Source organism: Candoia aspera, chromosome 6, assembly GCF_035149785.1.
Source record: "Candoia aspera isolate rCanAsp1 chromosome 6, rCanAsp1.hap2, whole genome shotgun sequence".
NCBI lineage: Eukaryota > Metazoa > Chordata > Lepidosauria > Squamata > Boidae > Candoia > Candoia aspera.
This window is the reverse complement of record NC_086158.1, coordinates 2,922,790-3,039,694: the sequence shown is the minus strand read 5'-3', so window position 1 is coordinate 3,039,694 and position 116,905 is coordinate 2,922,790. Positions and strand designations below refer to the sequence as shown.

The following is a 116,905-nucleotide window of genomic DNA, read 5'->3' as shown; positions in this document are numbered from 1 at the left end:
AACTTTAAGATGTCTGGACTTCAACTCCCAGAATTCCCCAGCCAGCAATTCTGGGAGTTGAAGTCCAGACATCTTAAAGTTGCCAAGGTTGAGAAACACTGCTTTAAAAGAAAAAAGTTTGGAAACCATCAAACACTATCAGCTGCCTTTTCCCAGTTAATCAGTACCTCTATTTATTGCTAAGCACCAATTTCAACATTTCTGATGTTGCCGCCTTCTTCCTTGCAGATTGAGATGATTGCCACCGTTTTCCTCCAGCTGTTCTTTGGCCACAGGCCCAACTCCTTGATTTCCCCATCAGAGTCCACACACAGCCTTTTCTGCACTTTTTGCTCCTTTTAATGTTGGAACCAAACTGGATGTCAGTGACCACACACCTTTGGGCAAGCATAATTGACTTTGTTGAATAAAATGCCTCCAACTCCTTGTTGTCTCTCTCTGACTTTATGATCCCACAAGGTGATGGTATCCCAGAACAGGACAATGGGGATTCTCGGACACCCCACCTGATCCATTAATGATGCAGAGGCAAAACAAACTGTGACAAACCACAGTGAATGTGGTGTTCCAAATCAAACCAGGAGCTACAACTTGATTGCAGAGTTGTGGATCTCTTGATCATTGCTACAAATTGTGAGGGCAAGGGAATCTTTGCTTGGGCTACAGAGTGACATATATGAGATTAAAATGGATCAAAGTTTAGCACATAAGAACATATGAATGTAAGAACATAAAATGTGCCCTGCTGGATTGGACCCCTGGCCCATCTATCCAGCAGTCTGTTCTCATGGTAGCCAGCCAAGGAAGCCTACTAGACTCCTAACAGATGGCCTTCAGAGATAGTCACACTGCCATCAAGACTAGTAGCCACTGAGCAATTTTACCCCCAGTATTTAGAGCTGAAAGTTTAGAGCAGTGTTTTTCAAACTTGGCAACTTTAAGATACATGGACTTCAACTCCCAGAATTCCCCTGAAAAACACTGGTTTAGAGGAACAGGTGTGCTGTGAAAAACACTGGATGGGGGAGAGGCAATTGTAGAAGACCTTTTCCCAGAAAGTAGGGTTTTAGACAGCTGGTAAAAATTGTACTGTGATAAATGCCAGCCTTTGATTTTACAGGGTTTCCCTGTTTTTTTTATAATTACAAAATATAACAGGTAGCAAAGCCAAACAGATTTTGCACACCCTGAAACTGTTCTGGGACAGTATTGGAATAAGAGGGAAAGCACCATTACCACAGGGTTATAGCCAAGACTGACTGCAGCCTCGTTCATCGGCTGGGATGAAATGAAGGGACATCATGGGGACATCGCAGGAAAAAGTAGAAATAGTAGATCTCACACACTGGATCACAGCAACACCGTTCTTCCTTCTTAGCACTCTGAATTTTCCCTTGCTTACGTTTGGCTTCTCAAATCCCATTCAGCAGGCTACTGCCAACAGAAGGAATTGCACAACCCTTTCTCCAAAATACTGTTACTGTTTTATAATGCAAGTGGACTAGAGTCTAATAAATGGTGGGATAGCAAGAAATATCAATGAACGACCAACCAACCAACCAACCAGTTTTAGTGTGTTGTATGAATAGTCAAGGGGCAGGAACAGGATATTTGAGAGACTGCATTTTTCAAGAGAGAAGAGGGGTAGAACTGGAGAGAAATAGGGATCAGATCTGTAAGGGGGAGGTATAACCCCTTATTTTGTCCCCCCCCCCAGTAAATGATATATTCCTGAAAAGGCCAGAGAAGCCACCTATTTTGTTTTAGTGCCCCCCCCCTCAACTTTTAGGCTAGCTAAAGGGATGCTGAGAAATATAACCAGAAAGAGGAAATACATATTTCAACTGTAATTTGATTTTATTTCATGATATATTTCATTCCATAGGCTTCCCTACCTTGAAAGGCAGGACAGCAAGATTGTGCTACATACGCAAATGCAACAATTTCACTGTAAGGTCCAGATGCAGGGTGTTTCTTCCCCTGATCTGGAGAGACACCAAGACACTATTGTATACAACTGATAAGGGGAAATGGGGGAGTTCTCTAACTGGACCCCAATCCTTCTGACCAGGCCAGTTTTACTCTGAGAGCCCATCACCAAGACATTCAGGAGAAATCAAAGATGAAGAGTTTTAAGACATACAGGGAGGGAGGGGAGCCAGAGGGAGACCAAATACCCAACAGGAATCCAACTGTAGATCCTTAATGATCATCTTCTCCAAGCTGTGCCTTCTGGATTCATTGACTCTCCTGGCTGGAGATTATGAGAGTGGAAGCTCAACGCAGTTTGAGGCCACCAATTTGAGGCATGCTGAGAAACTGTACTATGGTCCAAATATCCAGCCATTCATGGAATTCATGCGTTCAAGGCCCGGGCAACTAGAGATAGAAACAAGGAGTCAGTCTTGGTTCTCCAAATTGCGGGTGTTAGGGGATCAAGAAGAGCCAATGTGGTGAAGTGGTTAAGGCACCAGGCCAGAAACTGGGAGGCCGTGAGTTCTAGTCCCACCTTCGGCATGAAGCCAGCGGGGTGACCTTGGGCCAGTCATTCTCTCTCAGCCCTAGGAAGGAGGCAATGGCAAACCACTTCCAAAATCTTGCCAAGAAAACTGCAGGGACTTGTTCAGGCAATCTGCAAGAATCAGACATGATTGCATGGTTTAAAAAAAGGTGGGGAGGGGATCAAGAAGGAGCTGGTTTCAGGCCAAGCAAGCTAGACTGGCTTGGGTGGGTGAGATCCCTGATGAAGGACAGCAGAACAAGCTGGGTGGTGGAAAAATAGGAACATCTGCCAGATAGGAGAAATCAGCTACTTGGATTCAGGGGTGAAAAGGAAATGGCTTTGAAGGACTCCTCCTTTGACTATCACCCCAAAACTGAAGGTTGGGTTGGCTGAGATTACATAAGTGCATCATACACTATGGAAAAAATAATAATGCTGGCAAGGTGGACAGAAGGAGAAGAAGAGAGACAGGACAGCCTGGAGAGCTGTTCTTCATAGAGCCTCCATGAACCAGTTATGACTTGATGGGACATAACAAGATAAAATGCTCAGCAAAAATGCAGTTAGGTCTTTTGTGGCTCATGCCTTGTGTGGATGGGAGAGCAGGTTGTGCAAATACAGCCAGTATGTGAGAAGGACATGCCCTTGATGATCATCTACCGCAGACTGGTGGCACCTTCTGTTTCTAAACCAGGGATGTGTCCTAAAGGAAAACTTCATGGAAGGGGTTCATTTCCTGATTTAGCTCCCTTACCATCTTCCTCTTCCTCAAAGAGGGTGATCATATGACAGGATTTCCCATTTTAACAACAACTCTGCAAAATGAGTTATGTTGCGCAATAGCAACTCTTGGACTTGACTCACACAATAGTTAAATATTACCAGCTACGATACTGAGGGGTTGTTTTCACATGACATGCTAAATGTGTTCTGACTACTTTGTGTCTGTTGTGCGTGCGTGCGTGCGTGTGTGTGTTTTGTAGCATTTTATACAAACCTATCCCATCTGATTAGATTATAATACATGGGCTGGGTTCACACAATACACTGAACACTAAACCCAGGTCAACAAAAGACTACTAATGGTTTACCTGACATGCAATGCCCCAACTATGAAACCCCACACTCCTTCACACTGATGTTACCTACTCTGGTAATGAAATGTCTGCAAGCCAACAACCAAGCTCAGAGAGCACCAGGAACTCCATAGTTCAACCCTGAGCTCCAGAGATTCTCTTCTGGAATATTTTTTCCCACCAATCCTGATACTTTTCTGTAGTTCCTTTGGAAACTCATCTATCTGGGAATGAACATGTTTGCATGAAAATGATTCCAGATCAAGTTCCTCCGTAACAGGTAAGGCTGGCTGAAATCCTGGAAAATGTCAGTCTTACAAAAGCCAACATTGTCTCCCGTGACGTTCCCACACATGGCATTTCAGGTGTGGATATGCCTCAGAACCACAGCTCTTATCGTGCTGATAAGGTAATGGATTGGGACCTTCTCCTGACTTCTTGAGAAGAAGGGGAACCCCAGTGCTTTCGTTTAGATCTGCAGGCTTGGCAAACTAAGCCTTTTTAGCCTAGCATCGAAATGTAGCTCCTTGTTCACTGTGCATGAAGTCAGATTCTAGAATGTCTTTGCTCATTATTCACGGCAAGCAAGATCAGCATTGTGCTTACCTGTGCTAAATGGAAGGCCAACCTTGTGAAGTTGGAAGGGACCAGAAGGGTCATCTAGTCCAACCCTCTGCATTGTGCAGAACAACAGGTTAAACCATCCATGAGGGGTGGCTGTCCAGCTTCTTCTTCAAAACTTCCACAGATGGAAAACCCAGAGCCTCCATGGGTTGACTAGTCCACTGTGGACAGATCTTGCCATCAGGAGGTCCTTATCAGATTTAAATGAAATCTAGATGCATGACCACCTTCCCTTTAGGAACACCTGCCATGTCTCCCCCCAGCTCTTTGCTGACCCTCTTGGTTTCCTTTTGCTTAATTTTGGGGAAGGACAAGTTACCTTTCTCTGTCCCCAGGGAAGCTGCTCATCTTCTGCAGATCATGGTTATTCTGTCAAACCACCTCTCCAGGAAGGTCTCTGAAGGAGACTCGTGTGCTGCATTCTCCACAATCCCGGAGGCCTCCAAGCAAATGTTCGAGGGCTTTGTTTCCACAGTCACAAGGTTCAGCACTAAGAGTGGAGGAAGGAGGAGGGGGGGAAGAAGAAGAAGAAGAAGAAGAGGAGGAGGAGGAGGAGGAGGAGGAGAAGGAAATAGAAGAAGAGGAAGGGGAAGAAGAAGAAGAAGAAGAGGAGGAGGAGGAAGAAGAAGAAGAGGAGGAGGAGGAGGAATGTTACCAACAATGTCCATGAAGAAGGAGCATTAAAATACTACCTCTATTCACCAACACCTAGAAAGGTGCTGGCACCTAACCGACCTCAACCAATTTCAAAAAGCTAAGCAGAGTCATACCAGAAAAGCCCAGGTGAAAAATAGAGACCCCTGAGATCTATATGGCTCCCACCCAGAGCTATTCAGAAAGAAGTCAGAGAAAGATCCACAAAATGGCAATGGTGAACCTCTTTCCTGTCACCTTCTTACTCACCGGTAGCAATGGCGCTGACAGTTGATTTGTGGCTTGTCTCCCGCGCAATGATTTCTGGAAAAGAAACACCCAGGACATTGCCGGCCAGGAAGGCCTGTCACTGTGAAAGCCAACCCAAGTTTATGAAATGAAGGCAGATAGTAGACCAAAGCTCATTTGCTTACCCAGGGCTAGACTGGAAGCCAAAGCAGGGAGAGATCTCTCCTAGAGATCCCAGAATCTGGAGGCCAATCAGTTTTTGCAACATTGCACTCAGGGGCATCCCTGGAAGGGTGGGGGGATGGTGTTATTGCATGGGTTATGACATCATTGCACAAGGCACATCGTTTGCACAATGACATCATAATGCATGCAACATCATCATGGCTTCCACTGGACACCTATGACTCAGTGGACCAATCACCAGCCAAGAAGCTTCCTGTGTTTAGCTCAAGCTGGTGCTCTAATGCCCCAGACCAGAATCCCCCTGCCCCGATGAATCAGCTGATTCCAGCAAGCCAATCAGATGCCAGTGTCTGCTCTATAAGATCCCCTTCTCTACATCTTGCCTCAATCTGGGATGGCTCTCAACGGGGGAAGCCCGGAAGTCAGGCCTGGCTTGGCAGCGGTCTTGTGTGACTAAGGTGGCCTTCTTATCATCCCCACCAATGTCCTGCCCACACTGGTGGAAAAAAACAGTGGCTTGAAATGTAGGAGACTCAGAGTCACAGATCAGAAGACCTGTAACACAGGCTCCACCAAGAGATTTGCTTTCAGTCTCCTGCGCAATGTCTAATCCAGCATTTGTCAACCTCAGCGACTTTAAGTTGCGTGGACGTCAACTCCCAGGATTCCCCAGCCAGCTCCTGCTGGCTGGGGAATCCTGGGAGTTGACGTCCACGCAACTTAAAGTCGCTGAGGTTGACAAACACTGCTCTAATTGTTTCAGAAAAAAATATTCACTGCTGGACGTCTTCCAGCTTGCATTAAGCTAGGCTCAGCAACCTTTCTGGGCCAGTGGGCACTCTCACAAAATGGCTGCCCCAGAGAAGGAGGCCAGTCCTTACCTTACCCAAAGCAAAGGAGCGAAAGCCCTCCCTGCCTTTCTATCCAGCCTCCGCCCACAATGCTCCCTATTGCCCTCTTTCTTCTCTTACCCTTGTGGGATACAGTGCGTGTGGATGGGGGCCACACAATGACCATCATGCTCACCTAATAATTTAACGGCTCCCTCCTGCAGAGGTTGCCGGGGGCTATCCAGGAAAGCAAACGCTTGTTCCATGAAGATACTTTCTCCTTGTTCCAGGTACCGTTTCAACTAGTAGGCAAGTCCAAAAGGGAAAGAGGTCACGAGTGATGGAATCTCTTCTTTTTTTGCTAAATAACACAACAGTTGGGTTCGCACTACATGCTTTACCAGACCGGGCAGATCCCTTCGAGCAGTCTGTGGAGCTTGGCCAGGGCTGACTTTGGTTAGTTTTCTTTTGGGTAAGTTTGCTGGGTGAACTTAGCCAACTTAATTCCACTACAATTCCTGGGTGTTCTCCATGAACCCATTTTCTGGGTTCATGGAGAGCACCCAGTCCCCAAGGTCTCTAGTCACCAATCTAAGCATGTTAGGTGCACCCAGCGAATGTGTTCCTGACATTATGGTGGCAGGACACTTTCATCACTCTTCAGAAAACCCAAGGGTGCCATGGTCTTCTGCCCAGCAAAAGCTGCAGAGCAAACCCTGGTTATCTCCCATATAGACTACTGCAGTGCGCTCTACATGGGGCTACCCTTGAAGAGCATCCGGAAGCTACAGCTGGTGCAAAATGCAGCTGCGCGGGCAATCTTGGGTTTCCCAAGATCAGCACACGTCACTCCTTTGCTCCGCGAGCTGCATTGGTTGCCAGTCTGCTTCCGGGTCCAATTCAAGGTGTTGGTTATCACCTTTAAAGCCCTGCATGGCACGGGTCCAGGTTGCCTAAGGGACCGTCTCCTCCCCGTCACATCAGCCCGTCCCACCCGGTCGTGTAGAGAGGGCAAGCTACGGACCCCGTCTGCAAGAGAATTCCATCTGGCGGGGTCCAGGAGGCGGGCCTTCTCTGCAATAGCACCTGCTCTTTGGAATATCCTTCCCCCGGAAGTGAGATTAGCTCCCTCCCTCCTGGACTTTGGGAAACAGCTAAACACCTGGTTCTGTAATTATGCCTGGGGCGGGAGGGAGAGTAGCCATTTTTGGGGATGGTTAGTTTCTTAAAAGGACCCAGTTCTGCCTGCAAATCATAAAGAACTTTTAACCATCAAGGTTTTTATTATATTTATTCTATCTGTATTATAGAGTTTTATAGTTTTATATTTTTATCTATCTATTATTGTAAACCGCCCAGAGTCCCTTTTGGGAGATGGGCGGTGATAAATTTGATTAATAAATAAATAAATAAACTCACTCACCAAGCTCGTGCAAAAACTCCACAGATCATTCTCAGAGATGGAGAACTGAAGGAAGGATTTCAAAAACTTATCAATTCTCCTTAGAGTCAGCCAGCATGCCTGCAGAAGAAAGAAATCACAGGTCTGACTTTTGTCATGGCTAGATATTTAAGCAGACGAGGCAGAAGCTGGTCAAGCCATCTACTGTAGATGGGCCTGGAGAGGTTGCTCCCATTCCTCCTGGATTAATGGAATCTTTCCTGCATGACTTACCGTACATTGGGATCTGTCTTGTCTAAGCACTGCTTTATCTAAAACCCAGTTAGTCCTGGAATGGTTAATTTCCACTTTCTGACCCAGCTTTCTCCAGTCTGGATCTTCCAGAGGAGTCAGGAATACAGCACCAAGACTGCTTTGGCATAAGCCAAATCAAGAAAGCTGCCTTCACACAACACGCAAAGCTTGGTGAGTTTTAGCTGTGGTTTCTTGCAGCAAGAAAGAGGCACTGTCTTGAGAGTGTGGTTGTGCCATGGTCAGTGTCAGTGGTTCAAGGATGGCTTCCTAGAGCGACTGGAGGTGACCCACCTGAGAAGGTCCTCCCAAAAGAAGCTGCTTGTGGCACTCTAGGTTTGTGAGGTGTGGAGGGGCTGAACCATAAGGCAGTGCTTCTCAACCTTGGCCACTTTAAGATGGGTGGACTTCAACTCCCATGGCTGGCTGGGGAATTCTGGGAGTTGAAGTCCACCCATCTTAAAGTTCCTGTGATTGAGAGACACTGCCATAAGGCACTGTTTTTCAAACATGGCAGCTATTCTCTGGGGCAGCTTCCTTCTGCAAACAAGGTTGCCCCCCCACCCCAATGATGGCTTTCCAGAAGGCGAGGAAAGCTGAACTCTTCCAGAGGGCCTTTGAGAAAGATTGTGCACCATTTGTAATTCAATAATTTATTATTGATTGTTGTGCATTGGGTAGAGACTTTATTAAACCCTTAGACCAAAACAATGATGCACGATCAGAAAGCTATGCGACCCAGCGGTATCCGTTAGATTTCACGGTTAATAATCATGGGTGTCTGCAGAGAGGGGTGTCAAAATCTGGTAGATGGTGGGGATGAGGCTGTGAACAAAGCTGTGCCCCTTTTGTACACCCCCTGCAGATGTGGCTGTCAATAATTCAAAACATCCTGGCATATCTATTATTCCAATAGAAGAGACTATCCGTAGCTCGAGGTTGAACTGTGGTGTCCTTGGTGCCCTCTGAGCTTGGTGGTTTTCTTGCAGACGTTTCATTACCCAACTAGGTAGCATCATCAGTGTGAGGGTGGGTGGGAAACCACCAAGCTCAGAGGGCACCAAGGACTCCATATCTATTATTGGCTGTTGCATAAATGACATGTTGTTGTTTATTCGTTTAGTCGCTTCCGACTCTTCGTGACTTCATGGACCAGCCCACGCCAGAGCTTCCTGTCGGTCATCAACACCCCCAGCTCCCCCAGGGACGAGTCCGTCACCTCTAGAATATCATCCGTCCACCTTGCCCTTGGTCGGCCCCTCTTCCTTTTGCCCTCCACTCTCCCCAGCATCAGCACCTTCTCCAGGGTGTCCTGTCTTCTCATGATGTGGCCAAAGTACTTCAGTTTTGCCTTGAATATCGTAAATGACATAACATTTAAATAAAATTATACCCTGAACTAGTCCAAACAATCTCATGATGGGCAACAGCATCAATTACACTAAATTCTGTGACATTTCTGGAAAATTTTGCCAACTTATTGGCAAGCAGGAGAAAAAGAACAGAGCCTTTGTCACTTCTGCTGAGTTTAAGTAAAAGCGGCATAATTAAAATTCTTACAGCAAGAAAAGTAAAAAAGACAGTGAAGAAGACCATAGTCGATAGATGTAATTTCCCCTGTATGGAGTACACAAAGATGCTCCTGCATGTATTATGCATCGTAATTGTTGCTTTGGGGTCTGATTTTGAAATTGCATCCTCTGTCCATCCTTCGAGGTAGGTCAGATCAGGAAACAGATGCCACAAGGACTCTACTTTATTGTTATCGGGCAGGGTCTCTCAACCAGGGTTCCACAAGAGGTCCCCAGGGGTTCCCAGGAGATCATGATTTATTTAAAAATTATTTCAAATTCAGGCAACTTCACATTAAAGAGGTAAGTTTCATTCTTTATTTTTAGTTTAAGAGCACTGTTAGTGCATATACAGGCCTACCCATGAAATGAATATAATAATTTTGTAACTTCTGGCCTCTATTTGAGCCTGAATGTGCAGGGGTTCCCTGAGGCCTGGAAAATATTTCAAGGGTCCCTCCTGTGTCAAAAGGCTGAGAAGGCTGTTGTAGGGTATAATAACAGAATCTTGAAAGCCTGGCAGAGATTCTCTTTCTCTCTCCCTTATACCAAAGAGCATCAAGGCAAGGCAACCTTGAGTTTCTTCCTCACCCCAACTGACTTTCTGGTCAAAGCTGGTGCTTTTGTAATGGCTGTTGGATACCTTCTTGAAAACCACCTCCGTACTCCTCTACATCATCTGATGTTGTTATTGGGATTAGGTTACTGCCAAACCATGGACCTTGTATTGGGTAGATTTGGATATCGCTATAAGCTGCTATGAGTCTAAAAGATGCAGCAGCAGACTGATGCAATAAATAAATAAGCAAAGATCCTCTATTTTTTAAAACCCTTTTCATGCCCAGCTGTCCTACTTGGGTCACAAGAATGCTTTCATCCTGGAGATGGACCATCAGTGGCACCATGCTTTGGATGGCGACCTCTTTCATCAGATCCTTGGCTCTCCTTCTGATGATATCAAAGAGGTCACAGAAGGTGGAGATGGCTGCTAATCTCACTTTGTTGGAAGCCTGTAAAAATGGAGAAGTGAGTGTTAATCTTACAAGTGCCAGGTGATCCCCACTAGTGGAGAACTATTGAAAACTCAAGATAACGTTGAGGTCCACAAAACCTAGAATAAGGTTCAGAGGGAAATCCAATCCCTCCTTCCAAGATATTGTAGGAGGAAAAACGTGTTAGTCTATGGTAGCCAAAAATCACATTTTACCGCCACCAGACAGCTGTTTTCCAGATGGCTCTGTGTGGTGGATGTTAGAAGAATATTTGGCTACCCCAAATTGGCTTTTGTGAGAGGTTTCGGTGCTTCCTAGCAGCTCCACAGTTATCAAGCGTTTGGCTGCAGTGCAACCTGAAAAATCCAGATAGCAATTTGATGTTACAATCAGCCATATCAAGGTGAACAGAATGTCAACATGTTTAGTGAAAGGGTATAGTAATTCAGAAAGTCACAATACTATACAAGCTGATAAGCATTGTAAGACCTTTGATCTAAAATCCGGCAGGATGGCTGAGGTCCATAAAGATGTTTTTTTTCCCCGACTGAAATAATTACTAATATCACTTTGTTAAACTTTAACCAGGCAGGTGAACCATTGCAAAGGTGTTTTTTTAAACATCTTGTACTTTATAAATTATAGCAAAGAAGGTTATGCCAAAGCTTTAACCTGATTTATTTAGTTATAGGTTAAAATAAAACCACCCAAAGTTTAAATTCTACCAGCACAGTTTCCAATATAATAATTATAGGAGAATCTTAACTGGGTGAAAGCAACATCAAACCCATTAATATGGAGGGAGAATAACATGGTTTGTCAGCAACTTCATGAGATCCTCCCGAAAAAAAGTTTTTTCACACAATAAAGCAAACTTCTTTAGCATTCCAGATGTTTTAGACCAGTGTTTCCTACCTTGGACCATTTCCAGGTACACGGACTTCAAATCCCAAAATTCCACAGCCAGCATGGCCATGGATGAGAATTTTGGGAGACTTCAATTCCCAGAATTCTCCTCCATGGCCATGCTGGTTGTGGACTTCTGGGATTTGAAGTTCACACACTCTTGACAGTTGCTCTAAGTTGGGAAACACCCATTTAGACAATAACATTTATCCGTTCTGCTCACAATGGACTGATGGAATGTCTGATCCATAGTAGAAACCAGGTTGGGAAATGAGTCCTAAATTTACAGCATACACAGCCTTGTGAAGGGTTCTGACCCATGGAAAGAAAATGCTACCTCCTGGGGAAGGTCCCCCAACGCCAGCTGCAAGTGAAGGAAACTTTTTCTTAAGGACCCAAAATCTCAGCTGGTTGTGCTCATACAAGTGTGACTTTCTTCTGTTGCTTCTAGTGCACAGCATACACTTACCTTTCTGTGGTTGGCTTATTTTTTCCCCAAATTTTTCTTCCTAAAGATTCCCATCCTTGTTTCCCTTTCTTATTCTCTCCTCTCCCTCCCATCTCTTTGGATTTGAGCAGGGTGTTGTCCAAAAAGTCAAGCCGGTGGGTGCAATCAAGCTCTGCCACAGCCACCATCTTGACATTTTTGACCATTTGGGCAAGGGTAACCGAATGAGATGAGTATTTAAGAATCCAAACTGGTTCTTGTTGAGCTTTGGGTGTGTGCTGCAAAGCTCATGGAAGTGGGTGTAGAGAAGGATGAGGACAGAAGGGGATGAAACAGATTTGAGGACATGGAGACTCTGGAGGCTATTAATCATGAACTGGATGGAGCCTGTCTTGATAGGTAGGGGGGCTAATGGACACGCAGTCTTGTGAGTTTTGCAGAGGTATCTTGCTGACCACTCTTGAAGGCAGGATACTGGTCTAGGCGAAACTTTGGTCTGACCAAAGCAAGCACCAGTGGTGGCCACCCTGTTCTACATTCAGTGGGTTCACTTACCTGATTACCGAATTAACCCTCTTCTGGGCTTACGCAATATATGGAACCATAAACTAAGGTTGGCTTTGTATAATACACCAAACAGCACACACAAACTAACCAACACACTAACAAAAGTAAGTATGTGATCTGGATGTGGCTTCTAGGTCCTTACAGACCTGCTTAAGTGTGACTCCACCAACTGATGCATATGAGGATAAGGAGACTTTTGATGTTCCAGCTTCAAAGGTGGCACAAGGACAATATCGGGGAAAAACTGGAATCTGGATCAGAACATCAGAGAAGTCCATTTTCCCCTCTTAACCAGCACCCTTTTGGTAGATGGAAATGCCCCGTGGTTGGTACCGGTTCCAACTTACGTCATCGAAAAGAGGGAGGACTTTAGTGGCCACATCCAGAGTGACTAAGTTCACTTCCTCATTTGTCAAACCCTTCAGGACACATGGAAGAAGTTGGAGGGCCTTCACGTTGATTTTTCGGTTTGCGTCTTTTAACCTTCCCAAGATGTCTGGCAAGGCGGGCACCAGTTTTACCACCTGCAGGACAAAAAAGGATGAATCAGGAATCCACCAGCTAATTAGAAGGGTCAAGATAAATGAAAGGGTGCAGATGGACCCCCTAACTTACCTTATCTGGGCTTGGAAGCGTTTGGGTCTGGCTAGTTTCGGGATGGGAAATCCCAGGGATGTAAGCCAGGGAATCAAAAATTCATCCTGGAAAAAGGCAGCAGCAAAGCTCTTCTGTATTGTGGTCAAGAAAGCAACACAAGGGTGTCCATGGACTTGCTAGGAGTTGAACTCAGTTCAAAGGAGTTAGAGGGGTTCACACCAAATACTGAGCCCCTCAGACCCATGCAAGCTTCACGCCTATCAAACCTTGTAGGTTGGGTGCCTGCAGCCACCAGTGTGGTGGTCTCTCATGAAGGATACACAGGCTGCAAGTTTTCTCGGGATGAGAGCTTGTGGTCTCTCATGAAGAATGTAGGAAGAATGCACAGACACAACTTCCTCAGGATGAGAGCCCCGATTCAAGCCGTAAGCTCTCTTTTATTATTCCCCCAGCTAAGCAAGTGCGCTAAAACAGTAATTCACATAGCAGAAGGCTGATTGGTCTAAATAGCAATGCATACCTCATGTAACCCCCGATAGCCTCCTGGCACAGCTCAGGTTACAGCTCCTGTTGCCTTGTGAGGAAAGTTTTTGCTACAACCTTATCCACTATGGAAGTTCAAGGAAGGTTCAATGTAAATAAGCATCTCGCACAGCTGTCGTGGTTTGCCAACCAACAACATAGCATACAATGCTCTCTACACACCAGCCTTTATAAAAGATCTAAGAAACCAACTCCTGGGGGAGATATGGTGAACTGAAGACAGCTCTGCAGAAGCAGAGCTGGTGACTGCGAAAAAGACCAAGGAACCAGAGAGTGGACCTGTTCCCCAGAACCTCTCCAGATAAGGAGAGGACAGGAGATCACCCACGTGTGCTCTGGACGGTTGCTCCTTGCAAGGAGACTGCAGGACAGTGTTTTTCCAAGGGCCTGAGCGCTGGGAGACGATGGAATTAGCCATCTTGCCCGCAACTGTGGCAGAGCCTTTTAAAGGACACTAAATTCGCAAGCCTCACTTTCTAATCACTTTTGGAAATTTCCTGTTTACCATCTTAAAGCTATTAGAGACCTTTGGAATGACAAGTTTGAAAAGTCTTCATTGGTCAAGTTTATCTTCAATTCTGAACAAAAGAAAAATTAATTACAAGCTTAGAAACTTAAAGAATTTGAAATATACAGCAAAACGCTAAATAAGATTTTGATCTAAGATAGTTATAAACAGATTAAGGGTCCAGATAAATTTGGAATATTGACTTTTACTATAAGATTTTGGAATTAACTGTAAAAAATAAACAACTTCTCATGGGAGACTTATTTTGGCTATCCTGGCTATTGCAAGTCATAAAAAAAAATAAGTGATGATTTTGGAAACTGGACACTAGAGGGGACTAAAGATTTTAAGCAGAATAAAAAAAATATCACCCTGTTCTTGATGTCAGTGAATACTGGGACTTACAAAATGACACATTACAACATCAGAAATATTAAAGGAGATCTTTGAAGAATGGAGCCAGAAATTAGGAACTACAATATCAACACTGTCAGTAATGATGTCTTCTTCTCTGGATAGACTATGTCTAAAAGATGTTAATGAAGGAATGACAGATGTGGAACAAATTTTATCTGACAATGCAGAGAAAGTACGGAATGTGGAACTACAAATGACAGGTCAAAAGAATGATTTGGAAAAGGACGCTTTACTGGATATACAAAAAAAAAAAAAATCTGGCTGAAGTTTTAAAAATTAAAAGGGAAGTACAAACGATAAACCAAGAGAATGGCCTGGAAAATGTTTTCTTATTGGGTCTACAGAAGAGCCTTGTTAAAGCCTTGAAGAAATCTGTGCAATGGAATAAAGAAGACTTGAAGAGAAATCTGATCCTACGGCAATATTTGATTGAATTAAAGATTATTAGAAATAAAAGGAAGGAATATACATTTGGTTTATTTGATCAAGATTAAAATAAGGTTTGTTTGTTTTTTTTTGCAATGTTCTGGCAACCCTTTATGGATTTTTTGCTGGCACCAGGATTGAAAAATGGATGTTTTATGCATTTGCTTAGGGAAACCTTTACCTTTACTAAGAGATGGGATATGGGATGAAGAGATATCTGTTTAACTTTATGGGGGGTGAAGAGTTATTACATTTGTTTATACTTGTTGTGATGAAAGTTGGAAGTCAATTCTTTATATATTTTCTTTTTATTATATTCTTTCTTTTCTTTTTCGTTTGTTCTTTCTTTTTCCTGCCCTTTTTATTCTTTCTCTCCATCCTCTTCCCTTTCTCTAAGTTTAGTTTATATTGGTTTTTACTATTGTAATTAAAATTCTTAATAAAAATATATTTAAAAAAAGTTCTAAGAAACCAAACTATGATATTTGATTTATCGTCTCATTAGACTCGGTAAGTTCTGTGTCCAGGGGTCTCTGCTAGGAAGATTTCCTCATCAGTCCACCAATGTCAAGCCCTACAGTTGGGCAAACAGGAACAAGAATCACTTCGATTTTTAGAAGGGTCTTCAGGGCTACAAGAGGAAGGTAACAGGTTCTTGAAAGCCTCTCAAAGTAATTCTCCAGATCAACTTATACCTAGCGTATTTGAGGTAGAGATACACTTTCTCACATTTCTGCCTTCCCTGGACTAAGGAATCTTTTCTGCCATGGTCCAACTCCCTCCCATAACCATTTTGTTCCTTTTATATTCCAAGAGTCTGTTAGACATTTTAGCCCACCAGGATACAGGCAGTCCTCGCTTAACAACCACAATTGGGACTGGAAATTTGGTTGCTAAGTGAAGTGGTCATTAAGGGAATCCAACCCAATGTTACGACTTTTTTTGTGGCAGTTGTTAAGTGAGTCACCATGGGCGTTAAGCAAACCACATGGTTGTTAAGTGAATCATGTGGTTCCCCATTGATTTTGCTTGCCAGAAGCCGGCCAGGAAGGTCAAAAATGGTGATCACGTGACCGCAGGATGCTGTGATGGTCACAAATGTGAACCGGTGGCCATGCACCCAAACCGTGATCACGTGACTGTGGGGACACTGTGATGGTCGTAAGTTCGAGTACTGGTTGCAAGTCATTTTTTTCAGCACAGTCGTAAGTCTGAACTGTCACTAAATGAATGGTTGTTAAGTGAGGACTACCTGTACATACTTTGAATGCAAAAGACCCCATGCTCGGTCACTCCCTGGTCTTGCCTTTAAAGGCGGGATTTGGAACGATCTCTCTGGTTGGGTTCCCAAGATGTTTAAAGCAGCTCAATGACAGATCTAGATTGTGACCTGCGGGTCAATTTGGGCCTTGCCCACCTTCTCCGGATGAGCGCTGAGGCACAGCAGGCCCTCCAGGGCCAGATATCTGAGCTCGAATTGGCTTGCGTTCAGCTGCATGTGCAGATACTGGATGAGGTCTTCTTCAGTAGCCGCATCAAAGGTTTTCTGTTGAAGCAGCTGGAATAGGAAAGCAAAGCTGACGTTGCCCACCTCCCCAAAGTCTTCCTGCTTCCCAAGGGCAACGTCGAGGATGGAGAGCCGGCTCCAGTGCCACCAGAACCCAGCACCAGTGCCCGCTCTGCTTTCCCCAGTTCTTCTCCCCCCGTGAAACGCAAGTGCAGCTTACCTCCACCAAAAATGTCAACACTATAATGTGTACTTGGTCTTCCTTGCTGTCCAGAATCTTCATGATATACGGCAGCATGTTTTCACACCCCTCATTTCGAATTAGAGCTCTGTCATTGGAAAAGAGAAATATGGGAAGTTCAAGGAAGGGAGGTGTCCAGGGGGATCCTCAGGGTAGGCACTGCACACAAAAATCAGGCGGAGCGTCAATCATACCACCATAACTACCATCTTGAGTTTTTTTTCTGTATCTGGCAGATCCTCGTCCCCACTCCTTGCCCCCACCCTGGCAGAAACCTGTCCTGGCAACCTCCTTTTCCTGCTATTCCCTCCCCCACTTTTACCTGGTCCCCCCAGCCCCACTCAGCAGTGGCAGAGACTTTGGTCACCTGTAACAGTACCAGTGTTAAAGTAGAGTTTTCCTTCTTATTCTGACATCATCCCAGAGCAAGGACAAGGTGTGCAAAATCTGTTATCCTTTGCTACTGTTACCTTGGAGGAAAGCTGGGGAATTGGAGGAACTGGGAATAGAAGCCGTCAAGAAGCGAGAGAGATGATGCAGTTCATGCAGGCTTATTTGTTGCTGACCCCAGGATGGGATCCGCAGTGGGGAATGGCCCTCAGTCTCCGAGGGTGAAATCTTTCTTCATCTCCTCTCAGAACAGGCTGGTTGAGAAATAAAACCTTCCCCTTGTTCCAGAAAGGAGAAAGGAAAGGGAGGCTAGAAGAGAATGGACCATGAAAGAACGAGTGGACACCCCAAAGCCCTGGCTGGCATTCAGAAGGTGATGCAAGCTTCCCCCGCTTGGAGGAAATTGATCTCAGGTTTGGAGGGCTCCGCTGTGCCTCACCTACTACCATCTTCTTTTTGCTCATTCACCACTTCCCCTCCCTGCCTGCATCTCTCTCTCAGGATGGGAAAGAATGGGAGAGAAGGGGAAGATCCTTCATTTCAGCCCTTCCTCCCTGCTCCCAGATCACAAATCTTTTTTATTTTTGCTTATAATTTACTTACAGGTAGTCCTCGCTTAATGGCCACAATTGGGACCGGAATTTTGGTTGCTAAGTAAAGCAGACATTAAGCGAATCCTTAGTTTACAAACTTTTTCGTGGTGGTCATTAAGTGAATCACTGCAGGCATTAAGCAAACCACATAGTCATTAAGTGAGCAGTTCCCCGTTGATTTTGCTTGCCAGAAGCCAGCCGGGAAGGTCAAAAATAGTGATCACGTGACCACAGGGTGCTGTAACAGCCATAAATGCAAACCAGTTGCCAAGCGCCCAAATTGTGATCACATGACTGCCGCGATGGTTGTAAGCGTGAGGACCGGTCACAAGTTGGTTTTTTCAGCACCATCATAAGTCCGAACCATCACTAAACAAATGGTTGTTAAGCGAGGACTACCTGTATTAGAAAATTTAAAGGAGCAGAATAAATAGCTACATAAAAGATGAAAAAAGATAGAAAGGGGCCTAGTGGATAAAGAATAAAATATCAGTTAAATAAACAAAATAGTGCAGGTTTTTGCATCATCATCATTTCCAGCAGCATCACCATTCACAAGACCAGGAAACGAATGTACGCCTCCTTGGCTGTGTCCAGGAAGTCACCAGGAGTTGAGCCCAACTCAAAGGAGGCGGTACATTTTGTTGCTGTTAAGGCTATGCACAGCAGCCTGGAGAAATGTTTCTTTGTATAAAGTGTTTATTTATGTCTTTAAATAAGCCAATCAATCACCATAAGCAACTTTCAGAATGAAAAGCTGGAGACTTACTTGGCAAAAACCGAGAGCCCCTTCTGGTGGGTTGCCAGGTGACACAGCAGCTCCGATCCTCTCCTCTTATTCATAATAAGGGCCTGGTCCCCAGCGCTCATGCGCTGGATGAGAATCTGAAGGGTCGTCAGAGCGGCCCTACAAATAGAGTAACCCCAGTCAGGGGTTCTTCTTGCATCCCTTAACGCCGCTTTCCATTACCTGCGCAAGCCACAGGGGCATCGTCCACCACAGGGGCAAGGGGAAGGGATGTCGCCTGTGACGTCATTGAGTAAATCATGCCGCGATGGGTGTGAGGTCGTCCTGGTTTCAACCAGGTTGCAAGAGGAAACAGAGGACTTTTTAGATTAATAGGTTCTGCTTATGGTGCCTTATTTAATTCCCCTCCCCCCCCTTTTTTTTCCTAAAGCCTGGCAAACAGACTTATTTATTTAACAAATTTATTTATTCAGCAATGGAGTATGTAAACTAATTTTACCCCTTTAAAAAATCCAAAATGGTGCAGAAGGGTGGAAAGTTTCCTCCTTGCCTTTTCTGGGGGCAAGAAACAGAGTGTCTTTAAACCAGTTAAAGCCGCCCCCCGCCCCCCCCAATTTCCCCGTGCAAAGGAAGAGCAGAGCACCTCAGAGGGACAGGAGGGGTGGGAATTTCCTGCTGCACGCAAGTCCTCCAGTACAGGTCAATTTCTTGGGGTTTGATGTGCACCGTGTAGGAGATCTGGCAGAGCAGGGCGATGGAGAGGGTGGGGTATATCGCCTTCAGCACCTCCCTGCAGGCGGGAGGTGGGTGTCTCAAGATCTCTTGAAGAGCAGCCGTGGCCTGGGAGGAAGGGAGGAGATGTTGATCTTGGGCTGTGCCCCTAAGAACATTGACGGAAGGAGACGTCCCTTCTTTTGACAATGAAGGACTCCTTCAGGTCAAGTTTCTTTGTTCCACCTCAAACGCATCAACCCCAAATGGTAGCCCTGTTTCCACTTATCCCATTTGTGCTTGAGTAGACACTGTACTCCCCACCAAAATCTTGACAAGGTGGAATGATCACATCTTCCCTTGCAACCCAGCTAACTAGCATGACCCTTCTCTCCCCGTAGGGGAGAGCTGGGCGGTGAATACATTTATTAAATAAATAAATAAATAAATACATTCAGGACACCGACCACTTGCTCTCAAGGCCGCTGCTTCACCCCACCCAAGGGTAGGGTCGTTGACGGAGGTCTTCAATAATGAATGCGGAGAGGGCCACAAGGCGAAACCCCTGGGCCCAGTGCCATTCTAACAAACAGACCAGAGTCTTGGCACCTTGGCGCCTGGCTATTTAACAAGCCAGCTGTGGGATTCTGAGGCCATGTTTCTCCCTGTCTAAGGCCAGCTCCAAGACACCTTTGGTGTCTCTGTGGTTCCTCTGTTGTTCTCTGGACAGAGAGGACGACAGCGGACAAAGGACAGCAATGGTGGAGAGACGCAGCAGAAGACCCCAGGCTTTGGCCCTCAGGATGCCCCACCAGCCATGCCCTTCTTGATACGTACAGCCAATGGAGCGATGATGGGCTTCACCCCACACCTGTCGCGGTGGAAGGGCTGCAGCCGTACAGTGTCCTGCAGCACATTCAGGATCTTTTGGGCGGTTACAGAGAAGGACATTAAGGCATTCCACATGGCCGAGGCAGTGCTGTGAGTCGGGAAAAAGGGGCTGTCAGCTGGTTGGGATGGTTCTGCAGCTCCTTGGAGGCTGCATTCATGCCGAGGCTTTATTTCCGGGGCCCTTTTGTGAACCCCCTAAATCAGTGTTTCTCAACCATGGCAGCTTGCAGATGTGTGGCTTTCAGCTCCCAGAATTCCCCAGCCAGCATGGCTGGCTGGGGAATTCTGGGAGTTGAAGTCCACACATCTTCAGGTTCCCAAGGTTGAGAAACACTGCTCTAAATGTTCAACCCCATTGGCAAGCCTGGCCAGGCTTTTGGGAAACATGACCTGATTGGAAGGTCCATCTACTGAGATCAAGGGATCGGCTCCCAGCAAAGACCCATCGGGCACTGCCTTTGGTCTTACCAGTCGCACTGAAGGGAGCACCTGAGGAGCGTCCTCACAACCTCTTCAGGGTGGCTTTTGCTGACCAGCCGGAGAAGACGGAAGACTTCATGGCGAGCGGAAGGCTCGGTGATGTGCTCCAAGGAGGAATACATTATTCTGACAATCTTTGGCACCTGGGGTGGAGGAAAGAGGGAAGGGAAGGTTCCCTCCGATGGTGTCCCTGCATGATAAACCTGTTTGTGGGCTGCGGGCTTCTCCCCAAAAACTCCAGGAATCGCCGTTCGGCTGAAACCTTTCTACTATTAAACACTCCTGACTACAGATCCCAGGCATGACGTCAGAATCCATTAAGTTTGTACCGATGATACACTTATATTAGCTTTCCCCAATCTGCTGCCCTCCAGATGTGTCCAACTGCGAGTCTCACCCCTACCCAGATGGCACAGCTATGTTGGTTGCAAATTCCAAGAATGACATGCCCAAATGTATTGGGAGATTGGAGGAAGCTAAGGGTTGGCATGGCTCTGTGAAGCCTCCAGGTTCAGGGGCAGTATATCACGGAATACCAGTAGCTGGAAAGGAGCAGTGGACTATTGCCTTCAAACCTTGCTCAGCTGGTCCCTGCAACATATGGGAGGCTACCACGGGAAGCATGAGCCAACGCGGAGGATAGTGGCTCTTACATTCAACCAGTCTTCCCTCCTTTGATCTGCAGAAAAAGGCAAGAAAGGGACAGACACCGCCTTGCCCATTTCCCAGGCCCCATTTAGCTGGACCAACATCTGTGGGAGGGTGTTGTGCCATTGCAGGAACACCAAAAAGATTAGTTGACTGAGTCAACTCATTCTGAAGAAGTTAGCTTTAGTCCCAAAAACATTGATTTTGCACAGGTTTAATTTCTTGCTCCCGGTTCCCCATTTTGCCTATTGAGTCCTCCAAGAAAGAGAGTTGGAGAGAAGGAGTGGCTGCAGAAGTGAGCCTCTCTATGACAGAATTCTCTGCCAGCACCTGGCAGTGTAGGACACACCTCCCAAACCCTGATTGGCTGCAGGAACCAAGCCACACCCACTGCTGCTTGTTTGGCCATTGTAGGCATTGCTGTAGTAATGTTACAAAGGCTTGCTGCTACTTCTCTCATGTGAGAGTTTGTGGACGTAGCCCAGTGTTTTTCAACCTTGATAACTTTAAGATGTGTGGACTTCAGCTCCCAGAATTCCCTAGCCATGGGGAACATGTTGGCTGGGGAATTCTGGGATTTAAAGTCCACACGTGCTGGATGGGGAATTCTAGGAGCTGAAGTCCACACATCTTAAGGTTGAAAACACCGAATAGTTAACAGATAACTTGTTTTTCCCAAATGATGCTTTTTGACCCAAATGGAGCAACTGGGGGGGGGCAAAAAGGTCAAGATGGTGACAGTGACTGCATAATTGAAGCCCTTCCCCCTTTTTGCACATGCGCACACACACACACTCACACACCTGCCCTTGAATGGCTGAGTGGAATAAGTGGCTGGCAGATCGCATGTGTCGGGTGCCCCCTTCCCACCCCCAGCCGAGCCTTTACCTTCACAAAATTGGATCTGGGCTCCCTCAGCATCGCTTTCAGCATGAGGACGGCGGCTTTTGTGCTGTGGACGTGGTTGTCCCTCATGCCGCTGAGGGCGGTCAGAATGAGCTCCATTTCATCGTCTGCGTGCAGGCATTTTTTAAATATCTAGGAACAGAATGAAAGCGAAGCCTGATGGTGAGAGTGTGGCCCAGTGAAATTTAGCTCCTTGCTACAAAATTAGTCAACGCACAACCAGAATAACACGTGCAATAAAAATGTTGCAGTGGCACCAGGGGCTCTTTTCCAAATTAGTCTGTTCCTCTCCTGACAAGCATTACTGTACTGAAGATCCCTGTAGCCATGCAGGACAGGGAATACGAATGGTTGTGAGTTACGCATTAGTGGTGAGCAGAGGAAATTGTGTACCCTGATGGAACAATAATTAAAGATGAGAAAATGGAGCATAGTTGAATACAGGGTTTCTCAACCAGGGTTCCCTGGGAGGTCACGATTTATTTAAAAAATTATTTCAAATTCGGGCAATTTCACATTAAAGAGGTAAGTTTCATTCTTTATTTTCAGTTTAAGAACACTGTTAGTGCATCTAGACAGGCCTACCCACGAGACAAATATCATCATTTTGTAACTTCTGGCCTCTACTTGAGCCTGAACGGGCAGGGGTTCCCCGAGGCCTGGAAAATATTTCAAGGGTTCCTCCAGGGCCAAAAGGCTGAGAAAGGCTGGTTTAAGACATGCCCAAGCTGACAGAAGTGTAGGCAGTGGGTGAACAGTTGTTGTTGTCGTTTATTCGTTCAGTCGCTTCCGACTCTTCGTGACTCCATGGACCAGCCCACGCCAGAGCTTCCTGTCGGTCGTCAACACCCCCAGCTCCCCCAGGGATGAGTCCGTCACCTCTAGAATATCATCCATCCACCTTGCCCTTGGTCGGCCCCTCTTCCTTTTGCCTTCCACTCTCCCCAGCAGCAGCATCTTCTCCAGGGTGTCCTGTCTTCTCATTATGTGGCCAAAGTATTTCAATTTTGCCTTTAATATCATTCCCTCAAGTGAGCAGTCTGGCTTTATTTCCTGGAGGATGGACTGGTTTGATCTCCTTGCAGTCCAAGGCACTCTCAGGATTTTCCTCCAACACCACAGTTCAAAAGCATCGATCTTCCTTCGCTCAGCCTTCCTTATGGTCCAGCTCTCGCAGCCATATGTTACTACAGGGAACACCATTGCTTTAACGATGCGGGCCTTTGTTGTCAGTGTGATGTCTCTGCTCTTAACTATTTTATCGAGATTGGTCATTGCTCTTCTCCCAAGGATTAAGCGTCTCCTGATTTCCTGACTGCAGTCAGCATCTGCAGTAATCTTCGCACCTAGAAATACAAAGTCTTTCACTGCTTCTACATTTTCTCCCTCTATTTGCCAGTTGTCAATCAGGCTGGTTGCCATAATGTTTGCCATAATTCACCATAAAGGGTGAATGTTTATCAAAAGCAGCTGATAAGAATGCGCTTCAGCCCATTCTGCTATATAGAGGTGAGAATTGAGCGTTTTGATTACTTTAAAATTCAGGATATTGTGTGAATCCCCAGAGTGGGTTAATTCAGGAACCCAGACCAAGCATGTTGTGGGAATGCAGCCCACAGGTCCCAAAATGATGCGTAAGACAGATCAGCTTCTCTTGCCAAAGACAAGCATTCGATTAGTGCGACTCGAAAATTACCGTAGTGGCCATGCTAATGTCCGAAAACCAAGCTAGCCACAAAATCTTCTCTTCTTCCCATTCCCGTAGAAGGTCTAGATATGCCTGATTATCCTCCACTTTCGTCAGACCTCGAGAAAGGTATGCAAACAGTAATGAATATCATCACACTTGCTTTCCAAATGTGTACCACGACAGTCATTGAACAAGGGCAGGATCATGGTATTTGGAAATGCTTGTTCTTATCCCCACCACAACATCCCTCCCAGGTAGGCCAGGCTGAGAGGTGCTGATTGGCCAAAGTCACCCAGGGACTTGGCAAACTTCCAGGCCAGCCGTAACAGTCTCAGTCTTGAGTCCCAACACAGGTAGGAGACACCAGGAAGTGTCTGCAGAGGTGTCTGCAGGGAGGGGGTCAAAAAAGGCAAGATGGTGGCCACAACCATGGCAGCTGCGAGAAATCCACCCTTTGCTTCCAGGAAGGCGGCTGAGTTGATCTTTGACATCAAGGACAGGTTATGTCCTATTGATACAGTGACCATATCTCATTTATTATAAAGGACAGTCCTTTATTTCAGAAAGCTGTCCTTTAGATTTATTTATTTTTCAGAAACTCACTTTTGTCTTTTATTTTGGTCCTTTTACTGTACAAATGGTACCACTTAAGGCTCCATCCTTCACATTCAAGTGAAAAATAGGGAAATTGATCTGTCTTTTAAAAATAAATGTACATATCCTGTTTGGTTTTACCTATTTTTAATAGAACAGGCGTTTTGGTAAAGGTTTTTTTGGTTTTGCTCTGGAATTTTTCTTTGTAAAGCAAAGTTATAAACATAAACAATTAAAATGTGTTGTGCACCAGCTATGCCCTTTCCTGGAATGAGAGGCCCTCCGAACAGTCACTCATGCCCTGGTCATCTCCCATGTAGACTACTGCAATGCGCTCTACATGGGGCTACCCTTGAAGAGTATCCGGAAGCTGCAGCTGGTCCAGAATGCATCCACATGGGCAGTTATTGGTGCCCCAAGATTGGCACATTTAACACCTTTGCTGTGTGAGCCGCACTGGGTGCCAGTCTGCTTCTGGGTCCAATTCAAAGTGGTGTTTATCGCCTTTAAAGCCCTCCATGGCATGGGGCCAGGCTACCTGAGGGACCGCCTCACCCCCTTTACATTGACCCGTCCCACCTGGTCAGGCAGGGAGGGCATGCTTTGGACCCTGTCCACGAGAGACTGTCAATTGGTGGGGTCCAGGAGGAGGGCCTTCTCTGCCGTGGCCCCCGCCCTGTGGAATAAGTTACCCCCGAGGTGAGGCAGGCCGCCCCCTCTCCCGGCCTTCCGAAAGGGAGTCAAGACTTGGCTGTGCCACCTCGCTTGGGGCGGGAGGGGGGATAGCCAATCTTGGGGATGGTTGGCACCTTGATGGGGCCAATGATAACATTGTGATTTGCCATCTTGATTTTGATATTTCATATTTCGCACTTACATATTTATATGTATTTATATGTATATGTATATTGTTTTAACTATGTTGTTCTTCTATTTTTAACTGTTTGTAAACCACCCAGAGTTGTTGTTACAAGTTGGGTGGTAAAGAAATATGACAAATAAATAGATAAATAAATAACATGTTTTATCCTTAGGAACCTCTTTCAGTTTTGCCCCTTTTTCAGGTTTGTCCTGTATTTTTTCCAAGAAAATATGGTCACTGTACCTACTGGCCAGTAAGGGTTTTTTAATAGAAGCATCTGGCGAAAGCAGATCTGCCAAGAATCAGCACACCGGTTACTATGCTGGGGAAACCCCCGTGCTTCCCTTACTCCTTTGGTGCATGATCAAGGTGTACAGGCGGTGGAGAGCATCAGCTGCCCAGCAGCAAACACTTTCACTGGGGTCACTGCAACACAGGATGAGTCCACCAGCTATCTTCCCAAGCTTGAAGGCCTTCATTCCCTAGGGTGGTGGGAACAGGAGTGGGAAATAACAGTGCATATTACAGATGCGTAGCTCTTCCTTATTCTGGTTCTTCTGACACTGCCAGAAAAAAGCAGTCTTGATGCAATGACATTTTTGTGGGGTGTTTTAGTATATTCTTTTTGTGGGGTGTTTTACTAAGACACACAATCCTACCTCCATACATGCCATAGGACAAAAAAAAATGGATACATCCTATGCACACCATCACAACAAACATGCTTTTTTGGTGCTTTTCTTTTGTACAGGAAAGCATCCATTCATCACTGTGAAAACACCATACCAAAAACAGAGAGACCAATGAAAAGATGTGTCATTGCATCACACTTGCTTTTTCCTAGTTTATATTTAATCTACAGATTATGTGGGTCAATAATGTAGAATCCAGAGAAAACAAAATTGCAGCAAACCACATGTTTCAAAATGGAGAGGATTTGGAGAAGAATTTCGGGGAACATCCTCTGCGTAAAGATCAAATACTTAGTGAAATATAGCCATGTTGGGTTAAGAGTCAGCGTTGCTTTCTACCAGGCACCCTAATGGTTGGGGATGATGGGAGATGTAGCCCAACACGTGGGAGAAACCTCCTCAGCCAAGTTGCTCCATCATCCTGACTCCCTTCTGCAGAGGGGGAAACTATAGCCCTTGCGTCCCTTGGGAGTGCTTGATCAGCTGGTGGGCACTGCAGGTGTGAGGAGGAGGCTGTGCTAGGACGGAAGGTCCACCCTGAAGGGGCTCCCAGCTGCACCCCTCCGCTTTCCCCCGTAATGGTGAAGCCTCCACCGTTTAGCAGCGGTCTGGTTAGAGCAACTCACTTCTCTGTTAAGGCAGTGATTGATGATGCAGCTGATTATCTTGGCGATTCTGGATAATGTTTGTTCCCGTTCCTCCGTGTTTGGGGAGGCTATTCCTGGGGAAAGGAACTAGAGGGAGGGAGAGAGGGAGGGAAAAAAGAGGAGAAGGCAGGAAGGCAGGCAGGCAGGCAGGAAGGAAGGAAGGAAGGAAGGGAAGGAAGGAAGGAGGGACATTCAGCAGAATCCAGAGCAGGCGTGGATCATAAGATTATAAGTTGGACTTGCAAAAAAATTTCCTGGATGCTTCATTTCATTCCCACACCCACTTGATCCCCGCACAACAGGCTGCACTTCTCCTAGTCAAGCCGGCTCAGATTGCAGTGGGCTGTTGTGTTTCCCCCTTCAGGGTTCTTTTCCAAGGTATTTTCATTCTCTGTGGCTGTGTGTGTGTGTAAAGACACTCACCCTGAGGATGTCTCTAAGCAACGTTGCGTTGTAGTACTCATCCCGGAAGCCGTCTTTTTCACTGTCGATACTTGTGCTAATGAGGTCCACACATTCCAGGAACTTTGGCTGCTCAGACACATCCTAAGGACCAGCCCACACGGTTAAAAAGATTCCTTAGTCCTGCAGGAGAACCAGGAGTGGTCTGGGCAGACACACAGACGTCTGGACCACTCCAACTTATACTATGGCTGCTTACACACCAGCTGCTTGAACAAGCGTGTGCAAGGCCTAGCAGCCGTGTTTGCACAGCAGACTAAATTTTTGCACATTCATGGTTTAAAGCACAGGGGTACCCGTCCTGTTTGGATACCAAGTGGTTTAATGTGTTCAGTGGAAATGAGTTAATTCAGTGCATGGGTTAAACAGGCTCCCTTGAGTTTACTCGCCTGGTGGAACGAGGCCTGTGTTTTGAAGCCGCACAAGAGAAAGTCATTACCTGAGATTTTTCGTGGAGGAACGCGCGCATAAAACCCACGGCCTCTTTTACGTGGATCTCTGAGTCCTCAGAGCTAAAACTTGCTTGGGAAGATGAGGAACTTGGCGAATCTAGAACAGAGTTTGGGCAGGGTTTTGACCCAACTTTGGTGAGATGTCCTGACCACAGCTGTCCAGTAAAAATGAAAATTTGGGGAGGGCTGGTGGCTGGGTGTTAGGGAAGCCATTTGGGGTCGTCCCAGATCTAATTCCCTAAGTGCTTAACATGGAATAATCAGCTTAAGACTGAAACCTTCATCATACAGCAAATATTTTGATGCACGCTGCAGCTGTCAAATACTTTTATGCTTGTAATATTGCCGTCCTAAATTGTAATTGCCATTGATAGAATTACTCTATTTCCAACCTTCTAAGCTATTTAAATAACAGCATGTCAATAATTTTCAATTAATTTTGTATAAACATCCTTGTATGCAATGTATTAAGATTGATCACAATGTAATAAATAGGGGGGGAAACAGGGCTATGGGAAGCACTGTCCCAGAGAAGATTTCCTCTATGTGCAATGCTCAGATATTGCCCTCCCCTCCCCCCGCCCCCAGGCTCAACAATCCCTGGATTTACCAGCATGTCTTGGCCAAGAGTTCAAGCTACTCTCCTTTCCTGTGTCGGAGATCCTTAATTTTTTGGAAGAAGGTTGTTGGAACATCCTGTGGTTCCTTATGTGAAAGAGCCTGCTGCTGGGGGGAAAAATGGATTTGTTCACCCCCCGTGTTTAACAAGGTCAGTTAAAGACCCAGTAGTTCATTCACGAATCATCCAAGCTTTGTTATGGTAACCTTGATTGGTTGGCGTGTAGCTTACGGTGTTGCGCAAACCCTGCCCATTTGGTTTCTTTGGGGTTCAAGGTATTGTGCAGCCCCCCAAATGGTTATTTCACTAACCAGGTGACAAGTGTTGACTGAATGCCACCAGTGGATTCCATATTGCTGTGAAAGAGATTTGAAAGCACTGGCCTCCACCATGGGTGGTAGCCTTGTCCAATTCTGGGCCTTCCTAACATGATGGAATGTAACATTCCATATAATATAAACCGTGTTAATGTCACATGAGTCACGATGCCATTAGGTAACACCCCTTCTCTTGCCTTGTCCCCTGCACAGATGCCCATTTTTCAGCCCTTCTCCAAACTGCTCAGCTGAAATTTGATGCAAATTGATCCTCTGAGACAGTGCAATGGTGGTTTTTCAACTTCCAACCATGGGTGGGCACATTCTCACTGTTTCCCCCCACTGTGCCCGCCTCCTAATAGCCCAGAACAATGGAAAGCAAGCTTTTTGTTTCCTATTTTTTGCAATAGTTCTGATTTTCCACTAACTGTCGCCAACTGTCTTGACATTTTGCTAAGCATCCTGAACATCATGTACCTGGCCTGGTGAGACAGCACTCAAAACCAACCCATCCAAGGGTTGGAAATCTGGCTTCATCTTCTCTTTTCTTCTCAAGGGAAAAAGATGGGAAGGCATCTTACCTGCTGAACCAACTTGGGGAAGTATCTCAACGGCCAGGCTGGAAAGCTGGAACGACTTTCACTTTCTAAGTGTTGTCTTTGCAAAGCTCACATTTATCAGAAGTTAAAATGAGTGATGCTAGAAGATGCCTTGCTCCAAAGATGCCTGTCTCCCTGCTAAAGACGCCCCCTGGGCCCTCCAGCTCAGTCCTGGAACTACAGAGTCCAAGGCAACAGAGGTGGGCCGCATTCAAGCATCCAGGGCAGTTGGTGATGTCACAGTGCCCAGCATGTTGACTCAACAAAGGCTATCAACCGCTCTTTCCCAAAGAAGGCTGCAGAGCTCCATGGATCCATGTGCCAGAGAACTAGACAACTGAAATGGTTATCAGTGCACAAGAGGCAAACCAGTAAAAATAAAACAGTCACCCTCTTGAGCTTCATCCCACGCAGAGTGAGAGGCTGCAAGTTATACCTACAAGCCATTATGAGAATCCCATCAGAAAGTGGGATGTAGCCAAGTTACATCGGTATGAGCCGGCCTACAAAATTAAAAAGATAGAAAAGTATAGCTGGGTAGACAGCCCCCATCTCCTAGACCCTTTCCTGCAGAGGTAGAAAATCAGGGAGTTAAGGTCATCTGCATGAAAATAAGAGGTTTGGGGGGGTTTTGCATGGAGAAAGAGATAGGAAATGTAAAGCAGCTGGAAAGTGTCCCCCTCCAGATGTTGCTAAACTACAGGACTCAGCATCCCACATTGCTGACCATTTTGGCTCGGGACAATTGGAACCCAACATCCGGAGGGCCACAGGTTCTCCCACAGGTGTCTGTTAGCAAGCCACAATAAACATCTCAACAATCCATCCCACAAGTTGTATAATCTGCAGCCATGTCAGGTGCAAAATAGCGGGCACAACTACACATGCTGCACTTACCGCAAGATGACCATGTTGTCACACACACCCAATTCTGGACAGACCCTTGGGCTCACCCCACCCTCTGTTCAGCCCCAGCCTTCTCTCTCTTTCTGGTTCAATTGGAGCATCCAGTTCGTGGTTTGTTTTTGTATCCTGCGTCTGGCTGTCACGAAGAAGGGCACCTTCCCGCCCAGGGCCATTCCTTGCAGCCTCCTTGCTCTAGAGAAGAGCCGGGAACATGAACCAGGAGGTAGGGAAGTTGTCTACCATAATATATTGACTCCTGTGTTCTTACTTCTGAGCTATTTCTTTGTAAGCTGCGGTGTTTCTTGTTTGAGAAAAGTGATGCATAAAAATAAACCTTCAGCAACGATCAGTCATGCTAAGCTTGGTTAGGATTCACCTTAGCTTGGTTCTCGCCTCTGTCATGAGCACTGAGGGCGAGCAGGAGGGGGCCCCCATCCAGCGGGGAAAACGCATGCGTAGCACTGAGGAATTAAGCAGCCATTCAAAGAGACACAGAACAGACCCGCCTTGACTTTTGGGGTTTATCTGTCTGCGTTTTTCCCACGCTTCTTCAGTTTGTTAGGATTTTCTGTCTAATGTAGCAGTAATAAAGCACTAGAGACCTGCTCCTCGTCTCAGCGTGATTTCTGACTGTTAGGACAGCCTCTCTTGGCATGTTGTCCAAACACAGCTTGTTTGTTAGTGCCTCCAGTGATCATCCTGGAAGGCCATTAAAACTGTGCTAACCAAGTACCTTTAAAGTTTAATAGAGACATGTTTTGATTAAAAAATGGATATAAAATGTATTATAGCATTATAACTTTTTAATGATGCATTACACTGTATTAATCATATGATATTTCATATTTGTTGGGAATCTGCCTATATGTTATTGTTTGTATTTGGTTTTTATCTGTAATATCTATATTCTTTTAAACTTCTATTATCTGTTTCCTTTGTTCTTTTAAAATATATCATAATTTTTAAAATGTGAACTTTTCCAGAGGGCTAAATGGTGTGGTGTATAGTAGAATTATTCCACTATTACTGCACTGGAGTTGGTTCCCAGGTCTTTATTTAATTGATTTACATTTTATAATTGCTATGTCTTTATTATTGTGTTGTTATTTTAGTGTTGGTTTATAATTTTGTGGTTTTACCCAATTGCAGTTGCTGGAACTTGATCCTGGCAGAATATAAGGACAAATAGATAAATAATACTCAAGAAATATGGTTCCCTGACTGGATTGCACGCACACAGCCAGTGAGTTCCAGTCATAGAACCTGCATGAGGTAGTCAAAGTACCAAGTTAAAAAAGGTAAAGGTTTCCCTCGACGTAAAGTCCAGTCGAGTCCGACTCTAGGGGGCGCTGCTCATCTCCGTTTCTAAGCCTTGGAGCCGGCGTTGTCCGTAAGGACCCGTCCGTGGTCATGTGGCCGGCATGACGACACGGAACGCCGTTACCTTCCCACCGAAGCGGTACCTATCGATCTACTCACATTTGCATGTTTTCGAACTGCTAGGTGAGCAGGAGCTGGGATGAGCAACGGGAGCTCACCCCGCCGCGCGGTTTCGAACCGCCGACCTTCCAATCGGCAGCTCAGCGGTTTAACCCGCAGCGCCACTTAAGGGGCAATTGTCTCCAAAATGATCTCCGTGGATATTTCCCACCATTATGCCCCGATTTGGCCCAACACGCTTAAGGCAAGATTTGAATTATGAAGCTTGGTCTTGGAGATGCTGATTTCAGGGTCCCAGGGGGTGGCAAACTAGACTTGAATCAATTTCTGGATAAGACATTGTCTGGAAACCCTGATGCAACCAGAATTAAAGTCAGGTAGGATATACATTTACTAATTGCCCAGGTTCACACAACATGCTTGACCAGGCCAGCAGAGACCTGTATTCACACAGCAGACTAGTTAAGCTTGGTTACTCTTAATGTTGGTTAGATGTTTTTGGCTTAGTGTAACAAGTGAATACTGCCTGTTTGGTGGGTTTATGATTCCATGTATTGTAGAACCCAGAAAATGGATTGATTTAGTTAGTGGGGAAAGCGTGCTGTGTGAATACAGGCAAAGAGTCACCAAAATAATATGCTCTCCAAAGAAAACTATCCAGAGAAGCTAAGTTAATGGATTTTGTGGAAGGAAGAATTTTGGGATCTCTGTATGCCTTTTCATAATTGCTGTGTTCACACAACACATTAATCAGGTCTGTTAAAAACCAGTAGCCACATTACCCATCTGGTCAAGCTTGGTCAGTGTTCGTGATGGTTCATTTTTTGTGGTTTAGTGTGCATTGCAAACTCAAGACTATTTGGACTAATTTATGGTTCAGTGTAGCATATGAACACAGAAACTGGGTTACTGAGTTTGTTGTGTGAGCAAAGCCACTATATAACAATGACGGGGCACCTAGCTGAGAAAACAGGGTCTGTGGGAGGGTTTTCAATCTGGATTCCCTGAAAAGTGGTTTTTCTGCTTTTGCATCTGCAGATCTATTGAGGAAGAGCACTGAGAATCTAGGCTGCAATACCAAGGCAACTTAAAGATCCCAGACTTAAAGAGACCAGATTTTGCAATGTCATCAACAGATGTGATCCATATTCTTTGAGATCAAGTTTACCCAGACCTTCCCTGCACTGATTTGGTTACTGGTTTCTTAAAAATCAGACCTGCTTCCCCTGAATGTTTCCATTTCAAGCTGAGCAAGAGGGAAAGAGACCATGTTCAGGGCTGGGACTTCTGCACACCAGCCTTCAGTGCAAGCTACAACGATGCTATGGAATCAGTGTGCAAATGAGATGCCTTTGTGCCATTTGCATGACTAACCCAGATTACTAACTGGTGTCATCTGCATGATGATGCTGACGTGTGACATCATGTACCCAAGGTGCCCAGTGAAAAGCCACCTGCGATGTGACATCACTTGCGTGATGACCCCATTTGGGGACCAATGCTACCTCGTGCAATGTCATGTGCACAGTAACACCGCCATAGGCATGACATCACACGCACAATGTTATGACACATGGCATCGTTTGGGCAATGGCATTATTTGTCCAGTAATGCTGGGACGTCCTTGGCGTGATGAGGCACTGGCACGCATGACATCTTTTGCACAAAGTTTCACATTGTTTACATTCAAAGGACTTAAAAAGCAACCTTAATCAAAAGATGGTGCGCAATGGCGACATGACACACATCACATCACTGGCCTCCCCCTCACGGGCTCCCTTATCCCGTGCACCCACTTTCCAAGAATTCAACAGCCAGATGTCGCATCCCCCAGCCCCATCCCTTCCCCGGAGACAAATCTGCAGGTGGCAGCGAATCCTTTTTTTCCAAAATAGAACAGAGTATTTATATATTAACGTAACACTTCTCTTTACAAAAGAAATCCAGCGACATGAATAACAGCCAGAAGCAGGAGCTCAGGAGAACACAAGCAACTCAGCCTGAGGGCACCGTCACCGGCTGAGAGGGAGGCGAGGTGGGGGGGTCACACTGGCTGTCCACAGCAGTCCTGGCTGCAGGGTTGCTTCTCTGGGATCCGTCATCCACCGTCTCGAAAGGGACTCTTGGTCCAATAGTATTGGAAGAGGAGGGTCCTCAATTCTGGGCATCCCCAAAGGGTCAACAGTTTGGGAGGACAAACACCTTCACCGTCTGGAAGGACAAAGAGCAAGAAGAAGGCCAAATTAAACCAGATCTCTCTCTCTCTCTCTCCCCCTGGAGCAAAACTGCAGTGGTCAGGACACACACACACACAGAGGGGACAAAAATTCAGTGGAAAAGTGGGAAGAGAACCTATCTTCTTATTTTGGATGAATTCACACAGCACACTTTACCTGCTCACTAAATTCCTCTTTTCTGAGTTCACACAATACATTGAACCACACACCAACTAAGTAAACTTTTTTTTTTAATCCATTCAGTTGTGTCCGATTCTCAGAGACTGCCTGGACAAGTCCCTGCGGTTTTCTTGGCCAGGTTTTTCAGAAGCGGTTTGCCATTGCCTCCTTCCTAGGGCTGAGAGGGAGGGCTGGCCCAAGGGCACCTGGCTGGCTTTGTGCCTAAGGCGGGACTAGAACTCACGGCCTCCCTGTTACTAGACTGGTGCCTTAACCCCTACGCCAAACTGGCTCTCAAGGAAACTAGGTTCATCCAAAATGTTGAAGCCACGGAAATACTTGCAGAGTGTAAGGAAGGTGACCTTGACGGAGATACGCAGGAACCATTACCCAGGCAAAGGGGGCTGGAACATTTTTTTAGCCCTGGGAAGCAAGATAACCTTCGGAGGCAACTCAAGCAGATGCCCCCCTGATGCACAGGAGTATAAGAAGGTGGGGGGAGTGGGGGTCCAGCAGCCCAGTCAGACTTCCAGTATTCTGTCGTTAGAGCCATCCAAAAAGAAGGAGTTTCAGTCTGTGGAGTAGATTTCCCGGGCTGCTCTACCCAGCGCGGCTGACAATATTACCAGGTTCACATCACCCATGCTTAGCACACCATATCCAGGCATCCAGGCACTGAGTCTTTCACTGACCTGGTTAAGTCAGGGGCGCCCTACCTAAAGCCCCAGAGCAAAATAGGGCCCACCCAGTGGCAGCCCCACTGCCTCTCCAAAACTGGTTCCTGACCGTACATTTCAATCAGGCAGGGAAGCAATTGATTCCAGAGCACTGAAGGAACCTTGACTGATCTCAAAGAAAAGCTAAGCAGGGTCAGAGCCGGCCAGTACTTGGATGGGAGACCGCCTGGAAACGCCAGAGCTGTAGGCTAATCTGAGAGGCTCAAATACTTCCCAGAAGGCAACACTGGCAAACTTCCTGGGAGGAGACCTCCCCTCTCCTGTGAGGATGCCCCCAGCCACGCAGTACGGTCGCTCTTACTTGTGTTGGGAAGCACTGTAGGGGTCCAGCAGGTGAGAACTGGCCTGCTCCAAGTTCCAGTTGAACGTCTCCAGAACTTTGTGACACTCCAGCCGAGTCTTCAGTCCCAGGCAAAAGAGCTGCTCAACCTACAGAGGAGGCAAGGCAGTGGGCGAAGGAAGAGGCCAGGCCACAGAGCGGGCTCCTCGGGGAAGCCCTCCTGAAGCAGAACGGCAACCCCACCGCAGTTGGTGGGAGGGGAGGAGGAGGAAGGGAGGTCCTGAGCTGAAAAGGGCTGTCCACCCCCATCTTGAAGGGCTGGGTGCTGTCTTTGGAGCTCCTCCTCCTCCTCCATCTCTGCTGCACAAGCAACGGGAAAGCGACGGCTGCATTCCCAGAACATATTTAACCTGGTTACTAAGATGGCCCAATACACTGAACTATGCTCAACGTCTTGGCTTCGCACAACTTGCTAAGCCGGAAAAAAATAAAGACAAACTAGCCAAGGTCAACGCTACCCAAGCTTAGCATGTTGTGTAAATGCCTCTGCCTCGCCCAGGTAAGCATCTTGTGTGACTTCAGTGCCCACTGGCTGCGTTCGCACCACGTGCTTGATCCAGGTAACGAATCGACCTGTTTTCTGAGCTTGCGCAATACAGTGAATCCCGCACTCACCAAATGGACTGGGTTTGCCTGATGCGCTGAAGCCACAAACTTCTACCAAAGGTTAACTCTGACCATCGTGTCTACCCTGCGGTCTCATTTTTGAGAAAAGGCCTAGGGAAAGGGTGGAAGGAGGGCAGAAGGGCCAAGGGCCTTGCGGGAGGGAGCACGTCCACAGCGTGATCTCGGTCCAAGTCATTTTTCTCAGGTCTGGATTAAAAGGCTCCTGTGAATTTATGGGCTTGGCACAATCTGTGCCCGTTGCCCAGCGGTTTTGGATGGCAGTGCCCGTTTTCTTGCTGTTCCCGGAGCCGAGCATTACCCAAACTATCCCCAAGCCAGGAATGTCATCACCCTCAGAGTTTTAAGGAAGGTGAGTCAAGTCCACGAAAAGGCCCCGAACAACCCTCCCCAGCTGAGTCGCCGTCAGAACCCTCAACCAACATGGAGAACGGTAGTGCCGGTGGGAGAAGGTGGCCCTCTAGGCTGGCATACCCGGGGGCAGCAGGTGTGCATTACAGGAGCTTTACGTTGGCCACCCCCTGCCAGCAGGGGCCTAGCCCAGTGCTGGTTAGAGGCGTCGGACTACAATGACCATGTGTCTGGGAGGAGGCTAGGAGATAAAGCCCAGCTCCTGTGACAGTTAGCAGGATTGGGAAGGCTGGTCTGTAACTCCGTGATCCAAGAAAACATCCCTCAAGGGTTGGTTTTTGGTTTCTGCTGGATTCATTCTGGGCCAGGGCCACCAGCCCGCCCCCCCGCAAGTCCCCCCGCCCCCGCTACCTTGTGCCAGGAGGAGAAATGCTCCATGCAGATGCTTTTACCTTCAGATACTGGACAGCCTTCTGCACGTTCCAGCTGTGATTCTGCAGAGCGGCTTGACACTCCTCCGTGGTGACGCCGTGCACGGTCTCCTGCACCTGCAGTGGCAGCCAAGAAGACAGAGCGGGGTGCTCTTTGTGTAACTCCCTTTCGCCATTAGCAGGCAGGACATCTTATGCTAGAACCAGGCAGCTGCGTAACAACCGCCTGTCACGGTCCTGCTGAAACCAACCGGCAGCCTTTGAAACTGATGCTCTCCGGAGGGGCTGCCCCAAATTCTTACTTCCTGTGGGAGGGACTGCGGGGAGGGATGCAGCAGGCTTGAAGGAAGCGGCGGGGGGCGGGGGGGAGCTGGGCACATCTGACATCTATGCACCAGCTCCTGCTCTCACCAGTTGCCACCACTGACCGCTGTGTCATGCACGAGACGGACATGAATCCTGTGGCCCAACAATGTCTCTGGGTCAGGAATGGTGACCTCTTTCGTATTTTCTTGAAGTCAGGCGTCACTCAACTGCCTGCCAACCAGGAACTGGCCCTCCGAGTTTTAAGGAAAGTAATTCAAGTCCCAGAACCACCTTCTCCACCTGGGGTCAAATTGGGGGCAGGGGAACAGGCCTCTCCTGCCCACGGAGCTCCTTGCTCCTTTCAGACAATGCAGGTCATGCCAAGTAGACTTGGTTGCATTCGCAGGACCTGCTTAACCTTCAGGTTCCTGAACTGACTCATCTTCTGGGGTCACCCATTCCACTGAACATACCCTACCCAAATGGGATGGTTTGTGCAATGCAATTAAGGCAAGCACGCAACCCCAAAACCGTCACCAGGATCAAATCAATCAAGCCGCGCATGAAGCAAACTACTGTTTACCGCAGACACGGTTGCACGTTGTGGGAACACCACCACCGTGGCGAATTTGTAGACTTCTCACCGTCACCTGTGACCTGGGCTGGGGACTCCCTTATCACACGTCCACCCGCTCATCCGGCTAGAGCCAGCGATGTGGCTGTTGCCAAGAGCGCTACTCACCAGTCGTATCTTATCTGACGGCCGCGGCCCTTCGGAGCCATCGTAGATGATCTTCTGGAGGCTGCAGGTGGCCTTGACGGCACTGTTGCTGTTGTTGGAAGAGAAGTTGGCTTTGTAGTCCGGCTGTTGCTGGATCATGGGCCGCACGGTTGCGGTGGTGACTGCTCGGCTCGGCGGCCCAGCTTCATCCGGGTTCTTAATCTCCTTGAAAAACTTCTCATACTTGTCCAGGTACGGGGGGCGCTCCGGGAGCAGATAGTAGTGGGTGTTGCTGACTTTCCGGCCATCCTTGACGATGGGCAGGATGCAGGGTCCCTTGGCGCTCTCTTTCCCTTGGGCCTGGATTACCTTGGGGGCGGCATATTTGGGATCCAAAGCGAAGCTCTGGGTTGTGGGCATGGGCTGCTTCCCGGGGGACGTGGACAGGAACATGCCCAGAGAAAGCGGGGAACAAAGGCCGGCCCTCGGCTGTGGAGATCCGCCCTGCAGCGCCCTCGGACTGGGAGTCCTGGATCCGGGCTGGGACAAGCGGTCTCGCGGAGGGATCTGGGGTGGACGGTCTTCTTCCCCTCCAGATGCCGGGGACGGTTCTCCAGACCAGCGGCCGTGCTCGTTCCTACGGGAAGGGAGGGGCAGGATGGGCACCCGAGGGGGGATCTGCGGCTTGTCCTCCCCGGGGCTGGGGGGGGTGGCCACGGAAGGGACGCCCAAGGGGACATTGAGGCGCTTCATGCACTCTTGCTGCAGCTCCTGGAAGATCTCCGTGGTCTGGGCAGGACTCGGCTGCTTGGTCTCCTTGGGGGGCAGGAAGAGGTTGTCCTCCAGCGGGGGAGCCGGGCGGTCTCCCTCCGAGGCGAAGCCACAGTTAACTTCACCCGTCTCCCAGCTTCTGCCCTGCGGCCGCCCCACCAGCCCTTCAGCGCTATTGATGGAGCACACCTCCAAGTCTTCCTCGTCCTGGGCGACGTCGTCGTAGGCGGGCGGCAGAGGCAGGGGGCGGGCATCCCAGTCCACGATGGGAGTCGGGTGGAGGGGACGGGGCAACGCTTGGGTGGGACTCTGAGGAGGTGTCTTGTCCAACAGGGAGAAGGCCTGCATGGCCAGCCTGGCCAGGGAGGGGGCGCAGAACTCCCCTACGGGTGACGGGGTGGTGGGAACAGGCTCGTCCCCAAAGTCTATTAGCGTCACCTCGTTGGCAGGCGGGCCGCCCCCTTTGGAGCGCGGCAGGAGCAGCCTCTCGCCCACCTTGGTGCCCGAGACACAGGCGGAGGGCTTTCCAACCCGCAGCCCTCCGCTTGCAGGTCCGGATTTCTTTTTCAGGCAGAGTTGCTTGAGACTGATGGCCAGAGCGTTCTCCTCCTCGCTCACTGGGTCGTACAAGGGCTCTGAAACGTGAAACGTGGAAGACTCAGCTGGTTTGCAGCCTTGCCCAGCGGTTGCTGTGCTGGGAGGGAATGCAGGGAGCTATGGTCCGGCACATCTAGAAAGCACCAGCTGGGGGTGACTGGCGTAGAAGATGCCTTTACAAGGACGCCAGAAATAGGAAGGAGGGCAGATCCTCTTTCCTGACAGCCAGATGTCTTCGGATCAACCACCCTTGGCATGCTGAACCCAGGCAAGGCGACTTGGACCACCAACCCATCTGGGTAAGCTAATGCAACATCCCCAACTTCATGTTCTCTGGATGCACTTGGCTTCAATCCCCCATTCCCTGCCAGCAGGTCTACCAAGCTGCACCAAATAAGGGTAGGTTGGTCCCTATAATAAATAACTATCAGCTGCAGATCCATGACTGCTCCACTCCACATGCCTTCTAGAGATCTGGTTGAAGACAGGCACCACGCTGGCTTTTAATATCTACTCTGCCCCCCAGGTCACTGAACTGGGTGCCACCTTGGCTAGGGCAGAAGAAAGGGCTGAATATCATGGATGCTGCAGCAGAGGTATTTAAGGATTTCCCCCGAAGAGAAGATGCACGTGGGTGGTGCTCGTGTACTGAGGGAAGCATGCTGGCTGCGTTCAGACAACATGCTTAGCCTAGGTCCTGAAAGATGCGCAGAACTCAACAGTAATCAAAGGGGGCACAACTTCATTATGTGCCGGCTTTCAAAAAGATTAACCAGGCTTATCTAGTTGTAAAAAGTACAGCAGCTAGGTCTTTTAACTGCCACGGATGGGGGGGGAGGGCTCAGCCGCACGGGCAAACATGACCACAGTGGGGCCGTGCAGCCCCCCACCCCCAAAACCCACTCTTCTCAGTCACTGCAATCCAAACCACAGCAGCCTACAAGCAGGGAGGGCACAACATGAGGCACGCTCAATCTGCAGGGGCAGAAATGGACAGGACCCATCGCCCTCCTGGGCTCCCACCCCAGCACTGAATACCCCGCATGCTGTTAGGTTAGGTTTCTGTCCTGTGGAAATCTAAGAAATGAGTTAACAGGTCAAGCTTCTTGTCCTTATGAAGGCAACAGGGAATCACCCTGAGAGTTTGACTGTCTTCTTATCATATTTAGGCAAATTTGTATTCTGTTCTCATCCCCAGCAATGATCCGACGGGAAAGGCTTCGCAATGAGGGGCCGTAGGCTGGCTGGACAGTTTGGCTGCCAGATTTGGTGACCCCCCCCCCCCCCGAAGTTGAGCAGGACGGTGTGTGCAGCTCTGGCCCCTGCTTAGAATTCATCCAAAGCCAAATTATTCCACCAGGGGGCAGCAGATGCAAAACTAAAAGGGCCAGCTGCCTTTCAGGAGGTTTCCTTTCAAAAGGAGGCTAATGGGCTAGGGACAGTCGGGATGGGACAGTCGGGATGGGCCAGTCTGTCGTGTTATTGAAGGGTGTTGCTTTCTTTAAATGGGGATTACTATACAGGTGAATGAGGTAAGGGCTGAAGAAGTGAATTGTGCTGGTCCTTGGGAATGCAACACCCCCCAAGATCCGGTTAGTCCGAATCTGCTGGCCTTTCAGACAGTCCTTAAGACCTAGCTTGTTTTCCAGGAAAGAGGATTGGCAGATCAGCTGAGCCCCGCCATCCTGGTTGGGGACCTTCCACAGATGCCATTATTACATCTCTTCATTTTTGGTTATTGCTTTTGATCGACCTCTGATTTGTACAGCTTTTTCAACGTGGTTAGCCATCCAGGGCCGTGCTTGTGAGATGGGCAGCCATACGGATAGATGGAAATAAATAAAAAATAAACACAGGTAGTCCTCGCTTAACAACGGTAATTGGGGCCGGCAACTGCATTGCTGAGCCACGCGGTCATAAAGTGTGATGTCACGTGACCATGCTGACTTACGACGGCAGTGGTGGCAGTTCTGGTTGCTGTCGTTAAGTGAATCCAGCACAGCTGTTAAGAGTGATGTCACGAGGTTGCCATTTGCAACCTCCTGCCGGCTTCCCCATTGACTTTGCTTGTCGGAAGCCGGCAGTGAAGGTTGCAAATGGCGATCACATGACCGTGGGACACGGTGCCCGTCCTAATTGTGAGGTGGTTGCTGAGTACCCAAATCGCGATCATGTAACCGCGGGGACACTGCAACGGCCGCAATTACAAGAACCAGTCATAAGTACCCCTTGTTCAGCACCGACGTAACTCTGAATGGTGGCTGAACAAGTGGTTGTTAAGCGAGGACTACCTGTACTCTTATAAGGAACAGCCCAGGAGAGAGACGCATCTGGCAACCTAAGGGGAATTTAGGAAGGAAGAAATGTCTCAGTCAGGAGAGGAGGTGAGTTGTCTGTCTTGGTCTGCATGCTTCTTTCCAAGACCTTCATGCAAGCCCCTCATTTCTAGAGATGGGGACCAGGCGGTTGTTAGTGGGGGCAGGCAGGGCTCACAGCATGCCCTCCCACCCCCAGGTACCTGTAACGGGCAGAAGGAATGACCCTGAGGGACAGGACGAAGAGCCACAGCCAAGACAACAGTCAGATGAAAGAAACCTGAGTCCGGACCAGGACTGTAACCTGTGAAAATGCCTCAGATAAGCCCTTCCCTGGTTCTCACAAAGGTAAAGGGGGAGGGGGAAGTGCATTCAGGCTTGCAAGATTGATATCAGCCTTACCAGGTAGACCAGACAGGAAACATGACCAGATGAGCTAATTCTACTTTATTGTAAGGCTACATTGACAGAATCTTGCAAGTCTGAAAGTACAAATCTCCTGCTGTCCCCTTTACAGCCCAATAACTTAGGGAGGGTCCCTCCTGAGCCTCTTGCCCCACCCACTATCCAGCTGCAGGCTCTGCCCTCTCTTATCTGACCCTTCCCTCGGCAGCCTCTCTTCGCCCCATCTCCCAAGGTCTTTCCCACAGACCATTACGTATGCCCTCCCACCCCCAGCTACTTGTAACAGGCAGAAGGAATGACCCTGAGGGACAGGAGGAAGAGCCACAGCCAAGACAACAATCAGATGAAAGAAACCTGAGTCTGGACCAGGACCGTAACCTGTGAAAATGCCTCAGAGAAGCCCTTCCCTGGATCTCACAAAGGTAAAGGGGGAGGGGGGAGTGCATTCAGGCTGGCAAGGTTCTGTTGCTGTTACCTTATACCAAAAGTAGTATCAGCATGCATGGCTTTGGTTTCCTACTCTGGTCTACCTCGAAGGGCTGACAATGCCTGTCAAGAGAGGCACAAAGAGAAGACAGACGCAAGAGGAGGAGTGGCCGGGAACACGGCCCCACTTACGCTTCAGAAGTATCGAGGGCTGGGGCGGCCGAGGTGGTGGCTCTCCTGCAGGACAGAGAGAGAGAAAGAGAAGAGAAAGAGACCCCCGGAGAAAGAGAAAGGAGAGAGCAGGCCATTAGTTAGCGGCTTCATGCGAGGTGGGGGCAGAGGCGGTGCATAGTGGGTGGTGTGCAAGCCGCAAATCGGCCGGGCCAAGGAAGAGAACTTGCGGCAGGCAGAGCTTCCACTCCTAAGCAGCGATGGGGCAGAGTGAGAAGCAGAGATTGTTTTTCTTAAAGGAGAAAACTCCTTTACGCTGAACTCCTCCGGACTTCTGTCCTAGTGAGCCATGGCCGGGAGAGCCCGGGCTGCTATGAATGAACGCCCGCCCTCCGCATGTGCACAGCAGGACTTGCACACGTGGGCAGGGGGTCTCAGGCTATTCATGCAACAGCCCACCCCCCGGTTGGGTAGAAACTGTCCTCTTTAATAGGGTATTTGGGGAGGAAGGCAGGGAAATACTTGGATGAGAAGTTTAAAAAGTCAAGATGGTATTTTCTCTGCATAATTTTTTCTTCTCCTTCTCTTTTTTTTAGCATTTACAGATAATAGTACAGTGGAGATTATGGCACTAAGTTCAAAAGATTAATTTTTAAGATTTTTTTATCCCACCTTTACTATTATTATTTTTATAAATAACTCAAGGTGGAGAACATACCTAGTACTCCATCCTCCTCCTCTTTTCCCCACAACAGCCACCCTGCGAGGCGGGCTGGGCTGAGAGCCAGCTTTTGTGCCTAAGGCGGGACTAGAACTCTCCTACCACTCCTGATTGGCTCTTGGGCTGAGAGAGAGGGACTGGCCCAAGGGCACCCAGCCACACATCTTCATGCCTCAGGCGGGACTAGAACTCACAGCCTCCTGGTTTCCAGTCCAACACCTTCACCGCTACATCAGACTGGCTCTTGTGATATAGTGCTGTTGTGGTGCTTTTATATCTATTGTTACTTTGGTTTTACTCCACTGGGGGTCACGTTTTACAAGTAGGACGGCCACCCCGATTGGATAAATAAATACATAAACTGATCACTCAAGCACCTCTGACAGACTGTTGCCAGAAAAAGAAAAGTTATGAGGAAATGACAAAAGTTTGTGGTTTTGATGAAAAGGTTCAACTTGGTGTATTCGCACAACCCAAGGAACCAGACCGAGCGGAGACGTTCCCATTAAGTTCTGAGCCTGGTTAGTGTTAACCTTAGTTAGTTTTTTGTGGCTTGGTGGGTTGTGCAAACCTATTTGGTTAGTCTAGGGTTCACTGTAGAGGTAGTCCTCGTTTAGCAATCACAATGGGTATTGGCAACTTGGTTGTTAAACGAAGCGGTCGCTAAGTGAAACCTCAACAGTGCTCACGATTTACTTCAGCTTTCCTTTGCTTTACAGACCTGCAAAGGTCGTAAATGCGAGGATGGGTGGCAAAGTTACTTCTTCATCACCGTTGCAACTGCATATGGTTGCTAAACGAGGCAGTCGCTAAACAAGGGCTACCTGTATTGTGCAAACCCACACAGTGAGTTAATTCAGTGACCAGGTGAACATGGCTGGGATTTCTCATTTTATGGAGGAAACTTTTGCCATGTTAGCCTTGCGCTCCAACGGTTTGGCAATGGCGTTAACTTTGGAAGCCTGGCTATGCTGCTTTTAAACCCCCAAAGTTACTTTGAATGCCAACAGATGTCGACTAAGGACAAGTGGCTCTTTGAAGCTTGTGGCTACCAGATTCTTTTGAAACTGGGTTCTAACAAGCATCTGGAAAAAGAAGGAATAAGGGACAGAAGCAGCTGTGAGTGGGAGCAAGTAAGAAAACACTGAAAGCCCAGGAAACCGTTCCAAAGAAAAGCTCTGAGAAAACAGCCCTTCCCGGCTTCCCAGATGTGCTGGGACTACAGCTCCTATGATTCCCTCCCATCCAGTTAGAGAGGACCGCCCCAGGAAATCCTGTGGCTGCAGCTCAGCATTTCACCCCGTCTCAATGGCACAGCTGTGGAGTTCCTGGTGTTCTCGGAGCTTGATTATTTGCTTGCAGACATGACATGACCCAAGCAGGTAGCAGGGGTCCCCACCCTCCCTCGCACTGACGGTGCTACCTAGGCAGGAAATGCAACATCTGCAAGCCAACCGCCAGGCTCAGAGACTACCCAGGACGACGCAGTTCAACCCTGAGCTACAGATAACCCTCTTCTGTTGGGCATAACTGCTGTTTGGCTTTGGAGACTACAGTTCCCAACATGCACCAGTGCAGGGGACCACAGACAAAAAGCACCCTGGGTCTTGTAGTTCTGCAATGCAGTCATGCAATGGTGACTCTGCAGTCAGGCTGAGCTGGAGGGAACAGCTCTAGTTAGGCAAGCAGGTGGATGGCTGGATGGAATGATGAAACTTCTTACTTTTTGTCCTTCCTGGCAGCTGAGTAGGCCTAGCAGGGTTCAAATCCAATCCTAGGACATCTGGGGGGTCCATGGGATTTCCCAGGTACAAGCTGCAGAAGATGAGTAGGGGGAGAAAAAAGAGAGAGGTTGAAACAATCCACTTTCTGCCTTCTCTGACCATTCTCTCCTCTCTCTCCACACTTGCTGCTTCAGACCCCACGCGGAGCACGGAAGAGCTGGGGTTTCTGCCTAAAGAGTTTGCAAGCTCCTAGGCATGGCTTGCTGGCCGGCTGGGGTAGCTCACCTAGAGGAAAATATATCTGTTTGGATGATATACCATCAGCGCAGGTGAAAAGTGCAATCGCTCTGCTTGCTGTTGAAGAGCAGTTCCCTCGAAGGGCTGCTTAAGCTTTCAAGCTGACTTGCAGTGACTCCCAGATGATGGGATTTTAGGCCTGGGAGCTACTAGGCCTCCCAGTTTCAATTCTATCAAGCAGGTGGGTTTCACACAACCTGGGCACACTGCTGCCCCCCAGGAAAAGAGCAAAGGACCTTGAGGCTGACAAAACCTACGGGGTGCCCTCACATAGCATGCTGAATCCACCAATCTTCCGGCTTTGCACAATATGCTGAACCGTAAACTCACCCAATTTGTTTGCACAATATGCTCAACCACAACACAACACCCATCCACACACCCTAATTATTAACACTGAATCAGGTCGAGAAACATCCCATAACAAAGCCAAGGTGAGCCGCTCCTGAATTGTGGCCTGAAAAACTCCCTGTGTTTCTGGACCTCAACCAAGGTACCGAACAGGTCACGGGAATGCTTCTGGCAGGCTTGGGCCTAGCCCGGCTAAATGTGTGTCCAAACACAGTGACCACCACTGGCAGCGGGCAAACCTCAGAGCACCCACCCAGCTACCACATCGAGAGGCAGAGCCGAGGTTACGCAGCCACACCCACTTGGAGGAATGCACACACGCAAGGGCCAAAACACACACCCACACCCACGGCTCACACACCGAGGCTTTCGCCGACCTATCTTAAATTTTGGCAATAAAATAAAATGTGAAAGGTAAGATGGCCACAGGAGGGGCTGAGCCTTCTGAGGAAGGAAACTACCTTCCTACACAGGATGTGGGGAATGACGCATCCTCCGGATGTTGCAAGTCTTGCACCAGTTTTAAGGGCCAACTACACCTCATCCGCCAACGTGGGTGTATGAGTCGGTGATTGTATAATAAAGGAACTGAATCAAAGGTGGGTGAAGGAATCTCAAAGGTCCTTTTCAGGAAGAGAGAAAAGTCAGTGAAAGCTACTTCTGGAGCGAGTGACTTAGAAAGCATCACTCAGCTGCTGCTTCTCGGCACACAAAAGCTCTTTGTCTTATTTTTCAGAAAAAGGGGCTTCTATTAGCAGAGTTTGCTTCTTTTTAAGGCACAGCCGGGTTCTCCAGGCCACGCTCCTCACCGTCTGCATTCACACCAACACCCACACCCAGGTCAGCTAAAGACTTGGCAGTTGCATAGGCAACGTGCTCAGCTTTAATCCTGGCTTGCTCTTCACAGCTCAGCGTGTTGTGCACTCCCAGGGTTTATGGTTCCACGGGGATGCACGTCTGGAAAAGGGGCCCATGCCCATCGTGCAAATGCAGCCGATCTCCCCACCCAGAGCCAGGCAGGCATTTGGGCTCCTGTGCATACGAACTTCTCCCCACGGCCCAGGGGAAAGAAAGATGCCTTTCTCTCGGCCTCCCCTTCTCCCCAAGGGGCAACCCAGAGGCAGATGTGGATATTCCTTGCTGGAAAACGCTCGGCGGACCAACCCCTGCTCGGCCGGCTTGGGCTGGGATGCCTGCCACTGCTCCGGACGCAGGTGGTGGCAGGCTCTGGGACCGGGGCTGCTCCCCCATCAGGGATGACCCAGAGAAGGCACGGAGGAAGAGATGCGAGCTGGAGGACGGGCACACCTCCTCCATCCTCGTACTTACTCATCAATCTTGTCAGGAAAGCCCCAGCTTTGCTGCGGGTTGGTGTCGCCATGGCCCGTATGGATGAAGCTGTTCTTGAGAGGCTGGCTGATGTCGTGGGCAGACAGCCCTGCCACCGAGGTCACTGTGTTGCGTGGGAATTGGCCCACTTTCAGCGTTCGCTTATTCTGGCCCCGCCACCAGTAGTTCTCCGCCCTAGGAAAGAAGGCACGGCCGGGTTAGCGGAAGCAGAGCGAGCCAGTTTAGGGCTGACCACAGCAGACGCGTCCAGCCTGGCGCCCCCTCAGACTAGGATTCCCCAAATTTGGCCTCCTGGGAGGTGGGGTCCCAACACATCTGGGGGCGCCAGGTCGGAGAAAGGTGGCCCGCCACAGTTAGTCGAATCTGACTTATTCCTACGCTGACCAAGAGGACTAGCAACATGAACGCAGAGAGGAGAGGAGCCATCTTGAGGGAGAAGTATCAGGGACTGCCTGCATATTCCCAGATCTCACCGCAAATTGTGCCTGTCATGGTTTTGGACATGTTGCAGGATGCAGTGTGCACACACACACACACACGCAGCTTCCGAGCAAAGGTCTTGGCACTTCTGCTCTGGCGAAGCAACAATGACCAGCTCCGTTTCCCTCTCTGGAAGTCTGCAGTGGTGCCCGTTAGAGAGCAACAAAAGACTGGGCTTTCCAGGCCAAGCTGAGCCCCCGCCAGGTGCAAAATGCTGGTCTGCGCAACGTGCTTCAGCCAGTCAGGATCCAGCAGACCACAGGTGTCTGCAGATGTGGTCAAAAAAGTCAAGATGGTGCCCGACTGAAGCACCGCCTGTGATTGCACATAAAAAACAGACGGAGATTCGATCACACCATTGTGGCCACCATTCTGACTTTTTTGACCACACCCTGGGGACACCTTGCAACAAACTCGGCTTGTTTAGTTGAAGTTTCCGCGGGCTAAAAAACCCAGAGAACCAAATAGCCCGGGCTTACTGCTTGTCTTGCAAATTCCGTAAATTCATTTGTCGCTGCATGAAAAACGATCTCCCCTTTAGATTACACCTCGTCGCTTCCTCTGTGCAGTCCCTGGTGATAATCCCCCCCGGAAGGTCTGATCCATCCCGTTCCTCCCTCCTGGCAGCCTTCCTTCTCCTTGTGCTACAGAAGGATTTGGAAAGAGTGGGCTTGCAAATTCCTACCCACCATCCTGGGAGCCCTGCACGGTTGAGGGAAGTCGCCTGGCTTCATCTTCTGCAAATGCACGTTGCACACGGTGGCGGGGTTGGTGGTGCTGGGCTGTCCCACGAGGCACCTCCCAGACCGGATTTTTATTGATTGATTTACGACATCTGCACACTAATCCAACGGCACGTAATCAGCTTCAGAGCCGGCATGAGATCTTCTCACCCAAATCCCTGGGGCCAGTTGGAGAGACTCAATATTCCAACTCTTCAAGCTTCTAGTCCTTAATGTTTAACACCCCGCACATTTCTACTCTTCCTCCATCTTTCTACACACGACCTGCTTTGTTTTTTGGCCACTTCCCTCCTTCTGTTTCCATTACTGTTTGCGTCCAGACATGCTTCATCAGACCAGTTCCTAGGGACTGCATTCACACAACACGGTAACCTTGGTCACATCAGCCCTCCGTTTGCCTGCTTGGAACTGAACAGTTGCTAACCCACCAGGCAATCAGCTCAGCTTGGCGGAGTGCCCGTTTCGCATCCACACCGCCTGCAGCCGAGCCGTGAAATTCAGCCTCCTGCTTTGCCATTTTAAGGACTGGCAAGGGAGAGCGTGGGCAAGGTTCACCTCGGGTAAATCATGGTTTTCCCGGGTCCAAGGGCAGGTCCATGGGCTCTCCGGGCCAAGGGAAGAGATCTTGGCTGCGGCTTTCAGATGCCCTTTCCCCTCTTTCTCTCCCCACGCTGAGTAATTAGCTGGCACCGAAAGACACTCGCCAGGAAGGTAAACAGGAAATGGGGCTGAGCCAGCCCATGGAGGGTGACTCACAGGTAACCTCAGGAGATGGCCTTCCCCAGGAGGAAGCAGGAGTGGTGGGGCAGAAAAGCCCAGCTTTCCACCACGCCTCCCCCCTTGGGATAGCACCCATAAGGGTGCCAAAAAAGAACACGGTCTGGACCCAGATTCCCTTCGGAGCTTCAATTCCTCCAGGCTTCTGCATCGCATCAGCTTCAGTGGGGACCCTGAAGAGCTGCTTCCCGGTATCTGCTGGTGGGGCTGGCCCTAGAGCCCTCGGCTGCCCACAGCTGCGAAGGCCAATGGGCAGGAGCCTTCCTCTGCCTGCGCTCCTCTGCCCCGCCTCCAGATGCCCGGGTTCGCCCATTTACCGGGGTGTCTGTAGGGGGAAGGGGGTCAAAAAAGTCAAGATGGTACCTGTGACTCTGGCCAAAGCCCTTCCCCTCTTTTTTACGAGGAGGGGCAGGGTTTCAGTTGCAGCCACTCTCTTGACTTTTTTGACCCCTTCCCTTCACTTAACTTGGCCTGTTAACGATTTGCAGCTGTGGCCGCAAGGATGCTAAGCTTGGTTAGCCTCAAACCTGGGCTGTTTCTGTGGCTGGGCATGCTGGATTCAGCCTGCTTATGATCCAGCGAATGGGTCAACCAGTATCCAGGTTGAGTGCCTTGTGGGAAGGCAGCCCCACGAGTTTAACTGGGGATGGAAAGCACCACTCAGAAACGACACCCGCTTCTCCTCCCTTGCGCACAAGGACCTTCCATTTCAGGTTGAAAAATATTTTGCAAACCATTAAAAATTTGTTGCGGATGACAAGTCCAATCAGCAGCCAGCTGGGCCCATGGGGTCTGTAGTCCCACACCTCCAAAAGACCTCAGGGTCAGAAGGTAAACTAAAGGACGGGCTGCTTGTTTTGCATCCTTCCCACAAGGCATACCTGCGCCGGCCTTCCCCTATCTCTGTAATATCAGGTGATGCTGTAAATCTGGATTAGCGGCACGTAAATCCTGGGACTTGCTTCCTGCAAGGGGGAGGCATTCAGCGATAAGCAGTCCGGTGGAGGACGTCGATGATCAGCCAGCCCTCGTGGGGAGGCGTGAACGCTCCTGCAGCCCTACAAGGAATCACAGCTGGGACAGAGGCCAACGTGTCCCAGGGAGCCCGTCCTGCCAGCGGGTTCATGCGGGTGCACCTGCTACCATGCAGCCCTACCCACAGGACGTTTTCTCCCCAACAGATTCAGAGCACGCACGGTGCCCAAGACAACCCGTGAGAACATCACACATGTCGCAACGTCATCGTGCCACCGTCACGTCCTTGCACAGTACAGCGTTGAGGTTGCACGTCGTGCACTGTGGCAGTGCCGTGGCATTGCTTGTGCGACGTCAGGACGCCATGACGTTGCTCGTTGCTCCTGCAGACCCCCACAAAGACAGGAATCGCCTGCAGGGGGCTTGAATGCCTCGCCAGTCTCCGGCTACCCACGTTTCATTTAGGAGAGATTCGTCTCCAATATTGCACCAAGGCAAAGTGAAATCCGGCATACAAGGAGCAGTTCTTAGCAGTAACCATGCAAAAACACACATGTACATCTGCACAGCATTGAAGCAATTCTAGCTTTCTTTCATGGGGTGTTGGCACGGCAAGGGAAAAAAAGGCGACAGATTAACAGGTGGACAGATAAACTCGGCCATGAATGCACGATGCCGTCATTTAACTCTCTCTGATCAAATTCCACTTCCAAGGCAGGCAGGTGCAGAATTTAAAATCACATCTAGAAACACCTGAAACCCTCCTGTGAGGTAGGCTGGACTGAGAGAGACAGAGAGGCCCCACGTGATCCCTGTGAGTTTCCTTGGGCAAGGGTAGACTTGAACCCGGGTCTCCGCAGTCCTAATCCAACACCTGACCACTACACTGCACTGCCCCACTCGGGCAGACTCCCTGCAAAAGCCATTGGGCAGCCGAGCCCAATTCTGACTGGCAGAAGCGTTTCAGCGAAAGGAAAAGAGAAGCTCTTCTGTTGGCAACGAGGTTCGGTGGGAGGGAGGAAGCAGGAACCCGCTAGCTTATTCTCCTTCACGCATCTTGGACTCCAACTCCCAGCTTCCCCACCCAGCCTGGGCTTTGCAGCCAGCAGCTCCGGGAGACCAAGCGACCCACTTGATTCGGGCGAGGGCCAAGAACGGCAGTGAGGCAACAAAGCCTGGCAAGGCTACAAGCCTAGTGAGGACAGGCTGATGGTGGATGGAGACGGATTTAGGGAAGACACTGAGCGCTGCAGAGCGCTGCTTAGCTGCTTAGTTTTTCATGCCAAAGGAAAATATTTTGCCCTACTGATCCAGTTTTGTCATGTTTAGCTTTGGAGGTCAGAGCCTCAAATTACTATTACTATTATTATTAATTTATTAGAGGTATAGCCTGTCTCTTTGGTTCAGGAGCTCAAGGCACCACACAGTGCTCCCTCCTCCTATTTTTATGCACAAGAATCCTGTGAGGTAGGCTGGGCTGAGGAAGGGTAACTGGCCCAAAGACACCCAGTGGTGGTGATGAAAATCATGATGATGAAAGTGAATAATAATAATAACAACAACAACAATAATAGCAGCAGCAGTAATAAGCAGCTAGTCATGGAGGCTTACTGAATATCAAAGAGACCAAACTGGCCTATAAGAAAGATCAAATGAAGAATAGAAGAGAGATGTGGCAAGGCAAAGTATTACATGGCCAGTACAGAAAAAAACTAGCAGGCAAAGCAGATACAACAAGACCTGGCAATGGCTACGAGCAGGAAAGCTGAAGGAAGAGACGGAGGGGCTGATTCTGGCTGCACAAGGCCAGGCCTTAAGAACAAACCCACATCAAACCAGAATCGAGAAGACAGCAGCAGACAGCAAACGCCCCCTCTGCAAAGAAGCCGAAGGAACAGCGGCCCTCCTGGTCAGCTGCTGCAAGAAGATCGCACAGGCTGACCACAGACAACGGCGTGACGAAGTAGCAACACTGGCGCATCGGGGTATCTGCACGAAATGCCCCTTGCCTGCAAGCAAGAACTGGTGGGGCCACAAAACAGACAAAGTCATAGAAAAGGAAGGCGCCAACGTGCTCCGGGGCTTGAGAATTCAGGCAGACAAGCACCTGCCACGCAGCACCCCAGACTTCACATCTGTTGGTAAGAAAGACAGAAAAGTTGGAGTGGACATTGCACTACCTGGGGGCGGCAGAATAGAGGGGAAAGGACTGGAGGAAGTCACAAAACACAAAGACCTGCCAAAGGGAGGAGAACGGCTGTGGCCAAAGGACCCAAAGGCAGTCCCAACAGTACCGGGCGCCTTGGGAGCCACCCCAAAACATCTGGGGCACCCCTGGAACACCATCGCATTGGCAGAATCACCTCCAGGCCCTTGCAAAAGGCAGCTGTACTGGGAACAGCTCTCATCCCGCAACGGTACCTTTAATATTCTTAATCAACGTCTGCCTATCCCAGATAGGTGGACAAAAATGCCAAATCCAGTCTAAACATCTGGCTGACTCAATCAAGCATAATAATGCCACCTCTTCCAAGTCCTCCTCTGTTGAGATGAAGACGCTCAGAAGCGTCCATGCTTGTCTTCTGCTATGTCTGAATTTAGGGAATTCTGGTCAGTTTAAATTCTGGTTAAGCATCAAGCCAATATGCTTGGTAACCTGGTTCCATTAAAAAAAAAAGTTAAAACAGCTTCCCCACCTTGGTGCTCTTAAGGTCTATTCCTGGGAATTCTGGATCTTGTGCTGCTGGCACAATGAACGGCTTCACACAACTTGCTGAACCTTAAACGCACAACAGGAGGATGCAGTTTCTGCACTCACATAAAATGCTGCACCCCAAAGAAATACTTTGTATGATAAATTAGCAGAACCAATCAGTCTTACGCTAGATTAATCAATGGCCTGGTTCAGGCTAAAGCAAATGTTAGTTCCTCCAAGACCTTGAACCACAAATAGCCCAGCCCTATTTCAACCTAGTTTAGTGTCTGGCGGGCACCAGGTTAGAGAAGGGAGGTTTAAAACAACCAGAAATCTTTGGCTAGAATTTGCTTGTGGAAATTTCCAGGAATGTATTTATGGTTTTTATATTGTGCGTAGTTCAGAAATGCACCCAATAAAAATAACCCTCCCCCTCAGAATAAAAACAAAAAACCAAACCTAAGTAGCCTGATTTTATTTCTGTCTTTTCCCAACAGGAGCCCAAGAATTTGCATCCCCTTCTGGGGAGACCCACCGTTCCAAGAAAAAGCACTCAGCAACCCCGTCCCCGAATCAACTCCTTTCTGCATTTGCACGGCCCGCTGAGCCCTGAGCTACCCAAACTGGCTGAGTTCACACAACACGCGTGTCCGTGTCAGACAAACCCCTAGCAGGTGCATTCAGACAACAGGCTAACCTCAGTCAGCCTTAACAGCAGACTGTTTCTGTGCAGGTCCAATGTGGGGTATTGTGCGAACCCGTCCCCTTGGGGAGTTTCCAATGCAACGTCTTGGGCGAATCCAGAAAAGGTGTTAACTTAAGAAGCATTTATTATTAAGTGTCTCCTCCTCCCTCCTCCCCCCGCCCCGGCCAAACCCGTCCACTGGGTCACCTGTCCTGGGGAATTCATCCCCGATCCTCCGAGCACTCAGAGGAGAAGCCAAAGCTGGTCTCTTCCAAATGGCCACCTCGAACTGTCTGTGCTTGGAAGGATCAGCTGCTTATGTACAGGCTCCATCACTCGGCAAGGCAAAGCGGTGATGTAAGATGGGTGGGGGCGGGCGGACACATGCAGGATCGGCATCTAACTACACCCAGTCTTTCTCTGGCTCCAATTTCAAACCCTCCCTGCAATTAAGGGCGCAACACTCATGGCTGGGCAGGCAGGAGCAAAGCCCATCCCTCAAGACACACAGTCTACCCCGGAGGTGACTAAGAGGGTGCCTCGCAGAAGAGACATCATGTGCCAGAAGGCAGCAAGGCAGGGAGGGGGGCAGCCGGCCAGCAGGCCACCAGCGACTGCCCGGAGGAGGCGGTCGAGCTCAGCAGCCTCCTGTTTCAACTTTTCAAACTTTCCCCCGCTGTAGCGCTCTCCCTGCGGTGTGGGGCTCCCACGCCCATCATGCTGGGCAGAGGCGTTGTAATCCATCCCATGGGGAGGGGCCGGGTTGAGGAGGGATCCCTAACTGAAGCTGGCCAAAGGAGACGCCCAGCTGCAGACATAAGCCGAGTTCACACAACTCACTAAACCAGTGTTTCTCAAACTCGGGAACTTTAAGACATGTGGACTTCAACTCCCAGAATTCCCCAGCCAGCTGTGCTTCGCTTATGGGTCAATGTCCTGGGCAAGACTACGAGACGCTCAAGCCAGGATCCAGGTTAAGCCGGTGGTGTGAATGCAGAGAGCGGAAGACAGGGAAACCGCTTGATCTGACAAGAAGCAGGACCCTTTCACTTTCCGAGATCTTGGCTCAAATGGGGGTCGGGGCCACCCTGTGGCTTCCTGCTTCCATCCCCACACCTTAGGGCAAATTCTTTGACCCACCTGGATGCAGGCTAAGCCAGCTGGAATCTGCGCTTGGTTTGTCCGGGCCCCAAGGGAGACGCAGAGAAGGGCCCCACGCCAGTCGCCCCGCAGAAAAGTCAGCCCTGGGCCCCAGAAGCGCCGAGGGGGCTCCCCCGGGCCAATGCCGGCCACCTAATGCATCTGACCCACCTCAGGCGGGCAGAGAGACTTTCTCCACTCAGCAAACAGCAGTGGGACTTTCACCGTGGCAAGGCAGTGCCTGGCATCTCTCCAGAGCGAGAGGGACGAGTCACCATGACGCAAGATCCCCACCTCCGCCTCCAGTTTCACACAACACACTTAGCCAGGCGAAGGGATTATTCTGCCTCCTGCACAGCACATCTAGCCGTAAGCTAAGCAAACTGCCTGGGTTTTCACGATGTGCAATGATGTTAAAAATTAAAAGTCATGGTAGAAGCCCTTTCTACTCTCGCACTAACCCTGACCCAAGCCACAGGTGTGTAAACACTGCCACTAGATCAGGGTAAACACAGCATCCAAATGCAGCAGCCATTACCACTGGCTTGAATCTACTGATTCACGTGGGCACTGGGAAGCCCTGGGGAAATGCGGTCGCCGCAGCCGCACAGGCGCAGAAGCCGTCCACTTGGGGAAAGAGGTCCTTCACTCCTACCGCCTTCACATGGCTCAGGCACCCCACCCAACCAGGATTTCAGAAGAACTATGGCATTGGAGGAAGAGGAAGGGGAAGGTTCTCCTCAAATAAATTCCAACAGAAGCTCAGCATCACGCTGGTCTCTTAATATCGCACTATCATGAAGTTTTGGGAGAGCTGGTTGCAACCCAACTGCCCTTTGAAGATCCTGATTTGAAGATCTAACCAACCCTCCCCAGGTAGATTTTGGTAACATTCTGCTCAGGGATTCAGGCTCCTCAGGGGTCCCTGTTGCCCCACGGAGTCCTTCAGAGACGGGAAATGACGAAGGCGTGGCAATCGCCCTCGGCTGCCTTCCCTGAACTGGGGTGCCCCTTGGCATGCAGTCCAGGGCCATTGCTAGCTTCTCCTGGGAAAACAGGGCTGGTTCCCTCCTTGGCATGCAGCTCCAATAAGTGTGGGTGGCAGGGAGTGGCGGCTGGGGTGGGGGCGTGCAAGCATTTGGCTGCGAGCCCTCGAGGGTACGCAAGCTGGAGCAAGGGCAGCAGCAGCAGCAGGGAGCCATGCCTGGGAAAGTGACTTTGCGGGAGAAACCCAGAGGCAGATGGACCCCTTGCAGCCAGGCTGCCCTGCAGGGCTCGGACAAGGGCACGGTGCAAATCCTGGTGCCAGGAGCTGGGATCTCCACCCCTGATGCTGGAGGTGGGGGGAAGCGTGCAACAGTTCTGAGCACCAGCCAGCAGAAGCCCTCCTGTTTTCCAAAGAGAACCCACAAACACTCTGGAATTCTGCAGGGAGGTTGATACCCTGACCAATCTTGGGGGGGGGGCGTTAATTAGAGGAACCCTCAGCGATTTTCCACACCAGCGAAGGGGAGACTGAAGCAAAGAGACAAAAGACTCAATCAAGGGTGCTGAGTGAGCCGGGAGCAGGGATGGGAAGAGAACGCATCATTCAAAATCCTGGGAAAAGCAGATAACCTTTTTCAACTCGAGGGGCCTGCTGCAGATGGTGGGACTTACGGTGCAGCATCTGGAGGGGGGCGGTTAGAGATACAGGCCGCTCGTACCCTGGTTTTGGTCCCAGGCCTTGGGGGTGGCAGTTGTGCTTGGTTCTAATGGTTGTTTTTGGTCCGCACTGTCTTGTTTCATTTTACATTTGCAATGGTTTTAATTACTATTATATTTTATAAGCCACCCAGACCCTACTGGACCGGATGGCTATATTAAATCTAATGATGATAACAACAATTAAAAAAACTGCGTGGGGAGAAGGGGTGCAAATGGCAACCCAGGTGTGACGACATCGCCATGCAAATGCCGTGCCTTACATGCGTGTGTCACGTGCTGGATGTAAGTGTGCAATCACGGCATTTGCATCATGCTGCTGTCCACGTCTGACCCTGGGACATCGACAGGTTTGCTACAGAGAGAGGGGATGTTGCTGTGAGACCTCCCATGGGCTTGCCTGCAACCCAGGCTGTATTCCTCCAATTAACGGGCACCGTTAATTTTGGCAGACGACTGCCCCACACCATGGTTAGCAGCAGCGAATCAGAGCCTCAGGCCATATGGAACACCAAGCCAAAGTTAGCCCCCTCTCCTGGAAGAGCAGAACTTTGGATAGTTGAAGACGTTTGACCACCTGCAAGTTCCTTTTTCCACTAACTTTCCCCGGTTGGAGAAGGACTTCCTCAGGGCCAGGTGCAACATGCTCCCATCCGCAGCGTTACAGAGCAGATTTACCCAAATCCCACTCACAGAAGGCACCCCCCTTGTGACTTTGGGTAATCAGAAGCTGCCCCCCATGTGTGGCTTCGTTGCAATTTCTATCAGGGCCAGCAGAAAGATTATATGTCGCCCTTGCTGCAAGGCCTCTGGGGAAGGACAGGAGGATACTAGGCCAACCTTCTCCTCTCGGATGCCAGCCACACTACCAGCCACATGTAGCCCAATTTTGTGTAGCTGCTGTGAAAACGCAGGAACAATGACGACAAAAGCGAGAGCTTTTCTAGCCTGGATTCACTTTATGAATTGCATTCCTCTTGCTTTATTCTCTTATTCTCTTTGGTATTGCTGATCTTCAATCGTAATAACCAACTTTGATTTGATCATAACGAGGGAGGAACTGAGGCAGAAACCCTTGTGCGACTTTGCCAGGGGCCACCAGCACATAGGCACCATTATATTTGAATGAACAAACATCCAAACATGAAATACAGTAAGATTTTTATATATTAGTATTTGATGCCTCTAGATATACTGACAACCTGGTTGGGTGGGGTGCATGGCCCCATGCTAAGGGGCTAGGAGCGAAAGACCTTTCCCCACAATAAATAAATTTTCAGTCCTTTGACCAGAGCTGAGTTATCCCTGGAACGCAACCTCTGGATGCCATTCATTGGGTCGCAGCCAAGCTGGGCCACTGAACATGTTCCCAGTCCACTGCACAGGAGCCATTTCAATGGGTGGTACACGGCAACTGTTGCCTGCATTCAATTATCATTCACAGATTTCTCCCCAACACCCTGGCCAGATTGGGGCTACAATACCCAACAGCAAGCGCCTGCAAAAGGAACAAGGGATGCCGTGTGCGTCATGACATCATCATACAAACCACATGAATTACATACTTGCAGCAGGACGCCAGCATGTCACTCACATCGTTTGTGCGATGACGTCATGATGTGCACGATGTCATTTTGACAGCATCTTGGCTTCTATCGAAATGCCTAGTCTAGAAATGCGTCAGGGCCAACCAGCCAGCAAGAAAACAAGTGGAAAACAAAGAAATCATTGAATCTGGATACTTTCCATCCCAATGTCCTTAAAGAACACAAACGTGAAATTCCTGTTCTTAAAAACCACCACCACCACCACCACAACCAGGTACAACATGTCTCTATGGTCAAGCTGTACAGAAGACTGCCAATTTTTAAAAAGAAGTTATTTCTTGTAAAGGAATGCGGATTGACTTACAAAAGAATTTTTAAAAATCCTTAATAAAACCATTGACAGTAAAACCAACCAAAGATAGTGAGCATCCAAGGTTCGTTGTGTAAAAGCCAACAGATGGTCCATCCAAAGGTGGTTTGTTCTGACCCCAGCACATCAAGCCAGGCCCCCGGGTAGGATCATAGGCAGCCTCCCCTCTCCAATGTTTTTACTTCAGAGCAGAATTTCTCAACCTTGGCCACTTTAAGATGTGTGGGCTTCAACTCCCAGAATTCCCCAGCCAGCCATGCTGGCTGGGGAATTCTGGGAGTTGAAGTCCACACATCTTAAAAGTGGCTAAGGTTGAGAAACACCCATCTGGAGAAAGTAGGGAATGCCTGCTGAGTCAGGCTTTCCAACCAGCAGGGACCATACAATGCATCTGTGTTTTCTTTCTTCTGATCTTTCTCCCCAGGGACTAATCTGGGAGTGTGCAGTTTTGCCTGTGGGTGTGTACATGTGTCAGGTTGGGTGCATATGTCCTGTGTGTGTGTGTGTTCCTGGTCTCCCCTTGGGTTGCATTTGTGTGTGTATGTATAAAAAACAAGGGCTGCACATATTCTGCTTGGGGTCACATGACCAGGAGGGAAGAGATTTAGAATGGAGCAGTCATGAACTGTCTGAGCCACTGCCCAACTGCCCTTCCCATAAGGGTGCAGAAGAGGGATTGGGAGGGAATTATGTTTTCACCACAACCCCCAGCCTGATCTGACCCAGTCTGATGAGGAACTATCCATTTAACTGCCATGCCATCCAGCCCAATCTTAACTACCTTGTTAAGCAAAACATCATGCGGTGTTTTGCCAAACGCATTGATAAAATCAAGATCTATTACATCTACAGCATTCCCCCAATCTACCAAAGAAGGTACACAATCAAAATTTAAATAAGGGTAAGCTGGCGAGACCTGTTCTTGACCAATCCAAGCAAGGCATGCAAAAAATAAACAGTGAGAGATTCAGAACAGGAAGTATTTTTTTCACACAGAACATAATTAATACATGGAGTCTTTCATTACAAGATGCAGGCCACCCACTTGGAAGGCTTTTAACTCAGGGAGGATAAGCTTATCAGTCCCGTCTCCCCATCACAGGCAGAATGTGTCTTGAAAGTAGATGCTGGATAACATGAGTGAGAGCATGCTACAATATGCATGGCTCTTTGTGGCTTTTCTGTAAGCATGTGCCTGGCCGTTCAAGGAAGCCAAACGGTTAGTTAGATGCAACCCAGAGCTGTTGCAATGTTCCTACAAGGGTAACTGTTGTTGAAGATGGGGAGGAGGAAGCCAACTCTTACATTCTGCTCCCTGCAAACAAGCTGAGCACGGTCATTGCTTCAAGCCAGCAGTAGCTTCCCACAACATACCTGCCCTCGATGACTGTGATTATATCATTCATCTGGATAAGGAGCTTGTCTGGTTCTTCAAAATCTTGCAGAGCTCGCATATCCGTGGGTTGGGCCTGAGAGAGGAAAAGTAAAGTGAAGGTTTATGGGTGACATGTCTGAACCAAACCATCCTTTTCTGCCTTAGTGGCTTCCAGAATATTGGGCATGAACTCTGAGGTTCCCTAGGGACCATCATCAGCCACAGTGGCAGGAAATTTGGGCAGCTGCACATTAAGGGCCCATGCTTTTCATGGGCCCCCTTAAACTTTTGGAGTATCTCAACAAAGTTGTCTAATGTACTGGCATGAAAAATTACTTGCGTACAGAGAGGTACAGGGAGATCCTTGGAGGAAATATGCACAGCTGTTAGTAAAAGCATGATCTTAGTCCAGGAAAACAGGAAAGTGTCAGAAAGAAACTCAAGATTGCCCTGTCTTGATTCTCTTTGGCATAAGAGGGAGGGAAGAGGAAATGCTGTCAGGCTTCCAAGATTCTGTTATTCTAAAGATGACCTCTCAGATTTCTTGTGGTATCTATTTCCTGACCTGGCCTACCTCAAAGGGCAGACACTGCAGTAGTTCTATCGGTCCCTCTCATTAGATGGTGGCAAACCATAAAAGCAAAGAAGAGATGCTTAGAAGTGGGGGTGCCCAGTGGTGTTTATATAATTCGTGCATCAAAAAAGTTGCATGTAAAAGTTGCAAAGTGCATAAAAAAGAGGCGGGGCTTTGTTTGCATGATTGCAATCACCATCTTGACTTTTTTGACCCTTCCCCCATGGGCATCCCTGCCTTGATGAGTGTTCTAAAACATACAACATCAGCCTGTTGTTTTCCAGGCTCTGAAGACCTTCAGGCATTTTAAGCATGTTGAAGAAATTTGGGGAAAAATGTTTTCGATAATGAGCTCAGAACCAAGTGTGCACCAAGACAAAAACAGGCATTTTTCTTTCTTCAGTGGGATAAACCTGCCTTGGTTTGTATACTACTGTCTATGTTCCTACATTAAACCATGATTTGGATCTCTTTTCCCAGAAAGACTGATTTCCAGGTGTTCACCAAATCAATTTTTCTTAGGTTTTGGAGACACCTGCTCATGCTTAGGCCAAAACCTCAAAGGTTTGCCCATGAAGATCAGAAGTTCAGATTAAACCCTGGCCCTTGAACTTAACTTGCAACCATGTAAGAACACCACAAAGATGGTCTGTTGTTTTTAAGAGGAATGGATGACGCAGCATGACACTGAGCCAGCTCTTTATCTGATTTCTGCCCTACGAAGGAAACTGGTTCCCCAGGGATCTTTTTGCACTGCAGCCTTGGCCACCACGACTCCACACCCTGCCGCACCAATACCTCCAAGAGGAAGTCCCGCAGAGCCACAAAGGTGGGTCGATCTTCTGGTTTATGTGCCCAGCACTGCAACATGACGTTGTAAATGTCCTGGGGACAATCTTCTGGCCGGGGCAGCTGTTCACCTTCCTTATCGATCTTGTGCAAAATCTACCAAAAGAAAGCAGGACTCAGGAGACCCAGCCAGGCCTGGCCGGCGGCATCTCAGGCTGCCAGATTTAGCCTGCGACTGTCTGGAGACTGTTAGATGGCAGCGAGATAGGATTTATTTGTTCATGAAATTTATAGGTGCCCCAATCTGTTACGACTGAGTGGCTTACAAAATACAGTAATAAAAAATACAGGAAAAAAACCCCAACAATCATGTTAAAAACTGGAACTTCCCACAAGTGATCTGTTGCCTACTGACCAGGGCCTGGGGACAGAGCCAGATTTTAAGGACTTGTTTAAATAGGGCCAAGGTGGGGGGCTCACACGCATGTCACACAGAGTGGTGTTCCAGAGGGCAGGTTCCTTGACAGAAAGGATCCATTTCCTGGGTCCCACCAGATGCCGTTTTTTAATTGATGGGGCCCAGAGCATGCCAACTCTGTCAGATCACGTGGGATGGGTAGAAATTAAGGGGGATAGGTGGTCGTTCAGATAACCGGGCCCTATACTATGTAGGACAGTGTTTCTCAAACTTGGCAAGTGTGGACTTCAACTCCCAGAAGTCTCCATGCTGGCTGGGGAATTCTGGGAGTTGAAGTCCACACACCTTAAAGCTGCCAAGTTTGAGAAACACTGGTGATAACCAGCACCTTGAATTGCACCTGGAAGCCAACTGGCAGTCAGTGCAACTCACAGAGCACGCCCATCACTGCCCACAGCACCCATTCTGGACCAGCTGTAGCTTCCGCGTGGGCTTCAAGGGCAGCCCCATATAGTCCAAGCAGGGGTGACTGAAGCAGGAGCAACTGTCTTACAGGCCTCCCTGCCTTGCTATGGGCCCAGCTGGCACACTAGGCCAATTTGTGCAACAGCCCCCTTAGCCCCAGCACTGCTCCTTCTTCTTCTCTTTGTGTCCTTCCGTTGCCGACAACGGCTATCTAGGTTTCTGCAGCCCAGGCCTGGTACACCTACCCAGTAGTGAGAACTAGAAACTTGGAAACCACCCCAGGAGCAAGGTGCCTCACAAAGCTGGCCTGCTGAGAACAAAGACACGTTGTTGAACAAGTACAGTAAGCAGCACCAGCAAGTACTCGCCCTTAGGGGAGACCTAGTTTTACTCTGAAGTAAATTGCACTACACGCCCTGCTTTTGCAGAAGTACCTGACTGCCGTTAAGGCCGATCCACGGCTCCTGCCCGTAAGTGAACATCTCCCACAGGGTTACGCCAAACATCCAGGTGTCGCTGGCGTGGGAGAAGGTGCGTGTCTTCAGACTCTCTGGGGCACACCTGATCCGTGGCAGCCGGGAAGAGAGAACACACAGAGAGAGACGGTCACACCCTGGAGATCCCAAGCCCCGTGGCTCTTCGAAACCCAGCTGAACCTGTGATTTGCTCCCAGTGTCCACCAAAATCGGAGCCCTTCTGAACCCCATCATCCTCTTAGCTGCACACCGCCGGGGGGGTTGTCTTGAATACTTAACCTGCTCAGTTTAGGAGCCACAAATGTGTGTTCATCTGTTATGCTTAATTACATTTGATTCTAGGGAGGAGGCACATTGGGACTGGCGGCGCCTCCTGAGCGAAGCTGCAGGGGATCACCATCAACAGCGGCTCCTTCCCACCGGCTGGGTCCATATCACGCTGGCCACTGGGTCAACTGCAGGTGCATGGCACACTTGGTTTAGTTTAGCTGGGGTTGACCGTGGCCTGTTTTGTGGTTGTGTGTCAGGCAAGCCTAGCTTTTTATTCAGCTGATGATCAGCGCAGGTGTGTGCAGGCTGGGTGTGTCAAAAAAGATGGCACCTGTGCCTGCATGATCAAAACCCTCCTTTTTTACATTGCATGCATGATGCATGTAAAAAAGGAGCATGGCTTTGATGTGGTGGGATGGCTGCAACCTGACTTTCATGATTCTCCCCGCAGACACCCCTGCTCCAGGGTGTTTGCAAACCCAGAAAGTGGGTAATTAAGATAACAGGTTCAGCGTGCTGTGTGAATGCAGCCCTGGGTCCTTTGGAACAGAGAGAGAGAGAGACTCTCACCATGCAAAGGGGACTTTACGGTGCTCCTGCATGATGTAATGGTCGTTGTTCTTGGGCAAGGCCCGCATGAGCCCAAAGTCGCCAATCTTGACCAGGTCATTAGCAGCCAGGAGGATGTTTCGGGCGGCCAGGTCTCGGTGGATGAAGCGCTTGGACTCCAGGTAGGCCATGCCGCGGGCAATCTGGATGGCGTACTGGCAGAGCGTGGCAATCAGGAAATGCCCCAGGTTCTTGCGAAGACGGTCCAGCAGCGAGCCCAGCGGGGCCAGCTCAGTCACCTAAGCGGCAAGGGTGTGACACAAAGAAGAACCAGGGTTAATTCTAGTACACCTCCGAGTTAAAAGAAACCACGTCCACCGAACAAACCATGCCTAGAGCCATTACTCATTCACGATTAAATAATCCATTCCAGTTGCAGGCAACCCCAAAATGGAAGGGCTCCCAACCGTGCTGGATTCTCACAACCCTCAGCCAATGCTGGGAATGTTGGGAACTGTAACCCCATTCACCCAGGCCCTGTGGGAAACTTTCCGACAGGTAGTCCTCACTTAACAACCACAATAGGGACCAGAATTTTGGTTGCTAAGCAAAGCGGTCATTAAGCGAATCTGACCCGATTTTACCACTTTTTGCGGTGGTCATTAAGCAAATCACTGCCGATGTTATGTGAACCATGTGGCTGTTAGGCTAATCATGTGGTTCCCCATTGATTCTGCTTGCCAGAAGCCAGCTGGGAAAGTTGAAAATGGTGATCATGTGACCATGGGACACTGTGACAGTCATAAATGCGAACCAGTTGCCAAGTGCCTATATCGTGGCCATGTGGATGCTGTGAGGGCCATAAGTGTGAGGACCACTCAAAAGTCAGTTTTTTCAGCACTGTCGTAAGTCCGAACTGTCACTAAACAAATGCTTAAGTGAGGACTACCTATACTTCCCACCTGCCTTCTCTATCACCACTGTAACATCTTGTTCCACCTCCATTAAAAGGTGCATGACGCACACCTGTGTCCATATGGTATTTTCCTTCAGAATTTCCATTTTTTGGGGGGTCTCCCTTTAGGACAGTTCCTTGGGGCAGTTGTGGCTTCCACGTGGGTTTGAAGCATATGGACAACCAGCTCTGAGCTCCCAAAGGCCCAACCACTAGATGGCAGCAGGGGATTAGTTTTCTTTTTTCTTTTAACAGTTTTTATTAAAAGATTTTTACACAGATAATAAGAAATACATTCAAAGAAAAAAAAATATAGCAAGGCAAACATGAAAAAGGAAAAGAGAAAAGAGAAAGAAAAAAAGAAGATAGGAAAAAGAAAATAAAAACAGAAAACATGACTGTATATCAGGTTTAAAACTCAATTCCTGTGGTCTTCCCACAAGGAGTAACTATCCAGAGCACAAGTGGGCGATCCCCTGATCTCTCTTTCTCCAGAGAGAATTTTGTCAGCCAGAACATGTCACCAATCTTTGTCACGCTGCTGTCCCCACTCACGGAGACTCTCACAGGGATATCTAACCCAGAAGCCCCCAGAGGATTAGTTTTCTATGTCTCTTTGCTGCCCTCTTGTGGTTGGTAAGCGAAGTTGGGTAGACCTTGGGTAAAATTCTTTCTGAATGTCAAGACCTGACAGCACAGATGGGCGAACAGATATAACTGCCCTGCCTCTTGTGTCCCTGCAAATGCAGCTGGGGAGGGACATGCATGTGCACATCTGTCCCCTTCCTACAAGGAATTAGGCTCAGGCGGGAGTCTTGTTCAGTTTTTCTGAGACACAGCCCAGTCCTCACCATCTTCATGGGATTCGAAAGCACCACCCCATAGAGGCGGATGAGGTTGATGTGGTCCAGGGAATGCATGGTGTTGACCTCACGGATGAAGTCGTCCAGAGCTTCAGGCTGGTTCAGGACATCTGTCTTCAGACACTTGACCGCCACATTCAGCTGCAGAGGGAAAGCAAAGGGGGAAATCGTTGTAAATTTTGCACGGGGTCTAGAATTAATTCCCTTTGTGGATGGATCTAGCCAAGCTAGATCTGCTATTGGGGTAAATGGTATTTCATACTGAGATGTAAACATCAACTCAGGAAAATTTAACTCGCTGCCTAAGGCTTCATATGAAGTGATGAGAAAGGTCACATGAGGTCATGGGGCAAACTCCATCCTTCATGTCAACACAGGTGATGTCCCCATGGACATTTCATCATCCTTCCCTCTGGGATGCTGACACCTGATTCTTGAATTTATTCACTTTCTAGGACAGCACAAGACCACAAACCCTCAACTCAACAACATCCAAGGTAAACTCGAAGCCAGGTTAAAATGGTGGATGGGGCTTCCCTGACCTGGTTAATTATGTTGAGTGAACACAGCCATTCAGTTATTAAAGACAGACAATAACACGGTGTGACCTGAGCTCCACTGGTTTTGTATGTGCAATACACACACGGGCAATTTCAACTGCACCATCGCAGCCTCCATCTTGACATTTTTGACCACATCCTGCTGATACCCATATTCACTGGAACCCTTTTACATGCCTGCGAAGTCAGGGATCCTGGCTCTTAAATTCTGCAAGTACGGGGGATAAAAGAGAATTTTTCTCTTTTTTCCAAAAATAGATTTACAGAAATACAGAAAGTGGTGACAGACCTTCTCCCTAGTATTGTATCAAGTATCGTAGTAAGTCTTTTGCAAAAACTAAGAGCTGTCTTCAGCCGCATCCCTGGTCCGAGCCAGAAGCACATGTGAATAGCCTTTATTACAACCGTTGGTCAGTGCGACACAAAATTCCACAACTTAAATTATAAACAAGAATGCAGAAAGTGTTTCTATGAAATAACAGTAGGTAAAATACGAAGTGTATGCTAAGTGTATGTGAGACAATGAGCTAGAAGCACAAACAAGGAAACAGGAACTATGTCCGTAAGTCATTATGGTGCTTTTATTAACTTATTACTAAGTATTATTAGATATATTTTCTCCCATACTGTATTCACAGATGCTTCCTTATACCCTTCCTTTTTAGATTCTCACTTTTTCTATCTTTCATGCCTTCTACAGCTCCTATGTGTATATTTAGCCATTTACTTTATACACTTTACAGCAGCGTTGCTCAACCTTGGCAAGTTTAAGATGGGTGGACTTCCACTCCCAGAATTCCCCAGCCAGCATGGCTGGCTGGGGAATTCTGGGAGTGGAAGTCCACCCATCTTAAACTTGCCAAGGTTGAGCAACACTGCTTTACTGTATGTGGCTCTTAGGGTTTATGGGTTTCTTTCTAATGACAGCAGCCTATCCCCTTCTTCTGGTCTATAACTGTAATAAAGACAGATTTGATTTCATTTACCACTAAGTGGATTTAAAGTGTGCTGTGATGTTAGGATCCCCCAAAGTTGGTCTACTGATAAAATATTGTAGTCACAAAAGACTTAATACAATACTTAAACCCTACAATACTGTTTGAATGTGCCACTGTTTTAACAGTGCCAAGCCAAAGGTATTCAGACTGGGAATAGTGGAGTGTGGGACCCCACCAGATCCAGAGGAGGCAGACTAGAGGAACCTGGTTTAAAGGTCAGCATTCCCGACTTGGATAGGTAGGAGATGGTGGCTCCCTTACGCTTCTAGCCTTTTGGAAGAGCATCAAGACCTGGCTGTGCCAATTGGTGTGGGGATCCGATAGCTGTATGCAGCCCTGGGGTGGCTGGTGGGTTGCGTATGCTCTCCCCGTCTTTTTACCTTTGTATATTTTTTGCAAGATTTTTTTATTCTCTTTTTCACCTGTAAGCCACCTAGAGTCACTTATACAGAGAGATGGACAGCATATAAATCTAATAAATAAATAAACTTGCAACCTTGAGCAATTCAGCCTACGCGTTACCAGGATGTTGTAACAGCCATTGTAATAATACTAGTTATTTTGGTCCTGAGCACTGCTCCCTTCTCCTTTAGCCCTTCCCTCTGTTCTTGGGATGTTGCATCTACGAATCATAAATCTGGAAGGGACCCCAAGGATCATCTAGTCCAACCCCCTGCAATGGGCAGGAGAACCCACAAAAGCATCCACAACTGGTGGCTCTCCAGTCTCTTCTTAAAACCCTCCAAAGATGGAGAACCCCAACTTCCGTTGGTCAATGGTTCCGCTCTTGGACTGATCTCACTGCCAGGAAACTTCTCTTAAATGAAATCTAGGTGGCTGCAGCTACTGCCCACTCTCGCTTACCACCTTGCCTGCTGGGGCGCACCATTCCCCACGTCGCACCACCCCAAAGGAGCCGTCCCCCAGCTTCTCCAGCAGCACCAGGTCCTTCTCGCTGATGAGGCAAGTCAAGGCCTGTTGCTGAACCTCCTCGAGGGCTACCGGGCTTGACCGCTTGCTCAGAAGACTCGGCGGCGGGGGCTGCATCATCTCCGAGTCGGGCCGCTTCCCGCTGAACACCTGTGGGCACAGAGAGGGGCGTGAGGGGCCAAAGCCGCGGACCAAAGCTGTGGACAAGAGCGAGCCTAGTTTTGCCCCTATTTTCTTGATGTTCCGATTTTCTGAATTTAATTTTTCTTCCATTGCATCTAAGTCACCTCCTGTCCAACTTATTTGTCACTGACCAACATCAGATTTGACTTAGACACACTTGTGCGTACACAAACTCACATCCTTACGTATTCACTTAATAGTGTCATACACAATGGTAGAATTCTGGTATTCTTCTCTTAAAAGTATTTTTATTACTTGATGAGGTGTCATCAAGTCACTGTCGACTCTTAGCAGCCACACAGACAGATCACATATATAGATTTATTAATTAATTTAGTCATTTTGTGTCTAGCCCTTAGGTTCTACTTTTATATCCTGCTCTCTCCCAAGAGTTGACACCAACTCATTGGCACATCATCAGCGCATCATCGGTAGTTACTGTGCTGCAGCAAAGGTTATATGCATTCCCACTGACATTTTAGAAATGTTTCTGACTATAATTCTTTTTAGTGTTCTTTCTAGGTAATGTCTATGCTTTCTTTCCTATGACATGGCTTCCCACATTTTGTTTTTATTCTTTTATGATGCTGACTGTTTAAATCGCTGGTCAGTGGCCTTAATAAAGATCATTATTTCTTCCAGCTTGCACAGCCTCTTGGTCAGCATTTCTCAACCCTGACAACTTGAAGAGGTGTGGACGTCAGCTCCCAGAAATCCCCAGCCATCATGGGGAATGGGGAATTCTGGGAGTCGAAGTCCACACATCTTAAAATTGCCAAGGTTGAGAAACACTGCTCTAGCCGAACCTGGAGGAAGCAGAGTGGAAGGGACATTCCCAACCCCACCCCAGGGGAAGCCTGAATTATCCCATGTACACAGATGCACCGATGAGGACGAGGATTTACTCCGGTTAGAGCCTGGCCTTTCTCCAGGAGCAAAAGGCAACATGTTTGGACTCTACCCTACAACAACAATCTTGCAGGGTAGAGCAGGCTGAGAGAGAGGGACCAGCCCAAAGTCACCCAGCAAATTCTACAGTTACATGGGAACTACGTCTCCCTGGACTAAGTCCACAAACTTAGCCACTACAGGTAGCCCTTGTTTAGCGACCACAATTGGGACTGGAACTTGGTCATTAAGCGAAGCAGTCACTAAGTAAAACCGTGACTTTGCTTATGATCTTACTTCAGCTCTCCTTCACTTTACAGACCTGCAAAATCATAAATGCAAGGATGGTTCACCAAGTTACTTTTTCATCACCATCACAACTGAGAACAGTTGCTAAATGAAGACTACCTGTATACTAAAATGGCATTCTTAGGAGGCTTGATGACATTCCATCTTTCATATAACAAATCTAGCTAATTTTCACCCTTTTCCATTTCACTCGATTGCTTCTTTTTATTGTTGATGAATGACTGTTGTTCCTTTCATACTTTCAATAGGGCAGCAAACTGCCAGACCTATGTTATTAAACGGTCTTTTGTAAAATAAGACACATAGTTATATATGCTCCTTTTCGTTGCTAAGGGCTTAATGGCTTATTTAAAAGGGCTACATTTTATTCTGTTCTGGTATTATTTTGCATAAGCTACCCAGAAAAGGGTTATAAATCTGTAAAAATAAAATAATACAATACAATAAAATGTGGTCAAATTGCAGGGGCGTTACAGAATATCCTATTAAGTCTCCAGGTCAACAGCATCTGCTGATCAGGAGATGCAGAAGAAATTTATGAAATCACCAGATCCTTCTACCCCAAGCAGGTCCAAGCTGGCTCAAACCAGATGCCAGGGCACATGCCCTTAGCCCTAAATTAGTCCCTGTGGAGTTCTGCAGAGATGGGTACCCCAAGAACGGAGACTGCACAAAATCCACAATTGGTTTATGAAGGAGGAACCATCTCTGAAGTGCTGTTACTCAGGAGACCTAAAGGGAACCCCCATGTTCAAGAGCACTCCACCCCTTCATGTCCTAGGGTCACCTCCATAAACTCTTGGAAGCTTCTCAGAAACATTTGAGTTGCTAAGTTCTTCCCAGCCAGGCATTTTCTGGGAGTACTGGGCTGCACTGCCCTTGAGGATGATGGGAAGTGTAGTCTAATACTTCCAGAAGGCACCAGACTGAGTGAGGCTGGGTGGGGATTGGAAGATTCCAGGTGATGGATGAGAAGGAGCCTCAATGATTCGGCTGCGGCAGGTGCTCGCATGGCCCCAACACATAGAGGGCCTTTCCAGGAAGAAGGCCCTGGAGGAACAGCTGGGCTGGCTCCAGGCACCCAGAAAAGAAGATTAGTGTCATGTTTTCCCCAGAATTACAGTGCAAGGCAATCGTTCTGAGATGCTTCTATTCATCCCAAAGGCTGCATTCACAGAACACTCTGGGCCAGGTCAAAGCCCTTGGGGCAGCATTCGTACAACTGTCAAGTCTGGTGAATGCAAACCTTGTTTCATTCTTTTGTGGCTTAGCCTGTTGCACAAACCCAGCCTGATACCGCATGTATCGTGGAGACCCAGAGCGTGGGTTAACTCAGGAGCCAAGGCTGTTGCATTCAAAGGGGCCACGCAGTCCTTGCGCCTTCATTTTTATGTTTCCGTGCATGAATGCTGGTTAATGCCAACCCTGCCTCTGAGCTGCAGTTCAGTGGCTGTAATGTCTGGCTTAATTTTTGGACTTGCCTGCTTTCTTTCTGTGCCCTTTTGATTAGACCTAATAAACATATGAGAACCAGTCTGGTGTCGTGGTTAAGGCACCGGGCTAGAAACCGGGAGACTGTGTGTTCTAGTCCCACATTAGGCACAAAGCCAGCTGGGTGACTTTGGGCCAGTCACATTCTCACAGCCCTAGGGAGGGAGGCAATGGCAAACCGCTTCTGAAAAACCTTGCCAAGAAAACTGCAGGGACTGGTCCAGGCAGTCTCCGAGAATCCGACACAACTGAACAGATTAAAAAAGAAAAGCACAAACAATATGGATTTAATTCATTAGATCAGTGTTTCTCAACCATGGCAACTTTAAGAGGTGTGGACTTCAACTCCCAGAATTCCCCAGCCTGCTTGCACCGTTCTCCAAATTGCGTGCGCCGTTTTCAGGATGCTTCCAAAGGCCTCAGAAGCTTTCCAAAGGCTTTCCGAAGCATCACGAGCACGGTGTGCATGATTTGGAGAGCGGTGTGAGTGGCTCAGGAAGAAGGCCTGGCATGGCCAGCAGCTGCTTGTGTAGGGCAGGGCCGGGTGCGTCTCATGAGCAGCGGAAGGAAGAAGACGGAGAAGGTCAGCTGTGGGGCAGGGCCTGTGGAGCGCAGGGCGAGGGGGCAGCTGGGGCTTTGCACTGTGGCACTGGGGTGGCTGGCTGTGGTGTGGGGCTTGAGATGGCATACCTTGGCGGTGGCAGCAGATCACAGGGTGGCCCAAAGGGCAGAGGTGGGGGGAGATAGGCGGGTGGGGGGACCTGAAGCACACCCTGTGCTCGTAAGCATGGGCAGGCTGCCAAGCACCCGAATTTTGACGATGTGACCACAGGGGCATGGCAACGGCTATAATTTTGGGACAGGCATAAGTACGATTTGTTCAGCGCCACCATAACTTCGAACGGTCGCTGAACAAATGGTCGTAACTCGAGGACTACCTCTGTGGGAAATGAGTCCAAGCCCAGGATATTGCATGTAAAGATCTGGAAATTTCCCAAAAATATTCCCACAAGCAAAAAAAAGAAAAGAAAAATAGAGTTAAGCTCTATCAAGTCCAGCTTCCTATTCCCTCAGGGCAGAAGACAATTGTGTGCCACTCAACCACCTTTGATGGAAGGGCATAGAATAACTGGAATAAATGTTTTAATAGCATCATATCCCATCCTGAATTGGGATTGCATCTCCCAGACTGCTGAGCCAGGATTCAGCCACTGGGTTGGGAGTCCGAGGCACTGGGGTTCTCATCTGAAGGGTGCCCCATTGGGGAAGTCAGTTTCCAAGTTACAAATAAAGAGCTGGAACAGCCCCTCCCCCCTGCTTCTGTCATTACTGGTCAAATTCACAGCAAACCATGGTTACATTTCTGTTAAGGAAGGGCGATTTAGTTAGGCTCAGCTTCTGTCCTTCACCGCATCATTTTCTCAGCAACAGACCTCGTTTGCCACTGTTTTTTCTTAGAGTCTAGTTTCAACTTTCCGAGCTACTCTGCAGTCCTGGGATTTCCTGGTGGTGACCCATCCCAGTACTAACCAGATCAGGTTGGATCCTGCTTAGCTTTTTTCAGCGTCAGTCAAGGTCGCTAGTTCCTTTCCCCTACATTATTGCGACTCCTGCATCTTGTTCAATGGGACCCTCATTCAAGACAGTTTTACAAACCTTTCATTTAAAAAAAAGAAAGATTCAGCAGGTTACTAGTGCTCATTAACCCCTCTCTCACCTTGCTCATCCAGGATTTCCGCTTGCACACAGCTTTCCTCCTCTTCACGGCCTCCCAGAGGCGCCTCTGGCCTGTGAAAGCAAAAAACAAGTGGCCACCTAACCAGGAGGAAATCAGCTCCTCTCCTCCATGTTTCGTTCTACGTATTGCTCCACCAGAATACCTCCACATCAGAAGTTTTTTGGGACAGGAAACTCCTCCAACGTTACAGAAGGATGACGCTGCGGCTCTGTTTTACCCTAATCCAGCCTGTTCCAAAATACTAAATTAGGAGTTCTCAAACTTTGCAGTGTCACAGTCCCTTCAACGATTGGGGTAATTGGTTAAGATGGAGAGTGAGAGACACAGGAAATGCAGCTATCGCTATAGGTGATATAGAGCTACAGACGCAAACAGATGGCTTTCTATCTGACCATATACACGATGCATATATACATCCGCTCCCTTTAATCATTAAATGTTAACCCAAGAAGAATCACAACAGTTCTCAAATTCTGCAGTATCACAACTGCCGACCATGGACTTGCAGGAGCAAAGTGAGGGACCAAGGGAGATGGGCGGGTGCTCCCATTTGCCTGCACAAGCCTGAACAGCTTTTTTTTTTTTAAAAACTGCACCCCAGGTTGCTTGCCGTTCTGCAGAGGTTTCAACCCCCAAGCTGAGAACCTCTGTGCAACATGTCAAGCTGTGCGGAAACAACAGACTTCCTAAAGAAAAAACAGCTGGGAGGGTCTTATCCAGCAAAACTGTCTTTGCAAAGGATCTGCAAATTATCAATTAGCAGAGGGAGGCTGCATTTGGATCCGAAGCAGACACAGGTGCTTTGGATCTGGGGTGGGCACCCTCACTGTACCTGTCAGCAGCTCCAGTTGTGTCTTTTCTTCAGCTTGCACGCTGCGGCTGCGGCTGCTGCCTCCTTAATTCAACTGCACATTTTCCTGAGATCAAACTGTGCATTTTCCTGAGACTCAGTTGTGCATTTTCTGGGACTCAGCTGTACATTTTCCTGAGATCAAACTGTGCATTTTCCTGAGACTCAGTTGTGCATTTTCTGGGACTCAACTGCACATTTTCCTGAGATCAAACTGTGCATTTTCCTGAGACTCAGTTGTGCATTTTCTGGGACTCAGCTGTACATTTTCCTGAGATCAAACTGTGCATTTTCCTGAGACTCAGTTGTGCATTTTCTGGGACTCAACTGCACATTTTCCTGAGATCAAACTGTGCATTTTCCTGAGACTCAGTTGTGCATTTTCTGGGACTCAGCTGTACATTTTCCTGAGATCAAACTGTGCATTTTCCTGAGACTCAGTTGTGCATTTTCTGGGACTCAACTGCACATTTTCCTGAGATCAAACTGTGCATTTTCCTGAGACTCAGTTGTGCATTTTCTGGGACTCAGCTGTACATTTTCCTGAGATCAAACTGTGCATTTTCCTGAGACTCAGTTGTGCATTTTCTGGGACTCAACTGCACATTTTCCTGAGATCAAACTGTGCATTTTCCTGAGACTCAGTTGTGCATTTTCTGGGACTCAACTGCACTTTTTCCTGGGACCATGCAGGAAAAGGAATGGCTGAAGCCAACAGGCACAACAAGGGTGTTCACGCCAGATCCAAAGCACTTTTGCCTCCTTCAGATCTGAATATTGCACACCTCTACCTTTTACTTACACCTTATTCGTCAAGGGATATGCATTTTTTGCTTTAAAAGTTCAGCACTTCAGTAGATCTCTGAAGCATTTGCCAAACCAGTTGCTTCTGTCTTTAAGGTGCCACCAACTGGCAATGTTCACATAACACACTTAAGCGGACACGTTTGGACCAGATGCTAAACTTGGTTAGCGTTAATCTTGGTTTGTTTCTTTGTGGCTTAGCAGATTGCATGACCCCGGTTTGGTTGGTTTATAGTTCAGCAGACTGTGTGGATATAGAAAATGAGTTAATTCAGGAAGTTAAATTCAGGAAATATGAAATGAGAATGCAGGTGCTATGATGTATTTACTACAGCAGAGCAATTCAGCTGCCCAAAATGCTAATAATGCCAGGAAAACATGACACTCCAGAAACTTGATGGGGAAATTTAGGAGAAGGCCTGCAGTTTCACAATGCAGCTAATTTTGGAGTGCAATTCCATCTTCAGATAAAAAGGTAACATTTGCTGGGAGTCAGACTCAATTCCTACATGCAACATCAGCACATCCATATTGTATTCTTGGCCACAGCAAAAAAGTGCTTCATCCTGTCCTCCTTCTGGGATGCTCTTCAGAATAGTCAGCCTAGGCTGCAGTCCTGGGATCGCCTAGTGGTCTCCCATCCAGGTAGTCACTCAGATTTAGCTGGTTTAGTTTGTTTAAAGACCTACCAAGGTCAGGTAGGTCCTGTCGCCTTGAACTCCAGGAGACTATGAGGGGACCTGATGCAGCTTTCTTGGCAACAGTGAGGATGCAGTTTGCCAATGCTTTCTTCTGGACGGTTTTTTCAACTTCCCAGTCTATAGCCTAGGATTCCTGGTAATCTCCCACTCAACTCAAACCCAAGGCTGATCCTGCTTAACTTTCTCAGATCAGCCAAGGCTGGCCATGGGCTACCATCTTGCTCAGTTTTCCCAACCTTGTGAACTTCCAAATTTGTGACCTTCAACTCCCAGAATTCTCAAAAATGGCCATGCTGGCTGGGTAATTCAGGGACTTGAAACCCACACGTCTAGAAGATGCTACAAGTTTGGGAGACACGGATTGAGGCGTTCCATCTACACGCAAGGCTTGAAAAACCCACGCCTGAAATTTAGAGAAGCAGAGTTGCTAGCCTTGACATAGAAACACCAAAGGTCTGATTCTTCTACACCGAAAACTGTTTTAAAATTGGTCTTCTGCATTAATTGCCTCCCCTCCACCTGATTTTGCCAGGCCCGGAGATACGGAACAGGCTGAGGGTCACTCACCTGGCCGCCCCATTCCGATTTTCTCCAAGTCCTCATTCTTAACGTACTCGAAGTGCGACAGGCGAGTGACGTTGAGGTCATCGCGGATCCGAAGGAAGTACTGCTGAAGCTGGACTTCGGTCAACAGCTCCAGTAGCCAGTCTGTGCCTTCATCGGCCTGCATGCCACAGCTCAGCTTCTGAAAGGGAGGAGGGGAGAGCCAAGTCAGGCAGGCGAACCGTCAGCGGGGACCACCCGGCCTGGTTTGAAGAGAAAACGCTAGTCCAGGAACATTGGCTTCTCCTAAACCCTCTGGAAGAGCTGCCAAGAAATGCCCGCAGGAGCAGCAGCAGATGCCCACGGCGAGCCAGACCAATCATATGACCATCTCTGTCGCCCATGCTTCTAGAGTGCTTCTGGGTGAGGTTTTATTATTATGCAACTGCTGGCAGAACCCTACAGATGTTCCAGATGACCTCATGTTTTCTCACCAACTGTCCCCTCCTGATTTAAGGAAGAGTGGTCTTCCCCCACCTGCTGTCCTCCAGATGTACTGGACTTCAATTCCCAGAAGTCCCTGGCAAACAAAGCCAGGGAATTCTGGGAAATCCGGTTGAGGTAGGCTGCTGCAGAACATCAGTTAAAGAAAGAAATGCTGTGCACGCAGTATTTATTGGCCAATAAAAACAACAGCATGGTAAAGATCATTATCAGCATCATCTTCAGCATCATCTATATCCCTAGAAAGAGGGACCGCCTGGGTATAAGGACACACTTGATATAAAAACCAGGAGGCAAGTCATGGGAGGAGTGAAGGTACAGGTAGTCCTCGACTTACAACTGTTTGTTCAGTGACCGTTTGAAATTACAACGGCACTGGAAAAAGTGACTTACAACTGGTCCTCACACTTAGGACCATTGCAACATTCTAGTGATCACCAGTTGCAACCTTCCCAGCCAGCTTCCGACAAGCAAAATCAGTGGGGGAAGACGGATTCGCTTAACGATTGCGGTGATTCGCTTAACAACCGTGGTGATTTGCTTAATGACAGCGGCAAAAAGGCTGGAAAATCAGGCGTGACCCACTTAACAACCGCCTTGCTTAGCAATGGAAGTTCCAGTCCCAATTGTGGTCGTAAGTCGAGGATTACTTGTAAAACCAGTGACACTCCCAGACACAGCCACTATGTCACATGCATCGTTTGCACAATTACATCATGAGGCACATGATGTCACTTCCCTCCCACGTCCTCCCACAGATGCCCACGAGAGGCAGCATCTTTAGACTCTTGGACCCACCGCTGCACTGCAAGCAACATGGGGCAGACCGCGGCCCCTTTTTTGGTGGCACAGAAGCACCTTGTCTGACAGCAGTACAGTAACAAGACAGCAGGATGGCATATCCCCCCGTCATCCAAAAACAGGGTCAGCCCTCTGAGAATTTAGCAGCAATGGGGCAGGGGGTGGGGGACACAGCTCATGCACCACTGAAAAGTCACCTTAAAGCATGCGCTGTCTCTGGGACCATTATTTTAACCGAAAAAGAATCGTTGAAAATTTGGCACAGTGTTCTTGGCATCTCATCCCACCCACATTGTCTTGGCACCGACATGCAAAATTGCTTGCACAAGTGGGGGTCTGCTCACTTTCTGCTGATGGCCACATCCCAAATACACTGGCATCTGGGACAAGCCACCGGCACCTCCCAGGCATCAGGATGGCGCTGCAGAAACGCCGCAAGGAGCTGTCACTGGCCACCCCCTTTCAAAGCTTCTTCTGAGGATCCTCCAGGCAGACAGCTCCTAGCTCTACCAACCAAAACAGCCCTGTGCAACTCTTTCTTTCATACAAAATCACTCTGGAAGAGAAAACAAAACGGCTACAACGGTGGGAAACACAGAGGGCGCTCCAACTGGGGGGCAGCACTGAGCCAACCATGGCTGATTTCAAGAAGCGAAGGATAGACTGGGGGGAACACCTGGATGGGAGACTACCAGGAGATCCCACGGCTAGACTGGGAAGTCAGGAAACATCCCATAAGAAAAAGGCAAGCCGCTTCTGTCCTGTTGTCAAGCAAATCACACAGAGGTGTGTGTGAAGTCATGATTAACTCATTTGGAAGGCCCCACTGTTTGGTTTCTGGAAAATGCAACAACTGGAGCAGGCTGACTGCAGAATAAACCCCTCATGTGGAGGCAGCTAAGACTCAACAGCTGCAAAGCATCCAGATTTGCTGTCTGGGTTGCGAGAGGCCTCCCTAACTCGTCTTCTCCATCGTAATCCACATTGGCCCTGCAGGAACATTGCCAGCACCTAAGCTGGAGATGCCCAGCTTTGAAAGAAAGGGGGGCTACAGAAATGATGCACCCAGAGCAAAGTGGTTACTATATGCACAAAAATGGAAGGACTCTGAAATGCCCACAATGGAGGAACAGTTGGTGAAGATGACAGAATTTGCGGAGATGGCAAAATTGACTTGTTTGATCAGGGAAAAGGCAGTAACTACATTTGTTAGTGATTGGAAACCCTTAATGGACTTTTTGCTGAAAATGGAAAATAAGAACTCATGATTTGTGGGCTTGATGATCAGAAAGGGTAGAATGTGGAAAGGGAGCATGATGCGACCTTAGAGAGAGAGGATAAAATAGAAATGCATTTATAACTGCTGTGAAGATCAGAAGCCACTCCTTTTTACCTTCTTTTGGTCTTTTTTGTTTCATTTCTTTCCAATTTACTTAACATTTTTCTTTTACTTTCTTTTTTCTTAAATTTGTATTGTTTTTACTTTGCAAGAAAACTTAATAAAAATTAATTAAAAAAAAAAAGAAATGACTCACCCAGCTTAAGGCTCTGAGTCTGCATGGAGCAGAGGATGCCAATGCACAGCCTTTGAGGAGGCCAAGGACGATGCCCAGCAAGGACCACGGAGGAGCAGTGGCCACCTCACAGTCCAGAGGGCCTTCTGACAGCCAGGGGGGCCTGGGCAGCCAGGCTGTGCAGCTGGTTCCCCTGGGTTCTGGTGCCATGTAGTGCCACCCTTTGCAATGCCCACCACTCTCATCTTCCATGGCAGTTGCTGCTTCTGGGGGATACTGGAGTCTCTGGGCAGAGGAGTGGGGAGGCAAGGGTTGGTCAAGGAAGACGGGATGGCCCAAGGAAGGGTGTCCATGGAGAAGGGGTCAAAAAAGCCAGGACAGTGGCCTTTGACTGCACAGGTGCAGCCACTATCTTGACTTTTGAACTTCCCACAAGCACCCCAGAATGACTGATTGACATTTTTTAAATTTAATATATGCATGTTTAATTGCATTCTGCAATTCTCTCTTGTAGAGACTTTGCTTGTTTGTTTATGGCTGGCATTTATAGGTGGTTCCAACCTGTCACAGCACCAGGTGTTGTGTCACTGTCTGAACTCAGGTGGATTTTCCTATGACTGTCTTACGATTATTGTTGTTATTTATCAGGTTTGTTACAGCTGCCCCGCTCCAAAGAAATCCTGGAGAAAACGGGGGTGGAAAGAATGGGGCAAGAGCGCTGAAGTAATATCTTACACAGGTTTACATCCAAACTCTGCAGATCGGCCTGTTAGGTGCTCTCTGGACCCATGAACCATACAGGAAGAGGAAATCTGGCTTTCAGTTTATGGCTCAGTCATTAACATGCACAGACCAGATACCCTGGAACTGCAGCTCCCAGGATTCCCCCAACCAGCATGGGATTCTGGGAACAGTAGTCCACACAACCCTGGATGGTCCCAGGATCGTGAAAACTTCCTTGGGTTGAACTGGGCTTCAGATTTAAATAAAAACCTCATGAAATCAGTTGCCCATTCCTGATTCCCTGGTGGACAAGCCCCCCAAAGCAGGGGGGGAGCTTTCAGACCCACCCATGGTTGAGAGGCGACAGAAACTGCAAAGTCTACTCAGTGCTGGGTTTGTGTGGGACCCACTTAAGGCGGTCAGGGAGAAGCCTAGCAGACGGATTCACACAAGCTGCTATGTTTACATTCTCCTGCCTTAGTGCGTTGTGTGAATCCAACTCCCTAACTTGGTTTGGAGTTCAGCGCACTGGGCAAAATGAAATGAAGTTTGACGGTTTGCACCTTAAGCGTTAAGGAATCGACTTGAACGTGTTGTGCAAAACCGCTTCTCTGCATGTGTGAGAGAAAATCATGGAAACAACAGGCCTTGTTCTCACAGCTGGGATCTCAAACCTGCCTGTGAAAAAGAACCGCAGAGCAATCTGAAACAGCTCAGATCCCTCCCTATGGGGAGGAAGCTGGCTCCCTATTTCGCAGCCCCCCACGGCCTGCCTCCCACCCACCCACCCACCCGCCCCCGCCCCCGCCCCCGTGGCTGGGTCTGCATGTCACAGGGGCTGGCGGGAAATGAAGCAGCAGCTGGCACCTTCATCAGCCCCGCTCTCCATCCAACCGGAGTGGGTCTCCTGGCCGGCTTCCCAGCACCCCAGAGGCACGTGTTGGTGACAAGCACAGCTTCTGTTCTCGCTGCGAACGATTCCACACACATCTCACGGTCACTCCGAGGCCGCGAGCGAGGCCAGCGGCTGGGAAAACTTCTGCTGAGCAAAATCTGGATTCTGCATCAGGACGGCTTGGCAGAAAGGGAACGGTGTGATTTTGGAGGAAGTTACAAGCTTGGGGCCCTGGGAACGTGTTTCTGAAGGGGGTGGTCTGGAGCAGTCAAAAAATGCAGAAGGGGATTGGGGAGAATTGAGTGGGAGGAAGGGGGGAGAGGAAGGATAGGGGAGGGAGACAAAACAGCTGTGCACAGACCTGTGGCCCTGCCCTTGCTAATGCTCCAATGCCAGCGTTCGGCCTTCTTGCAGCTGGGTGGAAACTGGGCTTAATCCAAGCGTCTTATTTAGGACCACCTGCCAGCGCTGTCCGGTTGTGCGTGGAAAGCAGTATGGCAGGGTTTATCTTAGGCTTTGTTTTCATATTCGATGCTCGTAACATTTGAAACAGACTGGGTTTGTATGTGGCACTCAAACAGGTTTTGGTTATCCAGGGGGTCTCAAAGAAACAAGCATCCAAACAGAGAGGTCATGTCTCCTTGCAGCGCATGGAAGTTTAGTTTCCTTGGCAGCACTTTTTGAAGGGGTTTATCGCTACTGCCTCCCGGATTTTAGTTTACTTTCATATGTTCCCAGCTGGCCTACAGCTCTGGGATCACCTGGTTGTCTCCCATCCAAGCACTCACTCAGTTTGGCTCCGTTTAGCTTATCAAGAGGAGTCCAGGAGAGAACAAAGTCTCATTTACAGGGGGAAACTCCTAGATCCATTTTTCTTGGCTGGTCCCTGCTTAAACTGGGTTGAGGCATAGCAAGTTTGTACTGAATCCTGGCAAACGGGGGCGGGCAGTGGCTGAGGCTCTCTTCGTACCGATGAGGCCTAAGCTGCATTAGAGGGGCCTGCAATGCCCCCCAGAGAGCAGGTCGACCCCTTGACAGCTGCTTCTTCCGAGTTCAAGTCTGCACTTCTGAGCTTACGCCAACTTGGTGAGCCATTAAGGATCCGAGGGGCTGGGCTGAGCTGCAGTCTTTGAGAGAGCGGCAAATCAGTCTGTGAGGCTTGGCGCTTCAAACACTGCAAACGCTTGATCTACTAGATTCCTTTCGGAAGGCGTGTGAACGCTTGATCTACTAGATTCCTTCAGAAGGCTGCAAATGCTTGATCTACTGCAAACACTTGTTCTACTAGATTCCTTTTGGGAGGCGGGCAAACGCTTGATCTACTGCAAATGCTTGATCTACTAGATTCCTTTCAGAAGGTTGCAAGCGCTTGATCTACTGCAAACGCTTGTTCTACTAGATTCCTTTCGGAAGGCTGCAAACGCTTGATCTACTAATTCCTTTCGGAAGGCTGCAAACGCTTGATCTACTGCAAATGCTTGATCTACTAGATTCCTTTCGGAAGGTGTGCAAACGTTTGTTCTACTAATTCCTTTCAGAAGGCTGCAAACGCTTGATCTACTGCAAATGCTTGATCTACTAGATTCCTTTCGGAAGGCTGCAAACGCTTGATCTACTGCAAATGCTTGATCTACTAGATTCCTTTCGGAAGGCGTGCAAACACTTGATCTACTGTGAATGTGTGATCTACTAGATTCCTTTCGGAAGGCTACAAACGCTTGATCTACTAGATTCCTTTCGGAAGGCTGCAAGTGCTTGATCTACTGCAAATGCTTGATCTACTAGATTCCTTCAGAAGGCTGCAAATGCTTGATCTAATGCAAACACTTGTTCTACTAGATTCCTTTTGGAAGGCGGGCAAACGCTTGATCTACTGCAAATGCTTGATCTACTAGATTCCTTTCGGAAGGCTGCAAACGCTTGATCTACTGCAAATGCTTGATCTACTAGATTCCTTTCGGAAGGTGTGCAAACGCTTGTTCTACTAGATTCCTTTTGGAAGGCGGGCAAACGCTTGATCTACTGCAAATGCTTGATCTACTATATTCCTTTCGGAAGGCTGCAAACGCTTGATCTACTGCAAATGCTTGATCTACTAGATTCCTTTCGGAAGGTGTGCAAACGCTTGTTCTACTAGATTCCTTTCGGAAGGCTGCAAACGTTTGATCTACTGCAAATGCTTGATCTACTAGATTCCTTTCGGAAGGCTGCAAACGCTTGATCTACTGCAAATGCTTGTTCTACTAGATTCCTTTCGGAAGGCTGCAAACGCTTGATCTACTGCAAATGCTTGATCTACTAGATTCCTTTCGGAAGGCTGCAAACGCTTGATCTACTGCAAATGCTTGTTCTACTAGATTCCTTTCGGAAGGCTGCAAACGCTTGATCTACTGCGAATGCTTGATCTACTAGATTCCTTCAGAAGGCTGCAAATGCTTGATCTACTAGATTTCTTTCGGAAGGCTGCAAACGTTTGATCTACTGCAAATGCTTGATCTACTAGATTCCTTTCGGAAGGCTGCAAACGCTTGATCTACTGCGAATGCTTGATCTACTAGATTCCTTTCGGAAGGTTGCAAGCGCTTGATCTACTGCAAATGCTTGTTCTACTAGATTCCTTTCGGAAGGCTGCAAATGCTTGATCTACTAATTCCTTTCGGAAGGCTGCAAATGCTTGATCTACTGCAAACACTTGATCTACTAGATTCCTTTCGGAAGGCTGCAAACACTCGATCTACTGCAAATGCTTGATCTACTAGATTCCTTTCGGAAGGCTGCGAATGCTTGATCTACTGCAAATGCTTGTTCTACTAATTCCTTTCGGAAGGCTGCAAACGCTCGATCTATGCGAACGCTCGATCTACTAGATTCCTTTCGGAAGGCTGCAAACGCTTGATCTACTGCGAATGCTTGATCTACTAGATTCCTTTCGGAAGGCGTGCAAACACTCGATCTACTGCGAACGCTCGATCTACTAATTCCTTTCGGAAGGCTGCAAATGCTTGATCTACTGCAAACACTTGATCTACTAGATTCCTTTTGGAAGGCTGCAAACGCTCGATCTACTAGATTCCTTTCGGAAGGCTGCAAACGCTCGATCTACTGCGAACGCTCGATCTACTAGATTCCTTTTGGAAGGCTGCAAACGCTCGATCTACTGCGAACGCTCGATCTACTAGATTCCTTTCGGAAGGCTGCAAATGCTTGATCTACTGCAAACGCTTGTTCTACTAATTCCTTTCGGAAGGCTGCAAACGCTTGATCTACCGCGAACGCTCGATCTACTAGATTCCTTTCGGAAGGCTGCAAACACTCGATCTACTGCGAACGCTCGATCTACTAGATTCCTTTCGGAAGGTGTGCAAACACTCGATCTACTGCGAACGCTCGATCTACTAATTCCTTTCGGAAGGCTGCAAATGCTTGATCTACTGCAAACGCTTGATCTACTAGATTCCTTTTGGAAGGCTGCAAACACTCGATCTACTAGATTCCTTTCGGAAGGCTGCGAACGCTCGATCTACTGCGAACGCTCGATCTACTAGATTCCTTTCGGAAGGCTGCAAATGCTTGATCTACTGCAAACGCTTGTTCTACTAATTCCTTTCGGAAGGCTGCAAACGCTTGATCTACCGCGAACGCTCGATCTACTAGATTCCTTTTGGAAGGCTGCAAACGCTCGATCTACTAGATTCCTTTCGGAAGGCTGCAAACGCTCGATCTACTGCGAACGCTCGATCTACTAGATTCCTTTCGGAAGGCTGCAAATGCTTGATCTACTGCAAACGCTCGATCTACTAGATTCCTTTCGGAAGGCTGCAAACGCTCGATCTACTGCGAACGCTCGATCTACTAGATTCCTTTCGGAAGGCTGCAAACGCTCGATCTACTGCGAACGCTCGATCTACTAGATTCCTTTTGGAAGGCTGCAAACGCTCGATCTACTAGATTCCTTTCGGAAGGCTGCAAATGCTTGATCTACTGCAAACACTTGATCTACTAGATTCCTTTTGGAAGGCTGCAAATGCTTGATCTACTGCAAACGCTTGTTCTACTAGATTCTTTTCGGAAGGCTGCAAACGCTTGTTCTACTAATTCCTTTCGGAAGGCTGGAAACGCTTGATCTACTGCAAACGCTTGATCTACTAGATTCCTTTCGGAAGGCATGCGTCCTGGGCTCACACACCTGCACGACGCTGTTAATGCTTGTACGGCAAGATGAACCAAATCGGCTGAGGCCACCCCACGTGCGTAACTAGATCTGTTAAACGGCTGGTAGCAGGAAATGCACTGATCGCCAACCTGGAGTGGATTGAACCTTGGTTTGTGGGTTCTTTGCAGCTTAGCCCAGCCCCTCAGATGACTTAATGGCTCACCAAGTTGGCGTAAGCTCCGGAAATGGGTCCATGTGGTAATCAAGCTGTGTGAACACAACCGCCGAGCATCACAGGCTGATTTGCAGCTCTCTCAGACACCGCCCTGTCTCCAGACCTGCTTGTGAGAAAAGCTCACTGAACTCTGTGGGGGGCCATGGGGCTCCGCTCTCCCCCCATTCCTACGAACACCCACGCGAGGTGGTTTGTCAGCACAGGATCACAGAGGAGCAGCATGCTGACGATGCTCAGTTATGCCACCACCCCAGGCTGTCCAAGCAACGCCACGAGGTGTTTTCTCGGTGCCTGGGGGTGGAGAGGAACCGGCTTTGGCTGAACCCTGACAAGACTGAGCGGATGCAGGTTTCAGGGGCTCTGCATCTACAGGTAGTCCCTGCTTAGCGGCCACAACTGGGACCAGCAATTCCGTCACTAAGTGCCACGGTTGCTAAGTGAAACATCACGTGACCACGATAGGCTTACGATCTCACTTCCGCTTTGGTCATTAAGCGAATCACCATGGTTGTTAAGTGAAACTTCATGTGACCGCTATTTAAAATTTTACTTCTGTGTTCTCCATTAACTTTGCTTGTCGCAAGCCAGTTGCAAAGTGCCCGAATGGCGATCCCGTGATTGCGGGACACTGCGACAGTCATAAATGCGAGGATTGGTTGCAATTTTTTTTGTTTTACACCATGGTAACTTCGAACTGCCGCTAAACAAGGCAGTTGGTAAGCGAGGACTACCTTTAGTGATCTTCCATCATTAACTCTGGATGATGGAACACTCCTCCGGGCAGAAATGGTCTGCAATCTGGGGGTCCTCCTGGACTTGTGACTTGCACCATGTTGTTGTGCCCATTCCTAGATCAGGAGGCAGTGCTCAGTCACTCATGCCCTAATCACCTCCCGGTTGGACTACTGCAACACACTCTATGTGGGGCTGCCCTTGAAGAGCATTCGGAAAGCGCAGCTGGCCCACCATGTGGTGGCATGTGCACCATCGGGTACACCCATGTGACACTGCTGCTACATGAGCTGTGCTGGCTCAGTGGGCTTCCGGGTGCAATTCAAGGCACTGGTTGTCGCCTTTAAAGCCCTACGCGGCACGGGGCAGGTTACTTGTGGGGCCGCCCACCCCCAGCGATTTCTATTTCCCGTCAGCTCTGGCTGGTTGGCATGCTCTGGGCCCCCTTGGAGAAGCAGCGTCACCTGGTGGGACTAGGAAGCATCGTGGCAGCCCCCCAGGGAACAGCCCCCCTCCGGAGACAGATGGCCCCGGCCCTGTGGGCTTCCCAGAGGCCGTGAAGACTTGCCTGTTCGCCCAGGGAGGGGGCAGGGACGTTAGCAGGGCCTGGCAGGGGTGGGTGGGATATATTGATAAGGTGCTTATCACAAAGCCTGAACGTCTTTTTTTAAATTGTTTTTTGTATTTTTTTTTTTGTAATTGCTTGCCACCCAGAATTCCACTGGCAGACAGCCAGCCACATAAATTTCTTAAATAAACATGCAAACTCGGGAGTGAGTTACTTCCAGATTAACCTGCAAAGGACTGAGCTACATATGCTTAACTGAATCACCTGCACCCAGAAAACTAGCTCTTCAGAGACAGACCCAGGCTGGCCTCTCTCCCCCTTGATGTACTGGCTTCCCATCAGCACTTCTACAGCAGCTTGGTCTGCATGCTTCAGATCTGTAACGTTTAAGGCGCGTGGAATCCGCTCGTTAGCATCTGGCCTGGAAGTGCACGTGCGCCATCGGAGGGCCATTCAACTGCTCTCCCAGCTGAACATCTGGCCCCATTCTGGAAGCGCATTTGTCTGGCTTCCAAGTCCTGCAGCTGCTCTTCCTTGGCCTACCGAACGACAAATCCTCCCCGCCTCCTGCTGGCATTCCCAAAGAAAACAATTGTTCCCCCAGACCACTGACACAAGGGCTGTGTTCTCACAGCGTGCACCACCTGGTCAATGAATTAATCCATTTTCCTGGGCGCAGAAGAAAACCGAATCACTGGCACCGGGCAAATCACCAAAGTAGCGTCGCTCCGGTGCAACGCAAGCTCCGTGTAAGTTAACCTAATCAAGCCTGGCAGGCAATGCAAATGAAGCTGCTAGTTGTTTAACTGAATACGAGGAAGTGTGCAACGTGAAAAGATAAAACAAACCAGAAACAGAAAAGAAGAAGAAAGAAAAAAGAAGAGGTTTCCCAGGACTACTCTTCACACATCAACAGTGTTGTATAAATCCCAAATAATGGTCAGCTGTGGGCCAAGGTCTAAATCAGTGTTTTTTTCAAGCTTGGAACTTTAAGAGGTGTGGACTTCAACTCCCAGAATTCCCCAGCCAGCGTTGCTGGCTGGGGAATTCTGGGAGTTGAAGACCACACCTCTTAAAGTTGCCAAGTTTGAAAAACACTGGTCTAAATCCTGCCTGAATCATTCCTCCAGAGAAACAAGATGGAAGTGCAGAATGTGCCCTATAAAACTTGCTGCGCTCAAAGTTCTGGGAATTCTGGAACTCAGCTCCCAAACTGATTGGCTGCAATGCCCAAGCTGTGCCCACTGCTGCCAGGCAACTGGGAAGCCATTGGTCTAGTGAAGCCTTGACAATGCTTGCCTGGCACAAGGGCTCGTGGGATACCCAGCAGGATTGGGGGAACAGGGGAGGGACTCTGCATTCTCCAAAATGACACTGCGTGACCAGGCTGGCCAGATTGGGTGCTCCACGCTGACCAAGCAGCTATGACTGGGTTACAGGAGACCGGATTAAGATGGCAGCCCCCCAGTGCCCATGCTGGGGTTTAACTGGAGGCTCCTGAAAGTGCCCTGAACTTGAGAAATGTTTTTTCTCTCTGCTGCACCCTCTAAAAAGCATTCCTGGTTTCTCCATCCACCCCATTGCCCTACCCCTTAAAACACACAGTTCTTCTCCACCATCATCTTGGTGAGGGAAGGAGGGAGGCAGGATTCAAGCCAGAATTCCCCCAACGCTCCCCTTTTGGTCCTGGATGGTCTGAAAACCCTCGCCATGAAATGCTGGGGGTACGCTTGCTCTGCCTTCCTCTGCAGCAGACCTCGAGGGAGCGCTTTGGTGCCCCTGCCAGGCACGCCTGGGGGCATTGCATTGTGCTCACAACCAGCACTCACAGGTGAGAAGCCACACTCAAAGAATGTGGGCCACGGGGGTCTTCTGAACAGGGCACGTCTGTGGCCAAGCAGAGAGCCGAAGAGGGAGATACAGCACAATTCCAAAGAAATACTTAGCTGCATTCACACAACGTTCTTATCCCAAATACAGAATTAACCAAATTCTTCCTCTTCTTGCAGCTATGCCAATCTCTTTGCCCCTTTTTTCCCCTTTCCCTTGCTACTGCAAAATGTAGAAGCTACCAGGATTTTTCTTTTTTTGGGGGGGGTGCTTAGTATTTTTGGACAAGGGTTGCATTAACTCTGCAACGCAACAATACAGATTCTCTGTGATGCAGCTTGAACTAAAAATACCGGCCACTTCACCCAACCATAAAGAGAGGGGGCGGCTCTCTGCAGGGGAAGGGGGCCAAAAGAATCTCCCCACCCCCACCATCAGTCAAAAGGAGTGCCAGTGGGGACGCTGCCTGGCCATTTTAAAGGGGAACAAAGCACCCCTTCAGGCCTGACCTGTGGGTAATGATGATCGCACCAGGGCCTCAGGAAGCCGGAGTGGGATAGCGAAATGCTGAGGCAGAAACTTTTCTTTAGTTGGGTTCCTACACGGCTAAAACCTAAACAGGGTTAATGAAGGATGACCGCTTTGCTCAAATGAACATGCAAGGGCCAAAGGGGCACGTAAAAAGCAGGAGAGCTTCAATGTCACCCCTGCGGCTGTCATCTTGACTTTTCTGACCACGCCTTGAGGACACACTTGCCAGGCGGCTGCCTCCAGCATCTTGTGTGGATCCAGCCCTATTCCTAACAAGCTTATTCCATTGCAGGCAAGATCCACAGCCAAGGGACCCCCAAAGCCATCTTACACAGTCTACTTCACTGTTTCTCAAACTTGGCAACTTTTAGATGTGCGGACTATAAGATGTGTGGAATCTGCGCATGGCTGGCTGGGGAATTCTGGGAGCTGAAATCCACGCATCTTAAAGTCGCCAAGTTTGAGAAACACTGGTCTACTTGGAAGTAAATCTCTTTACATTCAGTGCTCTAACAGTTTCAGGGAGAATCACCTGCATGCTTAAACTGGCTCAGTGAAATGGACTGTTTCATTTCATTTCATTTCATTTCATTTCAATGCCCGTTTTTCTCCCAAAAGCCCCAAGTCACTTTTCCCTATTTTGCCTGCTCCTAAATCTGTAAAAGGTCAATAGGGACTCTCAGCTACTTTGCAGGGCTGGTGTAAAACCCCCAACAGTAGAAGCAAAATGCTTCAAAACACACTCCCTAGCCAAATCTCTGCATTTCATTTATTTTAATGGAGTATTCTTTCAGAGGCTCCTCTTTCTCTCTCTTTTCTGCCTTTTTACATCCTGTTTCTTTAAGGGCTGAAATTTTTCCATTTCCAGAATGAGAAAAAAAGCAGTCGCAGAGCGCAGAGTGTGCTCTGAAGCTGCCCAGCATATCCGAACAGGTTTATCAGACTGTGCTTCCAAATCCGGATAGCTGCCAGAGGACTGTGCAAGAGAGCCTGCGAATTACTCTTTGCTGCCCCCTAGTGCCTCGCTGGCAGTTTTGCAGCCCAGATGTTGCAACCATAAAAACAACCCTTTTGCCAATAATTCTTTGGCGAGAGAAAAACAGGAGTCTGGACAGGAAATAAGCAATGAGTAACCCCCACTTGGTGTTGTTCTTAAATGAATTGAGTCAGGTCACTCTTATTTCCATCGCAACAGTAAGAAACTTAAAGAGTGGATGAAAGCAGCTTATGCAAGAAGGAAGCTCAGCCTTTCCGAAGCGAGCGTCCATCAACAAGTTTGGAGGGTAACTGCCAGCATGCCCAGCATTCTGCTTAGCTGGGAATTCCTAGCATTGCAGTTCAAACATATCTGGTGAACATCTGTTTGTGGAAGGCTGAGCTTAGCTTAGCCGCAGCTTTATGGCTGGCAGCATCTGAACCTGCTCTTTCAGCGTGAATTCTGACCTAGTCTGTAGTGAGCTCACCGCTGCAGATGGTCAAGGGACACATGGGTCTGCCAACTGCATGTGGGGATGGCCAGATTCAGGCTTCTCCAGTCTGCACATCCCTATTGCAGCTGACCTCTGCTTGCATCTAAGGAGACTCTACGGGTCTCTAAAGCAAGCTCTGACATTAATCCTGGGAAGATATCTTCCCATTCCTTGAGCAAAAGAACCATCCCTGTTTTAAATTCCCAGAGGCAAATTTTTGAAACCCAGTCCATCGTATTGCACCCCACTGGTACAGGATAGGGGTGCTGCCTATTGGTCCCCACAGAACAGAAGGACTGGAGGCGACTCTAGCAAGCCAGCCCAGCTGCAGGCAGGAACCAAAGGCACGGTGGGGACAACCTGAGAAAAGTGTGCTGGAGGGAAGCTTTGGGGCACTAATGATCTGTTCTGGCAGGGCTTCCTTACCTTGTAAACGCGGAAGCGGGAAAGAAACGGGAAAGAGCGACGCCAAGCTTCAAAACGTTGCATCTTGGCTGGGCAAAGGGAGATGTTGGTCTCTGCTATCAAGCGTCTCTGCCTGTCTCGATTCTTGAAGAGGGTGCCAGAACCAGAAGGGGAAAAGGATTTAGGGAAGCTGCAGCCGAATCCCTGGACTATTAAAGGTCTTCTAAATCTCTGGAGATGCAAAACCTGGCCATCGGACCAGCACTGACTTCCCCGGAGGCAAAGGAGAGGATCCACCTAGGCACGCAGGCTCCGAAATTCCCTCTCAGGGACACCCCCCTTCCATCCTAAGGGGCAGATCTCGCAGGGGTGGCAGCTAAACAAACCCTGATCCACTGGCAAACTGGCCCGCAGCACCATCCTTCTCCAGCCGGGCCCCCTCAAGAAGATGGGTCACCAAAGACCTCCAGCTGCAACTCTGCACCGCCAGTCAGCCGCTTGCCCCACCCTGGCCCAGACCACGCAAAATCTGTCTATGGTGCCCACAGGACTTCGGAGGCAAAAGTCTGCAGCTCCCAGCGCCAGCGCCTCCAACTTCCCAGCTCCACCGAGCTGAGCCCTGCGGGTGGGTGAAGGAGATTCTTTTTGCAAAGAGATCTTGTTGTGCTTCCTTACTGGCGTGTGAGCAGGCGTGTTCTTCATCCTCCCCTCCCCTCCCCTCCCCTCCGGTCAGTCCCTGGGGAATCTCTCCCTCGCCTGTCCGCCAGCCTGGAACACAGACCCCATGGTATTCGCCGGGAATGCTCTCTGGGGCGGCTGCCAAGAGGTCACATTTAACGGCGGGCTGGAGAGACAATTTCCTGTGGGCCTCCGACTGGGATTTCAAGCCGCTTCTCAGGCACCTCCACCCCTTGGCTGGATGAGAGATTCCTCGGAGAGGCTGCAAAGGGAACCTCTCCCAGCCTGGCGGGTTGCAGCTGATCTCCTCTCCCCAGGCAGCAGAGCCAGACAGAGTATTTTCTCCTGGCAAGGCAGAGCGTTGCCAGGCGAAGGGGGCTGGAAGGAGGCGCCCCGGTTTTCTTCCGAGGCTGAGACAGAGGCAGACAGCACGGTCTGTCTCTGGCCAAGATTCCCAGGGATGGAGGGTGCCGGCTGGGAAACGGGAAAGGTTTCGAATTGGCCTCCAGGGCCTTTGGAAGATGGGCTGGCGTACACAGAGTTCGAGAAGAAAGTGCAAAAGGACCCCTTTTGCCCAACGCCAAAAACAGATGGGGAATTTTCCTGCTCCGGAGGACTCTCCCGGACCCCTTTGTGCTCTTGCTTCTGAGCTTCCCCTCCGTTCTAGCCCAGACTTTCCCATCCTGGGAAGCCAGCGGTGTCGGACTCACGCTTCCATCATCCCTAGCCCGCTAAGGCCATGGGCTAGAGTGCACTGCGTGGGGGAAGGCTGCTGTAGCCAACACATGCTTCCTATCGATCTCCCACTGAAAGCTCCCCTCCTTTTTATAAGCAATTAAAGTCTTGTGCAAGCTTGGCCAGCCAACAGCGCTTGGCACCACCACGTGGGGGTGGAGGGAGATGATGTGAAAGACCTATACTGCTGACAATAGCCGGAATGGGCCGATCTTCCCCACCCTCAATGCCAGCTTGCAATTCCAACCAGCAAGGCCAACCGTCGTCCAGAAGATCTGGAGTGTGCCAGCCTGAACAGGGCAGAGGTAGCTAATGCTGGCCTATCCAAATGGTCGTAACTTGTCTCACATAACCCACATCACCAGGCCAGTTAAAAACACAACTTAGTCTGAATCTGAATTGGCTTCCAGAACCTGGGCGTGTTGTGCGACAGAGCCTGCTGAGTTAGTTTTGTGCTTCAACCCTAGAAGAGGTGTTTATTTGGCAACCAGGTTAAGCAGGCTGCATGAGGGTAACCATGTTTCTCTGCTCCCTGATCCAATAAACCTCCATTTGACTGGGACCACTGTCTGTTGCACCCTGGTTCCATAACTGCCAGTTTGGCTGCAGCGTTCTCTTTTGATCGCAAAAAAAAAAGCCCATCACACTTGGAAAGGCGAAATAAACCCCTGAAAAACAATGAAAGTGAAATGGAAATGGGCAACATCCAGGGTCCCCCTTCAGTGTCCTGGGGATCCTACTTCCCCCTCTCGTCTCTTGCTGGCAAGATTAGCATAAAACTAAACAAAAGCCCATCATTTTGACCCGATGAGGCTCAAAATGCTTCCTATGGATTTTCTTCCTAACATCCACAGGCACACACGTACGCCTCAAGCTTTAGTTTGGAGCAGAGGTGGGAAAGCAGATTACAGTCAGAAGCAACGACGACAGGGAAAATCTTTGTAAAGGTATAACAGCAAAGCTTTAAAGTTATAAGAGCAAAATTGCAATCACATACCCTTTTACCCAGGCAGAATGCCATCACATAGAATTTTCCTCGTGCTGCTTTCTGGAGCTGACCCTACAAGCAAGAATGGAGCCAACGGGCAGTGTTCACACAACACGCTTAACCACGTCAGGGACAAATTCAGCAGCTGCATTGTTACGCATAGCTACTATTCACCACGGCTTGTTTCCGTAGCTTGACATGTTGTGCGAATCCAGCTCACACAGCGGGTGAGATGATGGTTCAGCATGCAAGCTCAGAAACCAGGTTAATTCAGGTTAACCTTGCAGACACAGAGGGCTTCAACCTTGGACATGCAAATCCAGCAAGGAACTATAATGGCAAATCAAGCTTTTAGGGACGACTCTGCCATGGTTAGCCCAAATCTCTCCCCCAGACAGAGAGAAACAACAGGAAACAGCGAAGGCCGCTGACTTGCTAAATGTTGCTTTTAGCCACCCTCTAGGCACAGGAACCTCCTTGGCCCAGTGCCTGGGAACTGTGTGGGAAGGGTCCCCTCCTGCTCCACAGCCCGCTTAGGACTAGCAGGGATGGGGCAAAGCACCTCCCTGACTCGCTGCCTTGTCAACACAGCTGGGAGAAAAAGGAGGCTGAGCGATGGGCCTGTCCCCTTTCCAAGCGGGGAAAAACCCACACGGCCTTTGCACTGTCCTGGCTGCTGCACACTGTGCTCTTGTCTTCCAGACCGACCCCAGGGAGAACAGCTGGCCGGATCTAAGCTGAGCGCTTCTGCAAAGGGATGCTGGGGAAGGCGTGCGGGGGGGGGGGGGGGAGAGGAACACCGATCTAGGGCTAGCAAGGTCTTCCTGTTTACCGGGCAGAATCTCTGGCTCTCCCAAGCCACGCTTCTGGGCAAGAAGGATCAGCCAATTGGTCCTGGACTAAACTAAGACCGACAGCTCTTTTGAAGTGACAAACATCAAGCAAAAACTCATATACTTTGGGCATGGGATAGAAACAGACGATGGGCTGAGAAACGATGATGCTTAGCAAGGGTAACCACAGCCTGTGGTCAAAGAAGTCAGGATGGCGACTGCGATGTTGCAATCAAAGCTCTGCCTGTTTTTCACAGGCGGAGCCTCGATTGCAACATCATGGCCGCCATCTTGACTTTTTTGACAGCCTATTTTTTTTTACCTTAGCCTATATGCCCTGATGCTTAGCAAGGTTGAGGGCAGTAGAAGGAAAGGGACACAAATGCCTATGATGTCCTTGGAAGTAACGGATCATTCCTCGGAGAGCTCAAGACAGTGAGCATTTCTGCACCCAGTCCCTAGAAATTGCATGGGCTGATGACACACTAGGAACTAACTAATAACTGCAACTAACGAATAAAGCCGGTGGCCACTTCCACTCTTTGTGACAGTAAACCCCACAGACTAATGGCAGGTGGGGCAAAAGTGCACTTCCTTTGCACCTGCCCTGAACTGGCGCCACTTGGCATCCCTCTAATTATTGCACGCTCGGCTGCAGGCTTCCTCCGACGTGCCTTTGTTTCGGCAGAGCTCGGCCCCCAAACCTGTTCTGGGAACAAGGCAAGAGAGCTGAATCTCCACCTTTCTCAACAGCTACTTATTACGTCCGTCCCAATTTCCTGCAGCTGCAGTTAGAGGCGCCCACGGGCCAGTCGTCTGCAAGGATGGCCTTTGGCTCCTGTTTAAGAGGCAGCCCAGATGTCGTCTCTGGTTCTCGCCAGGGAGGGGAAGACTCTCAAGAAGTGAGAAAAAAAGGTATGATGGCCATCAACTTTGCAAGCTGCTCATGTACCAATGGGGGGGGGGGTGTCACTGGGTGAGATAAATTGGGGCTGCCCCAATATTCTTTGTAAGGGGGAAAAAAAACTCTACCAGATATGTGGATTTTATTCCAGGCAATCTCACCATTCGTAATTGCATGGGTTTCTTCCTTTCCCGACTGAAAAACGTTGTAACTGTTTTATGAAATCCAGAAGAGAAAGGGCACCACCCAGGTAGTGCCCAGCTTTCCCACAATCCTGGTCAGGGTTACAAGGCAGAAGCGCCTATCAAACACAAACGGGACCTGCCAAACCTCCGCAGAACATATGCAAACAGTGAGTTGGGTGTTAGTTTCTAAGAATTGAAGAAGGGTCTTCTACCCCTTGTGAAAAGGCCTGTTCAAACTGTAGAAGGGTCACAATCCGGGCAGACGTCGTCTGCACGCACTGCCTTCCCCAACCGAGTGCTCCGCAGATGCACTGGGAACACAACTCCCAGAATGCCGCGCTGGCTGGGAATTTTGGGAACTGCAGGCCCCGTAGAGCTGAAGGTCTCCTGGCTGGATGGGTTGGTCATAACGTTGACTCACTGGGCTGTATTCCCCAAATCCGAAGGAGCCTGCTAGCACCTTTTCAGGCGAACCGGTTTTCTTGAATAATTTGAATACAATGTTTGTTTGAGAGGGGGCTGTCCAGACCCCAGACCAGGATGTGCCATCCAGACCACTGGATATTTTAAGAGGACCAGGACAGTACCTTACTGGAAACAGACCAACGTTGGTTCCTGCAAATGAGCAAAGCCACTGGGGAGGCCTTGTTCCCCGAGACCCGTTCAGCTCATCTGCTTCAAAGGGAACAGGGAAAACAGCACGCCCCCCAATTAATCTGGGGCCCAACCCACCCGAAAAATCTTCCAGCAACCCCCCGCCCCCCAGGCACTGAACAAACACGTGAGGATGAGAGCCATCCCCCATCTCACTGCCCTGCCTGACAGCCAAGCTCTGCAGCTTCACCGTGGCTCAGTTCCGTTGCTATCCAGATTTTTAAGGCTGGGGGAATCGCTTCTCTCAATCCCAAATCCGTCTGCCGCCACCGCCCCCACCAGTTCAGGCCTCCTTCTTCCAGAGTCGAGCTTAAGAGGCAGGCCACGGAGGGCGAGAGGGTGTCCCTCTTGCCGTTTTAGACAAACACAGTGGCAGTACCTGTCTGGGGAATCCTCCAAAAATGCCCCCTCCCTCCATGCTTCCTTTCACTCTCAACACCCCCCTCCCCATCTGCCTTCCCCCCTCCCAGCGGCAACCTGGGAGGAATCCGGACCATCCTGTTCACACCCTTTTTGGTCTGTGTACGCTTCTGAGAAGGACAATCCAGACTAACCTGCCTGTCTCGGGTTCTCGGAGCCTTGCTAAGTCAGCCGGGAGTGCCCCACCACACAACGCCAATTGTTTGACCCCGGATGCGGCCCCGTAAAGGCCCCGATCTACCCAGAAGCTGGGGGAGGCTCGGCTCCAGACTCTGGCCATGCCAGCTGGGAAGGATGGGGGTTGTAGTCAAATCCACGTCTAGGGTCCTGGGTTGGGGTAGGCTGGTATATTCTGACCTCCCGCCCAAGAAGTTCTCAAGTAGGATCTGCTTTGCTAAATGTGCTGTCAAGCCATGCTAAACCTAATCACACTCGGCGTGTTGCACGAACCAATCTGGTGAAGTGGGGGGGGGGCAAACATACTCACACACAGCCTGGGTTTGCCCCACACACTTACCTTGGTTAATAATGGGCTGAGTTTGCACGACACAGCGGCACTGTTCCACTACATTTAACCCGGTTAGGGAATTATTAGCCTGTTTTCAAGATGCTCACCCACAAACACACTGGACTGACCTGGTTCAGGCCACGTGCTAAAACCTTGCGAGGCGTACATTATCCGTGCTGTGTGAATGTTACTGTGCCTTGAACTGACCGTGTTAAGCAGGTTGCGACAGCACAACCATCAAGGATTAGATCCCATTGAAACTGAGTGGCAACCAATCAGTTCTTCCTCTGGGGGTGCCCAGAATTGGATACAATATTCCAGGCACTTTCTGACCAATCGACAGAGAAAGGAACAAAACTCCTCTTGGTTTGGACCCTTTACAGTACTTCCGTGATGTAATTTAGGATTGCATGTGCTGTTTTCGCAGCTGCATCACGCTGCTGGCTCATGCTCAATGTGAGATCCACCAAGACAGCCGGCTCCTTTTGCATGTAAAAGACTTGGTATCCAAGTCAGAAAATTAAAATGCTTCTTTTCCTCTCCCATCAGGAAGAACAGGGACAATGATGTCAATGTTATCCATTCCACCTGCAAGCTTTCAATTTTGGGGGTGTCGGAAGATTCCAGCTTGTGCCCCCTAAACTCTGTCATAAAATTCCAAGGTTAGAACCCAGATTATTATTTAATCAAGCATCTACACCCACAGAAAGCTCATAGCAAAACAGCCAGCACCTACATTCACACATCATACTTAACAGAAGACTTACAGCTGCATGGGAACACCAAGCACAGTCTGGGCTAACCTTGGATTGTTTTTTGTGGCTTAGCGGCTTACAGTATGTGAACACAACCTCCTTGGTTACTTTACAGATCCAATATATCACACACAAAAAGGGTTAATTCAGGAAGCAGGGTCAGTATGCTGTGTGAACGGATACATGTACATCCCAGCAGATATTAAGCACATTATGCAATTTCAATTTCATATACGTTCAAATTGCAGAGAACAAAATCCTGTGACTGCTAATCCAAGGAACTCTCTGAAAAGGATCTATTTGGCCTTTTCCCTGTTCATTTTCCAGAAGGAAAAATCACATGGAACAAGTCATTATAGGAGGACAGCCATGTCAGTCTACCAAGGCAGAAAATCAGGATTCTGCTAGCCGCTTTTCTGAGCAACAAATTTCATTCAAAGGCAAAAGCTCTCGTGACCTGCAGCCCACTTCCTCTAATACAGGGTTCCTCAACCTTAGCAACTCTAAGATGTGTGGACTTCAACTCCCAGAACGCTTGCTGGCTGGGGAATTCTGGGAGTTGAAGTCCACACATCTTAAAGTTGCGAAGGTTGAGGAACCCTGCTCCAATGCAATGGAAGAGATAGATTGATGCAGGATTTAAACTGGGGTGAGATTGGAGGGAAGGGAGGAGAGACAGGGGGGTCATGCAGATGCAAGCTATATGGGAAATGGATCATAAGTACCTTTTTGGCAATTAACAATTGTCTTGTGTTAAAAACCCACTGGGTTTCTTGAGCTGGCTCCAATGACTCTGGGTGGATAATGCATAAAAACAGTAAAAAAAAATAGAAATAAAAGCCCCAAAGACAGTGTTATCTGGCGAGGATCAACAGTTGACTCTCTCCTCTTCCCCACGGAGATAGAAACAGACAAAAAGCCCCCCCCATTTTTAGCATAGGAAAGAGAGACTGTGGGACATGATGGCTGCAGGGCCATATTTCAGGCTGGTGAAGTGATGGTCCTGCACTAGCAGAAGGTTGGACTAAATGATCTTCAAGAGCCCTTCTATTCCATGCTTTTAAGGTCCAAAAAACTATTTTAGTTCAATCATCCATTGTTTGGGACCTGGTATAAGGGAATCAGGCTCAATTCCTGGTGAATTCATGGGTAGTAGTAGTTTGGGAATGTGGGGTTTGCTAATTATTGGTCCTGTTATTTTGGAGTTTTTTTGTTACACTTCAGAAATATTTTTTAAAATTACCGTTAATGGCCAATCGTGATGCTATTGCTTCGGTGTATTTTTGGTGGTGCTATTTTTTTAAAAAAAAAAACTTTAGTCATCTGCAGGATGGCTTTGAACCCTACAACAAGCCACAAACTCACCAATCAGGCTGAGTTCACACAACCCTCTCAGCCAGGAAAAATCCTAACCCAGGTTAACTTTGACCCAGCTCAGCATTTTGTGCAAATACAGCTAAGGCTTTACTTGACCTGGTTACACAGACAGGGCAAATGCAGCCTCAGTTCCGAAAAGCAGCCTTAAGAACCCCAACATACGTACTTGGGAAGGGGAGGGGAGATGATGCAATAAAGCTAAAAGCTTTGCAAAGGTTCTGAAAAACGACGTCAGAACAGAGACAAGGGGGCGGGTACCATCCCAGACCTCTTCAGCTATCCTTCAGCCACATTGGACTTCAGCTCCCACCATCCCCCAGCCCAGAGGAGGTCCCACACGCCTGGAAGAACATGTTGGGAGAGGCGGGGGGGGGGTTATTCCAGAAATACGGAGCAACAACAGAGAAAGAAGGGAGCCAGCCCTGAACCCAGAGCCTTCCGACAGGGACACTCAACCCAGCAAGATCTTCTTGCTGTCTGCAGCGTTTGGCCCTGGACCCCTCCAGCTGCAAGGGTCTGCTGGCACAAGACGCAGGGTTTTTGCAAAAAAAAAAAAGGAGGGGGTTAGGGATGGGGAAGCCACACAGCCCCTCCAAATTCCCAGCTGTTGTATTCCATCTCATACTGACCCTCATCCCTGGCACTGGCAACACGTCAGGTCTGGGCACCAGAGGCAGGGGACCTGCCAAGCTGGCAGAAGGAGCGTTTCCGAGCCCTTCCATCTCCTCTTCTTCCCCGCTGGCCAGCCGCTGATAATCCGCCTTCTCTCCCATTCTGCCCAGCAAAGACAAATGGCTGAAGCTGGAGCAGGGACCCTGATTTCTGCCGGCAAACAACCCCCAGTCTCAGAACAGAGCGAGGGCGACTGGCTGGATCGCGCCTGGAGAAAGCCTTAAGGGGCCGACTTGGCCTCAGCGTTCCCATCAGGGTGAGTCAGCCCTTCCTGGCATATCCTTTTCCACCCAGAGGTGAATGGCTGCAGCAGCATCTCTTCTCTTCCCTGCTTCAGGCATCCATCTGGTCCCCTGCCAGCCTGCATCCTGTCGCCATGGCGAAGGGGGAGGCCTCTCCCTGTGGATGCTGTGATGCTCCCTGGCTGAGCTAATGCTAAGTGACTTGCGGGGAGAGGCTCAGAGTGGAGCTCCCCTAAGAAAGAGGCAGGGAGGGAGTGGAGAACAACGTAATGCTCCCACCCGCCAGTCCAAATGCAGAAGCAGAGGAGGAGAAGGGGGGGAGGGAGCAGTGGGGAAGAACGGAGGAGGGCGTGAGCCATGAGAAACCCTCCATTCTCCAGGCACCACCTGGGGGCAGCCATAACAGAAAGTGGTGCAGGGCGTGTATGGCCTCAGACCTGATCCATGGGAATCCCAACTGCCCAGAGTCCCTCTTTTGGGGGAGACGGGTGGTGATGAAATTTGATAAATAAAAATAAATAAAGGTGTTTGGCCACAGCCTCCCTCTGCATGCAGCTGGGCTGAGTTTTCTGCAATTCTCCTGCTGTATTTTCCTTTTCACGCATCTCTTCCCCCCAGGCAAGGCATTGAACTCGCATTCGGAAGGGGAGAAGGGCACCAGGTCCATGGAGAACAGAGGATTTCCCTTAGCACAGTCAGAAACAGCCACAAGAATTTAAGCCCAGATCGGTGGAAAACCAGGAGGAATCTGGAAGCACCTTTTCAGTCCAGCACATTTTATTCACAAAAGCTTCTGACTGCAGTATTGGTAAGTGTAAAATAGAAGGTAGATTTTTTTTCTTTCTTTCTTAGTGTGTGCTTTTTCTCTGTATTCTTAATTGTTTTAATTTTCTCTTTCTTTAACATTAAAGACAGTCTTGTAAACCCTGGGTATAAACTCAGTAAATAATTTGAAAAACATGGGGGAAAAAGAATAATATATATTTTTTTAAAAAAACATGAAAGCTTGTGCCTTTGAATACCATTTGTTGGTCTGAAAAGGGGCCACCAGCTTCTTTCCTGGTTTGGGATGTTTATGGACGCTTCTGCATTTGAATCAAATTTCTTAGTCTGGAAAGGTGCTACCAGTCTCCCGATTTTTAGCTAACACAAACATGGCTCTCCTCCTCAATGTCTGTGCAGAGAAGCACCTGATTTGCTGATCCAGGGCCAGAGTTGCTCTCCTGAACCGCCCCCAGCCCCAAAAGAGACCAGACAGAAATGACTAAAAGTGAAGATTCAGATCCAAGGAATGTCTAAGAAAAGGCGACGGGTGTTTTCACTTGCTCAGGCAGCAGCAACGGCTGAATGAAAGATGGGATTCGCCAGTCCCCCCCCCAACACCCCCGGCCATTGCTTTGCAGAATTCCTGGAAACACCCCCACCCGCCAAAGGAGAGAGGAAATCCCATTAGGAAGAGAAAGATGGTGCAGTGGGAACACTTAGCCGTTTGCAGGGGCTGGAAGAACTAGCTGACATTATAAGGCAGAGTGCAAGGCAAGATTATTTCTTATACTGTATTTATATCCTGCCTTATCTCCTGGAGCAGCTTAAGTTGAAGGATTGATTTTTGCTTTATCCCAGCAACAACCCTGTGAGGCAGGTTGGGCTGAGGGAGAGGGGGCAGGCAGGTGGATGGGTGTGATTGGCCCCAAGGCCCTAATGCCTGAGCTACAAAAAAAACGACCACTGGGGGTCAGCAAGGTTTCTGAATCGTTTGGGTGCCCTCTGGCAGTCCTCTGGATTTTTGCAAACCGAGAGGGGAAAAAACAACCTAATTTTTTTTTCATTCTTTGACAAGGTATAACGTCATGCTAGCGGATTAAATGGAAAGGCTTCTTGGTAAGATTTGTTGTGTTTCCCTTAAAGAAAAAAATAACTGTGGCACAATCTACTGTATTATGCATTATTTGCCAGACAGATACCCTGCCTTTCCTCTGCAAGCTTACCAGGGCCTCCCAGCTCCATTTCCCCCCAGTGCACAACAATAACCCTGTGAGGTAGGCTGGGCTGAAAGGGGGGGCACCCGGTGAATTCCCAGGGATGTGGGAAGACTTGAACCTGCATCTCCCTGGCCTGAGGCCAACATCTTAACCGCCAGGCCACAACTGGCAGTTTTCAGAGTCATATGAGTCACCTGTTGGTGCACTTTCCACAGATGGGTTTGGCTTTTCCAACACCCCCCACCAAAAAACAAAACAAAACAAAATGAGGGTTACTAATTTTATGCAGGCTCCTTCAAAGCACAACAAACACACAGCCCTAATTCTGCATCAGTCCACCTGTGGCACATATGAACTGCTCTGCGTCATGCATGTCAGAAAGGAGAAGCATTGTCACATGAAACCGCCTGCAGGTCCAGTTTGACTCCTGGCATCTTCATGGCCACACAAAGGTGGCTTGTCTTTATCATCGTCTGTAATTTTTTTCTATTTCCCCACTTAGCCTATAGGCCTAGGATTTCCTGGTGGTCCCCCATCCAAAGACAGAACAAGTCCAAACATGCTTAGCCTTACGAAGATCAACCAAAGTTGCCAAAGCATGAACAAAACTGGAAGATTAAGGAGAAGGATGGGTGGAGTCAGGCTGCAAGAGAGGTGAGATGGGGTGGGTGCCCCTTGCCCACCTCTGGGAAAGTGAGGATCAAGGGTCTCCAGCCAAGGGGACAAACTAAGGCCTTTCATGCCCTCTAGACCATGCCTGCCCAAGGGTGGAGTTTCAGAGGTGTGATTTTGGCTACGTCCCCACAACGCGCGCCCAACCTGGATCCTGACTTAAGCTCTTTTCTAGGTTCACATAATACGTAGAACGGTAAGTTAACCGTATGGCAGGGTTTCTCAACTAGGGTTCCCTGGCACCCTTGGGTTCCGCAAGGGGTCCCTAGGGGTTCCCCGGGAGATCACGATTTATTTCAAAAATTACTTCAAATTCAAGCAACTTCACAAGAAAGAGCTAAGTTTCATTCTTTATTTTCAGTTTAAGAATACCGTGAATGCCTGTAATACAGGCCTACCCATGAAACGGATATAATAAGTTTGTTTGTTTGTTTGTTATTATTATTTATTCAAATTTTGTTACCGCCAATCTCCCCCAAAAGAGGGACTCTGGGTGGTTTACAATAAAATTAATACTTTAACAATAACGTTAAAATCCCATAAATGGTAAAAACAAGTTACAAATATATAAAAAGTTTGTGACTTCCGGCCTCTATCTGAGCCTGAATGGGCAGGGCTCCCCCAAGGCCAAAAGGCTGAGAAAGGCTGCCATAAATACATACATACATACATACATAAGGGCTTGGTTCACATGCCACTAAACCAAACCAATACACACCCACAAACCAAGTTTGAAACACAGCATTCTACGTTACACAAACCCAGTTGGTAGGGCTTGCACTGACCCAACCACGTAGATTTAGAAACAAATTTATTATCTACCTGGTTATATTTAAATTACCAGGCTACCTGTGGGACCGCCTCATCCCCATGACATCAGCCCGTCCCACCCAATCACGCAGAGTGGGCATGCCACGGACCCCGTCGGGAAGGGAACTCCATCTGGCGGGGTCCGGGAACAGGGCCTTCTCTGCCGTGACTCCCGCCTTCTGGAACATTCTTCTCCTGCCCCCCCAGAAGTGACGCAGGCCCCCTCGCTCCCGGCCTTCCGGAGGAGCCCAAGACCAGGCTCTGCCGCCTGGCCCGGGGCAGGGAGGGGAGTCGTCATGCCCGGGGGTGGCTGGTGCCTTCGAGTGCCCCTCATGCTCTGGATTGAATTAGACCGTTCTGCCACTTGGATGTTATTCTTATTTTTATATTTATTTGATAATCGTATTTACATTTTATGCATTGTATTTATATTTTATGGTTTTTGTTTTAATTGACCACTTTTCTTGTAAACCGCCTAGAGTAAACCCCTTTTGTGGGGGCGGTGGCAAAAAATCAAATAAATTATTATTATTATTATTATTATTATTATTATTATTATTATTATCATCATTATATTATTATTTAGCAATGCCAAGAATTTCTACATCACCCCGTTCAGCCCATTCTGGGAGGTTCGTGGAAACCCGACCCAGCAAGCGCAACGTCCCAAAACTAAATTCAAGTCAAGGGGAAACGAAAATCAAGAGGGAGCGCAAACTCGAGCAGAACTAGAAAGGGCGCTGCTGGGTCAGCACAGATTTTAAAACCATTTTTTTCTGATACATCAAACTCAAGTTCAGCACCCCCAAAACTGCTCCGATCTCCGTCCAAGCCAACCGAAGCCCAAGAGAAAGCGGTGAAAATGGAGAGACGCCAGGGTCGAGGGTGAAGGCGCTGGACTAGGAGCAGAGAGACCCGGGTTCAAGTCCACCCTCAGCCATGAAAGCTCCCTGTCAGCCCAACCTACCTCACAGGGCTGTTGTTACCGAGGAAAAGAGGAGGAGGGAGTACTATGTACACCGGATCTGAGATCCTGAATGACTCTAAATGCATTCAGGCTAGACATCCGGAGGAATAACCTGGCTATACAACCTGTCAACCAGTGGAACCAGCTGCCACGTGAAGTCATGAATTCTCCTTCCCTTGGAGGTCTTCAAATGGAGAACGGATGGCCATCTGTCAGAAATGCTGCTGGTAGTCCTCGCTTAACAACCCTAATTGGGACCGGAATTTCCATCGCTAAGCAAAGCGGTCGTTAGGCGAAACATCATGAGACCACACCACTTGCGGTCCCGGTTGCGGTCGTTAGGCGAGGACCTCACGCTTCTCCTGCCCTGCCCGCTCGTCTCCGCTTCAACTCCCCTCCCCCCTATCTCCCCCCATCTCTGCCCTCTGCCGCCCTTGACCCCCCCAGCTGCCCTTCGCCATCTTCTTCCTCCTGCTGCTATGAGGCAGGCACCCAGCCAAGGCAGCTGCTGGCCCTTCGCGACGCTTCTGTGAGGCCTCCCAGAGGCGTTGCGAGGTGTCACAAGGCACTGCCCCGAACGGGCAGAGATGGGGGGGGTGATAGGCAGGTGGGGGGGTTAAGCACACCTTGCGGTCATAAATGTGGGCAGTCTGCCAAGTGTCTGAATTTTGATCACATGACCACAGGGGTGCCGCAATGGCCGGCCGTAAGTTCCAGGACCGGCCGTAACTACCACTCGTTCAGCGCCGTCATAACTTTGAACGGTTGCCGAACAAATAGTTTTTAAGCAAGAACTAGAGGATTCTGATCTCAGCCAGGGGTCAGCCTAGATGATCTCTGAGGCCCCTTCCAACACTAGGAGTCTAAAGGCGTAACAGAGGAATTAGCCTTTTGTGCTGCACTTGATTCATGTTAACTTGCGAACTCAGCTTGAACGGATTGTGTCAAATCTGAATAGGAATTAAATGTCTGAACATTTAAGAAAAAAATAAGGGCTTCTATTTTTCCCCCCCCAAAATCAGGTGAAAGATCCCCATCATTAAACAGCCTTCCCCCACTGCTTCAGCAACACCCCATTACAGGAATTCCTCACAACTAGATGACCAGGTTCATACAACACTTCAAATAGGCTAAAATGTGCTTTTATGTTTTCTGGGGCTGTGTTTGCACAATATTTTTTATTTATTAGATTCTTTTTATCCCGCCTTTATTATTTTTATACATAACTCAAGGCGGCGAACATACCTAATACTCGTTCCTCCTCCTATTTTCCCCACAACAACCACCCTGTGAGGTGGGATGGGCTGAGAGAAAGCGTCTGGCCCAAGGTCACCCAGCCGGCTTTCCTGCTTCACCTGCAAAGGGGGAGGCCAAGCAGCCGCACTCACACAACACATTCGGTTCGGTTCGGTCTAACCTCGACTGGCTTTTCTCTCTGGCTTCACAAGTTGTGGGCAAGCCCAGTGTTTGGTTAGCACACGGTGTGATGCACTTTGCCACTGCAGAGTTAATTCAGTAACCCAGTTAATGAGGTTGTCTTCATGGGTTGTGAGAACCCGTAGAAGCTACCATCACATCATGATCCAAATCCTCATCCTTGCCCCGTGGTAGGAAGGAATCTTCAGGGCACGTGGGCATGGGTGCACATTCCTCTCTAAACCCCCAGCTCCCAAAGAAGGATCCAGGCCATCTTTTCCTTCCCTCTCCACCCCACTGCTGGGCTCGCTCACCCACGAAAGCGAGGACAGCCCCCCGTGGCCCTCCCGCCCTCCCTCCCTCCCTCCCTGCATGTGAGTAGCGCTCTGCCCACACAGCGATGTCACAGCCTTAGTACGACAAGAATCCAGGAAGCACACACAGGAAGTGACGGAGGGCCGGGCCAGCCACCAGCGGCCGTCTCCCAAATCCCAGAGGACCAGACAAATGTTGGAAAAATTAGGGGGAAAGCCTCAGCTGGGGGAGAGGGGGCGGTTTTCTTCATTCCCCAGGGAACACCGCTAAGCCTCAAAGGGAGGCGAAGCACCATCAACTTTCTCAGAGGTTTTAAAAGGTGGGAGACATTGTAGGAGATGAGCTATTAAGCCATGCTTGCAGAAAAATCAGGAATTGGGTAGCACCTATTTCCAGCTAACATTTTTATCCAAAGGCACCAGCTTCAGCTCAGGAAAGCTAATGCCTCTGCATAAAATTTGTTAGCTGGAAAAGATGCTACCAGACTCCTCCTCAAAGGTGAGAAAAGGAATCGAGGCATTGTTCCTTTTCCCTTTTTTGCCCGGGCTGCTTACCTTTGACCCAGGCAAAGCGGCACCTTTCGTTTCAGAGCAAAAGGCTAAACATTGAAGGGAAGGAAGATGAGACCACGGGCTTCCTCAAGCATCATTATTTTTAAGTTATGTTTATTGCCCTTCTAACCCACCTAGCCCCTGGAGAAAATCTATCTATGGTGTTGTGGAGAGCTGACATTGACTCGGGGGCACACCATCAATCGATCTGCTTAATTCATGAAGTTCTTTAGCGTGTGACTAAGAAAAATAAAATAAAAACTAGAAAAACAGACGCACTCAGCGTGTAGCGAAGGAAAGATATTGAAGTACAACAGCCCGTTTTTCAAGGAAGCAAAATCAGATGGACAACGAAATTATAAAAATGCTGCATGGGAGAAGAGAAATATTTTATGGAAAGCTGTTTTGACAAGGGGGCGGAATCAGGATCAAGTGCATGGTAGGTTAAAAAAACAAAGCTACTTTTTCCTCCTTAAACAGCATAAATCTAGATGATGATGATGATGATGGCTGTGAATGCCTTTTTCTTGAGGGTAACCTGAGTTCGAAACCCAAGCCCTGTCCCAGCCTGGCAGGGAATTCTGGGGAGGACAGCCCCCCTGCCCCAGAGGCACCCTCCCTTTTAATATTCTGTTCTCTATGATGGACCAATTGGTTTCACACACACCCCAGCAAACCAATCCGTATTTTCACATGACAAAGAGTGCTGTGGGTTGGCCTCATTCACCCCACATGATAAGGCTGAGGCTGGGTTCTCACAAGATGCTGAGCAACGAACTGCCCAACCCTATTTTCACAGAATCCTCAAGTTGGAAGGTACCTCAGAGGTCATCCAGTCTCACCCCTGCCTCATCTGGCATCTTCTATGAATCCAGTGGGCAACTGCATTCAGACAACACACTTAACCTAGGCATAAATGAACCCATTTCTGAGTATATACAATGAACAAGGCTTGTGCAACACTGCAAAGCCACCTAGAACAAACCTAGATTAAAAAGAACTAAGCTTAGCATGGTGCGGAAATGCAGCTGTTTGGTCTTGAAGCAGCTGTAATGTGAGACAGGCAGAGAATCACCCTTCTATCTACTGCACTGAAATACACTTTCACATCCGTCTTAAACCCACACTCATCCTGTCACAGAACCAAACAGATGCGTCCAAATTTAGTGACTCCTTAAAGAGGGCCACAAAACCTTAGCCCTAAAATGCATATTTGGGTCACCTTAACACGTCAAGGTGGGCCATCCCAGCACTCTTCCTGCGAAAAGAGCTGCCTTTCTAAGGAAAACACCATAACAACTCAAAAAAATAAAGTAAAAAGTAAAGCAGGTCTGACGACTGCTCTCCAAACCGTCACACCATCACCAGCAGTGGCCCGAGAAACCTGAATTCACTCGTAGCATATTTTCAGGAAGCCCCGGATCAGGCCAAATTCTACTCCAAACAGGAAATTAACATGGGCCACCCCAAATCCACCTCCACGGGGGACCCACACCACCCTTAAAAGCAATGTGCAGGATGCCTGGCTCTCTTTTAAAGACTCCTGCCCCCCTCCCGTCCCTGCCCTGTCCACACAACTGAGGGTCTGCCTCCCCAAACCTCCCAGTTACACCTGTGCGGTGAAAGGCGGAACTCAGCTCTGACCAACCACCTTCACACCTGTTTCACAGGTACGAGTCCCCTACCTGAAAAGATGGGGAGGTCAGGAATGGAGGGATCCCACATCTCAGGTACTTGAATGCCAGGATCGAAGTCTATCCAACTTCACATGGAGAGACACTGGCGTCTTATGGGCCTCCTCCTTCACACTTGCAAAACCAACAGGTGGTGTCATCACACATGTGATGGAATGATGTGCAGCTTCCTGGATGGGAGCATTAGCCAGGAAGAACCTCTAAGGCATGTGACCTCAGCTGTGAGCCATCAGACAGCAAGCCAAGCCTTGCAACTGCATGGCACACTTCACAGATCCCTGGAGTTGGAAGGGAGCTCAGAGGTCATCTAGTCCAACCCCCTGCTCGGTGCAGGAGATGCTAAATAATTTGGGGCAATCCAGACTGTTGGCGGACCTCCAGGGAGGAGAATGTACCCCAGCCCTAACTCTTATTCCACTGGCTGCCAGCTCCAACCATCACAAAATTCCTTTCTTTCTTTCTTTCTTTCTTTCTTTCTTTCTTTCTTACTTATTTACTTACTTACTTACTTACTTACTTACTTACTTACTTACTTACTTACTTACTTACTTTTTCTTTCTTTCATTCATTGGGTTTATAGCCACCACATTCAAAACAACTCTTGGTGGTTTAGAAAACATCCATAAAAATACAATAAAATACCTATGGCATAATGACTCAAGAAAATAAAATAAAAAGTAAAGCAAATCTGACCATCCCTTATGCGCACAAATCAATACATCGCTGGCATCAGTCTGTCTCTCAAATTCTTTCTGAAATAGCTCGGTTTTTTAGTTCAGAGAAAGCCCAGAGCGCAGCAGGTGGCCAAATATCTAGGGGAGGCCACTGGCAACCCAGCAGAAATACAGCGCCCAAAGCTCTCCACCCCATCATTCTGTGGAAGTGGGGAATCACTAGCCAGTTTTCCCAGGAAATGTGAGTCAGGCAGCTCAAAACTGGTTCAAGAGGACAGTCTTCTTGAGGTTAAAAACCAGCATCACAAGCTGCATTCAGGTTAAAACCAGCATCACAAGTTGCATTCAGAAGCAAACAGAGTCCCCCATTGGGGGAGAGGGCAGTGATACAAATTTAAATAAAATAAAAATAAAATAAATAAACAGGTAGCCCATGTGGGACCCAGAGACACGGTTTACGTGCTCAAGCTGGTTTGAACCAGCCAGTACCCAGACAGTTGCATTCTGAACCAAGTGAAGCTTCTGGGTGGTTCTCAAGGGCAGCCTCATTTTAAGGGATTCAAGCGCTACCTTGCCAGGCACCATTCATGATCACAAGAGTCCTGTAAGGGAGGCCATTTTCCTTGCCTACAAAGAAACATGGGAGCGGAGGCCAAGAGACAGTGTCCAAGATGCTCGGTGTCTCCTCTCACACAACGCATGGACCCCTGATGACTGAATTAACCCACTTCTGTGTTCGCACAACACCCCAGACTGTTAACAGCCTGGATGCAACAAGCAGGGTCGGCATTGCAAATCTGCAATTCCTTACACTGAAGGGGATACAGTACAGGAAATGTTATCCAAGGCAGGGAGCATGAGAAATGTCACCCGCATCGTGGCGTCGCCCTGCCAGTGATGTCATTTGCACCAGCCTAAGTGGCATCTTTTGCAGGTGGGCGCCGCAACGTGGGTGACCTCCCTGCGGCTGGAACTGGACGCCTACCACCCAGGCTTCTGATGCAACGGCTGTGACACCTTGCAGCCCCCAACTTCTCAGAGCAAACTTTGCAGCAACGCGTTGGAGAAACACACCCATCTGTTTCAGCCGCGGAGCAATAAAGACGGAGGGGCAAAAACTCCCAACATCCCGATCGACAAGGGGGGTCCTCGCTCCCCGATTTCAAGCAAGGCCCGCCACTTGGCCCTGGCGCTCCCTCGGGGCCGGCCACGCAAAATCCCGGAGGGCAGGGAACCCTCGTTCGCCATCGGCAGCCAGTTGTTTTTCCCCAGAATCTGCTTTTCTGCCTGTCTGGCTTTCGGAGGAAGCTGCTGACGTCCTGGGCCGCCCCGGAGGGTTGGAAAAACACGGCTTGCGCTCAGCCGGTGCAACTGGTTGGTGAGTCCCATGCCTGGCAAAGGTGAAATGGAGCTGCTTCCCTGCGGAGCGCCTGCCTCGCCTAGCTACTCACCTCTTGCATCCCTCCTGGAGGGCTGGCTTACGGCTCTGGTGGCCGGTTGCCCGTCAGGCACATCTGGCCAGGAGTGCCTCTCTCTCTCTCTCTCTGTCCCTCTCCCTCTTTCTCTCGCTCTCCCAGCCAGGCTGCCTCTCTCCCAATTGGCCAGTCGGTCACATGACAATGACTTCACCCATCCTGGCATGCGAGGAGGAAGGTGACCATTCACTTGTTAGCAACGGCGGGCGGGCGGACAGGCGTGTGGGCGGCGGCCTGGGCCTTTCAGCATCAGGCTCCGCTCCCTAGGGAGCAGTGCCGGTCGGTCGGGTGGGTGGGCAGCTTTCCCCGGAAAGGCACGCTGGCACTGGGCCGCAAAGGAAGAGCACCCTACCCGAACCCTGGGACTCCCTTTGGGCTCAGGGTATCCTGGCAGGGCAGGAGGGCAGCTGGGAGACGGGCACCATCTCCCGGAACCACTCGGGGCAGGGTCTGTCTCTTGATGCCCAGCCTCGCTCTCAGCGAGCCAGGTTGGCTGATGTCACACCGGAAAGCTGCAGAATGCCCGAGTCGGATTTGCACCTGATTGACAAACCCGAAAACACGTCAGCAGATGAGCAGAGGCCAGATCTCCCGGCTGAAAGGGGAGGGGGGGAGCAGAAGTACTGCCAGCTGGGGGGGGGGGCTGCTGAAGTCCCTTCCCGCCCTTTGTCACCTGTCCTAACATCTGGCTGCACCGTGGCCACCAGATATAACTGGGTTGCCCATCCTCACACAGATTCACCTGCTGGCTGCAGGCCAGACACACACAGTTGTGTTCGCACAACTGAATCTAGGAACAACTTGGCTGCTGCGTATGCACAACAGCCTAAACCTGGCTTGGTTAGCCTTTACTCTTTTTCCTTTCCTGGTTTAGAAGGTGATACGTACCCAGCTAATTTGGTTAACCTTTGGTTCAAAATTTGGCTGCATTCAAACAACTTAAGCTGGTTACTGAGTTAGCCAACTGTCTGCTCTGCACAAGACATGGACGCATACTTAAACTGCCCAGACCAAGTCTGCCCCACATATTAAGGCAGAGGAAAACTAACCATGGTTAATGTTTAACTCATGCATCAGCTAGCATTCTGCCTGACCTGCAAGGTCAGTACATATTATTGAAAAAAGGCTGTGTTCTCACAAGTGCTACCAGGCCAAAATGGGCATGGTCAAAAACAAAGATGGCAAGGACCTAACAGAAGAAGAAGAGATCAAGAAAAGGTGGCAAGAATATACGGAAGACTAAACCTGGTTACTGAATTAACCAATTTTTTTAATTTAAATACTGCACTGAGCCCTACACTAAACTGACTACATGCTTGATTTGCACAACAAGCTAAGTCACCAAATCCCAACCAAAGTTAAAAGCAAACAGCTAAGAATGTAAGGGCTTATATTTTTAGCTTGTACTTTTAATTTTTTTTTAAAAAAAATCTTTTTCTTTAAGATTAAAGGTTGTTTTGTAAAAAAAAAGGTAAAGAGATAACTTTTTAAAAATTAAATAAAAAAGAATGTTAAGGGTTGAGAGATACCTTAGAGATCATCTAGCCCAACCCACTACTAAGGACAGGACTCCACCACTCCAGCATCCCCAACAGATGGGCATTCAGCCACTGTTTAAATGCCTCCAGCAAAGGGGACCCCATCTCCTCCTGAGGCATCTGTCACATAGTAAAACAGCTCTTCCCACTAGGACATGCTACCTGAGATCCAACTGAAATCTCCTTCCTTCTAACTTAAATTCCTTGTTTCTGGTCCTGTCCTCTGAAAGAACTCTGCCCCATCTGGAGATGACAGCCCTTCAGCTACTTGAGGCCCACAATCACCCTTCCCTACCATCTTCTGATGTAATGTCGCAGAATGTAAGGGTTGGAAGGGATCTTAGAGATCATCTAGCCCAACCCCCTGCCCAGTTCAGGAATCCACCATGGCCGCATGCAGCCCTTTGGCCTGTCAATGTCCTGCTTCTGTGGGTTGTGAAAGCATTGGCCAGGAGGGAAGCCGTAGCCACCGTACAACATTTGAAGTTCACGTGCTGGCCCTCGGTCCTCTGGCACTTCCATGCCTGCAGCATCTGGTCAATAGAACCCACTGCCTTCACATGGGGGAAGCATCTTGGGTTTGAAATGGTGCACACAGCTGTTGCAAGTGCCACTGGCCACTTGGGGCAACATTTCTACACACAGCGTGCCACCATGGCCTCTTTGGAGTCACCTGCTGCCTCCCACAGAGCCCCTGCCCCGAAGTTGGTTATAGTGGCATCCTCCTGGCTCCACATTCTGTGGCTCTGATGCCACCTGCCTTCCCCACCTTGGAGCCCTCCAGATGGGCCAGGAGAGCCACTTGAAGAATTCCTGCCATGCTGCCATCCGGGCTTCAGGATCGGCATTCAACAGAGAAAACTGTGTCTACGTCGCCATGCTCAGCAGTCTGGACAGCTGCCTGAATTGCAGACCAACAACACAATACACAACAGTCTGGCAAGACCTTGGCTTGCCCTGGTGCAACCAGAAGTGAACAGGAAGCCTATACTCTGCAGTTCACCGGCAGCACCATCCTCAATAAATTTTAGCTTCTTGCTTTTAGTGTTTCGTCGAACTGAAAATGAGGCCGGGCTTGCCATTTTAATCAATTACTACATTGATTGTGCATTACGTTTCATATGTAATTTCTGTAAGCTGCCTAGAACTTGATCTGGTTTCAGGCAGTAGACGAATCTCATAAATAAATAACACCGGCATCACATAACTCTTCTGAGGTGGGATCCATTCTCACATGCAACTGGAATCCGCCAGTGAAAACAAGGGTGCTTCTGCTTCTCCACAGCTTTGCCCAGGCTGGGGTGCGGGAACAGATCCCAGCAGCTGATCCCCCACATCAGATCTTACCCCACATTACTTCAAGAAGTGGATATGGTTTAAGAGGCAGAATGCAGCCCCCGAGTCCTTTCTCCTATACCTTTAAAAAATGCAGTGGGTCTTGAATATTTAGACATTATAGTTACTGAGATCAGACTTGGATGGTTTCTCAGAACAAGCATGTGACCTGCTCTTTTTCTCTCCCCCCAAATTCTATGAAAAGATTTTTAGGCTGGGTTCACAAAACACACTAACTCTAAACCCAGGTTAACAACACATGATGCTGTGTTCACATAACATTCAGTGTTCAAAGAAGTAAACCATATAATGGTTTACTGTGTCAGCCAGATTCACACAACATATTAAAACTACAGCTGGGTTTTCACCACATGTCAATCTCCCATTTTAGATTAGTTCTGGGTGCTATGCAATCCCTAAAACCACTGTTAGTTCAAATCCCTCTCATGTAACTAAAGCACTAGCTGGATTCCCAAAACCCAACTAGGCCAGTTAAAGATCTGGCAGCTGCATTCATGCTTGGCTAGTGTTAATCTTAATTAGAGGTTTTGTTTTGTTTTGTATGTTGTGAAAACCCAGCCTGTTTATTTAGTTTATGGTATCATGTGCCGTGGGAAGCTATAAACTGGTTTAATTTAGCAAACAGCTTTAGCGGACACAGCTTCTGTCTGCTTTATTCCCAAAGAGCAGGATCTGGCCAAAGCAGGTGGTGCATTTAACAGAGTGCATTTCTCATTCCCCCCCCTTTCTCTGATCACAGGATTTTCCCCTTCCAGTTTTTACAGCAGACTTTCAGAGAAGCCAGCTATATGGATTTGACCCTTCTATCAAAATCCTTATGAATTTTTCCTGCATTTCTGTCCTACTTATTAGCCATAACAGGACACACAAATTAACGGCTCTGCAATAAATTGGCAATAAAATCAAATGCATCTGTCACATCCAGCCCATTTTTAAGGCTTAAAATTATCTCCTAAAAGCAAATGCAACAGACACTAGTCACTGTGAGTTCAACACACCTGTTACAGCCTCCTGCAGCCACAGTATGCTTCATAGTGCTTAAGATCCACAAAATGTGCTGCAATCCATGTGTCGGTAAGGTTCATGTGCCTTGGACTCGCTGCGAAAGACAAATGGCTTTGCAGCTTTCTCCAGAGCAAACAAAGGAGCCATGAGAAAGATCAAGAGGTGGTGTCCAAGGTCATATTGGCAGCGGTGGCATCGAGAGCCCAAGGCCCAGAAAAGGGGGGAGTGCTGACCGTTGGCAGAAGGGCATGGCAAGGGCCCAAGAAGACTTCTCCAGCCCTTATCAAGTGGAATCTGCCACACTTTTCTATCGCCCCAACCTCCATGTTGCTCTGAATGTTCATTGCTGGGCTGACTTCCCAAAAGCAAAACGATTTTGAGGTTCAGCTGACTTTTTAGTTTTCAGGGAAAGAAAAAGTCCCAATTCACATGGGGCAAATGCAGTGGGGCAGAAGTCTGGTTTTGCAAGATGCTTACAGGGAAGGCCACGCCGGGTGGGAAACTGGGAATGATGGTTGGGAGCTTAACTGGATAGGAAGGACTTCAGGGTTCTGCACTAACTGGACCAGTGTTTCTCAACCGTGTAATTCTGGGAGTTGAAGTCCACCCATCTTAAAGTTCCCACGGTTGAGAAACACTGAACCAGACTCACACCACCCACTTCACCAGGCCAGGTGCATTCACACATTGGTGGTTAATCCGGGGTGGATTTGCCTATGGCTTATCCACATGTCCATTTGCTCAGGCACCAGGATGGCGCAATGGCCGTTCCTCAAAGACCAAGAATGGGGCACCATCCTCAGTCCATTCCCAACCTTCTGTGAAGACAACCCCTGCTTGTCTTTTCTTGTTCTGCATCAAAAATACCACTTTCTGATTTCTGGCAGGATGTAAATTTTGCCCTTTGTTGGAACACATTCCCTGGTAGGATGAGGAAAAGGAGAACTTTTCTTTGAAACTGGGCGAAACTGAGCAGAATTCTGCCAGAGGTTTTTCTCCCCACTAGTCCACAAGCAGTTAGGGTGGCCATCTTGACTTTTATGACCCACTCATGCTCCCATGTCAACAGAAGATGCCTCACAGGAAAGGTTTATCCCTAGAAACCACATCCTTAAGGATCCACCCACAGAAATCAGGGATTGGGTGTGCAAACCCTGAAAAGGAGTTAATTGAATGAACAGCTTGAGTATGTTGCATGAACAGCCAAGTATTACTGCCCACCCCCCAGGTTTTATAGATCTCACAGGCAGATTTTGGATGCTAAACCCATCCAACCCGGGATACTCCTGGTGGTTTCCAGGCCACCTCAAAAGCCTTTGCAATCAAGACAAGAAGGCTTAACATGACCAAAGATTGCACATCATCTCTCCAGCCTGCTGTCTCATGGCTATGTGGGACTCCAGCTTCCATCATCCCTGCCCTAGAGCCGAAAGTCTTCCAAACAATACCTTACGGCTCTCACCTCCATAGACAGGTAGTCCTCACTTAACAACTATTTGTTTAGTGATGGTTTGGACTTACAATGGTGTTGAAAAAAAAGACTTATGACTGGTTCTCACCCTCATGACCATTGCAATGTCCCTGCAGTCATGTGATCATGATTTGGGCGCTTGGCAACCAGTTTGCATTTATGACCATTGCAGCATCCTGTGGTCATGTGATCACCATTTTTGACCTTCCCAGCTGGCTTCTGGCAAGCAAAATCAATGGGGAGCCATGTGATTCACTTAACAACCACATGGTTCATTTAATGCCCGTGGTGATTTGCTTAATGACTGCCGCAAAAAAGGATGTAAAATCGGGTCAGATTTACTTAATGACTGCTTTGCTTAGCAACCAAAATTCTGGTCCCAATTGTGGTCCTTAAGCGAGGACTACCTGTACTTAGGCGAAAGAGGTGCATGGCCCCAAACGCCTGGTGATCAAAACATGAACACCAGTACAGTTCTGATGGGAACATTTTCCTACCTGAGGCTGTGTGCTTTGAATCATCTTCTCTTCTCAGGGGCCAAGGGGCCTTTTTCCTCATGGGCTGATTTCCACCTGTTTTCCTTCTCTGGAATTGGGGGGGGGGCTTTTCCCAAAATACAAAACCCCTGAGGAGTCCACGAAGCCCCCACCACTGCCAAGAGTTTTGAGTCTGGTGCAAGTGAAGGAGCTCACGGCCACCGAGGCCTCTGACTGCACCGTCCACGGAGGGGGTCATTCAAAACCTGCAGGGAAGAACAGAGAGGAAAGCTCTGTGCCCGCCACGCGCCACGGGATGGGGCTGCGAGAAGGCCTTCCATCGTGAATCATTCCCTCTTGATACCGTTTGGAAATCCACTAAAACCATGTGGGAAAATGCAGGAATGGGACTGATAGAAGATTCTTGTTTGCTTTGCCCAGTAAATTTTTGTGAGTGAGATGTGGCATGAGAAAACCTCACCTGGAGCCTGTTCTGGGATGTTCAAGTTTCTAGTCTTCAGTTTTACATTTCTCTTCTCTCTCTAAGCCTCCCCCTCCTCTTTCAATTCCAGTCTTCTAGGTCTTCTCTGCAAAGCCATATTTTGTCTCTCATCTCCCCACCCTTTATTACAGGTAGTCCTTGCTTAACGACCCTAATTGGGACTGGAATTTCCATCACTAAGTGAAGCGGTCGTTAGGCGAAACATCACGTGACTGCACTGCTTAGTGGCGGCAGTCCTGGCTGTGGTCATTAGGCAAGGACCTCATGCTTCTCTGGCCTTGCCCACTTGCCTCTGCTTCAACTCCCCCCACTCGCCTATCTCCCCCCATCTCTGCCCTTTGGCCACCCTGCCCTCTGCCGCCCTTGCCCCCCCCCCAGCTGCCCTCTGCCATCTTCTTCCTCCCCCTGCTGACGAGGCGCAGCTTCAGGAAGGCCACATGAGGCCTTGCAGGGCTGTGGGAAGGCCTGGTGTGCCCAGCAGCTGCCCCTGAAGGGGCAAGCCAGGCCTGCTGACAAGGTAGCAGGAGGAAGAAGACAGCGAAGGTCACCCAGGGCAGTGGGGGGCAGAATGCAGGATGGCCCAAAGGGCAGAGATGGGGGGATATAGGCGGGTGGGGGGAGTTGAAGTACCCCTGCAGTTGTAAGCGCGGGGCAGGCTGCCAAGCGCCCAAATTTTAATCACGTGACTGTGGGGGCGCCACAATGGCCATAACTTTGGGGACTGGCTGTAACTACCATCCATTCAGCACTGCTGTTACTTCGAACAGTCGCTGAACAAACGGTCATAACCCAAGGACCACCTGGATATCTATTCTGCAATCTGTGATGTTCTAAACTGCATCCTCCTCTCACACAGTTCAAATGATGTGCTTAACCTGGTTACTGAACTAGTTAGTCTTCTCCATTCACACACCACAGTGAACCCTAAGCTAACCAAAAGGAATGGGTTCCCACAGTCTCAAAAAGCAAACCGACAAAGCAACCAAGGTTAAAACTCAGCAAGGTTAGGAGGCTGTGCGCATGCATCTGCCTGACCTGGTTAAGCATGTAGGAATTAATGTAAGTTATTTTTTCTATCCATTAGATGTGGTCTTGGCCCCCAACCCAGCTTAGGAAAGACTGCAAGTGTTTAAATAGGTCTGCTGAACAGTGAGGTACTCAGCGGGACACACCTAACACAAATGACTAGTACCCGTCAGGTTTATTGACACTATATTTACTGGTCAGTGGCATTGCAAAACAATGCCAAACTTTGTGATGTATCTGCTTATTTGTGTACAGGCAGTCCTTGCTTAGCTTGCCTCGTACAGCGACTGTTCACAGTTACGACAGTGATGAAAATGTAACTTTACGACCAATCCTCCTACTGATGACCTTCGCAGGTCTGTAAAGCAAAGGAAAGCTGAAGTCAGATCACAAGCACGGTTGTGGTTTCACTTAGTGACCGCTTTGCTTAACGACCGAGTTGCCGGTCCCAATTGTGGTCACTAAACGAGGACTACCTGTTCTGACAATATTCCAAAAGCTCTAGGCAGATCTCATGCTCTGCACAAGAAAAGGTTTACCAAGTCCCCTTGTTACAAATAGTCCCAGACGAGAGGCGTAGGGAAAGGGCTCCCGGATCGGGGTCTCTGTACGAACCCTGACTGGGTCTCAAAGCGCCGCTGATGTGTCCCCCCCCCCGAGCACATGTCCAGCGAGCGTCACCCGACCAGGACAGACCTCCGCTGCAGCCCCCCCACCCACCCCGAACAATCAGGCTCAGGCAGGGCTGGGGATCTTCGCGCAGCAGCCACGGCTGGGATCAGCTCGAACAGGCCCGAGACAGCGGATTCCTCCCGCTGGCAGAAAAGGATCCCAAGAGGCTTTGCACCTCCTCGGAAGTAACTGCCAGTGGTTTACAAGCAGGAGGAAACGCAGGATGATCCAAAGGCGGGAGGGAGGGAAGAGGAAGAATGGAGACCGAAGGAGATCCTCAGTAAGAGAGGAAAAATTATCGTTCACCGGATAAGATGGAGTAAGTTCGCATAATCTGGATAAAGCCGAGGCTGAACCACAGACAGAAGCTGGGCAGAGAAGTCGGGCCTGAAGGAACGACGGGTGAAAGAGGGTGCCTGGCAGAACCTGGGTGGCAGCCGTGCCCACGAGAACACACGGGCACAGATCGCGAGGTCTGTGCGTCTCAACTGCAGGCCTGTGGGCCGCTCAGCACGAGGGGCGAAGGGAAGCCACCCTTCCCTGGGTTTGTGCATCCGGATCAAAACTCCCCAAGAGGATGAAAGGAAACAGACGCCAGCCAGAGCCCAAAAGACCACGGCCTTCAACAGAAAGCAAAGATGCAGAGGAAAACAGAAAAGAGGAAATTGAGAAAACATGTCATAAGGTAGCCCATGACATGTGAGTTGCAGCAGAGGAAAGCACATGCTTCCAATCGAGCTGAACTCCTAAACTCACTTTTGGTTGTGCGACTTAGAAAACAGGTCCCTGCCGTAATCATCTCGTCTGCAAGAAGCCAGTAAGTCTTTAACTATCCAGCTTTAGGGGGTTTCTTGAATTCAGTCTTTGGGAAAGAGCCATGATCCAACTTTGCGCACTTGGTAACTCAGGCCCGTTTCTCTGAGCTTGGCCTACCTTACAAGGTCGCTGT

General features: G+C 48.8%; 1 protein-coding gene across 4 annotated transcripts; it reads right to left on the bottom strand.

Moving 5' to 3' along the window:
• Nucleotides 1–33,040: 33,040 nt before the first annotated feature.
• Nucleotides 33,041–113,874, bottom strand: TNK2 (tyrosine kinase non receptor 2). Of its 4 annotated transcripts, none has more exons than XM_063306247.1 (16): nucleotides 113,778–113,874; nucleotides 74,068–74,245; nucleotides 71,125–71,195; nucleotides 66,471–66,686; nucleotides 64,037–64,189; nucleotides 62,252–62,529; nucleotides 61,370–61,496; nucleotides 60,062–60,208; nucleotides 58,689–58,783; nucleotides 46,178–46,372; nucleotides 44,200–44,291; nucleotides 41,777–41,821; nucleotides 37,092–38,476; nucleotides 36,065–36,160; nucleotides 34,599–34,726; nucleotides 33,041–33,375 (listed from the first exon to the last, which is right to left on the bottom strand). In XM_063306247.1, exons 1-16 carry the CDS (start codon nucleotides 113,799–113,801, stop codon nucleotides 33,369–33,371), a joined length of 3,237 nt encoding a protein of 1,078 aa, XP_063162317.1. In that variant the 5' UTR covers nucleotides 113,802–113,874; the 3' UTR covers nucleotides 33,041–33,368. The 4 variants fall into 4 exon arrangements, with proteins under 4 accessions (XP_063162317.1, XP_063162320.1, XP_063162316.1 ...); XM_063306250.1 differs by lacking the exon at nucleotides 113,778–113,874 and adding an exon at nucleotides 107,887–107,994; XM_063306246.1 differs by lacking the exon at nucleotides 113,778–113,874 and adding an exon at nucleotides 88,425–88,672.
• Nucleotides 113,875–116,905: the final 3,031 nt, after the last annotated feature.

Bases quoted from the DNA above. Each gene is read 5' to 3' on its own strand.
- TNK2 (XM_063306246.1), bottom strand. From the start codon at position 88,487: ATGCAACGTTTTGAAGCTTGGCGTCGCTCTTTCCCGTTTCTTTCCCGC. The intron at 74,246-88,424 runs GTAAGGAAGCCC...CCTCCCTTTCAG, and splicing joins CCCGCTTCCGCGTTTACAAG to AAGCTGAGCTGTGGCATGCA. The intron at 62,530-64,036 runs GTGAGGACTGGG...CTTGCCGCTTAG, and splicing joins TTTCGAATCCCATGAAGATG to GTGACTGAGCTGGCCCCGCT.